Source organism: Chenopodium quinoa, unplaced genomic scaffold (assembly GCF_001683475.1).
Source record: "Chenopodium quinoa cultivar QQ74 unplaced genomic scaffold, ASM168347v1, whole genome shotgun sequence".
NCBI classification, from domain to species: domain Eukaryota; kingdom Viridiplantae; phylum Streptophyta; class Magnoliopsida; order Caryophyllales; family Amaranthaceae; genus Chenopodium; species Chenopodium quinoa.
In genome coordinates this window covers 1,412,144-1,535,419 of record NW_018745569.1, presented here as the reverse complement: position 1 = coordinate 1,535,419, position 123,276 = coordinate 1,412,144, and the positions used below count along the sequence as shown (strand labels likewise).

Here is a 123,276-nt window from a genome sequence, read left to right as displayed (position 1 = left end):
TCGAATTATTTTAGATCTATCACCAAATAGTTAGGACGCACTGAACACGAAGGTATACAGGTTCAAAAATCTATAATTATTTCTTGGAAAACAGGATCCCATGAATAAAGTACATAAGACTGTTGAAGCAGAGTTTACTGTCAAAGAATTTGCAGAAGGTATTCAGCAAACATCCAAAAAGCTAAAAATTGCCTAAAAGTTGGAAGATATTCCAATTAGACAAATGCAACCCATGAATATGTCATCCAAATAAAATTGTCTTAAGAGATGAAAAGCAAGTTTTTGGGCCATATTTATACACAACTAAATTTGTGCCCTCCTTTTTCCCCTTTTCTTCCATACTCTGTCTTCATGCACATGTCAATTAGTGTGTGCTCGCATGCTCTGACTAGATACGCTATATTATTATTGGCTGTGTTCTAACTTTGACAAAATATAGGTATAACTTTTTGTATGTAATTGTTTGGTAAATAGTTTATTGGGGGTATAAATACAACAAAAGTTTGTGTGGTGGTACTATATGTAGTTTGTGAACTTATGAGCAAATTAAATTAGTGATTGTTTGGATGAGAAATTGATTTATGTAGATGACATAAAGTTTTTGCAAATTAGAAATATCTCGAGTTGGATGTTTGAAATAAACATAGAAAGTTTTACTTTTGGCACTTCCTATAACAATTTCAATTTCATTGGAAGTAATACTTTCGACATCTAAATTATTGTCCGCTTATGTTGTATGAGCTGATAGAGTATATATAATGGCCGACGTGTGGTGTATATACTTATATCTTGCTACTATAAATCTATAGAAATACAATTGGCATGTGTACATGTGATATGCGATTACGCGTGGTGCGTACATTAGTGTGTGGACTTGGTCCCAAAATTTGACAAGGTTCAGATAATCCAATAATTAAATGTTTCTAAACGAACTTACCGATTAATTTAAGATTCAGATGTTTACTTTTAATTTGTTCTCATCTTGTCACCGTTATTTGTTTTCTTAAAATTCTTACTAGTGATTTAGTGATCAACCTTTCTTTTATTTCCAAAGAAAGTTTGATGTAGTATCTTAGTTTGGAATGGTTTGATACTAGATGTATCTTAATTTGGAATAATGTGCTAGTTTGTTAAAGCCTTGAAAGATGCCTGTTTTTTCTAATTTGAAATTGTAACATAGAAGTGTGCAAGGTATAAATCCCATTGAATTTATTAGTTTTACTATTATTCTAGTTTATAAAATACAATGTATTTTCAGTTCCTAAATATTTTGAGTATTGACTTATTTGGCTTCTCAATTTCACTTATTAGTATTCAGAGTTTTTCTTAATGCTGGTTGATATAATAACAAGCTAATTAGTATATTGATCAAGTAGATCGAAGTTGTTTGTATATACTTTTAGAGTGTTACTAATTTAAGTCCCGTAAATTATAGTGTTAATTTAATAATATTTTTTAAAAAAATCAATATTTTTAATTGAAACAAAGACTTGATTTTCTTTTCAAAAAAAAATTAACTTGCATTCTATATTATATTGATATCAAAATAATTAGTAAATGATGATTATTGTCAATATTTATCATTATTAGTTAAACACTATTATTTAATTATAAAAACTTATATCTAATTGCAAAATAGGATAAAAGTTCTGTAATTATAAAAAAAAAAATTTTAAAAATTATATTACACTAAAGAAAACAGAGGAAGAAGTACATGCACGTCATGATAAAATAACAATGGATTACATAACAAAGTTATAGATAGGAAAATATTATTGCATAGCATTGTATAAAAGAATAATATCTTTGATGAATGTGTATAAATGGAATATTTGTACCAAATTGGAAGAGAAATAATATTGTATAGTAAGTATTAAATACAAAATACTTCTCTAAGAAGCTTTGGAAAAAAAAAAAAAAAACTTATGAAAGGAAAATTTTTAACCAAGAAATGACATGTGTCATTCCTGGTTTTGCATTTAGTATATAGTTATTGATTATTATACTTAGTATAATAATAATGATATTAGTAGATTCTAATTTAATGTTTTATACAATCAAGTACATGGAGGCACAATGAAAAAGCAAGCAATTAATAGATAGTATCATACATTAAGCTGAAAGAATAATAATGAGCATGAATCATTTTAAAACATATGCACCATGGCACATGTACGTGAATAAGTAATTGACAATTTGACATAGAGGAGATTGTTTCTCTACTCTTGGTGAAGAGAATTTATCGAGTCTCTTTATAAAAATCACGAAAAACTCTTAATTTCTAACACTCGAAAATACTAGATCATCATTGATTAAAATTTTGAAAGTAAATTAAAGTAGAGATTGAGAATGATTTTTTTTATTTTTTTTTTAAAAAGTCATTATAGAAAGAGTGGGACTACATGGACACATGGTCAATTGGTCATGCTTTTGATCATAGACTCATAGTGTTATGTACTTCGTAATTAACAGAGATAATTCAGTAGGTAATACTTGTAATAGTCATAATTATCATTGCGTACATACACAAAGCTAAGCTAATTACTCAAATTGACTTAGCTATTATCTACACTTAATCTATGAGTATAGGGTAATTAAGGAGCCTAATCCCGAGGTTTTCATACGTGACTTTTGTGAGAACTTTCTTATGCTTTCTTTTAATCTGCAAAGCATGGTTGGTCAACGAATAAAGTACAGCAAATACAATCTACTTGTACCCATTTAATTTGGATATATTTTTTTAAACAAAAAAGTAAATATCCCATAGTAAAAGGTGTTTAACTTTTTATTAGGATCCATCCAAACCGTCTTCTTCAATTTCATAATAATCATAACATTTACTATTTGTAATATATATACTTTGATAGAGTATACTTATAGAGTATATTAACTAATCTTGAGTATTTTGATCCAAAACCAACCGCACAAATTGCATAATACATTAAACAAAAGCCATTATTAAAAACCAACTATTTTATGGTATTTTCTTGCAATAAGTTCTCATATATAATGATATTGGGTCAATCTCCTAAAAATCAAGTTTTTAGGCCGGGTTTAAAAACAATTGAGTTCAGTTACAGAAAAATTGTTCAAAATCAATTATTTTTTAGTCGATTTTAGGTCTGATCGGATTTTGACAAGCCTACTTGTTCGTTCCTTGTTTAAATTGGCATCTTCATCTGTAGTATATATCATGTAACAAATTGACCAAAGTCCACATAACAGGTCACAAATCATGGCAATGCGACGTATAAAATGGCGACATCTTTGGTTTTCAAAGGTTGCTATTTAAGCTATTGACCATATTACCGCAGGATGCCCCACGTTCAATCAATTTATACCGACTTTTATTCTCACCAAATACAATATACTACCTTCGTTCCTGAAAGTTCGACTCACTTATTATTTATAGGGTCAAAATAAAATAACTTTGATTACATTTAATGACTTATACTATATAAATAAATTAGTATATGGGATCTTATTAGGTTCTTCTTATTATTAATATTTCTAATATCAACTTTTAGGAACGGAGGGAGTACAATACATTCTTGTATTTACTATGCCCCTTAATAAAACAATGTGTACTACTCGTTTTATTATGCTTCATTTTATTGTATTTGGAATTCTGCCCCTTTTTACTCTAGGTCTCTAGCTATCTTTTATTTTATTATTTCGTATATAATATACTTGGTACATTTTTTATAATAATATACGAAGTATTTATTATGAATAATACTAATTTTCTATCTTTGCTTATCCCATTATAGAATCATCAACTTGATTTATTTTAATTTAAAGTTTGAGTGATATAGTTTGTATACAAATAAAATGAATGTAAGGGTTGAAATTTGATTTGGCTAAGAAATTCATACTTTAAAATCTCAATTACTGATTTGGAGGTTGATATGTTGCCTACTTTACTGGATGTGTAAGCTATAGAAGTATATAGAATGAAAGCCAGCTATGTAATTAATATGATATGATATCAATTAATATAAAATTTAAAATCCCTTATATATAATCAATCACGATTTCTTCCAACGTATAAATAAGATTCTTATACAATAGTTTTAGCTCGATAAATTATATCATACACGATACAGAAATTATCTTGCCATCAATTAATTTCGATCTTATTCCATCTTATAATACACATATACATACACATCAATATTAAATACGACTACATACATTATTATAAACCTAACAAGTACTCGTATCATCAACTAATAAATTCTCGTAAAACTATAACCGTGGTAGCAAATACAGGCCAGAGGGAGTATGGTATAATAATTCACCATGTATCACAATGTGCTTTTATAGTCCTATCCTATATTGGCTATATACACTGTACAAGTTTAAAAATACATAATTATTTATTTATTTAATTTTTTTACAAAAATGTATCAAATAAGGTTTTTTTTTTTTTTTCCCTAAATGTATCAAATAATTTCTCTGATACTAAATCTTCCATCTCCATTATTGGACAAGAACCCGGAAAAATACAAAACATTTTAAGATAATATAATCATAAATTCATAATTAAATCATTTACATTAGCATAATATAATCATAAATTCATAACTAAATCCAACATATAAAATAATATCCGCAATATATATCTGTAATATTATCTATTCCTTATTTTTCAAATGATATAATTCTTATAATTATTTATTTTTTAGCTTATATATATACACTCCTTTTTACTCTTCACTATGCAAGAGAGTTTAGAGAGAGAAATTTAATATTTTAGAGAGAGAAAGTTGGTTATACTATACTCAATGGCTTTCTCCTCTTCTACACCATCATCATTAACATTTTCTTTATCTATACTCCTAACATGGCTTACAACCCATGTTATGATAGTTTCGGGTTCGACGTCCACCCTCGGGCTAAGCCCGGAGGTGGTGGCTAAGCAGAACGCCGACCGTGTCGTCGACTTGCCCGGGCAGCCGGTTGTTGGGTTTAAGCATTATGCTGGTTATGTGAATGTCAATGCTAGTCATGGCAGAGAACTGTTTTATTGGTTCTTTGAAGCTGATCAAAATCCTCATCATAAACCTGTGGTTCTCTGGCTTAATGGAGGTAACTATCACATATAACTAATTTAACTGTTTTTTCATGTACAAATTTTTTATATGGCCTTAGATTTATAGCAATTTTACTTCATACTTTAGTATAATTTATTAATGGAGGTAACTATCACATATAACTAATTTAACTGTTTTTTTATGTACAAATTTTTTATATGGCCTTAGATTTATAGCAATTTTACTTCATACTTTAGTATAATTTATTTAATTTTCACTTTAATAATTTAAAGTCAGTTTATATTACGGTCTCATGTAAAATCTTGTAAAATTTTGAATAAAAAAAACCTTAATTTTATATGTCTATTATAATAATATATGAGACTCGAAAGTTGTTAAATATGTTGCATCTCCTTTAAACAAGGGAGAAAAGGTTAATTATAATGTTGTTTATGAGATTATTGATTGTGATTAAGGGAAGTTAGTTTGAGTCAAACATAAGAGTATATGATTAGTCCAAATAAAACAAAGTTAGTCACCTTTTATATAGTTATAAATGCATTGGCTATGCAATTTTGTTACGTGGTCCTTGTAATAATAATGGCATGGCATGCATATATACAAAGTTACATTGTCTCTATTCTCCTACTTTCTAATTATTTCATTGTTAGGTTGAAACTCCCTTTCTGTCAATTATTATTATTATTATTATTATTATTATTATTGATATTTTGTTTAAATTTCCTTAAGACTAATAATTTGATTGATTAATAGGATAAGTTATGCCCTACCAATTAATAAAACTTGGCTAGGCTTTTTTATGAGTTACTATTGTTGGTTTTGTCATCCTACATTATTGTATTTTAAGGTATGGTCAAGTCATAGTTTAGGAATTGATCGATTTGATTTCACTAGAGTGACTATCAACCCCATCATCTCTTTCAAACCATTATGATGAATTATATAGAATCTTGTTCAATTTATCGATACACCAATATTTATTTATTTTTTTTCTTTATTACTAATTGATTATGCAATATATATTCGATAGTGAAATAAGCAATTGAATGTTCAATTCTTGTATCAAATTTCATTAAATCAAGAGATTTTTTCTAGTTGCTACTTGCTTGCTACCTTCAATGTAAAGTCTAGTTACAAAATTGTCCCATTCTCTTTTTGGTTCGTGGACCAAAGATTTACTTAAGTACTGGTTCATAGACTGCCAGATAACAATTTCATTTGTATTCTCTTACATGCTCTTAAAAATTCTCTGACATTTCTGCAATTTGTTTCACACTTTTCAATAATATAACGTTTTAGAAATTGCTAACAAGTGTTCTTACAATTTTACGTCCAAACAAACAGCCACTTGATTTAAAATTATAGGGATTGTTAAGGTAAATAAAATACCACTAAAATATAAAATAAATGTAAAAGAAGTCAAAGATCATTAAGTAATGAATGAACACTCATTGGTAAACATTCACATCAACAATGGTTGGCCTTGTGGTCCATTTGTTAGTTAATTAACTGAAAAGGTTTATATTGTATGTTCTTCATAGTAAAACATTGCGGAAAGTTTCCTATAGTTCGATTTAATATACTTTCTCATCTCATTTTACTTGCCTCATAATAACTAGATATCGAAGAGCACTTTATTGTTTTAAATTATGTATGATATCATTAACATTTTCTAAAAATAATTATTAGTTTGTTGTATTCTATATAGAAATAATTATATCATTGAACTGTAGGTTGTATATATTGTCCCACCACGTGAAACAAATGCAATAGTAGTGGACTGTACTACTGTAGGCCCTTTAAAGGCTGAAACCTCCAATATGCTAAAATAATGTGCTCTGATTCTTCCAACTAACCAAGTTGCTTGTTTTACTAGCAAATACCAAAAATTCAACTTATTACTGTTATACAATCTTTGTTAAAAATGTCAATTTTGTAACACGGTCCATGTCACCCGGCCCGTATGTTTCTCGCCTGCTTGTCATCCACCCATTTTATTCATATTTACAATGAAATTTAAATTTAATCGACTTAGTAAAATAAAATGCGTTAATGTACTAGATGATATTGAAAGTATAAAATTTTCGTGATTTATAAAGGGAAAATTGTCGATACACCTTAAGAGTAATAGCATGTCTTTGCTCTCTTTGTTACACTACTACGTGCATTCATGCATACCATGGGTCTAGTAGCGGGAGCTCCACTTGGTGACCTCGCGATCCTAAGCTTGTGGAAGTGACTCGACTGGAGTTCTCTCGACCTTTTCTTTTTGATTTGTTTCAATTGTGTGTGTGTGTGTTAAGGAGGAAGGGTATTGAATGACATATAGTCTTGTCAGGTCACAATCTTGTGTAATGGAGACAATGTTGTGCTTGGAAGAATGGCCACAACACAACTGATTACCAAGATGATATTATGGTGGATAGTACAGTGTGACAAATATACTTCTAGATGCCATCTATATATTTGACCATTTACTATGCTCTGTCTATTATTATGCTTCTAGACAAGTTAATGTCTTTACCACCTCGGGTCCCTCTCCGCCCCCACCCTCCCTCCATTTGAAATTAGTTGTCGTATTGTCTCTGTTCATTTTTTGACACAATATTGTCCCTATTCATAATATGGCATAGGTTAACAATTCATACCTTTATAATTATTGGATTTTTTTTTCCTATCCCTCCTTCAAACTTTGTCACTTTATTCCGGACAGAGGGAGTAGTAGATACGTACTGAAGATCAGCATGTAATCACTTGAATTTTGTAACACTTCATTAGGAGTATACATTGAAAGCCAAATTGGACATTCTTACACCATGATAATTTCTCCTAGGCTATTCTTGTACTTTTTTATCGTTCAATTTACATATAGTTTCGACCTTCACCATAACCTTGTAACTTGAACTAACAATATAACAACTAAATTTGGACAGAGGTAGTACAAAATGTGGTGTTAGTCCATTGAAACTCGAACATGTTTTATTCATTTTTGGCTATACTACAGGTCCTGGATGCTCTTCGGTTGGTTATGGTGAAGCTGAAGAACTAGGTCCCTTCTTCCCTAAGAAGGGAAGCAAACCGTCGTTGAAACACAACAAATTCTCATGGAATAAAGGTAATACTAAAAATTAATTACCTGAAAATTACAAAGAATAATGTATTAACCAATATCTGAATTCTGACAATTATATTACTGGTTTATTTTTCAGCTGCCAATCTGTTGTTTTTGGAGTCTCCTGTTGGTGTTGGTTTTTCTTACACCAATACTAGCAGTGACTTTGATGAACTTGGTGATACTTTTACAGGTGATTAATTTAGTCAATATGTTTGATTAAATGTCATAGATTCGTGCAATTGTTTCCTAATGCGTTTTCTCTAATTCAAACAGCAAAGGATTCATACACATTCCTTGTCAACTGGTTCAAAAGATTTCCGCAATTTAAGTCCCATGAATTCTATTTAGCAGGGGAAAGTTATGCAGGTAACATATGCAAAATCTGTTGATATGCTTGTTACTCTATATTAATCTCTCATTGAAAGACCTTGTATTGAGACGACGTTTGTTTCAAATGTTACTCCTTAGGCCACTATGTTCCACAGCTCGCGGAGTACATCTTTGACAGTAACAAACATGCTTGCAAGGAGGATTTTATCAATCTGAAAGGTTTCTTGGTAAGCTTCATAGTCTTTTTTTGATTGCATTAACAAATATTCTGTATATAATTACTGCTGAATAAAAATGAGCAAATAGAATTATAGATGTTTAATGTGAAAATTATGATAAATTTCTGATACTACTGATACGGCATGTTGCAGATTGGGAACGCGTTGTTAGATGATGAAACAGATCAAACAGGAATGATCGACTATGCCTGGGATCATGCTGTTATATCAGATAAAGTCTTCAGAGATGTGAAGAGAAAGTGCAACTTCAAAGTTGAGAACGTATCAGATGATTGCACAAGTGCACTCAATGAGTACTTTGAAGTTTACGACCTGATAGATATGTACAGCTTGTACGCGCCTATCTGCACAAAAAATTACACTGATGTTAGCAGCAACAGCAGGAGGCAACTTTCTGCCATCAAAGGCATTGCACCTCGCGTGTTCTCCAAATTTGTTAGTATTTTAACCTCTATCAAAGATATTATTATACAAGAAAAATATCATTGCGAAGTTGTATCTCCTGGGACTTATTCCCAATATGTTTTACAGGATAAATGGCACAGGCGGCCTGCTGGATACGACCCTTGTTTAGATCATTACACAGATGTATATCTAAATAGGCCGGATGTTCAAGCAGCACTTCATGCCAATACCTCGAAGATTCCTTACGCCTGGACCTTCTGCAGGTAAATGAATCTCTTAAAACAGAACCCCTGCATTTTCTGACAATATAATATATAATCAGTATTTCTGCCTTGAACCATTTTGTACTAATATAGTTTGAACTGATAATGATAATATAAACAGCGACAACATTACATTCTGGGCCGATGCACCTGCCTCTATACTTCCTGTTATTAGGAAGCTTATTGATGGTGGGCTTCGGATATGGGTTTTCAGGTTAGTCAAGTCGCAACTCCTAATTACTTTGTATATATATAAGCAAATGATTGATACAAAAAACCACATGTATTGACAAAATACTATATTGAATACCAGTGGAGATACTGATGGGAGGATTCCAGTGAGTTCGACAAGGTTAACACTCAGAAAGCTTGGCTTGAAGATTAAACAAGATTGGACACCCTGGTATAGCAAAGATCAGGTATAAACTCTTGTTCTGGTGTAGCAAAGAAACACTTTTGTTGCTTAACAACCATATGTTTATGATACAAGCCGTGTTCTCTTCACCTGATTTATTCTCGAGGCAGATTGACCAACACTAGATTTTGTTGTTCACTATAGTTACATGTACTTTTTTTTTTTTTTTTTTTTTTTTTTTTTTTATCATGATCTAAATTTTGAACTCTGCTATTACAGGTTGGTGGATGGACCATTGCCTATGACGGGCTAATGTTTGTTACAGTACGAGGTGCGGGTCACCAAGTTCCAACTTACAAGCCAAGGGAAGCCCTTCTGATGCTTAGGCATTTCCTTGCCAACAAAACAATGCCGTCTAAAGCCTTTTAATAAACGTGTTATGATGCATTTCTTCAGTTTCCATCCTTACATATATATCAAGAATAATTAGTTCAATTTTTGGTTGTCAAGATTTTTATCAAGAAAAAAAGAACAAGTGATGTTTGTTTAGGTTGAAGAACTTCCATATATAGGGGTCTAATTGCTAATTGTAAAGCATTTTTTTTACACAGAAAAGAAACAAATTATAGATAAAGGAGTAGTTTTTGGAAAGGAAATTTGATCAATAAATGAAATATGGGCATCTGTATTTCTTTGAATGCTTGTTCTATAATCCCAAACCCTTAAAATTAGTTGTTCTCACATTTTTGTTCATTGCTTTAGTTTTATTTGGGGATGTCATCTTGCAATTTCGCGATGGTTAAAGTGATTCTTGGAAACATAATGAACATTTGAGCATTTAAATGAGACGATTATATAGTAAGACACGAGAGACTTTACGTAATTATTAAAGGTGGATTTTATTGTTGACAAGCTGTGATTGTTGTTGTAAATGGGTTGATTCCGCCCCATTGCCCCAAACAATCTAATGCTATGAAATCAATAGTTACGACTCTTACGAGTAATGGCATTAACCAAGTCTTTTGAAAATTCATTATCGATAGAGGTGGCCAACCGATCGTTCTAGGATGGTTAGGCTAGGGGGATCGCAATTGGCCCATGAAGTAACATAGTTGCGCTGGTTCATGTGGACCGGTCTAGCTAGGAAAAACTTTCGCCTAATAAAGGTTGAACTTTGGCAAACTCAAATGAAACGTTCAATTAATATAAACTCTTTACTGCTATTTTGATTACTACTGTTGTTTCATATTTATTGCAACCTATGTTACTCGGACTTGGGTACTTATGTCCAACACGGGTACGTGTTCAAGTGTCCGACTCGGCTATTTTGTGAAAATTGTCTATGATTTTGAACTAAAATAAAGTATCCAAGTGTTATACCCATGTCCGAGTGTCAAGGGTCCGACACGGGTACTTGAGGTAAACTGAAAAGTCTGAATAATATAGATTACAATAAAGAACTATTATTTGTGAGATTAAAAAATTCCTTAGTTATAATTAATATGTAATGGAGGTGGTACTAATTACATTAAAAGTCAAAATTAAACTAGTTCTAGTCAAAGGCTGATATAAAGTAGGAAGAGCTGTTGATCTCCAAAAATAAATACATAAAATAAAATAAAATACAAAATTTACAAGGATGCAATAGAAAGCAATTGACCAAAGAGTGGGAGACCACATTGATAAAAATCAAGTTTTCAGCTGTCCAAACTTGCATCTTCTATTACTGGGTGTTGAAGCAACTGAACAAGATGTTAACGAGCTTGAATTAATCATACCCAAGTTGACTGATTTTTATGGAAAGTTCTTAAGATTTGACTTTTCTATATAAAAAATTTAACCACCAACTTTTTAGAAAGTTAAGTGACTTCTAGTGCAAAATACACTATTGTCATAGGCTCATGGCATAAAATTTTATGCGATTTATTTTGTTGTTCGTGCTCCCTTTAACTCTGAAAAAAATTATATTACTGATAGAAGATAGAATGACTAATCATAAGTAAAAACGTTTCCAATTAAGTTGATTCTACCACGTGACACTTTCATTTTCATCTCATTCTTCATGTGCTAACATTTTAATATATTATTCCTTACACATATTAAAATTTTGATAACCGAAGACTTATCCACTAATCAATGTTATATTATATGATTATATTTACAAATTAAATAAGATTTGCATCAAAAAAAAAAAAAAAAAAAAAAAAAAAGATCAAAACATAAGATCAAATAAATAACAATTGAGAATGAAAAATAAAGTGGTGCATGTAACCTACGGCTTAGTCCGGGTCCAAAACTAGTGTGTTGATTGTGTATAGAATTAAAATTTTGGTTAAAAATGTGGTGTCATTTGCTAAAAGAAACTATTAATTAATGCATGTGTACAATATTGTTGATATTCTCTAGATCCAACAAAAAGAAAAATTCAAAAAAGTGCAAAAATTAGGTAATAGCTTAAACTGCAACATTCCACTTTGTCTTACAAAAAGACTCCCTTTGACACAAACTCATCATTTTATATACGGAGTAGCTAACTTCTTTTCCTCAAATTTAAGCATTATTCATGTAAGCTATATATTGTTTCAGTTCTTTGAGTAGTAACATTTTACTGTTTTATAGGTATTAAATAAATGCACTTACTTTATTTACTACTAAAACTCAACATTTTGGGTCTTAAAACTCTTAATTAGTAAATATTCCAGTGAGCAAAATGATTATCAACTATTGTTTGCTATGGCTGCTGGCTGCAAGCACCATGTTTTATCCGGCCGCTGCACGGAACAGCCTAAGCCCGGAAATAATGGCGGAGCAAAGGGCGGATTTCGTAGAGAGGCTTCCAGGGCAGCCAAAGGTGAGTTTTAAGCAATATGCAGGGTATGTGACAGTGAATGCAAGTCATGGGAAGGCACTCTTTTATTGGTTTTTTGAAGCTACTGAAAAGCCTCAAAATAAGCCTTTGCTCCTTTGGCTCAATGGAGGTACATTTTCATTTGTCACACTTGTTATTACGTAGTACATTGTACCACGTATATCATATCATACTACGTAGTACTCGTATATGTATATTAGAAGTATATATGTTCTTTTGTGATAAAAACCTTACCTTGTAATGTTTGTTAAACTTTAGCAATTTAATTACTCCCATTGTCCCAAAATAAAAAGGACGCATTTTCTAAGATATGTCAAAATAATTTGATGTTTCTAAGTTTAGTAAGTTAAACAAATAAAGGGATTTCATTTTTCCGTTAATGACACACTACACTACTATACAATCGATTTGTACGTTATCATGGTAGAGGATTAACAAGAATTGTAAGAATTGAGATAGTGAAGAATGATAATAGATTAATAAGCCATCTAATTCATTGCCTAAAACAAAAAATACCTAGAGTTGATAATAAAAGAATTTTTTCTTTTGGCACAAAAATGAAACATCAACATCAGTTTTGGTTGATAATGGGTGTAACAACAATACAACATGTATAATCTGATGAGTATAATAATTAGTTAGGTGTTAAGACTTGGCCTCTAGCTGCTTGTTATCATTAAATCTTAGGTCGAGTAGTTAAGCTTCTCTTAACTAATAAATTATATTCAATTAAACCATTAGGTCATTATTATTAGAAAGTTTAATCATAAAATATTTCCTCTGTTTCTATTTGATGTCTCTAATTCATTACTACTATAACCGATACATATATTACCCACGTGACATCACGTTGATTTTTTCTCGATGTTAAGTTTCATTACATATTAATTTATTAGGATTTTAAAAATATGTATTTGAATAATTTGATGATGTAAATTAAAAATATGTGCATTGTTAAAAAGCAAAAAGCAAACAGGAATAACAATACTAGTTTAAGAAATGTAACAAATTTTGTCACAAATTATTTCAATAGGTATATCTAACAACAATTTTCAATGTAAATATACAGGGCCAGGATGCTCTTCAATTGGGTATGGAGAAGCAGAAGAATTGGGCCCTTTCTCTCCTCAAAAGGGCAGCAAACCCAAACTAAAGCTCAATAAGTACTCTTGGAATAAAGGTAAATAATCTTGTGTACATTTACTATTGTTGAAATTCTAGGGTAGGGATTTTTTAGAAGGTTATTTTTCACAAAATCGCGGAAAATGTCATGTTACATGCACTATTCGCGATATAAATGTTATTTTGTAGTATTTTTCATTTATACATTGTAGCTCTTACATAAAGTATATGGTATTTTCAGCTGCCAATCTTCTGTTTCTGGAATCTCCTGTTGGTGTTGGATTTTCTTACAGTAATACTAGCAGTGACATAAGTGAACTCGGTGACACCATCGCAGGCAATCATCCTTCAATCTTTTCTAAGTTAATCTAGTACTCTCTTTGCGCGAATACTATAAATAACAGACGAACAGTAACATTGTCTTAACCCTTCATAATGTTACAACTTTTTCCGGACAAATAGAGTAATTATATTGGTATCAATTATATGATTCTGACTGTAGTTTTTTTTTTTTACCTTGATCATGATCAACAGCTAAGGATGCATATAACTTTCTAGTCAGTTGGTACAAAAGATTTCCACAGTTTAAGTCCCATGATTTTTTCCTTTCTGGGGAGAGTTATGCGGGTAATTAAATACATATACACTTCACTCAATTCTTAAGCATTTTTCATCAGTAATTATTTGAAACTAACATTGTACTATACTCTAATAAGTTGGTATTTCTTTTTTTCTTATCCTACTTATAAGGTCATTATGTTCCACAACTTGCTAAGTTCATACTCGACGGCAATAAGATTGCTTCTAAGGAAGATCAAATCAAACTGAAAGGTTTCATGGTACACATTCAGCAATCCTTATAGAATCTTATTTTGTTGAATCATTCTTTTAAATTTCATGCTAAGAAAATCAATTGTATCTTAGTACACAAGTTTTTTTTGAAGTTGACATATGAATGCATATTAATGTCAATGGAGGTCTGCTTATAATGTACAGTGACTTTCTTCAGATTGGAAATGCACTGTTAGACGACGAAACTGATCAGAAAGGGATGGTTGAGTACGCATGGGATCATGCTGTGATATCGGACCGTGTGTACAATGATCTGAAGAAAAACTGTGACTTCAGTAAGAAAAATTTGACTACAGAGTGTAACAATGCTCTGACTCAATACTTTGCTGACTATAGACTGATAGATATATACAACTTGTACGCTCCAATATGTATCGAAAACCAGACTAAAACTCACAGAAGGAATACTCAGCCTCCTGTTATTGATGGTGTTTCTCCTCGGCTGTTCTCCAGATTTGTAAGTCATTAATCCCTTGTTTTTGCTCAGTCATGAGTTATATATGTGAGTTCAGGCAATAAAGCTGATCACAGGCCAAGTCGCGACAAATTGTTTAATGGTTAGGACTTGCTGTTTTGTTGTAGGAAGGGTGGCTCAAAAGACCGTCAGCAGGGTATGATCCATGTGCATCAGACTACACAGATACTTATATGAATAGACTGGATGTCCAAGCTGCCTTACATGCCAGTGTTACGAAACTTCCATATCCATGGACTCACTGCAAGTAAGTGTTAGTAGCACATAGAGTAGGCAGTCACTGATAGATTATTAACTAGCTGCTTAAGGCCTTAAGCTACTGATTTAGTACGTGTTGGTTGTATTTATGGTTTTGCAGTAACAATATCACTTCTTGGAGTGATTCTCCATCCTCGATACTTCCTACTATAAAAGAGCTTATAGCCAAGGGTCTTCGCGTTTGGATATTCAGGTTATTTACTTCCCCTTCCTCAGTTCTTCCCCTCATGCTCGCGAAACCTCACTTCTTGTATGTATCACAAACAACTGATCACGATTGTATTGATACCGACAGTGGAGATAATGATGGGAGAATTCCTGTAACATCAACTAGGTACACTCTTAGAAAACTCCGGTTGAAAACAGTTCAAGAATGGACTGCATGGTATACCAGCTCACAGGTAATACAAGTAACATGTAACATGTTACATGGTTACATGACCTATATAATTGTATATATATACCAAAACATTAATGTTTGAGGTCATCAATGTATAATTCTGAAAGGTGTGTATCTTATAATAGGTTGGAGGATGGACAATCCAATACGAAGGACTGATGTTTGTAACGGTAAGAGGTGCAGGGCATCAAGTTCCGACGACTAAGCCAAGACAAGCTCTGCAGTTGATCAAGCACTTCTTAGCTGGTAAAAAACTACCAGATGCACCACCTTCATGATGAATTGTTGATGATGATATACAACCCTTTTATTTGCCACAAGTTAAACAGATTTTAGTCTTTTTGTTTTGTATTAAGCTTTTAAGAGTTACAATTTTAGCACCAAATGTGAGAGCGAGATCGAATACGTGTAATCATTGTATTGTAGAGATTACATTTGATTTGTAGAGCATTCTTTGATAGAAATGTACTTCAGATATTTGATTACTTAAAGGAATTAATATCTTTACAAATTTATAAGGCGTGTATCTTATAAAATTTGGCACTATTCTATTGATAACTCAGAGTCACAAAAAGTCGAGCTTACCTCGTGTTCAGGTGGGTCATGCCTAAAACGAGCCAAGAAATAGTTGTGGCATGCCAGACTCATGCCAATCATCGTGTCATCGAACCGCCTAATAACGTTTATAATTTAAATTACTTTCTCGATTCTTTTTTACTTGGCATGTTTCTTTTATCACGTTTGTCGATGCACAACTATAATCATCAATAACTTTATTTCTCTATAAGTAAAAATTATAAAAGTTATATATTGTGATAGTAGTTACTGAGACGATTCTGACAAGATCCCACAGGAATATGTTTTTTCTTACATATTAATCACAAAACACGATCAAAGGAGGGGTAGTAAATAGTGTAAAAGTCAAAATGGGTCAAATAAAAAAAACGGAGGAAGTAATTTGGAAAACTCTGGGTCGGCCATTCGTGTCGTGTCTAACCAGCCCTCGTCCCGGTCCGGCCCATTTCTAACATCAGTGAACTAATAATAAAAGAGAAAAAATAAAGCACAGAAGATAATAGAAAAACTGAAGATTGAAGAAGAAGAAGAAGAAGAAGAAGAAGAAGAAGAGGAGAGAGAGAGGGAGATAAAAATGGGGAAGACGAAGAAGCAATTATTATCATCAGCACCATGGAGAGAAGAAGAGAATCCATCTGATAAATTCAAAGATGCAAAGCTCAAAGTCATCAATCAACCTGGTAGTACTCCTACTATGCATGTTCCTGGTAAAAAGAAGAACTCTCTCTCCTCCAACAATGGCGCTGATGATGATGATGATTCTCTCTCCGATATTGACCCCCAACTTCGTTACAGTTTCCAGCGCAACTATCAGGTTTTGTGCTTTCCCTTTTTTTCGATTTTTTTGGGATTTTTTTTTTTTTTAATGTTTAATTTGTGATTTTGGAGTGTAATTTAGCTTTATTTTGACGAATTATAAAATGGGGTTGTTTTTTTTGTTGAATTCTTATTGAATTTCAGGAGTTAGGCTTTGGAATTGTGGTTTTGGAGTGTAATTCAATTCTGTTTCAGTATGGTTTCCTTTCTTCTGTGTTGAAATTCAGTATTTAGGGTTTTGAAATTAGAAAATTACTTATAAGTAACAAATTTTGGTTGGATTATTCAAATTGAGGGGTCAGATGATTAAAAATGGAGTTGAAGTATTGGGTTTTCCACCCTTGACATAGTTGAAAAGAGTTTTGGAATCATGGGGTGATGATGAGATTCATGGTTTTATTCTGATTGTACTTGTTTGAATGTGTGATGCCTAGGATGTTCGTTCTGTATTCGAGTGTACTTGTTTGTAGCTTTACCTGCCATCCCAGGACTTGAAAAGGTTGGCGTAAATTATTGAAATTTCATAGGATGCTTGCACTAGATTTTACTGAGTATCAAATGTTGGAGTAAGGTGTCCAATTAATATTGTTCTGGAATGCAGGAGTGTGTTATCTTAAGATTTTCGTGTTACTCTACCGGGTCTCAAACTAAGTTGATGAATGTCATCTAGGAAATTCTTTAGATGGTATATAATTTTGGAAAGGTGTCCTATTCACAATTATTATAACTCTGGCGTGCAAGGGGATTGTGATAACTATTGACAAGGGTTCTTGAGACTGGAGTTACTCTATTAATACTAGGTATCTCTTTATTCCTATATGTAATAACTATTGACAAGGGTGATTCTGTACTCAAGGAAGGAAGTGTTCCTAAAGTTCTTCAACAAAATAGGATATTATATCTTTGAGGCATGGCTTATCATGGATGAAGTGCCTTTTCTGTTCTTGTTTTTCTCTTGAAGTTCAAGAAAGAGAGCTTTGAAAGAGAAAGCAATGACACTGAAAATGTTCATACTTCGTATTATGATTATGCACACTCTTTAGGATTAATTGCCTTTTCTATTCTTCTTTTTCTTTTGAAGTTTAAGAAAGAGAGCTTTGAAAGAGAAAGCAATGACTCTGAAAATGTCTCATATTGGCTTATGACTATTCGCACTCTTCAGGATTCTATGAATCAGACTTACTATTTGAAGATAAAGGACCCTAAAAAAGCTTGGTTGGCATGAGGGTCACTGCTACTCAGGCCTAAACAGCTTGTACATTGAGCTCTTTACTTTTGAATATTAAACTTTGGGCTATATTGTGATTTTTGATCTTCATATTAAGCCTCAATGTAGATAAGGTCCCAGAAGCTATCGATTATTAGTACTTATAGAAACTATTTATTTAAAGGGTGGACATACTGCATACAAATATTCATCTTTATCATTTTTAGGAAATTATATGGGGGTTGTTGAATCTTTTGACGGAAGAGGAAACTATTCCTTTTATTCCTCAGTTATTAATAATAGTGGGTTTCACTGCTTTTCATCTGCCTTAAAAGCTGGAATCTTATCAACTCTAGAGAAAATTATGTAGCACAACTTTAAAAGTATCTGAAATATTATTCCAAAAGTTTTATTTTCCTGCTAATTCTACAAAAATCAAGGGCTGCTTGTTCCAAAAATTGTTTGCTTGAAGATAAAAGCGGTTTTTTGGACAAGTTAAATAACTCCTATGCTTGTTGTCTTCTGTAATGTTCCACCTTTTTTGCCCCTGATATCTTTTTGGCAAGTTTATAGCTCTTTTAAGGAACTAAAACCCAAAATTAAGTACGTTTGGGCAATTGGGCGTCTAAACTCTGGAGTACTAGCTGTATTTCTCTTAAATTTACTTCTATGAGGTCTGTATGGGTATATGTATTACGTTGATCTTCTTTTGATAGTTTTCATATTGGTTATATAATGCTTATTCTTATCTGTGGATCTAATTGCAGTTTCTTCAGCGGGTGTTTAGCATTGACACCCTTGTCAAACCCCTCCCTCCAGTGATGGCGTATAATGTTTCTCGCAACTTGAGCTTCTTCACTCGTATTTTCACTCAGTTTTTTGGTAATACAAACTTCTTTGGTGTGCTTTTCCCTAGCTGGCTAGGAAAGAAAGTGCATATGTCTCAGCCCCTCAGAAGTCAGAATTGTTCCTGAACCCAAATTGTGTGAAAAGATCATAGGCTTTTTATGTTTGCTGCCATGATTTTTAACTCCTCTTAGTGCCATTTGATCCATATGTTCCTTATCACTTATCAGCCATGTCAGATTTACTTACATTCTTTGATCCTTGTTTGCTAATTGTTATCATGTAGAGCCTCTCATCTCATTTGTCAAAAAGGAAAAGCTGGAAAATCATGTGATAATGGGTGCCTCTTTTTTATGAACCGCTGCTTTATTTGAGTGTCTGGCTGTCATGTGCTTCCCGATTACTACTTTCACTTCAATTCTCTCACCTCTGTTATAACTGCACTAGTGAATTAATCAAATATTGCATCATATCTTTTGATTTGGTTTATATCTGAATCTGATTAATGTACTAAATAGGAGACTTAATTGATTGTCTTGACATCTTAGTATACGAGTGAATTACAAATAAAAATTATTAAAATAAAAAATAAAAGTCTTCTCCTTCTGTGCCTATGCCTCAGGCTAGAAGCTATGAAGTTGACCACTCTATGGAATGTTGTTGGGCACATATTAGCCACTTCTGCATAGATAGTTTTGTCATAGTTATAAGTGAAGATTCATTCTTCTTTTCACCCTTTTGTAATCTTTGCGGGATCATCCAAAACAATCACTCTTCTTTTCACCCATTAAATACAGCAGGTAAACCTCCTGATGGTGATGATTGTGGTTTTGTCCTTTTGTTTGAGAAGTGGGTCACTATCAAAAAGTGATGAAAAAAGGGGTAAAAGATACATAAAGTATGCCATGAGGGAGATCTAGAATTGTGAAGATCCAAAATGCTAATATCATATAGTCAATAGTCTACTCATCTAGTGAACTTCTAGGTGAAGCACTCCCTGTCTTGGTCCATTATAATTTTTGGCTGCTCTGTATTCTCGTCTATGTTATTCTGCTCTGAAGCCTTTTGAGGTCTGGGGTGGAATTTTCAATCTTTTCTGAATCCTGACCATTTCATGTTGCAAAACCCTTCATACTATTGAATATGAAAATAAAATGCTTAGTTCCTAAAAAAAACTGTAAATCTAATTATTGACTTTGGCCTTAAACAGATCCGGAAGGCATCTCAAATGCTCAAAAATCGCTTGGACTTGGACAAGAAGAGAAGGTTCGACGTGTTCGTTAACCAGAAGAAATGCATGTGAATAGCATGTTTTTTGCACGAATTCCTTTTTATTGTCACTTAAGCAAGCTTTCTTTGTTGCTTAACAACTGGAGGGAGTCAGGGAGGTGTGGATGATATATTATTACATTATATCTTGTGCTGAATTCCATTTTTATTAAATCTTAATGTTGAGAAGATCTTATTTTGATCTTTCGGATCTGTTCATCTTGTATATTAAGTTCACCCTAGTTTCAAGCATTCTGTTCACCCTATCACCAGCAAGGCATCTGCAAGCCACATTATAAACAATATCTTCGAAAACACTGTCAGCAGGCTTACAGTTCCCTGTAAACATCACAGCATTCCTTTGAATCCAAATACTATGCACAACTTCTGTCACGCTTCAGGAGTTAGCATTGACTTTCTTGCAGTGCTTAATTGCCCTCAAAACATCCTGATCAAATTGTTGGATTTTGGCTACCTGCAATCAAATAACTGCAACACATTGCACCAGATTTTCTGAGAATAGGGACATTGGAAGAAAAAGGTGCTAAACATTCTCACTGCCACCAAGACAAAGCAAGCAAATAGGGTCACAGGCTATATTCGAAGATAGCAGTCTATCTTTATTAAACAGCTTGTTCCAAAGAGCTAACCACTGGGAAAAAACACTCTTAACAGAGGTTTTATTGTTACAAATCAATTTCTTCCCATCGACTTTTGGCATTTGAGGCTTGAGCTGATTATCTAACTTCTTGATTTACCAAAAACTATCCTTTGACCTTCTATTATGATTTATTCATGAAAAAACAATCCTTTGACATTTTGTTGAATTCGACTCAATATATATTTTAATCTTATTGAATCTTATTGATTTTTTATGAACTACTATTGTTAAAGTATAATCTTATTGAATCTTATTTTACAAATTCATAAAGATTTATCTGTTTCATCTCAATTATCTTATCTTAGAAATCAAAAAAGTCTAGGTATGTTCGAAAAGAAGAAATTATCATTAATTATTATAATACATATTCAATTAAATTATCATAAACTTATCTCTATTTAGATAAAATAAGATAAGTTCATACTACTAAGACTTTCATTAATTTAGATAAAAAAAATTTAATGATCACTAATACGGGCTTATATAATTCAAATTGTATTCCACAAGAGTATCATAGGGAAATGAACCAATACAAAACATACAGAGTAATCTACTGTAATTAGTAAGGCCTTAGTGAAAAGGACTACGGAATATTATTACGGAGATTTCATAGTAATCCATTTCAAATTAAGGAACCAAACACCCTTTAAGAGAAACAATGCACAAGGCTCAACCTTGCACAGTCGCACTGAAACACCTTCAACATTTGTAATAGTCTCTCTCCTCTGCTCCGCCGTGTTGCACCACCATCGCTTCACCGTAGATTGTCGATGAAATCGGTAACTCCGTGAACTCTGCTCAAACTATTATTATAATTATTACTTTCAAGTTTCTCAAAAAATGTGGAAATTCAGAAGAGGAATTTATCTATTAAACTTATCGTATGAGTTGAGTTTGGGTGTTCGTGTTAATTCTATTAATCTGGGAAGAACCCAAGTTCCTAAATTTGTAACTATTATTTCTGAAAATCTCAAATACCCTTTTAGTTTTAATTCCCAAATTCAGTTTTTTTGCTCTGCTACATCGAATTGCTTGAACCTAGAATCGAATTCAACTGATTTAAGTTGTGATAATAATGGTGAAAATGGTTGTAAAAATGATGAAGATGATGGGTTTAGTGGGGATGATGATGATGAGATTGAAACTGTGAAATTGGGTTTTAATGATGGGAAACTTAAATATGATTTAGGGGTTGTTTTGGAAATCTTGAAGGGCAGTGTAAGCAAGAGTGACCCGTCTCAGGGCGAGATTTCATGTGATAGGCCGAGGTTATTCGGTGGGACGGAAGTTACTAACAAGCTCAATCAATGTGGGGTTTCACTCACTTCGGAGCTGGTGGTGGAGGTATTGTCTAGAACTAGGAATGATTGGGAGGTGGCAATCATGTTCTTTCTATGGGCCGGGAAGCAGCCGGGATATGTGCATTCGGTGAGAGAGTATCATTCGATTATATCAATCTTGGCGAAGAGGAGGAAGTTTGATACCGCCTGGTCTTTGATTGATGAGATGAGAAAGGGTGGTATTGTGAATCCTAACACTCTACTTATAATGATTAGAAGGTATTCTGCTGTTCATGATGTTGTGAATTCTATAAACACTTTTCATGCTTTTAAGAAGTTTGGTTTTCGCATTGGGATGGAGGAATTTCAGAAGCTACTTTCTGCTCTTACTCGATACAAGAATGTGCAGGAAGCTGAGCAGTTGCTTTTTAGTAACAAAAACACATATGAATTCAATACCAAGAGTTTTAACATCATCCTGAATGGCTGGTGCAATATTGTAGGTAGTCCGCGTGAGGCTAATAGATTCTGGAGTTTGATGAATGAACTGAGAGTGAAACTTGATGTCATTTCTTTTTCGAGTATTATATCTTGCTACTCGAAGTTAAACAGGCTGAAAGAAGTCCTCAAATTGTTTGCCCAGATGAAGGAAATGGGTATTGAACCTGATAGGAAAGCCTATAATTCTGTTTTGCATGCTCTTGCAAAGGACGGTCGTGCAGCAGAAGCCTTGAATCTTCTGCAAACCATGGAAGATAAGGGCATTGCCCCAAATGCTGTCACTTATAACTCATTGATTAAGCCGTTATGCAGGGCCCGAAGAAGGGATGAAGCACAGAATGTCTTTGGTGAGATGCTCAGCCGTGGCTTGCAGCCCACTATTCGAACTTTTCATGCATTCTTGCGTATTCAGAGGACAGGAGAAGAGGCGTTCATGTTGTTAGACAAAATGAAGGAGTTGGGTTGTCAGCCAAATAAAGATACTTATCTATTATTAATAAGGAAATTTTGCAGATGGGGTCAGCTTGATAATGTGTTCATCCTGTGGGATCAGATGACCGATAATGGTTTAAACGATGATGCAACTTCACATATAGCTTTGATACATGGACTCTTTTTGAATGGAAAGCTAGAAGAAGCACACAAGATATATTCAGAGATGAAGGGGAAAAATTTGCTTCCAGATGCCAAAACAGATGAATTGATCCAGACCTGGTTGTCTAATAAGCAAATGGAAAATTCACCTTTGACGAATTCAGAAGCTAGCTTGGTAACTAATGATCATGTCCCCAGCAAAACCAAAACCATCAAAAAACAATTTGGTCAAGGAACTGGTGCTACAAAGGAGCCTGAATTCAGAAAAGTTATTAAAGAGCGGGGCTTTTCTTTTTGGGAGTAATAGATTATGACGCCTAAATCATCAATACTTTCTGGTAACATGTGAAGATCATCAAACTTCTCAGCAGGCATCATTGTTATTACCCTGCAGAGCTGTATTGTGGATGTTTATCCGAACTTAAACATCCCCCCATGTAAAATATCCTCTATCTCCTCATTGCTGCTGCAATAATTTCATATCCACTAGTTTAAAGAATTTGCCGCCTACACCATCAGCTCCTTCATATGTGTTGGCTGAGAATTTTGGGCTTGTTTGCCATTTCATTCTATCCTGTAGACTGTGGTGCTGTCTGAACATATTCTGGTTTGTAGAATTTCTAATTTGTTGGTTCCATGGGCAATTCTCTCTCTCCTTATAGGTGATGGCTGTGTGAATGGGGAGGAGATTTTGAATTGAGATGGATTATCTTAGTTTTCTATTGTTTGAAGTGTGTGCCAGCAGCGTTTAGCTTGATCTTCTGAGGAAAAACAGTGGTTAGTCTCATCATTTAGTTGCTTGCTACAAGAATTATTGGAAGTCTCTGGGCAGGTAAGAGAACGCGTACATGCAATGTTGCTGGTGTAAGAGAATTGTGCCTAAATGAGAGGCATGAATGGGAAGGCAGATCTGCTAAGGGGGTCCTGTAGGGAATGCAGCCCAGGTTGGATATCTAAAAGTGAGGGTTGTCGCCGTGTAAGAGAACAGCTGAAACTGGAGTATGCATGCTAATTAAGAGTTTTAGGAACAGATGATTATGTTTAAAAATGTAAGACAATCAAGCATTTTGGTATAAGTTTTATGTACTAATATACTATGAATAATACTTGAAAATGCTTCTGAATGCAGAGGATTCTCTCAACCATGAACTGGAAATGATAATTCAAGATATTAAGTAGATGTTGGAGGACGACTGGATTGTTATCATCCTTCACGCTAAGAGGCCTGCAAATGCGGTTGCACATGGATTAGCCAAGATGGGAGCACAGATGACTGAAGATGATCTTAAGTACTACTACTACCCTCCCAAGCCAGTTACAGAAGCTTTTGCTAGAGATCTCAAACGCAACTAGCAGCGTTGGTATGAGTAATCAGGCTCCTGGTCACACGCCTGTTCTCTCTGTTTTTCAGCTTCAACTACGGCATATGCTACTAACCTTTATGCTTTATGTACTGTGTTAGGGATAGCTGGTGTTATATCTAATAGCTTTCCCTCTTTTATTTCCTGTCTCAATGTGATGAGCAGCACTATGTTGCTTAAAGGCATTTAGGCCTTATCTATAATGTTATCTTTGGTGTGTGTCAAAAAATATATGTATATAAACTATGAATAATACAAAGATGTGCGGATCAAAGGCACAGTCAACCTCATTGCAAAGTTAAAATAGGAGCGAATGTGCAGGAAGTGTATGTACAGGGAAATAGGACAACAAGAAGAATGGAAAGCTCTTTAGTCTTTACTCTTTATGCTAAACGATGTATGAACGAACATCCTATTACTATACACTTTCATATATGGAGGACAACGATATTCAAGCATGTTGGTGAAAACCTCGTTCATTTATTTTCATGTACAAAACAGTTGAATTACTTTCATTTTAAAATATAGTGTGTTGAATTTTACTGAAGAAAAAATTGTAAATGCTTTTGTTTATTCATATAAAATCCTTATCATATCTTTCTGAAATGTATGGAGTAATAATTTGAATTGTTGTAGATAATACAATCCGATAATAGAGATGCATACCTTAATATGATCATAGGTACATGCATCATCAACCAACTCTAATTGGAGAGCACATACTTATATTTCGGATTGATGCATTTGCAATTAAAAGGCCTATTGCAGCAATCCTTGGGTGAAAATTGCAATTGTAGCGTTTTATTCACTTGAAAATGAACTAGTTAGACCGAATAAAAGGAAATTTTGGATTTTAACACCTGGAAAAAAAAAAACCCGAAAATGGGTTTTTAACACCCAAAAAAAAATATTTAACACCAGAAAAAATTTTAAAAATTGGACATTACCACCACTTAACGGTCTCCGTCCAAAAATCCATTAAGTGAGGTCCACAGTGACACGTGTCACCATTTTATTTGTTTTAAAAAAGTAAAAATTAAAAAAAAAGAAAAAAAATTTAAAATAAAATAAAATTCCTAAATCTACCCCAGCCCCACCACCACTGCCACCTTCACCCAACGCTGCCGCCGGCGCATCCCCCTCCCCTACCCTTAGCCGACCCACCTAAACCCTCCCCCTTCATTTCCCGCAGCCCTAATCCACCCCAAAACCACCTAACCGCAACCCTCCTTCGCCAAAAATGGCCACGAATCCGGCCACAAATGGCCAAAATGAAATCGGCCGGTTTTGGGGCTAAGTGGCCTTAACCGGCCGATTTCGACCAAAAACGGCCGAATTGAAGCGCTTTGCAGCTGTTGCTGAACAACACAAGCTATATCAAGCATTGGAGAGTGCTAACAAATCGATAAGGAGGAAAGAAATGTACTGCAATCATTTTACCAGGTTATACTGTCATATTTCTTGCAATTAAGATGCCTTTTGGATTTTCAATTCAGATTGCTCCAACAACATCCCTGATCAGACTTCAAGTTCTAAAGTGGGCTATCAAAGCCATTTCCTTTGCCTAGACTCTACTACAGCAACAAAATCAATAAGGTACGCAGTGCGTCTTCTTACAAGGGCACTGCCTTATAGACCACATTCTAGATAGCATTTGATACCAATGAAATTTGGACTACCAAGATTAAAATAGGCTTGCCTTATGGGCCATTGGTTGTAATTGTTGCTTTTGAACAAACACATATCACCTATGAGGCTATAAACTCTTTGTCTGTACCACCAATTGGCCATTTATGCATCCGATTAGGCTGCAACATTTTGGTAGTAATGGCTTAAGAATTTAAAGCTTTAAATGTTTTTATTATTAACCTCTCCCTGGTGGTTTCGGTTTTACCATTGATGATTCTTTCTCTATTTCGTATTGTACCACCACAAGTAATAGACAACAATTCTGACATTTGTTCCTTTTCTACAATTACATTATCATTGAAAAGCTAAGAACTAAATTCTTCTGTAATTATACATAGTATCCAATTAAATTAATCACGACCATATACATTAGATAAAAATAAAGATTTTTATTCAATACACAAGATATTTTACACTTAACATTCAACTTATAATGCTTAAGCAATAGAGATATTCCTTTACAAATAATTATCTCCATGAGAAGTGCAAATACAAGCCATGAAAAATTAAGCCGCAACGGCTAGACACCTGCGCGCGTTGGCTGCCCAAGTTATTTAAAATGTAAGAAGTATTGCCTAATTAGAACATCACAAGACTTTATATAGTAGTAATATACTTGCAATAGACTAATAGAAAAATAAAAGCTACAATTTTACACGTAACTACAAAGTGAGTATATATACTATGCAGCTATGGTGGGAAAGCTTGGCGAAGGCGATTACAATCAAGAAGATAAGCAAAACCATACGCCATATTCACAAGAGTACCTTCATGAAGCTCATCCGATGACGTCGCGGTTGCATCCGTCGAAAAGAACACCCTAAACCCTCGTACAAACGCCTCTCTAGCAGTCGTCTCACAACACAAATTCGTCATAACTCCACTAACAATCACTTCCTTCACGCCCATCTTCTTCAGCCTCTCTTCTAGTCCCGTGTTTCGAAACGCGCTATATGTATCCTTCTCTACCACCTCTATTTCATTCTCGTGATCATCTTTCGTCCCTTCTTCGGCCGCCTCGACTACTTCTGTGATGAGTTTTGATTCGAGACTTCCATCGATGATGATTTCCCCGCCCCACCACTCGCCTAATACGCCTCCATCATCGCCGGGTTTGTGGCGGTGGCGCGTGAGTATGACTGGGATACCTGCGCGTTTGCAGAGGTTGATGGTCGTTGTTATGGCGGGAATGATGGGTTTTGCTATTGAAGAGAAGTAGTTTTGCATGTCGATTACTAGGAGAACTGAGGTTTTCGGGTCGGGTAATCGTTTTCGGATTTCATATTTTTTGTAGGGTGAAGTTGAAATTTGAGCTGCCATTTTTTTCAATTGGGAGTTCGAAATTGAGATTTTAGATTAGAAATTAGAAATTAGAAATGATTCTGTAGTACGTGATTTCTTTTTTGGGTAGAAAAGTTTAAGATGATTGACGATAATTGAACAGCATGTAGAATGTTGTGGAAAGTTGTAAGACTTGTAACGTGGTGTACTTGTATTTGTGTGATATGTGTCCCTTCTATTTTGAGCCACAACCACAAGGCTCTTTTACGAAGTATTTGACCATTAAATCTTACTCTTTTGTGAAGTATTTTATTCTAGATTACACCTATTACATGTTTTTTAAATTAAAATCAGGTTTATTCAAAAAAAATAAAAAATATTAAAATCAGGTGGAGCTTTGTTGCATGGAGTATTTGTCTTTGTATATTGTCAAATTTGAAAATCTTATTACTTAAAAAGCAAAACTATACTCGTATAGTGTATGAATAATAGACAAAACTTACTCTACATTATACGTAGTATTAATTTTTGTGCTTTTGTTCACATTTAACAATATCTATCTATTAGCTATTAACCATTAACATACATTGGCGGATGCAAAACTGTTCATGTGGGTTACAGGATCCACCATTTGAAATCGAGTTCGGGCCAAACTAAATCAAATTAAATTAAAATCGTCTACTGGATGATAAAAATTGTGTAATTATACATCTGGTGATTCATTGATTGTCTCTATTCTTAATCTTGGAGTTCATATATAAAAAGTTTGTGTAAAACACAGTGATTCTTTGATTTTTCTCTATCCTTTTCTAAAGTTCATGTATTATCAAAACCATCTTATGGAAAAGAGAGTTTTAATGATGAAGTAAGATTGAAATGAAAATACAAATAGTTTGTATAAATTTTGACAAACAAAATTGATGTTAAATGTGAAAAGTTTGTGTAATTATATATAATCATCTCTACAATCTCTTGATTATAGATTATTTCTCTATCCTTAATTTTAGATTTCATATACTTTGTATAACAAATAAACATCGCAAATCAAAGATTTTAGAGACTAATAAAATAATTAGGAGAAAGATATAAGCAAGATAAGTATTAAAAGAAAGTGGACACACAATATTTAACGTGAAAAAATTATAAAAAATAACCCACGAACAACGAGCACTGTAATAATCCACTATATGAAAATAAGAGAATATATATAACCCTTGAAAGTGTGAATAGTACAAGAATACTCTCACTATAGGAACTCTCAAAGGAGTACATATTACAAAATAAGGATAAAGGATTAGAGAGATTGTGTGTATGTAGAAACTCCAATCGTGATATGTATGGAGGTACACTCGTAGAGTGTATAGTATCAGAGTATCAGAGTATTGGAGGATGATGTATGTGGATACATACTCCCAAATGATGCCCAACACTACTATTTATATGTGATAGATGTATAGAGGTGGAAGAAGTGTGTGGAAAATTCTACACACATGCTCTTTAAATTGCCACATAAATCTAGAATTTTCATGACCATTCACCAATTTTATATTCTTCCACAATTTTTCATCAATTTCTCAATATACAGGAATTTTCTAAAAACCTTGAGATGTAATAAGTTGGGCTATGAAATTTGGGCCACAGTAGACCAACATCTTGCATAGCTTAGTGGCATGAAAAATGGAATTAAGCTCTTAACATTTTTTTATTGTTGGTTTTCGGTCATTAATGTGTCACAAGATTTTGGGTTATCATTGGTTTGAGATATATTTTGTTCAATTTCATATGTATTTGGTTTAACTACTCATACAAATTTTAAAATTCAAGCGGGACTAAAAATTGAGTCATTATGTTTCGTTGCACAAGAATGGGTACTGACACGGACATGGGTACAAAACGGATACGTCTGTCTCAAAATAAGGGACACGGGTACGAGAGGTTAAAATTCGTGAATCGCTAAACATCGCCCGCAAATCTCCACATAAAGCCCACAAATTTGTATTGAAGTGACTTTATTGCCCTTTTCTTTTTGAAAAAAAACACTCTCTACATCTCTCTAAAAATAATTAGAAAATCTACTTCTCTTAAAAAAATTAATTACGACAATGTCGAGGCGGCAAGCGAAAGAGGTGGCGGCGGCGACGGCGAAGGAAAGGCGGCGACCTGGTGGCAAGGTAAGTATTTAAATAATTTTTTTTTAAAAAAAAATAAATAAATAAGGGGCGAAGGTGGGGCGCCAGCTCCGGTAGCCAAAGCCGGTGGCGTGGCGTCTAGCTTGGAAGCCCAGCCACCGGAGAAGCGTCCAAACCAGACACCAGGCCATAGGCTCTGGCTGCCAAAGCTGGCGCCTCTGCGTATGGGTGGGCGTCCAGTTCAGGCGCCTGCCCACCAGCTATGGCTGCCGGATCTAGAGCCACCGTCAGTGGGTGGGCGTCCTGGCCAGGCGCCCCACTTGCCGCTTAATTTTTTATTTTATTTTATTTTATTTTTTTTTTTAAATTTCTTTTGTTTTATTTTGAATAATTTTGTTTTATTTCTAATTTTTTTTAATGTGTTTGCTTTTTTTAAAAAATATTTATTAATTTTATGTGTTTATTTTTATAAATCCAGTATATATATTTTTTATAAAATCAGATTTATTTTTTGTGTTAATGTTTAATTTTTTTTATGTTTGATGTGTAAACATTTTTTATGTCTTAATTTATGTAGTATGTGGAAATTCTTTGTGTTAATGTGTAATTGTTTATTAATTTTATGTTTATAAACATGACGATATGTTGTAAGTGTTGGTATTTTGTATGTGTAGGTAGTTATTTATTTTTCTAAAAAACTTTGTATGTTTATATTTTTTTTTAATTTTTTGTAGAATTCATTGGGTCGTCATGGTGCGGGGAAGAATCTAGACGTTCTTAGTAAAAGCTATTCAGTGGAGAGGTCGGGGCATAGACATGTTAGATCCCGTGGTATTTCGGCCTCGGCTCGTAGAGAACGGATCCACCGTCGGGATGAAGATGAAGATGATGACAATGAGGAGGAGGATGAGGAGGAGGGCGCATATGAGGATGGGGACGATGGGAGTGGACCGTATGATGATTACAGTCCATTCAGTCAGAGGGTTGATGACATGTACAAGACACATATGGTAGAGGTGCATAAGGGTAGGGGTGGTAGGTTTGTTAGTAGATCTGGCACATCATCTGCGTCCACTGTGTCTGGGGCAAGCAGGAAACGGCCGAGGGCCGTTAATGATTCTTGGGTTGTTAGGAGTGAGGTGCCCGATGGGCCTGTAGACGGGAGTGTGATTCCTATCTTTCTAGGACACATAGCTACCCGTATTTGGGAGGACCAGGAGAGGCCTTCAGTGACGGGCTTGTTGAAATGTCATACCCGGGAAAAGACTTGTAGCTTTTTGCGTACATGGGCTGATGCTTGGCCGGTGGAGAGCGAGATGTTCGAGCGATTGCAGGGCACTGGGGTGGGTCATGTTCCTGCCACCATGCACGATAAGATTGACACTACGCTGATCACGGCTTTCGTTGAGCGATGGCAGCCGGATACAAACTCTTTCCACCTTCCGTTCGGTGAGATGACGATCATGTTACATGATGTCGAGGCCATTCTTGGGATTCGTGTTGACGGTAAACGACTTTGTGCTGTGACTGATGCGGATCAGGCAGATTTGTTGTCGGAGTTGTTGGCGGTGGACAGGACTGCACTGTACACCGAGGCGCTTGGGTTTGGGAACACGGCGGTGTGAAGATCGTATCCGTGTTGGAGCGGTGTTTTTACCCCGGTGCACATAGGACGCACGACACACAGCTGGCTGCTTATGTTTTTCTACTCCTCGGATGTACCTTGTTTCCTGATAAGAGCGGCGGAAACAAGCTCAGGCCACGCGACATAGCTGAGGCATGTGACCCCGACAGTCTAGGCCATTTTTCTTGGGGATCGGCTACGTTGGCGTATTTGTATCGCCAACTAGGATTTGTGAGTCGGGCTGACGCGGCAGGTATCACTGGGTGTCTGACTTTATTGCAGACCTGGATATACGAGTATTTTCCTGCATTGCGACCACATCGTGACCCGGTTCCTATTGATGAGGGGATGCCGCGTGCTTGTGCGTGGAGTCCGCGCTCGGAGAAGAAGTCCGTTGACCGCCTCCGATCGATACGGTTGTTGCTTGACAGGATGTCCCCCTTAGAGGTAAAGTTTATAAATTATTTCTACAATTTTTCAGTAATGCATTTATTATATGAATGTTACTAAATTTTAAAATTATGTGCAGGTGAACTGGATGCCTTTCGGCCCGAACCCTAGTAATAGGGTACCCAGGACCCTGTACACGGGACTCATTCAGTATCGTGATATCGTGGAGGCTTACATGCCCCAGCGTTGTCTTCGCCAGCTTGGATTTGTCCAAATTGTCCCTCCTCCCTCGGCATGCCCGATGAAGGCGGTCCGATCTGCATCGTCGAAGGACTACGCCGTGCATTGGCCGGATATCATGACTACGACGTGGGACCAGTTTTCGATGGTTGCCCGTTTACGGACTACGGAGTTGCAGAGGCTGCCATCTGGGGTTCCTCCCATGTGTGACCACTACTACATGGAATGGTTCAACCGGTATTCGCACTCGAGGTTGATTGCAGACCTCGACCACAGCGATGCTGATTATATGCCACCGCCTACTGCCGTGGAAGCGGTATGTCTCATAAAACATTTGTCGTTGTTTTTTTAACTAAGTTTTAAATGTTATTATTGTATTTCATGTTTTTTTTTGTTGTATGTAGTGGATGGGAAAGATAATGCAAGACATACATAAACTCTCTCTGGAGAAGGACAGCATGAGTGCAACACTGAGAGCTGCTGTTGATAGTTTGGAACAGACCCTTGCGCATTGGGAGTCGGCGTCCAAGAGGGATTACTGATGGTTTTGGCATTTTATTTGTAGAGCACTTTAAATATTATCATTTTAGTTTTATAAATTATTTGACTATGTGTTTTAAGTTTGTAACATTTTAGATTATTGTTTTAGCTTTCAACTTTGACATATTATCATTGCTGTTTTAAAATTTTGACTATGTGGATCCGCGCAACTTACCCATGCAACATATAAATGTAGTAAGCAATACAATATAAAAAATTAATGTTCTCATTAAAATAGCAACGTTTAAATAAGGTTACATAGAAACAATGTAAACATGAAAAACTACAAGGAAGCTAGGGTGTTCCATTCGTGGATCCGGTCATGATATAGCGCATCCCAACCCTCTACGCTCACTGTGCGAATAGTGTACCACCGAGGTATAATCGGTGGCACAGGAAAATCGGATGACATGTCTAGTCGGATGAAATGTCTGTATGACAACCCAAGAAACGCAATAGCTACCTCTCTGACCGGTGTAGTGACAGTCGCACGCGAACACAAAGGGAGAACCGTGGTACAAGGATAATAAGCTCGACTATGCAATCCCAGCCCGAAATGCATGACTGTACACTTGTAAATGTTTGCAACGGCAAACAGATCTAGGGGCGCGTCAAAATAATGATTTTGACCGCAAGGTCCACCTCCCCACCGGATACGCCGCAGAGCGCTATCCAATTCATCCTGGTACACATGACGATAAACATTTCGATTAGAGGCAATTTCGTTGTACATCAACTGACGCACCAAACCGTAGTTGTCTTCGCCCATTTGAAAAACATCATCCACGACCCGGAATCCGCAGTTACCATCTCCGACTACATCATTCCACCCTTCCAAGTGTTGGAAGATTTAGAGTGTTGTTGGTTGCGCGATCGCGAACCATGTGTAGCGCCCGCGCTGGGTAAGCGCGGCCGCGCTGGGTAAGTGCGGCCGCGCTGAGGTCGCGCCTAAACCGCGGACCTCACTGGAATCTGACGGTTTGGAAGGAGAAAGTTGGCGCGCTTCAAGAAGGGTCTTGAGGTATTGCATTGGCTGTGGGAAAACTAAGTAGATTTACTAGTAACCCGGGTGCACAACATTGGTTTGCAGTTAGAAGGGTCTTGAGGTATCTTAAGGGTACGTTAGACTATGGTCTATCTTATAGTGGATTTCCTTCGGTTTTAGAAGGATATTCGGATGCAAGTTGGATCACTTACAAAGAAGATGACTCTTCTGTAAGTGGTTGGGTATTTATGTTTGGAGGAGGTTCCATCTCATGGTCTTCCAAGAAACAGACTTGCATTGCCGACTCCACTATGGCAGCATAGTTTATAGCTCTTGTTTCAGCTAGTAAGGAAGCTGAGTGGTTGAGGAATCTCATGATTGAGTTGCCTTTATTGTCAAAGCCAATGCCACCGGTGGCAATCCATTGTGATTCCAATTCGGCGTTGATAAAGGCTTATAGTCAAGCGTATAATGGTAAGTCTCGGCATATTTCACTAAGGCATAGCCTAGTGAAAGAACTTATCCATGATGGGGTCATAAGTCTTGACTATGTTCCAACAAAGTTGAACTTGGCGGATTGCTTTACAAAGGCAATGCCAAGACATTCCATCATATATGCTATGAATGGAATGGGTTTATGTCCAAAAACACAAATTTGTGAAACCCAATCTAACGCTTGAAGAAACATCAAGTCTTAGATTCAATGTGGTTGAATTGCATTTTTGTTGTTTGTTAGCAATGTTTGATGACCCATATTGCTATGGTACTTGTGATGTTTTGGTAGCGTCATTTAAAGTTCTCAAAGGTTTAGAGTTGAGAAGCTCTAAATGTAAGTGTCTTATCACAAGGGCACATTCACGTATATGAGAACCTACCTATGTAAGTTCGAAGTTTAGCCGCTTCAAGAAGTCTAGTTGGACATATAGACTTTGATGAACTTATGAGAGATACGGACACATGGCTGTTTAAAAGTGTCAAGTGATGAATGATTCGATTTGTCTTGTGTGTACTTCACCTTCGAATGGTTGGATATATCCGCATGATTCAATCCATATGGAAATCATGGGATATGATCATCGTTAAGTGTGTTGTACTAGGTGTCAATTCAATCCGAAGGGACATTGACATTGATGCATGAGATGTGGTTTAATTGTAAGAAGTGGAGAATGTTTTATAGTAACACTCTAAATTGGGGAGGATTGTTGGAAGATTTAGAGTGTTGTTGGTTGCGCGATCGCGAACCATGTGTAGCGCCCGCGCTGGGTAAGCGCGGCCGCGCTGAGGTTGCGCCTAAACCGCGGACCTCACTGGAATCTGACGGTTTGGAAGGAGAAAGTTGGCGCGCTCGCGCGTCATTTGGCGCGCCCGCGCGTCCAAGTGGCGCGCCCGCGCGTCCAAGTGGCGCGCCCGCGCGTCCAAGTGGCGCGCCCGCGCTTGGGTCGTGCATAAACCGCGCCCCCTTCTGCCTCCTTGATTGAATTTTGGAAGAACAAGGAGGCGCGCCCGCTCCTTGTTAGGAGCGCCCGCGCCACTTTGAGGCGCGCCCGCGCCTCCCGGTGGAGCGCCCGCGCCAGGCCTGTTTTTCGCGAAATTCTGACGGTTAAGTCTTTAATAAAAGACTTGGTTTTAGATTCGAAAGATACATAGAATTTCATTCTTCTTCTCTCCCAAAGAATTTCTTCACAATTCCTCACAAACTTCTTGCAAACTTTTGTGAGAAACCTCTTTCAATTAATCTTTCCTTGTGAATTATTCATCTTCCATTGATTCTTAGTGCAAAGAACATTGGGCTGTCTTTTGTATCTCAAAGAGTATTTTCGGATTAAACCCAAGCACCGTTGTGGGGGAAATTAAACTCTTTAGGAAAGTATTCATACGCCTAAGACAGAGTATCAAGGAATTAGACTCAAGTGGTCATCGATTTTCTCATGTTCATGTTGGTTGTAATGGCTTGGAATTTGAGGCAAGTATAGAACTTTCACACTAGTGTTTTTCATTGTAATTTTCTGAAATACTTTGATACTTTGGTGCTTGGCTGTAATACTTTGATTTGTATTTTAATTATACATGTTTTAGGTTTTGTTCCCACAATTGTTAAAGTTGTTCTAGTTGTTGAATTACTTGAAAACCTAACACCAAGTATGGCATGATGATGTTAGGTATCCTGTCCTTGTACGGAAACTGATTAATATCGTTTCTTCCTATTCACCATATAATTAAACACAGTTAACAAGGCAGAAGTAACCTAAAGAACAATGTGCAATGTAAAAAAACAACCGTACCAGTTCTCAAGGGCATATTCACAGACGATGAAGAATGACTACGACTAGATGACGATGTCCGACCACGACCACGACCACGACCAAGACCACGAATGTACTCAAACGCACTGGCAAAAAAAAAAAAAAAAAAAAAAATTTACACACCAGGGGCGGCGTCTGGCAGAAACACCAGAGCCACTGACCTGGCGCCTGGCAGGACCGCCACAGCCAGTGGACTGGCGCCTGGCCAGGACGCCTGCCTGGTGGTTCTGGCGTCTGAACTGGACGCCAGTGCGGTGGTCTTAGCGTCTGGCTTGGACGTCCAGGCTACGGTACTGACGTCCAACCTAGGCGCAGGCGCCACTGCACGACCACCTCTTTCAGACGCCGTTACGTACAACGTGAATTTTAACGGTGCTTTACCTCGTTTTTCGTCGACGACGACGTACCTCCGGCGTCCCCCGCATCTCCGGCCTGCCCTCCGGTCTCCCCCAGCGAGCCTGTACGGCTCCACATTTTTTAGATCGAGATTTGTTCAATTTTAGAAAATGGGCATAATTGTCATACCAAGTCTAATTTGTGGGCTTTATATGGAAATTTGCGGGCGATGTTTAACAAATCCCTAAAATTCATATAATATATTTTTTAAAAAAGAATTTGACTATTAGATCATACTATATCATATTAACAACGAGCTATACATAAATGCATCCATATTATTTAATTATTATTTTATTTATCTTACTTTACTTAAATTTTCTCATTAAAAAAAAGTTAAACAGTACATATCATAGTAGGATATGGTCCGAGACGTATCGTCGTGTGCCCCACGAGTGTCGGTGTCTGACACGGTGCCCGATACGGACACGGCAGCTGGATGAAGTATCCATGTATCCTAGTTTCCATAAGGTCAAATTTACTAATTTAGATCTAAGAGTAAGATTTTTTGGTATAAGAACTAGTTTTTGACTTGGACCACGCATTAGGTTGTTGCACCTTGCACATAATTTTACTTTACAGATATACAATTTACAATTTTGCTCATTACGCATAGCATGAGAATAATAGTTGGTTAATCAAGAATCAATCAATAAAAAAATTTCAACTAACTTAAACCTGAATTAGATATGAGTGGTGTTAAAACCTAATCCAATTAACCTAATCTGAAATCGACCTGAAAAAAGTATTCGATTTAACTTGTATAGACACAATAATATACTAAAAGCCGAATTCAAGAAAAATCATCGATTTGACCTTATAATCGGACCTAAACACCTTAACACTCAAATTGACACCTTCAGACATGACCCGACTAGACCCGAATTACCTCTAGTCTAGCTTAAGAACGAAGCGACCGCATAAAGTCAATATCAACGCAAAACCTCCGTTTATGCAAGTGTTGTAGAGTTTGGGAAGAGAGAGAAAGTGAGAGATGTCGTACTTGCTACCGCACTTGCACTCTGGTTGGGCGGTCGATCAAGCCATCCTCGCCGAGGAAGAACGTCTCGTCATCATCCGTTTCGGCCATGATTGGGATGAAACTTGTATGCAGGTATCCTTTCCCCCCTTTCTATCAATTCATCAAACCCTAATTTTTTAATTTCTCATTCTAATTATGAATTTCCTTATTTGAATTCCTCTTTTGTTGGATTTTATGTGCTTGTTTGCCTGCTTATATATATGGAATTTGAATTTTTGTGCCTCAATTTGGAGTTTCTTTTTTTATCTTAATTTGTGCAATAATTTGGCTGTGTAAATTGTTTTTCGAAGAATAGGGTTTTCTTGGGTATTAATGTAGAATTGAGGGTAGAATTGTTGGATTTTCATACGTAGGAGGGATCGTATTTCTGAAAATTTTGACAAATTTTAGAATTAGGAGCTTTTTTCTTCCTTTAATGCTTGTCGTAAAAACATGAATTTGGGTTTCTTTGTGCTTATGGTAGTTGTTGTCTAGTCAGGAAGTGACTGTTGAGTGTCTGAGTCTTGTATAGTACTGTAAAGTGCATCTAAAGTTGATATCACCTTCATTTTGCAAGCATCTTTTCTTGAATACCCTGTTTGTCTTTCCAGTCTGTGTGCCCGCGTTTCTTCAGTAGCTACTTTCTATTCTACAAGTAGGATGGATGATGAATTGATAGTTGGTGATCTTCATAGGTTGATGCTTATGGGGCAATTGATGCTTGCATCATTTAGATTATTAGTATCTAAAAAAGAATAAAAAGGTTTCTAGTATAGAGTATAGACATGTAGTCAGTATTCAATACCGAAATGTGAATTACACATGTTAGGATCTTAAGTCACTGTCTGGCAATGTTTCTTGAGGCAAGTACTTGTGTTTTAGATTGAGAGTGGGAGATTGTTTTTGTCATGATTAGATTCGATAGTGTTGTAGATGGTGCTTTGGCTTCACTGGCCCTTTGTTTTTGCTTGTATAGGAAGTCGCTTTTTTCCCTTTGGTGAAGCTAGCTCCACAAGTTGCTTGATTGGTATCAGGTTTTACTTGGGAAAGAATGAAAGATTCATCTTATAATTGATGGTTGATTAGACTTTTGGATGTTTGACGTGGGTATATGCCTTTGAAGTTTTTTTATCATGCTAATGAGGGTGGTTAGTTTATTTTTCCGAAGGGTACTTTTGACTCCTTGGGTATGGGTTAGGATCTGTCTAATTGTGGACTGTGGATTGTGGAATCAGGATTCAGGCATCTTTAGTTCTATTTCCAGTTATATGGTTTTGGTTAGCCACTTAGCCCTATATCTGAAATCAGATACCTAGTGTTCATGGTCTCACGATACTGCCTGTTTCTCATTTGATATCTCCCTTTTACTGGATTATCTTTTATATTAATTGCCCTGCATACTGATGAAGAAATGGAATAGGCATTGTAGATGATTGATCCTATACCTAAGAATCATTATAAGATCCATCGTCAGTTGGTTGGTCATGTATGTGTTTGCAAATTTTAACTTTTGCCATCAGACAACTATTTATTAAATTTTTTACTTGCGCATTGCAGTGGCAAATCTAAAAAGCTACTTATTATATTTTGAAAGCAATTGCTGATGCTGAAGAAAGGAAAATGAGTTATACTTGAATTGGTTTATGTCTCATTATATGTGTATTCTTCCCGTGAAGTATGTCAGTTATGGCCTTTCCAACCTAGGCTATAACAAAATCAGCCTCTTTGTGCCTCTAGGGGCAAGACTGTGTATACCCAAAACTGCACCGGATAAGAGTGGACAATTACTTTTCTTTACACACACAGAGAGAGAGAGAGAGACCCCCGGGGGGGGGGGGGGGTGGGTGGGGCGGCGGTGGGCTGTGGCTTACAGTTAAATGACACGCAAATTTCCTGGCATCTCTTGTTTCTTTTTGAAATGTTAGAAAGTCTTATTTGCATTGTGGACATTAAAGTGTTGATTATTTCTGATTCCCTTAAATTGTTGTCATGAATTTTACAACAATTCTCATTCTCCTTCTCAGATGGATGAAGTGCTGGCCTCGGTGGCAGAGACAATTAAAAACTTTGCTGTGATATACCTTGTAGACATAACTGAAGTTCCTGATTTCAACACAATGTACGAGCTGTATGACCCATCCACAATTATGTTCTTCTTTAGGAACAAGCACATAATGATGGATCTTGGCACTGGGAACAACAATAAGATCAACTGGGCCCTTAAGGACAAGCAGGAGTTCATAGACATTGTTGAGACCGTCTATCGCGGTGCTCGTAAGGGTCGAGGTCTCGTGATTGCACCAAAAGATTATTCCACGAAATATCGCTATTGAGTGGTTGGTCAATATACTCCCAGTGGAACTTTTATAACAAGTGTATTATTGAACTCGATAAATCTGGGTTTACACTCCTGTCAGTGTACCCCTGATGAATTCATGTTGACAGTGATTGCTCTATTGTTGTAACTGTTGCTTGAACAAGCAGGCAAACTTACATGTTCTGTGCTGATGGATTGTCAAGTTATGCATGATTTTGTTCACATTATAGTTCTAAGTACTAGCTGAGTATATGATGATTGCCCTTTTAATTCCATGTCAATTAGTTAGGCGATATGTTGAATTGATCAACGGTAAACAGTAGAAACTCAGAAAATCTGCCATTCAACATAATTGATAATGTGTGAACATTAAAGCACATGTTCATAATACAGTTGATTGAGAATGTCTAGATTATCCTGTAACAACAAATTCCCTGTGTTTCCTTGTACATAACGTGGTTGATCGTTTATGTTTTAGCGTTCAGATATCCGAACATCTAGCTTTATTACAATTTAAATATATACCCTATGTGTATACTTTCTATACAAATGTACACCTATTGAATTCCTGAAATTAAAAGATTGGCAGACGTAGGTCTCTCTACCTTTAATCCTTTCTTGACAGGCTCCCTACTACTCCTATGACATAAGATCCGATAAGATACCAAGTTACTCCAGCTAGCATAACCTGCATCCCAAAACTGTTTACTACCTGTTGTGCGAAAGAACCACCTATATGTCTGTCCAATCCTCCAACTGCCTCACCTGGTCCTTGTAATCCAACTGTAATCGCAGCAACCACACCCAACCCTATTGGAATACCTGAAATAAGGGGATTGCTCGGTTTAATATCTCTTTTCATGTATGCTTTGCCCCGGTTAACTCCAGTATAAGATGGTGTTTTACTTCTTGTCTGAGCATATGACTTGTTCTCTATTTTCAGTGGAAGTACAGGGGTTGATGGAACCCAATATTCTTCCTGCTTTGTTTCTTGAGAGAGAACCTTTGCATTGGCCCGAGTCTTAAACATACCGTGTTTCCTAGCTGCTGCTGCTGCATTTCTGAGCTTCTCAATGTCAGGATCTCGGGATATGTTCTTTTCCCTTAGTGTTAAGCTCAGAGAAGTATCTGAAGTGGGGTGTTGCCAGTACAACCAATTTGAGATTGACCTGATGGTTTGTATTGCTGACATCCTTGCATCTCTCTGGATATCAGAGTACTGGAAATATAGTGCAGCATTAGAAAAAAATTTCAACAAACCAAGTTTAAGTGTCAGGGTAAATAATAACCTTAGAGTCTTGATTTGATTTTTTCGTTGCTGCTTCTTCCAATCGTTTCTGGAAAAATTTAAGTTCAGAGAAAACATCGAAGGTTCGTGCACCAGCTGTGTTGCTTGCCCCTATCCTGACCTTCCCTCTTGGCTGCTTTGACATGAGAAATTCCAGTGCAGCAAGGTCTGATCTGTCCACTGTCCTGATTGCCACTCAGCGTACATATAATACGTGCAGTCAAACTTATCAGTTGGTTATATTATATGGTCTAGAGTATGAATTCAAGAAAACTAACATCGTGATCAAGTAGTAAGTTAGTAACTACAGAGTGCTAGATTTCCTTAAGTAAAGGTTCTGTTAGAACATCCTAGTTTAGCACAAGAAAGACTACGAAACCTACTGAAATTATAAGGCAGAGATGAGATGATCATTACGAGATGCAATCGACAGGACAAGCATCTATGGCTGCTTGAATTTTATCTTCAGGATCAGCCCACTGTGACACAACACGAGCCCTGCCATAGGTAGACTCGATAGCAAACGTCTTCTCAGCAAGCAATGCACATTTTAAGCAACCTACACACCTGATCTCATCAACAAATATGGCCCTTTGTTCACTTTCTGGTCCTAGCCAAACCGAGTACATTGGCCTGCCTGTGTATCCTTGCAACTCTGTGAGCTTAGCTCGTTCCTAATCAAACATTCACACCTTTTCCTTACAAAATATTTGAGCAAACTTATCGGATACAAAACACCATAAAATTGCTACTTGTATCAGAAAAACAACCTCTAAAAATAAAGTTGAACAATTTTGTGATGTATTCATTATCAGTTGAAATTTAGCCAGAAGATACTAATTACCTTATCGTAGACATATCGAGAGATGGGATCAGAGAGAACAGCATAAGCTTCATTAAGGATGATAGCCATATCATGGCCTGCTAGCCCTGCAATATCAGGATGACATCTTTTTTGAAGGGATCTGTATGCCCTTTTAATCTGGCTTTGATCACTGCTACTGTCTATCCCTAAAAGATCATACAGGTCGTACTCCATTATCGAGCTTGTTGATGACAACGACGATGATGATGCAGCCTTGCAAGTTAGCAGATGATGATGCTTAAGTTTATGATATGAGAAGTTTGATAAGGATTTTGGGAACTGATCATGTAATAAAATCTTCTGCCCTTTATGTATGATTGGTGAATTTAGTGTTGCAAAGTTAAGAGAAAAGGTTGTAGAAGCCATTTTTTTTTTGAGGTGGTTTGATACACATACACCCTGCAATTTGTTGATTGTGTTTTAGGAGCAGAGAATTAGAAAGAGTATGGAAAAGAAAGAGAGCCACATGTTATAAGATATTTTGGCTAGTCTACCATGAAGGTGATTGTTCTAATATTATGTTCCGTGTACTCTTTTAAATTCTTACTAGTACCTCGGGTTTGAACTTTAGAAATTCATCAACATAGATCGGGTAAGTTTTTACCTTTGATTTCGATTTGACTCGTTTAAAGTTAAATTAGTTGGAATCTAATAAGGATTTGATATCAGGTGGTTTAGTTAAAAAATGGATATCTATTATTGCTCAAAAATGATTGAATGTTACACTAATGATAATCATGTCCATTTATTTTCCTTTGATTTATCTTTAATTCACATCATTCATGGGTAAATTCAATATAGTGATCTAAATATCCTTAAAATAATTTGACTTTTAATTCATGACATTCATGGTTAAATTCAATATAGTGATTCAAATATCCAAAAACCGGCCAAAATGAATTTTTTTAGCTAAATTAAATTATCACACAATACTACAATAGTCATCAACTATGTAATAAATTGATACAAATTTTTATTACTTAGTTTTGCAAAATCACTACTCATAACTAATTTGTATTTCTTTTATTTGGGGTCCTATGAAACAGGTTGTATAACATTGTAAAATTTGCAATCCACTTAGTGACAAACTTAAGTACCCGAAAATATGGAATAGTGAAGAGTATTTCCTCAAACCTTTTCAGTATTAACCTCAAATCTTTACAATATTACCGTATTCCAATTTTCAATAATAAATTTCACCGCCCTATTTTCTCTCACAACTATGATTTTCATCACTTTTCCCTGAAATAGAGAAAAGTTAATACAACAACCAAGCCCACGTGTCCTAGCTAGGGTTGGCTAGACCAGTACCCGCTAGCGATGTATAGTGTCACAATATTCAAAAGAAAAGTTGATGGCTTGAGCTCACAGTCGTTCTTACATGCCATGTAATTAGTAAAGCTCGCAAGCTTAGTCTTATTATTCGTGACATGACATGGGTTAATTTAGTTTTGAATTGTTTATTTTACCAAACGAAAAAACAAACACAATCAAAGCGTAATTCAATACCAAAACACACATTATAGTGTCGTTTCGGCCCGATCTAGTATCATCGTTAGAGAAAATCGATTTATGTTACTCTTTAAAGGGAATTCCCTTTTTTGGTTGGGAATTTACCCTTTCCAAAAATACCCTTTAAAAAAATACTTATTTTCAAAAAAAAATATTTTGTTAAAAAAATAAGAAAAATTTCACTTTTGCTACCACCAAAACACATGTGTTTCACTTTTGCTACCCATTTAAATTTTATTTTTATTTTACTACCACACAAAAACACCTTTGTTAAAATTTGCTACCACTTAACACTTTCGGTTACTATTTCCGTTAGTGTGATCCAGCCACCCTCAATGTCACCTTTCGACCACCCCTCCTTCCTCAGCCACTCTAACTGCCTCCCCATCAGCCACTAAGAAAAAAAAAATTAAATAATAAAAAACCCAGCCACCAAAAAAAAATAAAAAATTAAACAATAACCCAGTCCCCTCCCCATCAGCCACCCCTTGCCCTTACCGGCGCCGACGACCCTACCCCACTCCCTTTCTCCTACCAACGCAGCCTACCCCCCTCCTTTTCCCCCTTCTTGCTGCCCCGACCCCCACCCCGAACCGGAAACTACCCCCCTCCCCATTCCCCCACCAGAATGCGCCGCTACTGCTGCTGCTCCTCCCTTCGAACAAGTCACCCCACTCCCCAGCACCAAAAACCGGCACTTCTAACCCTAAACGGGATTTAGGGTTTCGTTTATGGTGGTGTTGGGCTGGTGTTTAAGGGTTAGGGGTGGCTGTTTTGGGTGGGGGAAGAGGAGGGGGCCGATTCAGGGTGGGGGGGGGATGGGGAGGGAGGGCTGTTTTCCTGTTTCGGGGTGGGGGTTGGGGCAGTGAGAAGGGGATAAGGGAGGGGGGTGGGCTGCGTAGGTGGAGGAAAGGGAGGGTGGATTGGAGTCATCGGCGTCGGGCGACGCTTTGGGCGCCGGCAGGGGGGAGGGGGAGGGTGGCTGACGGGAGGGGGCTGGCTGGCAATTGAAGGTAGAGGAAAGGGAGGGGGGAGGGTGGCTGACGGGTTGAAGGTGGTGGCTGGGTTTTTTTTTTTTTTTTAAACATTTTTTTTTTTTTTATTTATTTTTTGAATAAACTTAACTGGTAGCAAATTTTAACAAATGTGCTTTTAGATGGTAGTAAAATAAAAATAAAATTTAAATGGGTAGCAAAAGTGAAACACATGTGTTTTGATGGTAGCAAAAGTGAAATTTTCCAAAAAATAATAATAACTACCCAAATAAATTAAAAAAAAAAAAATTGATACTCCATAACTACCAATTTTTTTTTAAAAAAAAACTGTCCATTGTTCTGGCTATCATCCTTCCTCATACAAAATAAAAACCTTCAAATTAAAAAAAAAAAAATATTAATGTTCATTACTCAAAATTTCCCACTTAGAGCACTCACAACCATGAGCAAAATATATGCTCATGGGCATTTCTTGTGAGCAAATATTTTGCTCATCACCCACAATGGTGAGCTAAACCAAAAATGCAAGAAAAAGCCCATGGGCAAAAATGAAAATGTCCATAGCATGGGCATTTCTTCTGATGAACAGTGATCTCGGTGGGGCCCACAAGCTGGAGGAAAGCTGGAAAAAAAAAATACGGGTACTGTTCATGCCAGGCTGCCAGCGAGTAGGAGCGCGACACGTGGCATGTTCAGGGTGTTGGCCAATGACAAAATTAGCCGTTTTACAACGGTTATAATCTTCCCATTGCATTTTCTGAAAAATATTTTCAGTAAAAAAAAAAAAAAAAAATTACCAACGGTCATAAAATTAAATTCTCTATAAATAGACATGCATTTTGATATATTTTGATATATTTTCGAAATCACTTAAAATCCTCCACTTTTTTATTTTCTTAAGCATTTTAAATTTGTTGAAGAGCATTTTTGTTGCAACACACCCATATTGAGGTAAATTTTTTTTTTTTTTTTTATTATTTAAATAAAGTTATGTAATAAAATTAATATATATGTGATTTTTTGAAAAAAAAAATATTATGTAATTGCATTATGTAATTGAAAAAAAAATATATGTTGTTTAATTGCATTATGTAATTGAAGAAAGTTGTTGATATGTTCTCCATACATTACTAAATTTGTAGTAAAAAAAGTGTTGCATTTATTGGTTACTTTTTTTTTTTTTTTGTAATATTAAGTTATGTATTAAAATTAGTATATGTGTGTTTTTTTGAAAAAAAAAATATTATATGCCATGTTTACTTAATTGAAAAACCCAATTGAAGAAATTTGTTGATATTTTCTCCATACATTACTAAATTTGTAGTAAAAAAAGTGTTGCATTTATTTGATATATTTGCTTTTTTTTCTAATATATAAATTTAGTTATGTATTAAAATTATTATATGTGTGTTTTTTTGAAAAAAAAAAAATATAAAACCATGTTGTTTAATTGCATTATGTAATTGAAGAAAGTTGTTGATATTTTCTCCATACATTACTAAATTTGTAGTTGCAAAAGTGTTGCATTTATTGGTTACTTTTTTTTTTCTAATATATAAATTTAGTTATGTATTAAAATTAGTATATGTGTGTTTTCTCCATACATTACTAAATTCAAACATTACTAAATTCGTAGTTAATAAAGTCTTCCAATTATTGGTTAATTTTTTTTTTAATATATAAATTTAGTTATGTATTAAAATTAGTATATATGTGATTATGTGAAAAAAAAAAATTATCTTTTGTAAAAAATTAGTAAATTTTAGTACAAATATTTATCTTTTGTTTTGTGATGCAGAATCTTTTAATGGATCCAAACAACCCAAATTTCCGCCAACAATTTTCTGGTTTTAGTGATGATTTGCTAACTAATCCCGAGTTTCAATTGTTCTTGCAAAGAATGGGCAATACGTCTTTGCAACCATCTCCACAGTATCAGACACCCACTCAGTTTCCCCTACGAAACCATGTTATTGAAGAATGTACACCTGAAACTGTACATGATAGCAACACACAATTCAATGAGAGCGAAGAGGACAGCGTACCAGAGACGCCGCAATATCCTCCACCAGTTCCCGAACTGAAATCCAACCAGGTTGTTGCACGAGCGACTCGAATTTGGTCAGTTGCGGAAGATGAAACTCTGATTGGGTTGTACTTGGAGATCAGTGAGAATGCTATTAAAGGCACGAGCCAGAAAGCAACTTCCCTTTGGCGCGATGTACACGCAGCATATCAACTTGCTCATGCGGAGAAGCCGCATATACTTCCACCAAGACCTATGAAGAGTCTGACGTCGCACTGGAGAAGGTTGGCAGCAGACACACTACAGTGGATATCTTGCTATGATGAAGCAGGTAGACTTCCGGAGGGAGGGAGTGGTTACAACGAAGCTGACCGTATAAAAAGTGCGTCGAAGCTTTTCCATCTCGCCCAAGGTCGTAATTTCGCTTTTCCTCACGCTGTTGAAATGCTTAATAGAGATCCAAAGTGGAGGCCAAAGCTGAGATGGTCCTTGTCAAAGGAGGAAAGAAAAGCTGTTCGTGATGTTGAGGAGCAAGGTAGTGCTGGAAGTGGGAAGAGGTCCAGAGATGATGGAGGGGATGAAACCCCTACGGATGGTTTTTCATCTGGAGGAATACAACGACTCGAAGGTGTGAAGAAAGCAAAGGCCAAGCGTAAAGGGAAAGAAGTAGCTTCGGACAGTGGTTCGTCTGAGCTTAGCGAACGAATGAAGGAATTGGCAACAATTCGCGAGAGGGAGGCCATTCTGAAGGAAGAGCGGATCAAAATTGAAAGGGAGAAGGAACAGAGGAAAAGGGAGGAACTTGACATTCATAAGATGAAAACCTGGTTTGATATGGTGCAAGCTATGAAGAATTCGCCTACTCCACTCACTCCTGAAGAAGAGTCGTACAAGAATTTCTTACTGGGTAAATTACAGGGCTTATAAGCATGTTTGGTTGTAGTAGGTGTACGCTTGTATTAGTTAAGTTTTTAATTATGCGCAATGTAGTCTTTTATGTTTAACATGTATTAGTGGTGTGTTTAATTTCACTGTCATATGTAAACTTGTATTCTGATTTTCCAATATTGAATGACAAGTTGTTTAACAAGTTGATTTCAGTTGTCATTGTTACCGACATAGTTGCATTCAATTGTTGTCATTGGGTAGTCACTTTTTTTCTGATTTCACTTTAACTTTGGGTCATTCATGGCAACAAAATTGCAATAACTCTTTATCATTCAGTAGTCACATTTTTGTCATTGTGTAGTCACATGTTTCTGAATTAACTTTGTCAGTATGCTTTAACTTTAGGTCATTCATACCGACATGGTGTAGTCACTTTTGTTCTGAATACACTTTGTCAAGATTTGTCATTGTCAACTAGCATAGTATACCTATTCCGTGGCTGAAAATTTGAATGCTTTAGTTGGTGTGGTCATTCAGATTTGTAACCACATATTCATTTGATTTATTTGCTATATATAGTAGGCATGGCACATATCCACAACCACACCAATTAAGAAAATTATAATATTAATACATGATGTATTCCAGACCATCATCAAGTTCAAGTTCAAGTTCATCTTCTTCCAATAATGAAGAATATGATCAACTCGTTGATGAACTCTTCACATACCAACCCACATCTTTCCTCATGCCCCAAACACAATCCCAACGTACTTCAAAATCACGTAGAGGGGGTACGAACAGAAGAGATTGGGAAATGGGACATGCCAGGCTGTTCAATGATTATTTTTCCGATAATCCTGTGTACAATACCACCCAATTTAGAAGAAGATTTCGTATGCAACGACCTTTGTTTTTACGTATAATGAACAAGGTCGTTGAAGGTGATGTTTACTTCCAGCAGCGTAGGGATGCAACTGGAAAGTTAGGCATATCACCTCTGCAAAAATGTACAGCCGCGATACGAATGTTAGCCTATGGCATGGCTGCAGACGCTGTTGATGAATACGTTCGAATCAGTCAGTCAACCGCTCGAGTTGCCCTACAACGTTTTTGTGCCGGGGTCATTGACCAGTTCGGAACCGAGTACATGCGAAACCCTACAACTGATGAATTGGCCCGGATACTGCATCAAAATGAACTACGTGGTTTTCCAGGCATGATAGGCAGCATTGATTGCATGCATTGGGAATGGAAGAACTGTCCAACGGCTTGGAAAGCGCAGTACGCCGGTAGGAACAAGAAAGCAACGCTAATACTGGAAGCCGTTGCGGATCAGGATTTATGGATATGGCATTCCTTCTTTGGTATTCCCGGATCTTGTAATGATCTTAATGTGTTGTACCGTTCACCAGTGTTCGATGAGGTTCTGCATGGTCGAGCTCCTCCGGTAAATTTTACGGTTAACGGCCATGAATACAACATGGCTTATTATTTAGCCGACGGCATTTATCCGAAGTGGGCAACTTTTGTTCAGGGTATCACATTCCCTCAACTGGCCAAAGATAAAATGTTCGCTGACCACCAGGCTGCCGCTCGAAAGGACGTTGAAAGAGCTTTCGGTGTGTTGCAAGCTCGATTTGCAATAATACGAAAACCGTCGCTGGCGTACGATGAGGACATACTGCGGGACATAATGAAAACATGTATCATTATGCACAACATGATTGTTGAAGATGAGCGCCACAACTACACTCGAGCCGAAGTTCTAAGAGCCTTCTACGAAGAAGATCAACAAGAATCAACATCTACAACGCCACCGTTTGAATTCAACGTAGGCCGACCTACCAACTTTGATTTCAACGCATTTCTACAGCGAAAAGCTTCCCTCCGTGACAGAGAAATTCATCTATCTCTGAAACGTGATTTAGTCGAACATATTTGGCAACACTACGGGCCACGTAATTAGGGAGAAATTAGCACGACTTAAATAAAGCCAAGTACTATGGCGTAGCTACTTTTACTTGTTGTGTTTATTTTATTTCTAAGTTTAATTACGCATGACGTTGCAAATGTAATTGGTTTCTAGTATTGTACCGCTTTTAAAATAAATAAAAACATTTAAGAAATTTTGAGCTTTTTTAAATTTTTTTTTTTATATAACGTACTTAATTTTACGACAAATTTTAACGATAAAAAGGACAAAAATAAAAAAAATAAGTTACACAAATTTTAACTAGTTTTTATTTATTTGGAGTAACATTGTTAAAATATAAATGAAATAAATAAATAAAGAAGTGTTGTGTAGGAGAGAGAAAGTAATGGTGGGGTATTGAAAAAGTAAGAGAGAGAGAGTGGTGGGTGGGCAATTTTTTTGCTCACCATTGGGAGAGAATATGTGAAAAAATTTGCCCATGAGCAAAACTTATTTCTTGAGAGAGAAAGTGGGTAGAGAGAGAGTGGGTGAGCATTTTTTTTGCTCACCATTGAGAGTGGTCTTACGATCCATTCCTTCTACAACTGCTAATCACTTTCTCAAGTCCCTTTATTATAGTCACACATGAATGCATGAGGTATGCCAGTCTTTTGTACGAGAATCAATGTGTTTATTTCTATGTTTCTTCTATTTTCTCATGCCTCCTACAGTCCTACTACAATCTTCCCTTAGATGATTCTTTATATAATCTTCCTATGTTATAATCATAATGTTCTAAGATATTTTTAAACCATAATACTCATTCTTATGATATTATTGACTCTTGCTAATCTATCTTTAATTTTGTAGAATATGAGGTATTGATTGTTCGTCATGGTAGTATGTCTTTTGCTTGAAATGAAATCTCATGTTCATAGTTACGTTAGATTATTCTCCATGCATCAATTTTTTTTTATGATCTATCTATCTATCTATGTTCATTTGTTAAATTGTTCTCCATACATCAATCTTTGCTTGATTTGGTTATGAGTACATATTTTCAATTTTATATGCTTTATAATATATATACTTCATTAAAAAAAAAGTTATTTATTTTTTAATTTCCTATTTAATAGTATGATATACAACTTTAATTTCTTATTAATTTATCATTATATTAAAGTGATAATTATGCACACATTTGCTTGCGCCTTTTAGCTTGTACACCTTAATAGGTTCGGGTTTCATGCTTCAACATTCGCCTCCTTTTTTCCATTTCCATTCCACGGGAGGTGAAAGGTTACTAACTGACTTCATTCATTTCCTTTCTCCCTAATAAAATTCTAACATTAGACCAGCAAAAAAAGCCCTAATTTGGAGCTTCAACAATGGCGAGACAACAAGCCAGCAAACTCCTCGCTACCTTGTCTTCCAAGATTCATCCTACCATTTCTTCTTCTTCTTCGATCGGTCAAACCAGGCAGTTCGGCACCTCTCATCCTCCTCCTGCTGTGTTCGTCGACAAGAATACGCGCGTCATTTGCCAAGGTATCACCGGCAAAAATGGTACTTTTCACACTGAACAAGCCATCGAATATGGCACCAAAATGGTACCGCTTCATTTCTTCTACCTTTGATTTTCGTTTTAGGTTAGTTTATGTTTTCAATTTCATTAGTTTTGTATGGTTTTGTTGGATCTGATTTTGTTTTAACCCAGATTTTCATTTTTAGATGTTTTTAGATGCGCGATTTTTCGATTTGTGAATGTTGTTTTGGCCTTTTTGTTGGTGATTTTTAGTGTTGATGAGAAAATGGTTTGATTTGAGGTTGTTTTTGACAAATATGGAAGTGAGGAATGCAGCTTTTGATTTTCTTTTTACGCTGTTTGATTGGAATTATTACACCAATTTTTATGGATGCAATAGATTAGTGTTGCTATTCTGTAGTTTGTGTTGGATGTATGAAATTGGAGAGTATTTTAATCAGAATTGATGATTGATTAATTTGAGTGGAAGACTAAGGTAGTTCGTGTTACTTCGTTTTGGTGGATTTGAAACAATTTTAAGGATTTTAGGACCTCAGAGATAGTGCTTGTTGCATCATTAGAATATGTTTGCCCAATTAGGCGAAATATCAGTGATTGATTTAAGGAAGACTGAGGTGGTGTTGCTTATTATTATATTCGTGTTTTTCTTTGGTTGTGGCAAGTGGTTTACCGAAGGGAAGACTGCAAAACAAATGTGGTTTGTAACATAAGAAGTTGAGAATTTTATGAATTACTAGTGGAGTTGGAAGAGGCAGTTAATGTAGAATTTGAGACATTAAAGGAAAAGAAAATGTTAAGAATAGTGATAATTAGAAAGAGTCAAGAATGTAAATGAAGTGAGGGTGCTTTGCGGTTGTGCAGTAATTATGTCTGCTTGTAGCCCTCTCCCTCGTAATGGTGTAGGCAGGACCATGGGAGAGTTTAACGTTAGATGGCATTGGTAGAGGTCTTGAAGAATATATGTGGACAATCGGGGATAGCTAAGAAAGTCCAGATCAGTGGCTTGGGTCAATCTATCCTTTGTATGGTATGGGTTTACAGAGAAATTAGAAATATATTGCCATAATGTGTACACGGGCTTCATAATGATCGAAATGTAGAAAAGCTGTGTGAAACTCACTTGAACATACACTCATACAGTGGTCACAACTCATTATGGAAGTTCTGATTGGTTAGACATTAATTGGCTTGCTTTTTCTGACATCATATTAGTTTATGAGTATCACTTGCATTCTCTAATGACAAGAGCATTGTATGATGGATGCTTCATTGTTGGTATCAGGTTGGTGGTGTGACACCAAAAAAGGGTGGTACTGAGCATTTAGGGTTACCAGTTTACAACACTGTTGCTGAGGCAAAGGAAGATACACGGGCCAATGCCTCAGTTATCTACGTTCCTCCTCCCTTTGCTGCGAAAGCAATCATGGAAGGGTTGGAAGCTGAATTGGATCTAATCGTCTGCATCACTGAAGGAATTCCTCAGCATGACATGGTAAGCCATTTGACTTATCAACTAGAATTAATTTGTTGTTGGTTATTATTTTTATTAATGTTTGTTTGTCCAGAATTTCCTATTCTCATTAGCATACTTTAATTTCTTTTTAGCCTAATTGACATCGTGACTATATCTATCTCAAACTTCCTTGTTGCTTGTATTTCATTCCCTTGTGGACTTCCTTTTTTTATTCTTCTTCTCTCTCAGACCTCAAAGTTACAGGCTTTGTATTGAAAATGCCTGAATTATATCATACTTGTATCAAGGCTAAGAACATATTCAGTGGTTGAATCAAAATACAGGGTGCATCCCATGTCCCCATCTGACACATCTTGTTCATCCATTTTAAAGTTACATGGAAGACTTAAGCACTCTTTTTCCTCTGTGCCTTTTTGTGCTGTGGTTTAATTAACTTTGTGCTCTTTCCAGTTTACTGTTATTTCATTCTGATATCTGGTTCAAATATCTATGTATTAGTTAGATATGTAGAATTTTATATTGTCTATCCTAATGAAACGGTTAAGTTTCTCTGGTAATCAGCTCTCAAGTGTCAGTTCTCTTGCTGTTTGTTCTTTTATTGTGACGCTAGGCAGTCATATTGGTTGGGATGTTTTGCAAATTTGCTTTCTCAAATATATTGTATCTGCTATTCCAGGTTCGAGTCAAAGCTGCCCTTAATAGACAATCGAAAACCAGGCTAATCGGTCCAAATTGCCCTGGAATCATCAAACCTGGAGAGTGCAAGATAGGCATTATGCCTGGTTATATCCACAAACCAGGTCGTATTGGAATTGTTTCTCGTTCTGGTACACTGACATATGAGGCGGTATGGAATTTCTCTACTTGCTATTCTTTATGTTTAGTGGCCCAATAGCTGATCTATATAATACTTACCTTCTATATTTTGCTTTCAAGCTGTACTTTCAAAATATATTTATTTCTGAGAGTTCTTTGCCTATCTTCTATTCCATTATACCATGAATGTAGAATTTCACTGGATGATGTTGTTGTGGTATCACAATTTGTCTATACTAACTAAATGATCATTATCATTGATTGTCTCAGCTTATTAGTCTATTACTAATTTATTAATTACATCATTGCACTAATTAATTATTGAAAGCGTCATTATGAGTGTTATATTTTGAAGTCATGATAAAATTATATCTCTTTACTACTTGTTTATAGGACTTTAATCTGCCAATCAATTTATACTTGGTGTTGTGATGTAGGTTTTCCAAACAACTGCTGTTGGCCTTGGGCAATCCACTGTTGTAGGAATTGGTGGGGACCCTTTCAATGGGACCAACTTTGTTGATTGCATTGAGAAGTTCATTAATGACCCCCAGACTGAAGGTGGACTTTGTCTTTCCTAAAATGCTTTTCATTACCCTTTCAATCAATTGATTACACTTCTGTTCAAGTGGCTTGATCTGCTTTTGTGATTGCTAAACATTAGAGGATTGGTTGGTTTTCCATCTGATGGATTAGTGGCTAAATGAATTCACTTTTTCATGGTAGATTTTGATTGGAAAAGAACCATTACTATATGAATCATCATTCTTTGACCCCTGACCTTCCTAGAACAATGGCTATAGTACTCAGAATTTTGTGGGAGATCAGATGACTGCGCAGTTTATGATTACTGGATTACTGGTTTTACTAAAAAAATCCCACTTAATTATACTTCCTCTGTTCCCTTAATATTGCAACAATTACCATTTTAGGAAGTTTTAGAAATAGTGCAACATTGCCATGTATACACATGCTCTCTCTCTCTCTCTCTCTCTCTCTCTCCTCATCACATGGATCCCTATCTTTATTTCTCTCTATCTCTCTCCTCGTCTTAATTTTGTGTCTTCCCCCCTGTTGCAATATTAGGAGAACAAAGGAAGTATTTGTTTTGTGTATGCTGGTGTACATGAGAGAGAAGATTCTGCAATGCTTTATATGGCTGTATCTGATGGGTATTAGGAGGTATAGTGACTCATTGATGGGGGGCAGACACTTTATAACTTTGGAAGTATGGTATTGGCTTGCGATGCTATTGCTTGCTTCTGTTTGAATAAAGATATCCCTCTTCAACTTCACAAGTCAGAATACACTTATGTCATCCTTCAATTTCCTTCACAACTTCTTCATCCCATCTGTAGTGGACTCCAGATTTAGCTTGTTGAGAAATGTTCTGCCATTTTGTTTATGTATATAATTTCTCTCCACCCCATGTTAGTCATATATCCGCAACCATGGCAGACACAGGGTGAGAAGGGATGCTTGATTAGTTTAGCCTTTGTGCATTCATAGTTTGTGTAACCAAATCTCCAATAGGATGGGCTTTCAGATTGTAATGAGTTGTCTGCAACCTGTGCTGGTATCAAAATATTGCGACACATTTACCTAGTAAAAGGGTTATGGAGTGAAAATGTTCCTAGAAAATTGCATTTTATGAGAACCAATAGGAGGTATAAGTATTCTTGTTTGCTTGGATTGTTTTTATGTACCTTTGCTTATATATTTCCTGCTGATTTTACTACAGGTATTATTCTTATTGGGGAAATAGGGGGAACTGCTGAAGAGGATGCTGCTGCTGTGATTAAGGTAAGCCATTTTGACCATGTACCTTGGATTGAAAGTTTTTCCTGCTAAAAGCTTTATGGCTTTAGCCACCCGATTTTTGCTAAAGAGATCTTTTGCTTGGTAAACAGAGTTATACTTATTTTCTGAAGAATAAAATTTCGTTTTAGAAATCACATGGGTGTTTTTATTAGGATTCATTCTTTTCAGCTGAATACATCTTATCTAACCAATTTTAGCTGTGGTATAATCTTAGTAGCCCTTTATTAAACTGTTTTAGGGAATAGGACAAGGCCATGGTATATTCAGTTATAGGCAACAATGGTCGTTTCTTGGCAATTTGATGATGGTGTTTTTGAAAAACATAAAGGCAACATTGTTACACGGCTTACATCCTTCTTTAAATTGAAAGATCTGATATTGTGGCTAATTATCCGCTTTTTTTCCCCACATTACATGCCCTACTTATTGAGAAATTTAGTGGTGACATTGTATTTTAGCACAGAGGGAAACAGTAGTAGATTTTTTTTTTCCACTAGCTTATAAGGAGAGTAAATTACGACACAGTCCCTAAGGGATGAAGGCATTGGTAGTTTGGTAATTGTATTATAGTTTGAGCAAAGCTGTCAATGATTAATATATTTAATGTTCCTTAGGCCAAGGGAAATTTGTTCTAGATAACTGTTTTCTGCTGATGTGTTTCCTGGTTGCGATTATGTCTCTTAGTGAGTTCTTTGCTTGAAACAGGAAAGTAAAACTGAAAAACCTGTGGTTTCTTTCATTGCTGGGCTAACGGCACCACCTGGTCGACGGATGGGTCATGCTGGAGGTAATGTGTTATGACAGCAATTTTTAGTTAGCTGCCTTGATTTCTGTAACAATTAGTTGATGATCTATGTTATTGATTTTAGTATTTTGCTTAACTCTAGTGTGTCTACCTAGCGCTATCATGATATGATTATTGCTTCTATATTGGACAGCTCAGAACTTCATGTGTGTGTGTGTATATATATATATATATATATATGTTGCTGTTCCACATCATTCAGTTTGGGTGTTTGGTGTCTGATTTTGTGCTTTTGCTTACTGTAACACAAGGCTAGTGATAATAATGAATTGACAATCTTAATGTTTTGAATTTTCTTAAAAAAATATTTCATGGCAGCCATTGTATCTGGTGGTAAGGGCACAGCGCAAGACAAAATCAAGACTCTCAGAGAAGCTGGGGCCACCGTGGTAGAGTCTCCTGCAAAGATGGGTGCTGCAATGCTCGATGTCTTCAAGCAGAGGGGCCTTCTAAGTTAGTTTGAAATAAATTCAATACTCTGTTACGTTTTCTCCTAGTACAGTGTGGCATAATACCATACCCCATGAATGTGATGTGAATTGTGGAAGTTTCTTCCAGCATCACCTGTCGAAGGACGGGGCAACATTTTGATTCCATGTGATTATATTTTTGCCTGTGCTCTTTCCATTGAATACCAATGCGATGGGCAAATGAAAGTGAAATTTTTTTATCGTCATCTGGTGAACTTGATGATGATTTAATTAAATGTTTACATGCAAAAAGTGAACCTGATCCGAGATAAAAATAAATTTTTGTACTGCTGAGTTGAATTCTGTAGTAGGTGTGCCCATGATTTTGTAATCATTTTTACTTTGAAAGTGTGAACTAAGCAGGAAAACAAAAGCCTTGGACATGGTTTATAAATTTCGGAAGTAGACCATAGTAAGTCCTTCCTTATGGTTGTTGAAGTCTAGAATTACTCGTAGAGTCGTAGTAACAAACAATAAATATGTACTCCGTACTATGTACAGAGTATGAGTTAGACAAACAAAATAATGTGGGGAAGATGAGGAAATAAATAGTTTGAGTTTGAATAATTTTTAATTTTACTGTAGTAGGCTGTTTCCCTCTATTTGATACAGTAAATTTTCCCTCCAAAATTTGCGTGTATTATTAAAGTTGACAAGTTGGTGAGAAAGACAGTGAGGTGAAGTGTAACTAGTATTTTTATTGGATATTGTACAATTTCTCTTCTAGCATTAGTAAGAATCAGACTTCTCGAGCAGTGAAAAGACAGTCTATCTTCTGCTCTTCTTCCCACCATCCTTTATCAGTCTGTTTACTTTGCCAGCTTCTCTTCCATACAGGGACTACTACCCATTAGCCACTTGAGACTTGAGACTAGACATGTTCATCAACTCTCTCCATAAGGTAATTATTGACCCATTTGGTTTACTGCCATATAATTTGTTTGTAAAGTTTCGGAGGTGGTACTCAATATTTACGTAAACATTTTGAGTTACCTATAAAAACTTAAATTTTAGTTTTTGCCCATTTTACTTAATTCTCAATAAAATTGAACAAAATCATATCTAGAGGCTGATTCAACTAGTTGTTTGACTGAAAATAAAATATATGTAGTATAACTGTATATGCTTTGAAAAATAGACATTGTATAAATAGGTTTTGTTATGAATTGAAGATGATGGACTTCTTGACATTTTTTTTCATCTTGTATATTAGGGTGTAATTTACATGCAAAACATTTTGAAATAAATTTACATCTTTCTAAATATGACTTCCTTTGCATTTACATATGTTTTTTTGTTATTATACTAACTACATTGTACTTGAAAATAAATTAACTATTGAATGACTGATTAATCGTTACTGATTTAGATGACTAACTGTTTCGAGTGTTAGATGACTAACAGTCAGCTGAATAGCTGTAAAATAACTAACAATCAGCCCAATAACTGTAATAATTAGTTAAATAACTGTAAACTAACAGACAACTAGCTACCCAAAAAAATCTATAAAACCAACTGTCATAACTGTATTATTACTGACAGATAAACAACCGACTAACTATTAGATAACTAACAGTTCATTCCGACCAAAAATCGAAGCCTGACTGACTATAGGAGAACAACAAAATAGCAATGGCGGTATTACGGGGAACCTAAAAACGAAAAACAATATACTGGAATTGGTTTTTGTAGCCCACAATAAAAACTCACTCTGTTTCACGATTCAAGAACGAAAAAACCCTTCATATTCTCTCTCCTCTATTCCTTCCTTCCTCCCGTCTATTTAGCGTGAATTTTACCTTCAAATTCTCATTCTTTTTCTCTCTCTTTCTTTCGCTTTTTCTCTCCTCCTTTTGGCGGGACCTTTTGAATTCTTTCCCCTAAATTTGTTTCTATTTTTACACTATTTTTCACTACTATTCTCTCTTTCTCTCTCATCAATATTCCTTCATGAACCCTAATTTGTAATCCCCTTTTATTTTCTGAAAATCGAAATTGAAATAGTTTCGTAGTTATGGGAGAAAAAGGCGAGAATGGGGTTGTTGCTGAACCTAAATTGGAAGAAAAATTAGAGGGAGAAGATGTTGCTGAACCTAAACTGGAAGAAAATTTAGAGGGAAAAGATGGTGATAATAATAAGAAAGAGAATCATGATGAAGTGATTCCGATTGAAGAAAGATGTGAGAGAAATGATGGAAAAGATTGGCGGTGTAAGCTTCGCAAATTGGATGATGACAAATTGTGTCAGAAACACTATGATCAGAAGAATAAGGCTAAAAAGGGTAATTTTAAAAAGGGTGGTTCTAAAACTGAGAAGGATGATGAAGAAGAATCAATTATGAAGGCTTTTCAGAAGAAAAAGGCTGAATTAGTTGAAGTAAAAAGTGCCGAGAAAGTTAATGTGAAAGTTGACCCAGATGAAGGTGAAGAGAAAAGCGTCGAGAAAGTTGTCGAAAAAGTAAAGGAAGTTAAAGAGGAGAAGAGTGAGACTGTGATTCCGGAGAAAAGGGGTGGTGAGAGTGTTGGAATAGTTGCAGAAGAAATTCCTGAAGAAAACCCTGAAATTCCTGGAAAAATCTCAGAAGTTCCTGAAGATAACCCAATAAAATCCGAGAAAAACTTAGAAATATCTGAAGAAAACCAGGAAAAACAGGAGGAAATCCCAGATAATTCAGAGCAAAACCAGTTAAAATTGGAGCAAGATGGAGAAGAGGATGCAGAAAATAAAGTTCCTAAGAAAAGGGGTCGTAAGAGGATTATAAAAGTTGTAGAAGAAAATCCTGAGAAAACCCCAGAAAAATCGGAGGAAAGCCCAGATAATTCAGAGAAAAACCAAGTAAAATTGGAGCAAGATGGAGAAGGGGAAGCTGAAGTTTCGAAGAAAAGGGTTCGAGATGATGCGGAGAAAGGACATCATAGTGAAGTAATTGTTAGTGATGACAATGGTTTGGCTAGGAGGAGTAAGCGTAGCGGTGCGCGTAAGAGTAATTATGGAGAAGATGATGCAGTGCGCGTGTATTTTGAGGAAGATGAGATGGAGGAGAAGAGCTTGAAACGGCGAAAGGGTGGGAGGAAACCGAAGGGCAATAAGGCTGCTGTTAAGGGTGTTGAAGAAGAAGAGGAGGAGGATAATGGTACAGAGGTTGACACTAAGCCAATTGGTGGGAAGAAGAAAAGGGCAGAGAAGAGCACACCAGGTGTTTGTGAAAATGGTGATGAGAAGCATGGGGACGGGGATGATGGCGAGGCGGTTGTAAGTAAGCAAAGCCGTGGAAAGAAGGGAAAGAAGAAAGTGGTGGAGAAAGGCACACCGAGTGTTTGTGAAAATGTCGCTGAGGAAATAGATGTGGAGAAAGACACAACTAGAGCGGGAAGGCAAACTAGGGCTTGTAGGAACAAGCCTCTTGTTTCAATTCCGGAGAAAAAATTGAAGCCAGATAAGGCTTATGACGACAATGTAACATAATTTAACCACCCCATTTTAGTTTTTTTCTTTTCGAGTGCTCGATTCTTATTGATATCCCATTTTGATTTCTTTGTGTGTTTTGTTTGTCAGGGAATCAAGATCGATTCGGATATGTGTCATCAGTGCCAGAGGAATGACAAGGGAAGAGTTGTGAGGTGCACCAACTGCAAGACCAAGCGGTTTTGCATTCCTTGCTTAGGAAACTGGTTTGTAAACTTTGTATACCTTGTTTCGATGTTGCACTTTTCTGATTGCTGCTCTGCAGCTTATGCATATGGCTGCCTAAGTACCTAATGAGAGCATTGCTTAACAGAAAGGAGTCATCTTGAAAGCTATTGTTATTGTTTATGTGGTGATTAATGATTTTTTTGTCAGTGGAACCCTTAGTTTTCCATTAAACATTTACGCGTTTGTAATATGCATCTCCATTTTAGTAACATGGATAATGTGGTGTTTATACTAATTTTGGTTCTTGCCTGTTTTCGTTGTCAACCATCTGCTGTAGTTTGCTTGTGTTGCAAAAAGGTTATTTCTTTACCAATGACTCTATGAGAGGGATACACTCTTCTACAGTCTTAATTGTGTGATTAATCTGTTATTATTTTTATTGCTGTGCTTCCACTTCACTGATTTGTTGTTTAGGCTGTTTTCATTTTTCATTAAGACTGCTTTGACCTGTTGTCCTACTTAGACAAGTTAATATCACCCAGCAAGATTATAGCGTAGTCTGCTTAGTTTTCTTAGTATCTGTGACGAGGTCCAATAAGAATTGTAACACTAAATTCTGCCACAAGTGTTTTTGTCTTGAATTTTCCAGGGCTTGGGATCCTTGACAATGTTTAGTTTATGCTTGTTGGTTCCTTGACAACTATTTATATTAATTCCTACATGAATAGATGATATTGGAACAACTCTGATGCTTGTTATGTCAACCAGGTATCCACAAATGACAGAGGAGCAAATTGCTCAGGCTTGCCCAGTCTGCCTTCAGAACTGCAATTGCAAGACATGCTTGAGAATGGAGGGATCTATTAAGGTGTCATATTTCGTCTTTAACATATAAATGCTTCTTTCCTGTTTATAATACATATTAAATTTACATCTCTATTACTTTGCAGAATCAAATGAAGGATGAATTCAAAGTTAAATGTGAAGAAAAGTTTGAGCATGCCATGAACACGTTGATGACTATATTTCCATTTTTAAAGGAATTTAACCAAGAACAGATGACAGAAAAGGAAATAGAAGCCAAAATTCAGGGTATCATATTTTTTACTCTTGTAACATTGGCTTCATAATTGCCTCCATGTGAGTTGATAGTTTTTTGTCCTTTTCATGTAATTGTGTGAACAATATTCACAATCTGTTATTAGAAGCACCCTTGTATTTGTGGATTTAACTCTAGGGCTACTTTATGGAGGTCAATTTTGTTGCGTAGCTGACAGAAAATGTGTTCCAGAATTATTTTTCTTTCTTTTTTCATTTGAATATATAAGAATTTGATGTGTCTTGTTTTCTGGAAGTTCCATGTTTATTCTTCCCCTTGCTGCTTCGTACCAATAAATGCCTTGTATATACAATAACTACCATACCCTAAAGCTAATCTGGCTCATGTCCTGACATGTGGGTGCCGATAAATATTCATACTGAGGAGTGTTACTCTGTGTTTGGTCTTAGCTACTCATTGGTGGATGATTTTTGGTTATTGCAATATCCCAGTAGATGTATTATTAGTATTACAAGGGTCGGTCTGCTGTTTGTTTTCATCAATAATGAATTATTTGAAATTTGATTATTCCCATCTAAACATGTGTGTTGATGTTTGTTTTTATTATTTGTTTATGGTGGATCACCGTTCTGTAAGATAGCTCAGTTTTGCTTTCCTTGTAGGTGTGTCAATATCTGAAGTCATGGTCCCAACGGCATCTGTTGCTAAAAATGAGCGTGTATACTGGTAAGCTGTTTGCATTATGACTATTTCAGTCCAAGAAGGATTTTACTGATCCTCAATGAACGGGTTTGTTGTGTTGTGCAGTGACAACTGCAAAACCTCAATTGCTGATTTTCTCAGAAGCTGTCCAGTGTGTGGATATGATTTGTGTCTCACTTGCTGCCGGGAAATTCGTGCTGGACAGCTGCAGGGTTGTGAAGAGGTGGTAATGGATTTTGTTTACAGGGGTTTTGAATATTTGCACGGTGAAAAATCTAAAGGAACTAATGGAGGTGAAGCTGCTTCTGTCCCAAAAAGAACTAGAAGGCAAAAATCTTATGTTGAATCAGAGAAAACTACTTCAAGCACTGATGCCCCTGCTCGATCAGAGAGGACTATTGGAAGCAATTCTCCTGGGGTACAACTTGTAAAAAATAAGGGAAAGCTTGAATGGAAAGCGGATGAAAATGGCAGTATAAGTTGTCCCCCTTCAGAGCATGGGGGATGTGGTTCACTGCTTGAATTAAATTCTATCTTGTCAGATGGTTGGGTTTCAGAAATGGCGAAGGAAGCGGAGGAGGCATTAGCAAAGTGGGGACATAAGAATTCACCCCAAACTCTTAGCGAGTGCTCTTGTTCTGATTCTGTATGCGGTGATGACTGTGGAAGTGCTTTGAGGAAATGTGCTTCAAGAGAAGGCTCCAGTGACAATTTTTTGTATTGTCCGGATGCCAGAGATATAAAACATGGTGATTTGAAACACTTTCAGTTCCACTGGGCTCGTGGAGAACCAATAATTGTCAGGAGTGTGCTTGAAACTACCCCTGGCTTAAGTTGGGAACCTATGGTAATGTGGCGTGCTGTTCGTCAAATTCAGAACACAAAGCATTCCACATTATTGGATGTGAAAGCTATTGATTGCTTGGATTGGTGTGAGGTGATTTTTCTCTGGATAAACTAATTTGTTTGTTGATCTAACTGGTTGATGTTTGTCTTTCTTTACACTGTCTTTTATTTTTCATTTTCTTCATATTACTTGATTAATTTTTTTGATGTCCAGTCATTGTGGTATGTGCTTCAGGCAGAATTCAACTTTTGATACCTTTTTTTTTTTCTTTTTATTCTCACATTTCTTGAATTTGTTGTAAATATAATGCTAAAGATTAGTCATATTTGGTTTGATGATGGGTTGTTGGCTCTTTGGTTTTTATTTTTGTTATTATTTTTGTCTAGGGGTTAATATCCCTGTTATTTAAAGTAATATTAATTCAGGAGAACCCAAAGTTGTTGAGTTGGAATGGCTAACAAGCCTGTATTTTTGTTCAGAAATTCAAATGATTTACTCTCTAGTTCACTAGGGAGAGTCCTGATTTATTTTTTGGCTTTAAACTGTCAAAATAGATTTTTTATTTTTATTCTTTATATTGACAGTATTTAAGCACTGTCGATATCTAAGTAGAATATAGTTTTAAAAACTGTTTAGTTTATGAATAAGCTCCATTGTTTTAATCTTGTTTATAAATTGTTTTCATGTCTACAAATTCATACTATAGGTTGCAAATTTGCTCCGTTATTGTTACTCACAGTTTCTTCTTTTATAAATTGTAGGTTGATGTCAATGTTCACCAATTCTTCAAAGGGTATTCAAAATGTCAATTTGATCGTTCAGATTGGCCTGTGATACTGAAGTTGAAAGATTGGCCACATACTAGTAAATTTGAAAAGCATCTGCCACGCCATGGTGCTGAATTTATTCGTGCATTGCCATTTAAGGAGTATACACATCCGCGGAAAGGAGTTCTTAATCTAGCTACCAAATTGCCTAAGGGAACTTTGATGCCAGACATGGGGCCAAAGACCTACATAGCTTATGGACTTCATGAAGAATTGGGTCGTGGTGACTCTGTTACGAAGCTGCACTGTGATATGTCTGACGCGGTATGGTGGACCTTCTAAATTTGTGGGTGTATCATGTCTTTGTCATTGTCTTTTCCAACTTTGTTCAACTTACTTTTTTGCTGCCTTTGTTTGGTCTAGCAATTTATTATTTTAGAGTCGAAGAGTGAAGAGTCAGTAATGGTTATCTTTTATAATTTCTGTTCTTCTGGTGATTGCCCTCGGGATTGTTTTTAACTTATATCTGACAAACTATTGCGGAATGTTAAATTCTAATACACTAATGTTGTTTTCTGAGATTGATTTTTTTTTTTTTTTTTTTTTCTCTCTGAATTCTTATATTGCAGTGTACAAGTTATGCCCATTGTTGGAGCAATTAACTTGATTATGTTTTGCAGTTATAGTGTTTTATTTTCGAGATTGATGGCTTGTAAAAGACTTTGTTAAAATGTTATTTGTATAGTCGATTAAGTCGAACAGGTTTCTATTTATTATCATATGTGTCCTGTTTGCGATGCCTTGACTTTTAATTTTATTGCATTTATTTATTGTAGGTCAATATTTTGGCACATACTACAGAAGTTGCAGTGCCTACAGATAATCGTAAGGCCATTTCTAAATTAAAAAAGCAGCATTTTGCTCAGGATCAAAAGGAAATTTTTGGTGTTGAACCCAAGGACTCTAAGGGGGTTGATGGGTCCGGGTTAAAGAAACTTCATGATGGTGGCAGGGTGATAGAAGATGATACAAAGTGCTTAGATACAATGGATGTTGAAGCAGGAACAGAGGTCAAGGTAACTCCATGTAATCTAAATGGTAATGAAGTTGTAGCCTGTGAAGGCGTTGATATGGATCTCGATATGCCTACAACTGTACAAACGAGTAATGATGTTGCTGCTGAGCACAACACTCTGAAGAGTAGGATTTACAATAAAAGAAAAAAGAGGCAATCTAAGATTCCTGATGACCATGAAACAGAACCCAAATTGTCTAAGATCTCTACTGAAGGGGAGAACATTGGTAATGAACGAATGCTAGATGGACTTTGTAATAATTCATTAAATAATAATGATTTGAGTGATTGCACTGCTGTTTCTAAAGCAGAGATAGTTGATAGTAGAAAAGAAACTAACCTGGGTAATAATTTTGATTCAGTGCTAGATGCTCAAGAAGGTGATCCTGATAAGGATATGGAAACTAGGGATAATGGAACTTCAGCTCCTCCATCTGAGAACTTAGAAGGTTCAGAACCTCATACTGGAGGTGCTCTTTGGGACATCTTTCGAAGAGAAGATGTCCCTATGCTACAAGAATATTTAAGGAGACATTATCAAGAATTCAGGCATATTCATTGTAATCCGCTGAAGCAGGTACTGTTCTGTAGTCTGTGAACTTTATCAGGCTTGCGTGCCTTTTATCTAGCATATTGGCAAAATTTATCAAGATTTGCATCATATGTAAAAAAAAAATAAAAATAATTATGGATTCTTTACTTAATTCTTGTTTCTCAAGCCTTTCTATTGTATTGTCTTCGACTCTTCGTACTTTTCAAAAACAAAGGTTATCTTAAGCTGTCTGACAATATTATGTCATCGGTGGCCTTTTCTTGACGTGCCCTGCTTAAGCTTCATATAAATGCTTGTTTATGTCAATGAACAGGTCATACATCCTATTCATGATCAGACATTTTACCTTACCGAGGAGCACAAAAGGAAGCTGAAAGAAGAATATGGTAAGGTTCACAGTTTTTGCTTGTGACATCTCTCCCACTATGGATTTTTCTTTTGCTTGTGTTGTGTGTAGTAGATGTCCCAATGCCTACTCAATTTAGTCTTTTTTGTGCTACTGTGTAGGAATTGAAGCTTGGACATTTGTGCAAAATCTTGGAGAGGCAGTCTTTATTCCAACTGGATGTCCTCATCAAGTTAGAAACCTAAAGGTAGTGTTTTTTGTTTTGGGCTCGGTGTTCTTTCAAATTGATTTTATTTTTATATTTTATATAGCTTATAAGATTTTAGTTTTTAATTTCCTAAATAATTTAGGAGTCAACATTAATAAGCAGCAACAACAAGGTCTTAGTCCCGAATTGGGGTCGGCTACCTGAATTGTCAACAATAATAAGCAAACTTATGAATTTAAAAGTGAAAACAAGGGACTTAGGGTTATCGATTCCATGAGTCTGTCCTTCATGTCAATTCAACTGATTTGTTGAAACTCTCTTGCTCAGTCATGTATAAAAGTTGCGCTTGATTTCGTGTCCCCTGAGAATGTTGGCGAGTGTATGCGCCTAGCTGGGGAGTTCCGGGCTCTACCTCAAAATCACAAGGCCAAGGAGGATAAGTTGGAGGTATGTCGGTTGCAATTTGTGGTGTAATCCCTGCTTTAGAGACCTCAGGTTGCACTAAGCTAGGAGGTTATATTAATTACTTATAATGTTTTTCTTGATGCAGGTGAAGAAAATGACTCTCTATGCCATGAAGGCGGCTTTAAAAACATTAAGGTAAGTCGCTTTAGATAATTGAATCCTTCTTTCTTACTGTATGACTGATTACATTGTGATTTGTCATAATGGGTCTGAAATCTGAAGGTTGTTCCTCTTTTTTACTAGGACTGTAGACAAAATACTTTTGCTTTCTGCCTTTGTTTCAACTGACTTTGGAAACATTACCTGTTAGTATGTACAATCATGTCAATCGCACATTCACACAATGTACAACACTATTTCTTCTCGACATGTGATAGCGTAGTTTCTGTTAGAATTCTTATGCTGTAATATTTTTCGACACGTGATGTGTTATGTGATAGCGTAGTTCTTTCAGGTACCTTTATTTCCCCCTCCCCTTCAATCTTTATTGATTTACTGGACTGCAGTTGGAGAACTAATATATTTGTTGCGGGTGTGGGTTTGTCAGGCCTGAGGGGAATGATGGGTCGGACCCCGATGAAGATGTTGATTCAGATCCTGAACCTGAGCTCAAGCCTGAGACCGGGTCAGATGCCGAGTAATTTAATTGTAAAACAGGTCTGCAGTTAGTGGGTGTTTGCTCCTGCTAGTCACCAGAAAAAAAAGGCTTCTATTTTGTAGTGCCACTATAGTCTGCTGGGTAACTATTTGAGAGGTAGTCTGATTGTGTTAGTTAGGCCTGACGAAAGATTTAGGGCATTTGTGAAGTTGATTGTACAGATCTCTAATCTCAAAAGGTGGGGGAAACTTCATTTTGTTCTTTTGTTCACCTTCTACTTTTGTATTCGGATTTCGGAATGGAAGCTCTATCCTATGTAATTCTTCTATCTTGAATTCCCTCCATTTCAGTATACAAGTATTCTAGTTGTTCATTACCTCATTAGTCATTAATCGTAGAGTTGTAATGTCAAAAATTCACTCATCCCTTAAACTTTGTTTCTCATAGAAAAAAAAAATTGACACAATATATACTTATTTTAGTGAAAATTATAAAAATAAAATAAAAAATTGAATGGTTAAAGTAGGATATTGTTTAGATTCTTTGTCATTTTTGAATCTTCAAAACCGAGCAATGATAACACTGACAATGTTAGAGCAGCATTAAAAAGTGGTAATATCATGAAAATGTCTTATGAACAGTTGTTTGAGGCTAATTAGGCGTCTCCCAAAGAAAATCGTCGCCATGGATGAACTTCTTAATCGGGTCAGCAAAGACATTCATGCATATACTCTCACACCTTCCTAATCGCTGATAAAACTGCAAAAGAATTGTTTGGTAACTTTATTTAAAAGCTCATTTGAATTTGATAATTCAAGCACTATTACATTCATGCATTTTGTCTTAATCTACTTAATTTTTATTGGGTTATTATAACATTATATAATCAGTTCTTAAGGTCATCTCTCTCCTCAACACTTTGATTTTTCTGATCTTTTATTTTTTCTGATTAATTTTTAATTATGATTTTTACCATTTTGATTTTGAGGTATAACTTTGTTTTTTTAATTTGATAAAAATATCCATGAGTTAAAGTAGCCTGTAAAAATTGGTGGGTTTTTCGATTTAGTTCAGTTCTCTTAAAATTTATGGGTTTGGTTAAGTTTTTTCCGATTCAATTTCAATTATTTCAAAATTTTGGGGGTGGTTTTGATTCAATTTGGTAAAAAATTGGGATTTTATTTCTCTGCATTCTAAAGTTGGTATATAATGTTAAAGTCATCTACAGTTCATAGTTAAAAACCCAGGCCATAGTTATGATGTAAGTCCATACAAATTCATTTAACGACTATACTCATTTTCACTTTATCTGTGTTCCTCTTTTCCTGGATGTTATTAAACTGTGGGCTTTTAGACATTGTTTGAATTGGCTATTGTTTGTATTGTGCTGATTGTCCTTCTGATTTGTTCGATTGTCGTAATTAGGGTTTATGGTTTGTTTGAGTGTATTGAATCTGATTAATTTTTGTGATTAATTGCTGTTCTTGATATTGATTTTAGCATCATATTGAGAATTATGATTTTTAATTTAATTTTCTCTTAAGTTGGATTACTGAATTAACAATTATAAATCCCACTTAGTTTGCATGTTTAATTGCTCATCCTTTTTTGTTGTTTTGATTGATTTTTGGTATTTGCTGAGGGTTACTGGTTAAAGAAGCAAGGATCAATTTTTGTGATTTCTATAATATGATAGTTTCCTAATAAATTCCCCAATTTCAATTTTAAAGATTTGAACAGGTTGCTTTTGAATCGTGTGTAGATTTAATGGGTTGAGCGTATTTATGAATTCCGGCTTCCAATCTTATCGTCCTCCATGGAAGTGGCTTTTAAGGTAGCAATTTCTTGTAAATTTATATTCTGAAATATGATGTAATAATCAGACTTTTCGTTTGTTGTTAAGTCAATAGTTGGTATGGTTATGAGTGATAAAACATGCTGATTGTGTTTTCCGAGAGGTGGAGGTGGCTCCAAATTGCATTTTACTGTTTATTTGTGGTCTTGTGGAGTGAAGCCCCTTCATTTGCAGCTTTTTTCACTGACAGAATCTCATCTTTCAGAGTTTATAAATACTTTTCAATGATATCTGAATCAAATTATGTTTCACTGACAGAAGTAGTTATTCAATGTGTGGGGGTCTGAAATATCATTACAAATTAGAAATTATATGTAGTAATTTCAGTCTCTGTATCTGAAACAATGTTGAAAGTAATTTGCCTATAGCTGCCAAGTTTCCAGCTGTTGTGAGTGCACTACATGCATATATTGACACTTCTTTTCATTTTTTATCCTTGATTATACTTTACAAATGAAGAAAGCTAAGACTACTTATCTTGAAGTAGAGATGGATAAGGCTGAGAAATCATATATGTGTCTATTTCATATTATTTTGAATTTTATGAAAATTGTGTTTTTTTGTTCAGGGTTTATTTTCTTTCGTTTTATAATTTTTTAGAATTTTAATTTTGAGGTGAGGGTTGTGGGTTGTGACTTGTGAATATGGATAATTTGCTGATTTTTGTTGGCTTAATTAAACTACAACCAGATTAGATTTTTAAATTATGCCTATATATCTGAATTTTGGGATTATATCATTATAGGTAGAGATTTTGGCCTTTTGATATGTGATTAAATCTTTAGTTATTATTATTTATTTTTCTTCTAGAATTGATAGTTGAGCTGATGGGTTTTATAGTTCTTGCTTCAATCTGGGTGACTTTACTTTGTTTCAAAATTTCGAAATTGTAATTATTTAGTGAATATTTGAAATTTGAGTTTGTGTCTTAATTAGTGCAGTAATTGAGGAGTTTTATGGACTAATATAGTGTTCTCAACACATTGAAGGGTGTAGTGAGTTAAAGAGCTGGGTCCGATGTTAGATATCGTAATCCATGGGTAATTGCAAAATCTCATGTGCTAATCGCATAATCTCAAGAACATGATAATCTGGAGTATTTCATTTGTAATGGAGATGTCAGATTAGAAGTAAAACGTTGACAGTAAATTAATTTATACTTCATAGTTTATACTATTAGTGATGACAGGGCAGATGATCATATAAGTATAAGATCCCTTAAGTGATTTTGTATAGTACTTTAGTCATATTAACAGCAAAATTGTTCAACTTTTCAGCCAACAATTTCAAAGGAAAACTTGAAAAACGATCATATCTTGAATAAGGGGTCAAAACAATTACTGGTTTAGCTGATGGCGAGCAGGCCTTCTGAGTGAGATTTGATTGGGATAAGGATATTGATCTTCCTGGAGCACTAATAGTAAGAAATGAGCATGACAGGGAAGTTACCTAAGAACCATCACCTTGAAAGACATCCCGCGTCATGGTTCAATCCATTTTGTTTGCAACTTGTGGATTTGTCCTGCTAAATTCTACTAAAAAGACTGTCTTTTTCACCAATAAGGTTATCTACCATAATCACCTAGCTATTTTTTGTTGAAGCATTTGTAACAAATATGTTGTCCTTAAAGTTAAAACCTTTCTATGTTCGTTTATCATGTGTAGGCATACCTCCCTCACCAAACTCCTGCACCACTATGCAAATATCGAGAGGAAGAGCTAAAAATCTTGAGAGGAGAAGGGAAAGATCAAAATGAAATGCATACTATAATGTTCTAAGAGAGCCTGACAAAAGGTAAGAAATATGTCCGCCCAATATATGGAGGGTCTACTGAATATCCTTACCTCCAGAGAGGAAGAGCAAGCTTCCCCCGTACAAAGAAAGGTTAGCATGAGTTTACTTTAATCTTCGTGGAAAAAGTTTTGGGAGATAATACCCGCTAATATTAATCTTGTCTACATCATTTCTTTTTGTGACTACCTACCTTTAGTTGCTAATTTGCCTCCATTATATTCTTTCTACAATATACCTTGTTTGCAGATCCTCACACCGAAAGTAGGCTGTCACTAGCCAAGACCACACATGTATATGTTCCAAGAGATGAAAAGTTTCAGTACCTTAAGCTGTCTGATTTCATGGGTGATACAGTCAAGTCTATCTCATGGAGTTTTTGGTATGCTGGATGCAATACTTGATTGGACGCCAAAAAAGGTTTAACCATTTCAAAGAAGTGCACAATTTGTATGAGGGAGCAATTAAACTTCAAAATAACTCATTACATGACAAGATTAGGAAAATGGCCCCGACACAATTTCTGAAAGCACTGTTTAGGAGTGATGGTGCAGATTTTCTAAATTACCCAAAGCCTGATATTTTAAAGGGTAAGCATATTTTTAGATATTTCACACCAATTTCATACTGTTGTAAATTATTCAGTCTTAAGAGACTTAATTAGTTAATTATGGCATATAATTTTATTGCATTCTGGTGTTTTATAGTTTTGGGCAGAGGATGATTCAGTGTGGAGAACTGATGGAGAATTTAGCAGGCAGATGTTAGCTGGCATTAATCCTTTTATCATACTAAGTTTAGAGGTAATATGACTACATTTTTTCTTTCCAAGTCATAAAACAGGCACGACTTAATGAAAGAAAGATGCAACTTAAAATTAGAGAGCTTGGAATAAATTTGCAGCCCTCTCAATTAGAGTTAAAGGCTTAAAAGCTATAAAGCGATGTACCAATATGTTTTCAGTTTAACAAGATTTTTCCTTCCAATGCAGGAGTTTCCAACAGTTAGTACGCTAGATCCTGAATTATATGGAAACCAGAACAGCTCAATGATCGAAGAATGCATAAGGGAACCTAGATGGGTTAAGTGTGGAAGAGGTATATTAATCTAGGACAGAGCTTATCATATTGCACAAGTTTAAATCTGAATTATATTACATGACATCTTTATGAGTTTCTTTCTCTCTTTTTTTTTTGGGGTCTTTTAATACTTCACCCAGGCAATCCAGAGGAACAAGCTATTCATATCAGATCACCATGACATAGTAATGCCATACTTGAGGCAAATCAACACAGATACTAATTTAAAGGTCTATGCCACCCGGACAATGCTCTTCTTAAAGAAGACGGAAATTTGAATCCATTGGTAATAGAGTTAAGCCTTCCACATGAGAAGGGGGACAAACTTGGTGCTGTCAGCGAATTACATGTTCCAGCCAATGATGGTGTTAAAGCCCCCCTTTGGCAGTTAGCCAAAGCCTATGTTGCTGTCAACGATTATGCATACCACCAACTTATCAGCCACTGGTACTAACTAGATCTTTTAAATATCTTCACCTCATAGTAAATGCATCTTGAGCTCTAATATTAGAAATGATTTTTTCATTTATCGTCTTTTTTGACAGGTTACACACTCATGCAGTGATTAAACATGTAATATGCTGACAGGTTACACACTTGGCCTAAGAGTAAGTTGCTTTTCCAGCATAATACCTCCATATTTAATGAAGTAGTCCTCCTTGGAATCACGCAAATCTGGAGTGTCTGTGGTTCTTGATCTTCTTCTTGATTTTTGCTTGAGCTTGACCCATAAAAGACTTGATTTTGGGTCAATCTGTCACTCTGGTAGTCTGGCTATCACAATTTACTGCTCAATTAAGCAGAGTTGTTAGCATGAAAAAAAAGAAGATATTTGACAGTTGGTGTTGAAATCACAAATATCACTCTATTCAAACATAAATAAAAATTTCATATGCTATTTAGTATTACATAACTGCAAGATTTTTAATAGGAAAAAGGCACGAAATGTTGTTAACTCAACCTGAGGGCAGATTGATAAAATAACTTTAGTTTGTTGCTGGAGTTTGTTAGGCTGCTTTCCTGGGGAAGAAGAAGGGAATAATTAGGTTATGGAATTGTTAGGGAGTTTCAGCTTTATATAAAAGGTATATTAAGATTATGGCATCCAGAAAATTATCAAGAGATTTGTCTCAGTTTTGCTTTTGTTGGAGAGCCCTTACATCTCAATTCTCAAAAGTAAGGATTGTATTGCAGAGTTCTTCAGTACACAAATTCTCTCTGTTTCTTCTGTAGTTAGCTCGAGTGAAGTCTAATTACCATAGCTGGGATCTTCTCTATATAATCGCTACCGAGGATTATCTTTAGTAAACCACTGATCATTGGATTACTTTTGTTAAATTTGCCTTTATTCCTTTATTATAACAAATAATTCCTGTAGATGTGCAATATACCTAGCTAATTAACTTACTGCGAATCTTGGCTATAAGCAAACTATATTGATGCACTTGAAACAATTTTCTAAGCGGTTGCTGCCTAGCTGGTTCATTGTTGTCAAGTCAAATAGCTGGTAATTGGTTTTGCTTCTCTTTACTATTGAGGCCTAAAGACCTGAATTACTTATATTATGTCTGTCTAGGTGAGTAAAGCATTGTTTGGGGAATACTTGGCTACTCAAAAGCTAAGTAGACCATTTAAAGGTTTGTGGTTGGAGCACATGAACGGCCCCAGCCCTGTTATTCCTGCTCAACTGACAGGTTCTATTCTCAGAAGTAGCCAGATTCAGGTATTCGTTTTACGGAGGTTGCTTGTATCTCATTGATCATTTTCGAAATAATCATATGTTGATATATAATGGCCCAATTTTCTGAAACCTGTACTATTTTTCATGCTCAATTTTCATGAGGTTGGTAAAGATCATACTAGTTGGACTTAAACGAGATAAGAAAATTTGTGCAGTTGGGGAAAAAAAGAATTAATCCAGGTCACAATATAGTTTCAAAAACCTGTTATAGTTTCAACAAACTATAACCTGCGGTATCACAAACCTGTAGTCAACCACAAATCCACAATATAATATGAACCTGCATTCAACAACAATGTTATACTTATCAAGGCAGGTAACCTGTATTCAACAACAATGTTATACAACACCAACACATTAATGACCACTTCCAGGTCACAATATAGTTTCAACAAACTTACCAGCGCGTAATAATATAGAACCAAAAAAGACAGTATTAATGGTTTTACATAGAAAGATGCTTATAATTAATTATCAGCCTATAAAAGAAAGCATGTAATCCTATTTCTAAAGCATCATGGGTCACTCTTGATGAGCAATTAAAAGAAAGCAGCAAAAATGTGTAGTGTCCTTGACACTTGAAATGTTTTGGAGTTTTCTGGAGTTTTCTGTTTTCCTGATGCAATTAGTTGTCAGTAATAATACTATGTTTTCTAGTTTCCATATGATTCCTAGTTTGCTAGAACTTGATCTGCTTTTGTTCCCTTTCTATTAATAGGTTATTCACCCTATTCATGATCAGACAATGTACTTGACCGAGGATCATAAACGGAAACTGAAAGAAGAATAAGGTCGGTTTAGCAGTTATTAAGCGGTTTCATTATTTCTAAAAAATTTCTTGGCGCTTATTTTGGGCTAAACTTTATGCTATCTTGTAGGAGTTGAGGCATGAACTTTTGTTCAAAAGCCAGGAGAAGCAGTCTTTATTCCTGTTGGCTGTCCTCATCAAGTTAGAAGTTTGAAGGTGCCATCTCCATCCTTTGAGTCCCAAACTTTATTTACTTTTAGCCAATTGAAACGTATATTTTTAAGTCGGTTTAAAATGTTGTTAGTTTGGTTAGCATTGCCTGATGGGGGAGTATACATTATGACACTAACAACAGGCAATGATATATATACCTGATCTGCAAGATCAGCTTCCTCATGATTAAAGTATTTTGCCATTTCTAAGCAGTAATATTTTCCCATCTGAACTGAATTTACTAGCCTGAACTAGGATCTTGTGGATTGAAAGATGTTCTCCAGTTATTTAGAAGACCTGTTCTGTTTATTATGACGAAACCTTCAATAATCGAATGTTTCCTTTGCTGCTATGAGCTGTTCTTGCTCTCTGACGAATGTGTCGAAGTCTGAATACAAAACTCAGATCCATTTCACCTGCATAAGTAGATTTTTTGTTGTTACCGGGAATACTAGTCCATACTTGAACATTAGACCACCCTAGAAAATGCTATGCCTATTTTAAATCACAATATTAGATTAAAGATGAAGTATTTACCATATTAGGGGAAGATTCGAGAGAAATTCTTGCTCGAGTGATGATGCCAAACTGTCCAAGTCCTCCAAGAACACTATGAAAGAGTTCTGCATTTACCTGCATTAAGTCAGCATCCAATAAGTTCTAGTATGAGCTTAATGTATAGTCCCCCATCAGGCAATGCTAGTTTCATAGTGTATACTCTTCAAAACCGAGCAATGATAACACTAACATTTATGCCTTTTGTGGATTATGGTATATAAAGTGGCTACTGCAGGCATGCCCTTCTTGTTTTCTTTCATTGTGATTAGTGATGTATGTACTGTATTGCAACTTGGAGGCTAAATGTTTATGGTGATTGTGGTTCTTCAGGCCTGTAGAGGAGAATGATGAGACGAAAAAGGCTTCGAAGACTGACCCAGGAGCAGATGAAGATTTAGTCAGATACCTAATAGTTTTAATTTTGTTATTTAGGTCTGGCATTGAGGCTGTAAGGGTGTTTGATCCTACTACATCAGCTGTCTGAAATGTTCTTTTTTTTTTTTTTTTTTTTTTTTGACGTCACAATAAACAAACTAACTAAATTATTCTTAAAGATCTTCAGTAAAAATGCCCTGTGAAATGCCTTGTTGAGCCCTGTTGTGTGCATCATTTACCATACCTCGATCAACCTGGCGTATTTTGCAGTATTTCTTTCTCTTGCCTATTTCTTTAATCGGTTGAATATTCCATGTAAGAGAGACATCCTGCATATCTTTTTTGTTGTTTTAGCATGTTCACCAAATGGGAGCAATTTGTAAATAACTCTACACACTGCAAACCATCAGTTAGACCCCAAGTTAAGCATATTTTAGACATGCTATTGTTTCCGAATATAGGGCCGACGTAGCTAATTTTGTAAAAGTGTTTGGTAAATAGCGGTTAATTGTTAGCTATTTAAGTGTATTTAATACCAAAAAACTTAATTGTTTAATAAACTAATTTCAAAAAGCTCTTCTTCACCGGGAAGGTCGTGTTGAGTGAATTGTGGCCTCGTACGATCGCTTTCAGACTATTCATTTAAGACTTTGGGTAGCACCACTAGATTTTCAACAAAGAGCTTTTTGAGCCTAATAAGCTATTTACCAAATACTTCTACAAAATCAAAACTCTAAATTGGTCAAATAAGCTCATTTTTTATCTAAACTTTAATAACCAAACATACCCATAGTATTTATAACCAAATTTCTTCCAGTTAAAATTGGAGCAAGATGGAGAAGAGGATGCAGAAAATAAAGTTCCTAAGAAAAGGGGTCGTAAGAGGATTATAAAAGTTGTAGAAGAAAATCCTGAGAAAACCCCAGAAAAATCGGAGGAAAGCCCAGATAATTCAGAGAAAAACCAAGTAAAATTGGAGCAAGATGGAGAAGGGGAAGCTGAAGTTTCGAAGAAAAGGGTTCGAGATGATGCGGAGAAAGGACATCATAGTGAAGTAATTGTTAGTGATGACAATGGTTTGGCTAGGAGGAGTAAGCGTAGCGGTGCGCGTAAGAGTAATTATGGAGAAGATGATGCAGTGCGCGTGTATTTTGAGGAAGATGAGATGGAGGAGAAGAGCTTGAAACGGCGAAAGGGTGGGAGGAAACCGAAGGGCAATAAGGCTGATGTTAAGGGTGTTGAAGAAGAAGAGGAGGAGGATAATGGTACAGAGGTTGACACTAAGCCAATTGGTGGGAAGAAGAAAAGGGCAGAGAAGAGCACACCAGGTGTTTGTGAAAATGGTGATGAGAAGCATGGGGACGGGGATGATGGCGAGGCGGTTGTAAGTAAGCAAAGCCGTGGAAAGAAGGGAAAGAAGAAAGTGGTGGAGAAAGACGATGTCCAATATGAATCATAAAACTAAATTCTGCCGTTTAATTTTTTTCATGAATTTCGGAGGCCTTGGGTTCCTCAACAACATTCACGCTATGCTTGTTGGTTCTTTGACAAACATTTATAAAATGTCCCGCATGAATAGAGGATATTGGAACAATTCTGATGCTGTTATGCGAACCAGGTATCCACGAATGACAGAGGAGCAAATTGCCTTCATAATTGCAACTGCAAAACGTGCTTGCGGATGGAGGGACCTATTAAGGTGTCTTTTCTACCATTAACTCTGTGAAAGGTTGCTTTCCTGTTAATAATACATATTTTAAATTTACATCTTGATTACTTTGCAGAATCAAATGCGAGATACCTTTGGAGTTTGAGATAAAGAAAAGTTTGATCATTCCATGAACACATTGATAACTATACTTCCATATCTGAAGGAGATAAACCATGAACAGATGACGGAAAAGGAAATAGAGGCCAAAATTCAGGGTATCACATCTTTTTCTCTCGTAAAATTGGCTGGCATAGTTGCCTCCATTTTTTTTGTTAGTAATTTGTCATTTTCGTGTGATTATATGAACAATATTTTTGAGCAGTTATTAGAAGCAACTTTGTGAGTATTTAACTCCGGGGTTACTTTGTGGAGGTCAATGTTCTTGATTAGCTGACAGAATATTATTGTTTCAGGAGTTTTTTTTTTTTTTTTTTTTTTTTTTTTTTTTTTTTTTGCTTTTTCATTTGATATATTGTTGATGTGCCTTTAATTTCTGGAAGTTTCTTAATAAGGTCTTACCCTTGCTGCATTGTATCACTCAATGTCTTGTTTATACAGTAACTAGCAAACTCTAAAGCTCTGGCTCATGTCCTAATTCTTGGATGGAGATAAATATTAATATTGAAAAATTTTACTCTGTATTTGGTCCTAGCTACTTTGGTTGTCGGTGATTTTGGGTTGGTACAATTTCCCCGAGAATGTATTTAATCAGTACTTCAAAGATTGGTGATGTTCAAATTCATCAATATTGTGTTTGATATTTGGCTCTTTTCACCTAAAATTTTGTGTTGAAAGGGAAGAATGGATGTCATATTGATTGAATTCATGGCTTTTTGCTTTGAAGGTTTCTGCCTCCTTGACAATTTACGTAGATTTTACTGCTTAAATTTTCAAAACTATGTTATGTAAAGTATTATTTATCTATCAGGCCTTATTCGGAAGAGCGATGTTTGGCTTATATCTTTTTTTTTGAAGGATCAGTGGTCTGTAGGGTTGCTCAGTATTGTATACTTGTTTTAGGTGTATCAGTGTCTGAAGCTGTCGTGCAAATGGCATCTGTTGCTAAAAACGAGCGTGTATACTGGTAAGCTATTTGCATTAAGTATTTTATTTGTCCAAGATGGATATTACTGCTCTTCGATGAATGAGTTTGTTGTATTTTACAGTGACAACTGCAAAACCTCAATTGCTGATTTCCTCAGAAGCTGTCCAGAGTGTGAATATGATTTGTGTCTCACTTGCTGCCGGGAAATTCGTGCTGGACAGTTGCAGGGTCGTGAAGAGGTGGTAATGGATTTTGTTTTCCGGGGTTTTGATTATTTGCATGGTGGTGAAGAGTCTAAAGGAACTAGTGGAGGGGTAGGGGTGCTCCTGTCCAAAAAAGAAGTAGAAGTCAAAAATCTGATCTAGAATCAGAGAAAACTACTTCAGGCACCAATGGTCCTGCTCGATTAGAGAAAACTAATGGAAGCAAGTCTCTGGGGGCACAACCTGTAAAAAATAAGGGAAACTTGAATGGAAAGCGGATAAAATGGCAGCATAAGCCGTCCCCCATCAGATCATGGGGGTTGTGGTTCACTGCTTGAATTAAACTCTATCCTGTCGGATGGTTTTGTTTCAAAAATGGTAAAGGAAGCGGAGGAGGCAGTAGCAAAGTCGGGTCATAAGTATTCATCCCAAATTCTAAGTGGGTGCTCATGTTCTGATTCTGTATATGATGGTGACTGTGGAAGTATTATGCGGAAATGTGCTTCCAGGAAAGATTCCAGTGACAATTATTTGTATTGTCCAGATGCCAGAGATATTCAACATAGAGACTTGAAACACTTTCAGTGCCACTGGGTCCGTGGAGAACCAATAATCGTCAGGAGTGTTCTTGAAACCACCCTGGCTTAAGTTGGGAACCTATGGTCATGTGGCGTGCTGTTCGACAAATTAAGAATACAAAGCATTCTACGTTATTGGATGTGAAAGCTATTGATTGTTTGGATTGGTGTGAGGTGAATTTTCTGTCAGGATAAATTAATTTGTTTGATTGATATAAATGATTGTTGTTCTCCCTTTACTTGTCTTGAGTTGTTAACTTACAGAAAATATAAGTCGCATTTGGTTTGATGATGGGTTTATGTCTTAGATTTTTTTCGTTTCCTTTTTTTTATTTTTTTATTTTTATAATATTGTTATTATTTTAGCCTGGGTGCTAAAACTACAAATCAACCTGCTATATCAATAAGTGATACTACGTAGTATTAAATTATGAAAGCACCAAGTTGTTGAGTTGAGATGTCTTTTTTGTCCAGAAAAACTTCTGATGCTTTATCCTTAATCTCACTAGGGGAAGTAAATGATGGCTGTCTTTTTTGATTTTTTTGCTGTCCAAATACCAGGTTATTATATGCCTGATACTGATAGTATTTATGCTCAGTCGGTTTTTAAGTAGAATATACTGTTTGAAGGTATTCTGTTTATAAATAGGCCACAGTATTTTGATGTTGTTTATAAGATTGTCTTTATAATTTTGGTTTCATTTTCAGTCTGTTGTCTCTCAATATTTTTTCCCTGTTATTAATTGCAGGTTGATGTTAATGTTCATCAATTCTTTAAAGGGTATTCCGATTGACAATTTGATCGCTCTGCATGGCCTGTAATATTGAAGTTGAAAGACTGGCCACATACGAGTAAATTTGAGAAGCATTTGCCACGTCATGGTGCTGAATTTATTCATGCGTTGCCATTCAAGGAGTACACACATCCGCGGAAAGGAGTACTGAATCTAGCTACCAAATTACCTAAAGGAACTTTGATGCAAGACATGGGACCAAAGACCTACATTGCTTATGGACTATTTGAAGAATTGGGTCGTGGGGACTCTGTAACGAAGCTTCATTGTGATATGTCTGACGCTGTATGATGGTCTTTCTATATTTGTGGGTGTTTTATGTCCTTGTCTCCTAACTTTGTTAGACTTGCTTTTTTGTTGCTTTTGTTTGAAATTTCAATTTTTTATTTATAAGTCAAAGAGTTGAGACTCCATAATGGCTGTCTTTTGAATCTTCCCCCCCCCCCCCTGTTGGTGTTTGCCGTAGGGGGTGTTGTTAACATTTTCCTGACAAACTCTATTAAATTCTGATGCACTAATGTAGGGTGTGTTAGATTTTTTTTTTTTTTTTTTCTCAAAAATCTCACTTCCTCTGTACTTTTTACTTGCAACACTTTGAACTATACAATAGTTGCATGCTCTACTTTGGCTGGATTTGGTGATTAATTGTTAAAGGAATTATATAGTCGTGTGGGATCTTGATCTATTCACCTTATTTTATACTTCCTTAATAAAAATAGCTTTTGCACTGTGTAAGTTCTTCCTTCTGTTGGCGCAATTAACTCGATTGTGTTATTCAGCTATAGCATTTTTCTATTGAGATTGGTGCCTTTTGAAAGGGAACTTGTTTAATATTGAGGGTATAGCTAATTAAGCCGTATAGGATTGTATTTAGTGCTGATTGTGTCCTGTTTGAAATGCCTTGGCTTTGTACTTAATCGCAATTATGTTTTATAGGTCAATATCTTGGCACATACTACAGAAGTCGTTGTGCCTGCAGTGAATCGCAAAGCCATTTCCAAATCAAAAAAGCAACATTATGCCCAGGAACAAAAGGAAATATTTGGTGTTGAACCCAAAAACTCCAAGGGGGGCGAAGGTTCTGAGTTGAAAAAACATCATGATGTTGCCCATGTTGGTAAGGTGGTAGAAGAAGATATTGAATGTACAGATACAATGGTTAATGTTGAAGCAGGAACAAAGGTAAACGTAATTCCACAGAACCTGAGTGGTAAAGAAGGTGTAGTATGTCATAGCATTGAAATGGATCACGATATGCCTACAACTGCACAAAAGAGTAATGATGTTGCTGCTGAACATAAGAAGACTCTGAAGAGTGGGGGTCACAATAAAAGTAAGAAGAGGAGAACCAATAGTCCTGGAGACAATGAAAAAGAAACAGAGCTGTCCAAGCTCTCTGCTGAAGGCAAAAACCTTGGTAATGATCAAGTTAAGATGAATTTTGTAATTAGTCATTAAACAATCATTATTTGAGTGATTGCACTGTTGTTTTTAAAGCTGAGATTGTTGACAATGGAAAAGTAACTAACATTGACAAAATTTGGATTCAGATTTAGATGTTCAAGAAGGTGTTCCTGATAAAGGCAGGGAGACTAAGGATAAAAAAACTTCAGCTCCTTTGTCTGAGGGCTTAGAAGTTTCAGAACCTCATAGTGGAGGTGCTCTTTGGGATATATTCCGTAGAGAAGATGTCCCTAAGCTACAAGAATATTTGAGGAGACACTATCAAGAATTCAGGCATATTCATTGTAACCCGCTGAAGCAGGTCTATTTGTATTCTTTAAACGTAAGAAGCTTGTTTGCCTTTTATCTAGCATATTGGCAAAATTTACAAAGATTTGCCTGTCAGGAGTAGTAAAACAATCGTTTTTCTCTATATTTTATTCTTGTTCTTTTTGTTGGCTTTTTATTGTATACTTCGTATTACTTTTCAAAATCAAATGTTACCTTGAGTTGTCTGACAATATTGTCATCTGTGGTTTTGTCTTGATGTTTCCTGCTTAAGCTTCTCCTTTTGCTTTTGGTTTTTGTCAATTAATAGGTCATTCATCCTATTTATGATCAGACATTTTACCTTACTGAGGAGCACAAAAGGAAACTGAAGGAAGAATATGGTAAGGTTCACAATATTTAATGACATCTCTCGGTCTCTCCTAGTGCATCTCATTGGTCTGGATTTTATTTCCATCACTTGTGAGTAGATATCCCAGTGGTTGCACGATTTAGTTTGATTTTTATAGGAATTGAGGCTTGGACATTGTTCAAAATCTTGGAGAGGCAGTCTTTTTTCCAGCTGGATGTCCTCATCAAGTTAGAAACTTGAAGGTGGTGTATTTTGTTGTATGCTATTTTTTTTTTTTTTTTCATATTGATTTGTGTTCATAATTTATACAGTCTCTAAATGATTTTAGTTTGTTAATCTCTAAATATGTAATATATATGCAAACATATAAATGACAATGAGCAATCTAGAATTTATTACATGTATTGAACTCTTGGATAGGAACTTGGGGTGTTTGGTTTTGATGAGTCTGTCCTTGATGTTGCTCAACTAATTTGTTGAAACTCTGTTGGTCAGTCATGCATAAAAGTTGCGCTTGATTTTGTATCCCCTGAGAATGTTGGCGAGTGTATCCGCCTGGCTGGGGAGTTCCGGGCTCTGCCTCAAAACCACAAGGCCGAGGAGGATAAGTTGGAGGTATGTCAGTTGCAGTTTGTGGTTTGTGTTATTATTGCTATTGTAACCTCAGGTTGCAACAGTACCAATTGTCAAGGATGCTATTCAATATTTAGTTAATAAATTCTCTTCTTGATGCTGGTGAAGAAAATGACTCTTTATGCTGTGAAGATGGCTTTAAAAAATTTAGGGTAAGTTACTTATAGATAACTGGATCTTTGTTTCTTAATAATTACTCCCTTCCTCCCTATTTGTTTGTCACATACAGAGTATTCCACTTTAAAATGTCCCTTAAAAATTGCCCCATTTTCTTATATGGTATCATGTCATTACCATTAACCCCACTTGCATACACTCACAAAAGTGAAAAAGACAAAGATAAACCCACTCACTTGCAGCATTTTGGTTCAATCCCTAATGAAGCACATTTCGCTTTAGGGGAAAGAAAAAAAAAAGAAAAAAGTCGGACCAGCTGAATACCTTGAATTTATTGTAAGACGCCAGTTCTGTCTTGTCAGGACTGGATTCCTGATTAGGTATTGTCAAATTAGATTTTGAGAAAACAAAAGGGGTTTTTTTTTTGGAAGAGAAATTAAGTGATTAAATTGAGAAGAAATAATAAACAGAGATAAGTGAGCTGTGACTGATATACATAAGCTAGTGTGTGAAGAGCAAGTTAAGGGCAAACTTGCCAGTCATAATTCATAATCACACAAAACTGATCTCTTGTAGGGCTAAAGTAATGAGGATATGCTAATTACATCGCATGGGTTTTATGTTCTTTCCCTCTCTTTTGTGATTATAGACAGAATAATGTTACTTTCTGCCTTTGTTTTAACTGACCTTAGAAACGTTGCCATGTAATATACAATCACACAAAGTACAAAACTATGTTTTTTCATAGATCTAGTTTGAACTTCTGTAAGCAATTTGTAAGAATATTTTTTTGCTATTTCAATTTTTGACATGATGTGTTGTGTGATAAGAGTAGTTTCTTCAGGTACTTTTATTTTTTCCCCCTTCCCTTGGCCTTTTATTGATTTACTGAACTGCAGTTGGAGAGCTGATGTATTTGTTGGTGGTGTGGTTCTTCAGGTTTCAGGAGAATGATGACTCGGATGCTGATGAAAATATTGATTCCGAGCCTGAACCTGAGCTAAAGTCTGAGTCAGAGTCAGATACCGAGTAATGTAAGATGTTAAACAGGTCTGCAGTTAAAGGGTTTTTGATCCTAATAGTCACCAGAGAAGGCTTATATTTTGTAGTACCACTATAGTCTGCTGGGTAACTATTTGAGAGGTAGTCTGATTGTGTCAATTAGGCTTGACGGAAGATTTAGGGCATTTTGTGAAGTTGATTGTACAGATCTAATCTCAAAGGTGGGGAAAACTTCATTTTGTTCTTTTGTTCACTTTCGACTTTTGTATTGGGAATGGAAGCTCTACTCTATCTAATGTAATCCTTCTGGCTTGGATTCCCTCCTCTTCAGTATTCAAGTATTTTACATGCTCACTACTCATTAGTCATTACTCGTAGTATGTCTCTTACTTACCCCTCCCAATCCCTAGCATTTAAGATTTCAAAACAAGTGTACTAATGTTGCTCTCTTGTTAGTCAAATTTTACTTTGCTAAATCAATTGACAGATTCAATATCAGTTTGTAGATTGATAATCTTAAGCAGTTCAATGTGTCTCATAATTTGCTAAGGGAGAGTATCCTTAGGCAGTTTTGCAGGATGTTAACCTATCTGAAGGGAATTCGCTATCTACTTGTGTTGCAAGTGAATCTTCTGCCAATCCGAGTGATAGTATTGGTGGTGAATGGTGATGGAGAGAAGAAAAGGTGGTACATAAAATAGAAAGTTATTATGAGATTAGATCATATAATCTAAAGCCTTATTATAGTTCTAAAAGTGATTATATCAAATTAAAGATGATTAAAAAGTGATTATACCAAATTAATTTTTTTTTTTTTTGGGTAAAAGACATGTGATAGGCTTGGTTCACAAAACACAGTAATGTTATCTAGACCGAGTCCATGCAAATTGTTTAAAATCATAACCCTGTTCTTTTAAACAATACAGACCTTAAAATTTATCAACAAAATCGAGGGAATTAAGTAATACGAAGTAGATAAAATCAAAAATCAAGAAAAAAAAATATATTCATAACTAATCACTGATAGTAATCCACATAAATATGATACTATGTATTAGAGATGAAAAAACAAAAAAAATCTCCATGGTGACCTTGAATTATTATAGAAGCAGATTTTAAAAAAAAAAAAAAAAAAAAAAAAAAAAAAAAAAAAAAAAAAGCAATGAATATTTTGTACATCCTCACCCCTACCATGACGACATTTAGAACGAAGCGTATGGGTTTTGTAGCAAACCCACATAACCAAATCCCCATAAGCGTAAAAGTAACTTCTGCTTCAATATAAACAGCCAAATTAGAAGTAAGAGAATGTCGGGTGATATCTCGCGCACCGATACAACAATGACGAAAATAGCCAAATTAGAAGTAAGAGAATGTCAGGTGATATCTCGCGCACCGATACAACAATGACGATCACTAAGATGCTTGATTAGAGAACTTCTAGTAAGGCCATTTCCAATCCCATTTTGACAACCACTAAGACCCACAAAGGGACAATGAAACTTCAATTCACAGCGGCAGCCGACATAGCTACACACAAACATGCACCACCAAAACTACCCAAGCCGCAAGAAACACCAACAAAGCCAATACGAGACAAAAACAACCAAATAAAACAAACAAACATACGCTGCGAATAGCCTCCAAAGTGACCTGAAAACGACTTGGAAACTGCCACCTATATTATTAGGAAATTTTCACTTTTGGTACCACTAAAACACTCCTGTTTCACTTTTGCTACCTCTTTAAAATTTTATTTTATTTTGCTACCACCTAAAACCACATATGTTAAAATTTGCTACCACTTCACGAAATCTGTTACTATTGCCGTTTGTGGGCCCCACTTCAACCCTGCCTTTCTCTCTCCTCCTTCCCCAGCCACCAATCCCCTTCCGATCCCCTGCCACTCCCCCTCCACCCCACAGCCACCTGGCCCGCATCTCTTCTTCCAACCACACCAGCCCAGCCATCCCCCTTGGCGGATCCCCACCCCTTCCCCTCCCCTTTCCCCAGCCAACGCAGCAGCCATGAACAAATGCAGCAGCAGCAACAGCCATGAACAGACGCAGCAGCAGCCAACGTAGCAGCCAGGAACATACTTTCAGCCACCAACGTCGACGCTTGAAAACGCCTAGCCACCGCAACCAGCCAACGCCCACTTGAATGCCGCGCAACTAGGAACAAACGCCTTGCCACGGTGCCGCGACGAACAAGAAAACCGAGTCCAAAAAATTCGAACAATTTCGAATCAAAATTAGGATTTTCTAGCGGTTTGATGTTCGATTTTAATCCCAAAACAAGATTTTGGTATCAATTTTTAATCTTATTGAATTAATATGATGATTTTCATTCAAAATCAAATTGGGGAAAAAGTTAGGGTTTTTAAAATTTTTGAATCAAACTCTTTGATTTCAAAACGAAAATAACAATTATCTACATGATTTTGCAATTGAAATCTAAAGAAAACAAAGCCCTCAATCAATTTCGACACAACTTGTCGAATTAGAGGTTAAAATTTTTCGATTTTCCCCTTGTTCGAATCGACCCCCCCTACAATCATACAATCATCATCATCGTCGTTCGTTGGTGGGGGAAAGGGTTTGGGGTGGGGTCGCCGGCGTTCGCCCAAGCGCCGGCCGCCGACAAGAGGGAGGGGGGAGGGTGGCTGACGGGAGGGGGGGCAGTTGAGGGTGGCTGGTTTTTTTTTTTATGTTTTATTTTTGAATAAACTTAACGGGAATCCGTTAAGTGGTAGTGAAATTTAAATTATGTGATTTTAGGTGATAGCAAAATAAAATGAAATTTTTAAGAGGTAGCAAAAGTGAAACATGAGTGTTTTAGTGGTATTAAAAGTCAAAATTTCCATGTTATTATTATTATTATTACTATTTTTATTATAAAATATCTGTGTAGTAAATGTCAAGAAGTAAAGGTGCAGCCTAGCGGTAATTTTACCTCACATTGTATATGGAATTATGGGTTCAAATCCCATTACTCACAATCACACTTTATTTTTTTTTTCCTTTTTGGTTTCTACAATACTGTTTATCACGAACAGTTTTCCGCTTTTCCCCCAAATTCTAGAACCCTGACTCCCCTAAATCTCGCCAATCGCCGGCCGCCGCCCGCCGGCCACCTTCAGTCTGTGACGCATTCCGCCTTTAGTCGTCCTTCACCGGCCACCTTCGTTCAATCAATCAGTCCGTGACGCTTCAGTCCTTCACCATACCGCAATCACATACGGCACTTCGATCAATCGGCTCACGGCGGCACGGCCTCTACCAGTCGACCTGGTGTCTGGTGAGCTTGCCTTTCCGGTTTCCTTTAATGCCTATTGCTGCCTTGCTGGCTTGCTGTGAATCTGTGATTGTGAATGCTCAATGCGAGTATGCGACAATGCTGTCTTTCTGTCTTTCATAATTTCATTGCTGTCGATTGTCGAAAACTCGAAATTGTCTAATTGTGATTTGTGAATGTTGTTGAAATTGTCTAATTGTAATTTGTGAATGTTGTGATTGTTGTCGAAATTCAGAAATTGTCTTATTGACTAATTGTGAATGACTGAATGTTGTCTTTTAGTTTTTGTCTAATTGCATTTGTTGTCTTGTTGAGTTGCTGCCTAGTGCCTAACTGCCTTGCTGCCTGAGACCCTGAATGCCTGACTAAGTGACTAGTGCCTTGCTGCCTTTTTGCCTTATTGTCGTATTGAGTTATTGGTAAATGATAAATGCTAATTTGATTGGGAATTTGAGATATAATGATATATAATGTAAAATTGTAGATTGTGCCATTGTGGTATAGTGATATATAATGAATTTGAGATATAGTGATGTATAATGAATTTGAGATATACTCGAAGAATGCTTCTGTAGTTTTATTTTTTCATTTTTCTATGTGTAATCTATTTGTAATCAATAATTTGAACTTATGTACTGAATATTCATATAATTTCTATTGATTTAGGTTATGGGGAAAAAGAAGAGGCATAACAAAGGCAACAAAAGCCAAGGAGAAAGTTCGGAGTCACCCATCCAACAGCCGCAACCTCCACCACAGCCACAAGCTGCACCACAGCCGCAAGCTCCTTTTGATTTACTTCAATTCATGCCAAGACCAGAGGGTCCTACTCCTGACCTTTCGAACTTAACTTTAGAAAGTATATTAATTGCTGGTTTCAATGAATTGGTGGATAAGATTTGGGATGCTGAAGGACAAGAAAGTAAGGATACCCAGTCTGAGGGTAAGCTTGTCAGTGGTGCTAAGAAAAAAACCAAGGGTAAAAAAGTTGGATGTGAAACTACTGGGTCTGGGACTTCTTCACAGGTTACTTTGGCTTCTCCAGATGCTTCCACTGCTACTGAACCTGAATCTGAACCTGCTCTTGCTCCTGCACTTGCCACTGCTTCTGCACCTGCCCTAGGGGCTACTGATACTATGGAGATTCCTGTTGAGACTTCTAACCAGGCAGCCATGCTCTTACGGTCTAGGGATTTACATTCAGAGTCAATTTTTCCGGTTTATGAGAGGTTGCACGGTTTGTACGATCAACACATATTGACGTACCAATCCAATGATTTTGTCGTTGACGGGTTTGATACCTCCCAGAAAACAATCCTAATGTGTAAAGCATATGACTTTACCTTAGTCGATTGGTTGAAAACAAAAAAAAATCATTCACATTGGGATAATCGTCACAATGTTTGGAACTCAGCTGAAATCAGAAAATCGAACCAAGTTGATGATATCATTGGTTGGGATTGTAGGAGACTTTCTGAGGATACAAGGCTTGTGGTAGAAAGTATGCTAAAGGCTGTGATGAGACTTCATGAGAAGGGAGAATACCATGGTTTCTTACACCATGTAGAGAACTTCCTCTTTAAGAAAGAGATTGATCAAAGAGGTGGTATCCGGACGGCTATTTGGAGTGTATTTTGGTTTACCAAAATACTAGTGGAGGTGATAAGGAGGATGGAAAATCGATAGAGAGAGATTTGATGCGCTTGAGTGGGGTGATATTCAATATGATTCTTGAGGGTGAAGAGTTGACACGTGAGTTGAAACATCTTCAAATGTTGATGGGAGATTTTCGAAACCTAAAAGCCAATCGTCAACTAATTGCCGATCATCCTAGTCTTTGGTTTTGGGAGCGACGGTTTTTTTTCTATGAGTGGGTATGGATGAAAATTCATCATCGAGAAGGACAATGTATTGAGGATGTGAGTAATGTTTTTACCTTGTTTGAAATGAGTGAAAATCCAAAATTTGATGATGTGACTGAGTGCCAGCAAACTGTTGGTTCATCCATAATCGCGATGCTTAAATCATTAGGTGATGTGAAAGATTGGCATGCAAATTTGTCGGAAGGAACTTTGTTGAATCGTATCCAAAAGGGTCGATTTTTGAGGGAGGATAGCTATACTATTTTAGGCTTTTTGCGAGTGACTCACTTCCATTACATAGATAAACGTCTAACAGAAGATAAGACAGCTCCAGAAGAATATTACTTGTTGGAGTCGGACGGCGATGATTATCGTGACGACCAGTTTATTGAGGTACTCACTTCTGAGACTTTTCCCATGTTTCTTGTGCGGCTGTATGCTGGACTTTGTGGTATAGGCGTCTTTATGTAGTGGCAACGTGTCTCAAGCAAGCACACGCCAAGAGCAAGTGGTAGCTGGTAATTAATCAGAAGGAGACAAAAACACCAACTGACAAGGAGGCCGCCAAATCAATTAACTTAGGAATGATGTTTATCTAGGTTAGATCTTGTATATATAAGATGGTGGAAACAAGGGAAAGGGTAGGAAGTAATTATTTGTGCATTCATTGGAGAGTTAAATCACTGTTTTTGGAGAGTAAAGCTACCAAGCTTTGTAAGAAACGTTAATTTAATCACAGCTTCACCTTTCTCTTGCATTGTTTTTTTTTTTTTTTTTTTTTTTTTTTTTTTTTTTTTTTTTTTTTTTTTTTTTTTTTTTGCTCTGTTGTGTTCTGTTTTTTTGCTATGTTGTGTGTTGTCAGGGGCGAGTCCATTGCAGTTTGAACCTATTATCAAATGGATAAAACAGGCACTATTTCACTAATTTCATTTTTTGTTCCTTTCTTTAAATTGCTTCTGTGTTAAACTATTAATTGTTATAATTGCATACATAATTGCATTTATATGTATGTATATAATTAATCATGACTATATACCAATGTGCTTATGATTGGCTGTATGAAGGATCTAATTACTATCTTAATGCAGCTAACATGAAAATTGCTACTGTAGAATATGATGAGAAAACAGTTAGGTCAAGGGCTGTGTTGTTGACAGCCCTTGTGTTGCTATCTCTTTTCCGACTTATTTTTGGTTTTGAAGTACCATTTTCTGTTCTCAATTTCCTAAAGGCTATTCCTGGTCAAAGTATCTTGGATTCAAATTTCATTAGTTCAAATAGAAGCTTTTTGGCTTGCATTCAAAAAATCATAGAAGCTTTTTGGCTCCAAACACTGTCGATGGAAGGTTCTCTTTCACCTCGAGGGCATAAGCAAAGTCCTCAAAGCCATGGGCGCAAATCTGTTTTAGGAGGAACTCAGAAAGATATATGGCTTATTGTGAAGGAAGGCTGCTTAGCTGATGTCGAATCAGCTTTAACTCAACTGAAACAAAATGGTGGTAATATCAACTCGAGGAATGCATTTGGCCTTACTCCTCTTCACATTGCTACTTGGAGAAATCACATTCCTATTGTGAGGAGATTACGTGCAGCAGGTGCTGACCCTGACGCTAGGGTGAGTTATTCCTCTTTACTCTGTCTTTATAAGATTTACCTTCTATTCTAGTTAAGTTGGGAGTCGGGTATTAGTATATGCATTGTGAAACAAAATCTAACTTGAACCACTTTTCTAGTATCTGTCAATGTGTATTATGCATCATTTGGATTTGCATGTGCGGGTCAGTTGCTGATTTGCACTGATGTCAGGAAACATTTATTTTCTTTTTTGTCATCCTTTGTTCATGTCCTTTCTTAATAACACTATTCAAAGGAATTTGAATGCTTAATAGAATGGATGATCATTAGATTCCTTTCTGCTCTCTTGTTCTTCTTACTTAGGCGGCTTGTCTTTTAGGATGGAGTAGTCTCCATAGGGCTCTTTATTTTGGCCACTTTGCTGTGGCAGGTGTCCTTCTTCAGTCTGGTGCATCAATCTCTATAGAGGACTTCAAATCACGAACCCCTATCGATCTCCTTCTGGACCTTTGTCGCAGATTCTGGGCAATCAACATGCTTCAGGTTTGTGGCTTTGCCTCTTAGTGGTCGTTGTTAGGAATTATTGCATTGATATGATTGGATGACTCAATTGTACTTTTCTTTCTTGCACAGTTACTACTGAAGTCTTAAGTTGGGGAAGTGGTACTAATTACCAACTTGGAACTGGAAATGCTCACATACAAAAGTTACCTTGCAAATTGGACGCACTTCATGGTTCATTTATTTAGTTGATTTCTGCTTCAAAGTTTCCTAGTGTAGCAGTCACTGGCCGTGGGGAGCTTTATACTTGGGGGTTTGGAAGGCGTGGCTGCCTTGGACATCCCAAGTTTGACATTCATAGGTAAAGACTCTGATTCCCCCCCCCCCCCTCCTTCTCCCTCTCCTCTTCCATTTCTTCCTTTTAAGTAATCATCATGTAATTTGTAATTTTTACGTCTTGTTGAAGTATTTCCATTGGCTAATTTAGTCTTGTATGTTTATCAAGAATAATTTTTGATATTGCATGGTTATGATTTTATGATTCATGATAATTAAGGGCATATTACCTAGAGAAGTCCAATTCTTAGGTCTTTTGATTTTAAAATAATGAAAAATGGAAGAATTGATGGGCTGCAAAAGGGATTGTTTTGTGAGGGGGTTTTCGACAAGGACCAAGGGTTGGTTACTGGAGATGCTGATAAGAGGGCTCGAGTATAGGAAGAAAGCAAGTAAATTAGTGAGCCGATATATCTAAAATAATCAACGAAGATAAATAGTGGAAACATTTTGGACTTTGGTCAATTTTCATCTTGCCAGGTACTGTGTGGAATGATGAATGGTCATCCACCTTGCTCAGGAGTGTATCCATTGCAAATCACTTTTTTAAGTACTCGCACACCTTACTGTAGCCTGAAGCAGCAAATGGTGTGGTTGTTGGGACTGTTTCTACATGATGTGGCAAGGGAGATGAGGCTGTAGGGTTAATTTTGTTTCACCAGTAATGTTTGAATATTTGAACCTGTTTTTTGGAATCCCGAATTGCTCTAATAAGACCCCTCTGAATGTGATTATGCATTGTAAACACTAAACACTGTATCTGTTTACTTTTTACTGCTGATAGCTGTAGAATCTGTCCTTAGTGCATTGATTTTCCTGCCCTTTTATAGATGAATGCTTAATTGTTTGATGCTTAACATTGAAATGTTGAAAGTTGATGAGCTTGCAACCACAGTAATTGTATCATAACTACCTTTGCATCTTGTGTTGTGCTCTGGCTGCTGTGGGTCCCTAGTATAATGTTGAGATTCTGATATTGTTGTCTTCTTGTAGTGGACAAGCTGCAGTTATAACACCAAGGCAAGTGTTTTCAGGCCTTGGTTCTCGACGTGTCAAGGCAGTTGCAGGCTTGCAGCTGCTAAACACCACACAGTAATTGCTACTGAAAGTGGTGAAGTTTTTACTTGGGGATCCAATAGATGTGTAAAATTAGTGATTAGTGGGTGTAAATTGCTTTGCATTTACTCTCTGAGTTTGTTCATTTTATGTTTGTTTGCCTAAATTTGCATTATCATCAGAATCATGTTCTTACTTTTTTCTTGCCTCTGCTGTAACTATGTATGTCGTGCTTTGATTTTCTTGTGAACTATATATTCAGAGGGCCAACTTGGCTATGCTTCTGTGGACACCCAACCAACTCCTCGGAGGGGTTAGTTCTCTTAAGTCAAAAATAGTGGCTGTTGCTGCGGCAAATAAACAATCTTCTGCTGTTTCTGAGACTGGTGAAGTATTAACGTGGGGCTGCAGCAAGGAAGGGCAACTTGGTTATGGTACATCTAACTTAAGCTCCAATAATACTCCTAGGTTGGTTGAATATTTTAAAGGAAAGTTCTTTACGGCAGTATCTGCTGCAAAATATCATAGTCTAGGAGCAGTTGGAGAGGTATGCAAGTTTAACCAAGCTGGCATAGTTTTTGGATTCGTAAAATTTTCATCGTTTCTCTTGGCTGTAGGTGTTCACTTGGGGTCATCGACTTGTAACACCGAGACGTGTGATTATTGCTAGGAATTTGAAGAAAATGGGAATGCTTTAATGAAGTTTCACAGAATGGAGAGGCTTCACGTGGTTTCTATTGCCACAGGAATGGTGCATAGCATCGCTTTAACTGATGACGATGCACTTTTTTACTGGATTTCATCTGATCCTGACCTCAAATGCCAGCAGGTTGGTATTCCAAATACACTAGAGGTTTTTTATTTGACCACAATGTTATAGCAGAATGTTAGTTTATTAATACCTCTTTATCCGTTTGCCATCGTTTATGCATTCATGTTATCTTAATGGAAAAAAAAGTTGTCAGTATTTCTACTGGTAAGTATTGGCATGGCGCAGTTACATCGACGGGTGACATTTACATGTGGGATGGGAAGAAAGCTAAGGACAAGCCACCAGAAGTTACTAGGCTAATTTGGATCAACCTATTATCAAATGGATAAAACAGGTACTATTTCACTAATTTTATCCTTTTTTGCTCCTTTCTTTAAATTGCTTATGTGTTAAACTATTAATTGTTGTAATTGCATACATAATTGCATTTATATGTATGTATATAAATAATCATGACTAGAAACCAATGTGCTTATGATTGGCTGTATGAAGGATCTAATTAATATCTTAATGCAGCTAACATGAAAATTTCTACTTATTTAAATAACCTTAATTGATTTGACCAGCTCTGCTTAAGTAGTATCCTTATTCCATAGGTACTGAATCATCCGGTTAATTGTTGGGAAAATAGCCAATTCCACTCTATTCTCCTTTTGTGCCTTCTAGAGGCTATGAAGAAGAATGGCGTATATACCTCTCATCTTGAGGCGCTTGATGGTGGATTACTGTTTATCCATTAATTTCCACCCTTTGAAGTTTGAAAGTAGACTTGAATTGCATGATAACATTTTGGCACGGTTTCTATTTAATTTGATTAATTAAAATAAGATAGATGTGTGTGTAATGATCGTCACAAAAGGGGCCAGCTTAGGCTTAGCATTTTGACTAGATGAGCATAGCAATAATTAACAAAATTGGGCTTTTATTTCATCAACAAGCATAGCAATAATTAACGAAACTAGGCATTTTTTTTTATTTCATCTAAAGCTTTTAATCCTCATTACCTAACAATTTTTCTTAAGGGTCTTGATGTTATGTTCAAATGGAGTTGATTTCCAAGCTTAACAATCCATACATTGCTGAATATATATATTTTTGGGTGGACAAGGTAAATATAGACATTGCATATGAAGTACTACCTCCGTTTTTTTTTATGTGCAACTTTTGCCATTTTAGTCCGCTTATAATTATGTGCAACTTTCTATTTTCTTTCTATTTTTAGTAAACAAAGACCCTAAAAATTACAAATTTGCCCTTACTTAAAAATTCAAATTTTCTTAATATTACCCTTATTTTATTTTAAACACAATAACTTTTTTGTCTAATCTAAAATAATTAACCTAATTTTACCCACCCATTTACTCATCTCTCTACCCACCAGCCATCACCCATTCACCCTCTTCACCTTCACCCTCTTCATCTCTTTCACCCTCCTCCCTCAAGAGTCACGACCACCGCCCCTCCCACCACCATTCTCTCTCCTCCTTCACAACCACCTTCCATCCCACCCACCGGCTTTCTGGGTTTTTTTTTTCGATTTTCGGGTCCTCGTTCTTCTTCTTCATTCAGTAACTGGTAGATCTCACTCTTTCCCTCTCTTCTTTTTTTTTGTACGGTGTTTAATTTATCCGATCTTAATTTAGATCGGAATTTTTGTGTTCTGTTTTTCCAGAACTTGGTTTCTTCGATCGATTTTGAGGTTTGTTTTTGTTTTTGTTATTCAATTTTTTTTTTTTTGATTTTGTTTTCACTACGATCTGAAAACTTTGGATTAACATTCTGTTTCTTTCTTTGATTTTTGAAATTTTTAATTTTGTTTTTTTTTTTTGAATTCGAGTTATTATTTTGAGGTTAACTTTGGATTGAATTGAGTGTTGTTTTGATGGATCTGTGTGTATAGTTGAGAGTGTTTGGGTGGTCTGGGTTAGAGGTGAGTTTGGGTGGTGGGGTGGTCTGGGTTAGAGGTGGGTTTGAGGGGTGGGTGGTCTGGGTTGGAGGTGGTTAGGGGTGGTGGTGGAGGGGAATGATAGATTTCTGGGTTTTTTGGTTAGGGAGGGGGCTGCTGGAAAAAGGAGGGAAAGACGTGAGGGTGGTGGTGGTTTCGTGGGGTTGGTTGTGGTGGTTTCGTGGGGGTGGTAGTGGTGGTGGTGAAGCCGGCGGTGGTTTTGGTGAAGCCAGCGGTGGTGGTGGCTGGGCATGGTGGTGGCAGTGGGTGGTTTGATTAATTAACCAAACATTCTCTCTCCACCTTAATTACATACTCCTATAATATATTAATCACCATTATACTTTCTTAATCTTTGCCCTTCAATCTTTTGCCTCGTGAACCGCAACTTGTGCCAAAGTTGCACATAAAAAAAAACGGAGGTAGTATATATTTTATGTTGTGTATGTCATGTTGTATTGTTTGTTTGCAATGTGATTGATGAAGTGGATTATGATAACATGGAAGGTTGAGAAGTGAGAGATAATGTGTTGCACTATAGAGATAAGTAAGAATTCTTGGATGATTAGAAAATTGAGATTTGAGTTGTTTTGGGGCTAGAAATGGAGTGGTGATGGATAAGGCCAGTTCGCGGTTATGTAATTGCTGGTATTTATAGGTATTTTCTGTAGTTATACTGATCAATTTGAGTTATATGTGTAGGAAGGATTGTACTTTAAATGGATTTTAGCTTTTAATTTTTTACTTAGGTTATTTAGAATGCTAAAATTGATAAGTGGTAAGCATTATCTTTGGGTTGGATCAGATTTACAGTTTGAAGCTTAATTATACTCATACTGCAATTTTTTATTATTTTGATTTTAAGACATTAGTGCTCCTGGATTTCTGGACATGGAACGAGGTACTAAAGAATAGTGGGATATGGAACGAGGTACTAAAGAATAGTGGGATATGGAACGAGGTACTAAAGAATTGGACATCAGATTTTTTTACACTTTAACCTTTGCCTTTAAGAATGTTGGGGATGTTAGTGGAGATGAGACTTAAGATTGTGAAATGTGACTTTTCAAAGTTGTTGGATAAGAGCTCAATGACATATTATAATTGAAATTTTTGTCATATTTGTGAAGTTATGAGAGATTTAACAAGCTGATTTGTTGCTAAAATTTTCTATGTGCAATTAACGTTGATATTCTCAAGCAAGAAGAACTTCATATGAGTTAACAAGCGGATTTGTTGTTGAATCGAAGCTAGGAATTGAATTGAATAAGGTTTGATTTGTTTAGTTTTTGAATTTGAACATTGAAATTTGTTGTTTGTTTGGTTAAGCACTTAAGCTTGCATTGTTCTATGTAATTTGGGAAGGAATCTTGGGTTTTGCAGGAAATGGCTGTAAGATTCATGGATTACATTACAGAGGATAAACTTCATGCTAATAATGTCCATTTTTTGCCTTTAAACAAGTATTTGATTTCCTTTATCGGTTTTCATCGGTATTCTCTGTTTCAAAATTCAGGCTATTCTGTGTATTCTTTATATCACAAGGTGATTTTGGGCTATATTTCTCGTCTACCGAGCTCGGTTTCTATTCTTCTCAATAACATAAGCAGAACCTATCTGAAAAAAAAAAAAATGACTAGAGTCTATAGCATTGCACAAACTTTACTCTTGTAAAGAACCTGCTAGATGCCTAGATAGTACTCTCATTATACTGCTGAATCCTTGCTTTATTTATATGCAATGATAAGGTTGTTTCAGCCTTTCAGGTGCTCTTATTGGTGTCATTTTATCACTCTAATCTCTACTTCTTTGTTAATGATCCCAGGACATACTGACATGAGCTAAATGAGGTTGGGAGAAAACAAGCCGTCATAGTAAGTCAGTTATGCTATTCTGCTCTGGTCTAGGTTATCTTGTTGAGTCCTTGAATATAATCCTTTTTTTTTAAGGTTGCTGAGAGACTATCAAAGGAGTCTAATATATCCACTATATAGTCATCTGATTTGAATAGGACTCTCAAGACAGCAGAAACAATAGCATCTAGATATTGGCTTGAGGTTTGTTACTTATCAATGAAAATAATACAACTTTATCTCTCTTTGGGTATAACAAGGGGAGCTTATATTGGGGCTTGAATTTGATGAGATGAACTAGAATTTCAGTAGAGTATGTGGTAATATTTCGGATTCAAAAACCAAGAGTTACATTAAAAAAAAAAAAAAAAATAAATAAATAAAAAAAATTAACAAAAAATTAACAAAAAAAAGAAAAGAAAAATGTTGAAGTGACTTTCCTTAGTGGCAGGTATTAGCTATAGTGTAAACCTTTGATTACAGTTTAAATATGCATGTATTAGATTAATTTGTTATACCAGAAGTGTACTGATCTTATATGTTTACATGGTAATTAGCTGCTCATCAGTTTTATATGGGTTTCTGGCAAAACTTTTGCTTGCCAAACCTTGCATCTTGCTGTCTTTTCTCTTATTAATGAATGAACAAAACAACCTCAGGGCTATTAATGTGGTTTATTTTATTGCAGAGAGAGAAAATGGGGTAGATCAGATAGTTGCGTGGATTATTGATATAAATGGTTTCTTCTGACTCTGGCCGTTTATAGTTTATTCCCTTCCAAGCTTGAGCCCGCCACTGGTCATATGTAATCCATTGTCTACCAATAAGTTGGTCACCAAATCTCTATGAGGTATTCCTCATTTTCTCTCTAATTTGATGATGACTTTGTGTCGTTGGATATATATTGCTGAATTGTTTTTATGTATTTGTGATGTTGGCATAATTAATTGCATGTCAAATTTTGTTTGGGAATATGTTCGTAAGAAGTGTTTTGAATAACTGTTTCAATTAGTGTTGAAATGAGATATAAATTAATGTTATTATTGGGTAAAGTTCCCTCTTTGGATTATAGCTACAGTAACAATTCAGAGTTCTTTATATAGGGCTAATATGTTCATTGGATGGCCAATTCTGGGTTAAACGGTTGTTTTCCTGGGTTTTAGTACTTGAGTTTTCTTGTGGTAGTATGCAAAACCAGTTAAGATTGTATGAGCTAATTAGGCAGTCACGTTTATTCTACATAGATGGGGTGATATCTTTGGAGTTCTATTATTTCGAGTCCATCTAAGTTATTAGGCGAAAGTGTGCAAATGTGGTGGTAAATAAGTAGGTAATTTGACATCATGTAGTTTCATGTTCCATTTTTACTATCTGAACGACCCTTTTATCCTCTGAGATAGGGTGGCATTGCTAAAAAATGGAGCAATAATTTCTTTTCTATATATAAAATAAAAAAGGGTGCTTCTTAGGTCGAGTTTGAGTTTAGTTATCTGGACTGATCGTATTTGATTAAACTTATCTATACTTTTTGTAGATGTAAAGTGGACTTGGGTAGCCCTTTCAGACCATGACATTATTTATTGGCTCATATTTGAACTTATTTCCATGAATTAAGTGAAAATAAAGTGAGGAATATAGATTTTAAGGGCATGCCTAGATTCCATGAAGTAATTTACTGGGGTAATATTTAATGGGGCTAAATTTACTGGGGAATAATTAAGGGGATAATATTTCATTTTTCATAGTTTGGCAACGGTACTGCTGTAATAATTATGGAAGAAGAAATCAAGAATAAGCAACAACTAGAAGGAGAGGAGAGAGAAGAGAGTATAAGTAGCTATGAGCAAAAATGGAGTTGAAAAAGATGAATAGGAGAGAGGATAAGAGGAGGGAGATGGGAAGGAGGGCAGAGGAGGCACGTGAGAGTACTAAGCAGGGAAATATTTTAGGGAGGAAAAAGTTACGCTGAGGAAGGGGGTGGGGGGGGGGGGGGGGCGCTTGGTAATAGTTATCCCCATTTTGAGGGGAATTATTTACCCTCCCTAGTCCCTATATGTTTCCTAAATTCCAACCCATTTATATTTCAAGAATTCTTACTCTTGTTTTTTACCTCCCCTATACCCCTGACTTGTGGTGATATCATTTTCATTTATGCCTTTTGGAATCGAGGCTATCTAACTTTTGCAGCTATAGAGGTATGATAGTTTACAGTACATGTGAGCAGTAAGTATATCAGTATATGACGTTTTAAACTCTACCATAGCTTACAGTAATCAAGAGGCGCTGGCATGGCGGTGTTCATGATGTGTAGTTTGAGTTGTGGTTTCTGGTATGGATAAGATGTTGATTTTAGGCTTGTAATAGATCAACAGAAGCAGGATATGTGGTAGTTTGAGCTTGAGCTTGCAGCATGGCTACATGGAGAAATTTTAGTTTACTTGAAGGGAAAACTGGAAGAACTAGAGAATTACAGTGCTATATGAGCTTTGTTGTCTTCTCTGTACCAAACCCAGACGAAGAGCAGGTTATTTTTATCTAGTAATTCCTGTAACCTCAAAAAATTGCATGATCATACTCCAGTTCCAATGATCTATAATGTGTAATGTAAATAGACATGTTCTATGTGAAAAAATAACCTGAAGCATAGGATATGAAAGTGATTTAATTTTAAAGAATCTTGTTTATTTTTGCAATATTGATTCAAAGTTTGCTTCATATACAGTGATAAGAGGCTTCTACAACTGGAACCGCATCAAACTAAGATACTGCGATGGAGATTCCTTCGTTGGCAATTCGAAGTTTGACAATGGGGTAGATATATTTCACTATATGGCTTGGTCTGATCTGATTTTTATATCAGTCTTGTGTAGGTTTCAAAGTTACAGTATATTGTTATCTGTTCCATTTCTCTAATTGTTATGTTAACATTAAATTGGACAGACCTCAGTGCTTTGCTTTAGAGGATAAAAAAATTGGCAAGCAATGATTCTTGATCTTCTTCCAAAAGGGTTGGCACATGCAGAGAAGGTAGATTTCTATGATAAATCATGAAATCAAATGTAAAAAGCTTCTTAACGCCTCACAAAAAGCGTAGGCGTATGACAGAGGGGAAGATATTCTCCCATTTGCAATATTGCCCACGTGTGCCAATGCTCTGTAATGCAGTTATTTTTATAGAGTGTAATTGAGGAATAGATAGAGAGAATTTGTAAAAGATACTCTCTATTGTAAAATCAGAAAAAGACGAGTAGAGAAGTAGACAGAGGGGAAGGAGATCATCCTGGGAAACAGAGGAGTGAATGGAGGGGAGAGTCAAGTTATAATTTACTATATTAAATTTGCAGAACATAGGAGCAGCTCGTTTAAGAGATTTTACTAATCAAATTTCAGCTTTTTTTTTTCTTTGGTATGGTAAGCAGCATTTGATTCTTAACTAAGCATATTTCTCATGGGTATGTGGAATGCTTCAACTATAATTTTGCATGTTATATATAGTCTTGTGTATAAAATAAGTGTGCTTTTGTTGACTTGCATCTTGCATAATAAGTTTGATTTATTAAATATCCTTTGAAATATTAATTAGATTGCTTGATAATTCACATGCTTGTTCAGACAATTAAAAAGAACAGTATTTAGTTTCAAGATTGCATTTTTCTATTTTTTTACCCTTTTTTTTATTATTTTCCCTAATTTCTTTTTATTGCTTCCCTCCTGTTGATCTTTATTCAGGCAAAGATGAAAGTCACTCTGCTAGACATGGTAGATGGGCTAATTAGCTTGGTAGAAAGGTATGATAGTCCCCTCTATCTCAGCCATTGTTCGATGGTTTACAACTTCAATATACATATTTCTGCGTGTCAATTTGAGTTATTTTGTTGTCTAATTTGAGTTTTATTATGCCAATTTTCTGATCAGCAGCAATAGAAAATGAGCTTCACTCCACTACTATTAATTTTTAGCTTAGACTGACAATGTTTACCTTATTCATCATAACTTGAATCTAATTTACATATAATTGTAAGAAACTCTCTTAAAGAGAAAGCCCAGAGTGTGCTACTGTCTCCATTAATTCAGGGGTCAATATCATAGGAAATTCCCCCCACCCCCTTTCTCTCTCGTCTCTCCTACTTGGCTCAGCTTGATTTACGCTTAGTGCGATGAAATTAGGCTTAGATTTTGAATAATCAGAACTTGAATTGACTGTAATATGTAGTTATTGGGTCTAATTAATCTGTGATTTAGGGCTTCCTTCTATTTTTTATGCTAATTGAAATTAAATTTCGACTCTTTTACATAATACGAGTATGTTTTCAATTTTCTATAATTTTCGCTTTAATTAGAATTAGGTGAAATGTCCAATGGTTTTGATAGAGCTAAGGAACAAAACAACACACAAAAGATTGTATGTTAACCTATGGTTGTCTGCGTTTTCACTGGAGATGTACAAAGTTAATGAGACTCCACAGCCTCCTAAGGTAGGAAAGGTATAATTCGATCATTAATTAAATTATTTGATTCAATGTGAAAGATTGATTTTTCTTTGAATTTTGGTGATATAGCTGTTGTTGACGCTCATTTCATAATTGAATTCGGGTTTGAATCAAATAATTTTAGTGAAAGTTGGAAACTTTGAGACTCAAGCTACATTATAATCTACATTTGACAGTACGGTTTGCACCTCTTCCGGAGAGTTACCTTGAACTCACGGAATTGGATATTATTTAATGAATGAGCTGCCCGGTTTCCTTCAAAAAAAAAAAAAAAAGTAATCTACATTTGACAATGTAGTTCTTGACAAATGTGATTTTTCACCGTCTTGATTAATCTTTAAGCTACATTAATCTTGATTAATCTACATTATAATCTACATTAGGGTCTTGATTAATCTTTAAGCTACAAAATCTTGATTAATCTACATTATAATCTACATTAGGGTCAATGCTTGTAATATGTATTGATTTGATTGAATAGGATTGTAAAATTTGGTTATTTTGTTTGGCGTTGCAGTGAAAATGAGATAATTGACAGGTGGCATTGCGGAAGTTTTGAGGTTGCTGTCCATTGGCAGTGGTAGATTATGATAAAAGTAGATTAGTCCTACTATTGTATTGGATTGGAATTGTAGTGTAGAAGTGTTTGTGGATTATGGATTTCAGACAGGAAGTGTTGGTAATTTTGTTGTATAGTTGGCCAGTTGGGGAGTATAACTAGAGCTGATATGTTGGGTTCTTTTTCTTTGGAGACTTGTTATTGATCAATCAATGTAATTAATTTTTATTTTACATTTTGTGTCATTTGAGCTAATTCTTTCAAGTACTGCTGCTTGTGTTTTCCTGTGTTTGTATCCATTCTCGCGGTTATAAGATTCATACTTTGAATTGAAATTATAGCGCTAAGATTTAGGGGGGGGAGGGGTTGGCGGTATTCAACAGAGGAAATGATAATTAAAAAATCCAATCTTTTTCTTTCTTTCCGTTAGTACATTGAAGAAAGATAGAAATACTTGTAAAGTCAATTAAAATTGTCTTAGAAACAGAAGGGTCAATATTATGTTCCAAATGTTTGGACTGACTTGCCACATTCCTTCCTTGAGGCTCACCATCCTCACAATTAGACTTGCTGTGAGTGTGCAAGCTATACTTTAAAGCTCAGTTAAGATTATTTGTACAATATAGAAGCCTCAACTCTGTTCAAGTCACCCTTAACTGCAGACCTGAATTACGAGAAAAATTACCCAGGTCTAGCTCAGGCAACCAATGCTTCATCTGACTCCTATATGGTCTTCAAGTCGTTTAAAGCCTTCTTTACAGCATATATAATCATTTTCCAAACCTACACCAAGAATATAATCAGATTTTTCCCAGAAGTTTACATTCTTCTAGCTATGTTTTAGTCAATGATGCTAAGGAAGCACTAGAAAATATGCAATCATCGGCAAAAGACATACCTCCAATTTATCCTCCTTGGCTTGGTGATTTCGAGGCAGACTACGGAGCTCCCCAGTAAGACGGATACACTCATGAACATTCTCAGGAGAGATAAAATCAAGCGCAACCTTTATGCATGACTGGAACATACAGACAGGTCAATTCATCAGAATCATGCATAATACTCCCTCCATAGCAATATTATCTTTTATTATACAACTAGCTTAATATACACATGATGCACGAGGTTAAAGAATAAAGAGAAAATACATGAACGAGATTTATCACGGGGACAAAAGTGTAATTTTTGAGGTAGGGGTTATACTCCGTGATAAACGAAATTTGTTTATCACGGAGATTGACTGGGGCAGCCTCAAAGAATAAATACTTAAAAATACTTATGTCATTATGTGACATCTCCTATTCATATTCTTCCTTGAAATTTTATTTGCTATCTTTCAAAAAAAAAAAGTTATTTGCTAAACTCTAAATATAGCTGCACAATTGTGTGTGTGTTTTTTTTTAAATGACAATATTTACATTCTTACTTTTTATTTTTTTTGAGAGGATTTTACTTTCTTACATGGCACTTCCTAATTTCCTATGCTCTTAAAAAAGGTATTTGAAAAAAAAATAAAAAAAAAATAAAAAAAACACCACATTTATCTTTCACTTGTCTATAACGGATAAAGCCCACCATTTTCTGTTATCACCTTTTCTCTCTATCACATAAACCCATATTATCCACTTTTTAGTTTTTACACATTTTGACCCACCCCTATTAAACTTCTTAACATGAGTACTGATAACTGAACAATAAATAGAAGACAAAATTAAGGATTTTTTGACACTTACCACCTACAATAGTTGCTGTTTTAGGAATTACCACCTACAGTTTTTTTTTTTTTTTTTGAATTTTACCACCTACTATTTTTTAAAACATCAAAACTTCCCATCTACTTGGCTCCGAACGGAAGTGTGATGTCATGTGAGGCCCACTAACTACCTTTTCACCCTATTTCCCTCCTTTTTTCTCTTTCTCTTTCGACTTCTCATTCCCCTATATTGTAATCCTCTCAAAATTGGGGAAAACTTCAAATTAAATTACATATTCATGTTAATTTTTTCACGAATTGAAGTTTTTTCCCAATTTTGAGAGGAGTACAATACAGGGGATGAGAAATCGAGTGAGAAAGAAAGAAAGGGAGGGAAAAAGGGTGGGAAGGTAGTTAGTGGGCCCCACATGACGTCACATTTGAGTTGAGAGCCAAGTAGGTGGGAAGTTTTAATATTTTAAAAAATAGTAGGTGGTAAAATTCGAACAAAAAAAAACTGTAGGTGGTAATTGTCAAATATCCCCAAAATTAACCAAGAAACTAGCTTTGATCCATAAAAGTAAAAAGGAAAATGATATATACATGCATACAACCCTTAGGGTTTGACACAATATTTCCACTTGATTAGGAATGCGTAATTTTGTCAAGCGTTCCTAAAATAAAACCAAATTACATAATGTATTAAGTGCTTATATTAAGAGGCATATATCAATATCCAATAACTCAAAAAATTTGTAAAAGTAAGATAGGGCCACGGGAATCAATATGGTTACCTTCAAGTTTCTAACTTGGTGAAGACAGCCAGCAGGGATTAAGACTGCTTCTCCAAGCTTTTGAACAAATGTCCATGGCTCAATTCCTGTAAGTAGCATAGAATTCAAGCCAATATAAGCAGCAATAGAGAGAAGTTAATGATTAAGAAAGGCTGAGTAAAAAAACCATTGAGAGAGCTACAGAAAACAATCTTAAACCTACCATATACTTCCTTCAGCTTCCTTTTATGCTCCTCATTCAAGTAAAATGTCTGGTCATGAACAGGGTGAATGACCTACACTTTCATACCAAATCAAACAATGAAACTTAAGAAGAATATATCAATAAGTTTGTGAATAGCTAACATAATAAATGAAAACTAATGTCATCATAAAGAAAGCTCAGTCCTTAGAACGCGCATATAGTTACAGCATTGGCAAATCTTCAGATACCAACCAAAAGGAAAGCATGCTAGCAAATCAGGAGCTTAAAAATAGATTTCAATTCACCTTTTGTAAAAATTAGGGTCTCCAATTACATGGATGGGTGTCAAAATTTAAAAGGAAAAAAAAGGAAAGCATGTCAATGCTCACATCCCAAGCAATAAGAAAGAGAGTGATCCTTGATAATTTACTAGCGCATGAACACTTCCAACAACAAATAGACATATAAACCATTGCCAACAGCACCTGAATGGCAGGAAGGAAAAATAATTCCCATGAAGCTCAACTTCATTGGTGCAGGCAAAAGTAAGAAAAACCCTATTGTCTTTGCAAGAATGAATGCAGTAAGGCTAACAAGTTGACCACTTTCCAGAGAATAGAAAAGGCAGAACAATGTAGGTTAGGGGTGCAATTTTTCTTAAGAAAAATGCTGCTTTAGTTTTCTTTTTTTCATAGAGAGGATTTAAGAGCAGAAGAAATTTAACACAACAGAGTCAGTGAGCACAAAACAGAGAGAAGAGCAGGAGTGTGGGATTATATGGAGAGTATTAGTGCAGCCACACATAAAACTACTCCTATATTGTAGGGTATTAGTGCAGCCACACATACTTCATTTTGTGTTAATTTAATACCAATAATTAATTTTAGTTTCATGTGAGTATATGTTATGGTTCTTAATAATGGTAATAAAAGGTAGACCGGCTTTCATTTCACGTGAATCATGTACCATGAGTACATGACTGACAAGTAACTTTTTATGGTAGGATCTAATACTCTCCTCTCACCAAGAATGCACATTTAGTGACAAAAAAAGCTCAACGCAGAATGCGTTTAGTGACAAAAAATGGTCAACGCAGTTTTCCATCCTTTTTTTTTCCTCAGGTAGCTTCCAGGTTTTTGACACAGCCCCCTTCTGTTTATTATCCTCTACAATATGGCAGTATGTCCCTTTTTACAACTCTCCCTGTTTTTCTCCCTTGCCCCTAGGTAATGGGTACCTTTCATCTGGGAAATCATTCCCACCATCTCTTAGTCTCCACATACATCCATCCCCTTCATCTCCCCAAACACTCTCCAAATTGTCAGCTTGAGGGTAGTGGCAGATTGGGGGTGTTTAAAAATTAATTTGGTAAGCTTTTGATGCCAAGTCACCCCTATATTGATATTATAGGAGGTTACTCCCTTTTGGGTATCTACAAATTAAGTTATAGTAAATTTACAAATTTGAGAGTGCTATGGGATAGCTCATACTGGTTAATAGACATCATACCTTCGTAGTCCAAGCTGAGACATTGAATTTGGCAAAGGAGACTAGACCTAAAGACCAATTTCGCCAGCCGGTGATAATCATTTTGAAGACCCAATGCGATTTAAATCTTTATTAAGGACTAATTCCACTGCTAGCAAGAGTAGAATGCCTTGCTTTATTTTAGTCCACCAATCGATTTTAGGTACAATTGCATAGATTTATATACTTTAACCAACTCCAGCAAATCTCATCGCATTTCGTGGTCCACATTCCAAAGCTAAAGATTGAAAAAGGACCATTGTTGGGAGAGAGAGGGGGAAGCTGCACTTTTATAGTCTACTATTGTGTAGATGATTATAAAGAAATGGGTGGTAGTTGGGACTTGGGAGTGGAGTAATCTTTTCAATGTAATTAGTGGGAAATATGCCGTTACTTTTCAAGGATGTGAGTGAGGGGTTTATTTTTATAAAGTTTGTTTAAAAAGTATTCCCTCCGATCCTGAATGCTATTCCCATTTTGACTTTGCATGCTTGGCAATAAATTACTTTGGCCATAAATATTTTTAGTTTCATATTAGTAAAACAATATAACAATTAAATATTAATAAATTACTAATTGAAACAAATCAAATAAGACCCAATATGACTACGTTTTGTTTTATATATTGAGAGTAATTTAGAAGAAACTATCATAACTAGTGCCAAGATTCCAAATGGAATAAACAATAAGGATTGGAGGGAGTAGTAAGTAAAGTGGTCCCAATATAAGTGAGAGAAATAATAAAGAAATTGTGGGTATATGCCATTTATAAAAGTGTTGCAAGAAATGTGGGACAGCTTTATAAGTAAGGAAATGTGGTCCCAATATAGTTGCAAGAATCACTATATAGATATTGGAATAATGAACCAGAAGCCTTAGCATCTATTGCCATTGGCTAAGATTTTGTTCTTTGTATCAAGTCATTAGTATAATCTATTAAATTATTAAATACTCGAGAAGTAAAATTTTACACATTTGTCATCTTTATTTATATTAGAAATTTTTTAATCCTCACAGGAACATTATTACTTGCAACCTGAAATTGATCACTTGCCTTATGTAGCTTACATGCCTTAATTAAATGAATGAATAGTAGTATTACCTGGCTCAATGGAGAGCAATGATCATGCCTAAATTCCGTATAATGTCCCTTCAAATACTCCTGTAGCTTAAGAACGTCTTCTCTACGAAAGATGTCCCAAAGAGCACCTTCACTTTTATCCTCTGAACCTTCCAAGATCCCAGATGGACGAGCACCTTTACCAAGATGCAGAGTACCTTCAGTAGTATGTGTCAAAATATTGACCTAGAAATCCAATAAACAAAATAGCAGTAAGTAGACTCAGCACATTTCAAACAAAAAATACTGAGTAAAAACCTTCAACCTTCCAATAAAACTATCATCTAGAAGTTTAGAACTGATCGATGTCAAATGCAAGACATTGCTTGTTTGTAAAGCATATTGTTTGCTTTGGTAATGAGCAGAACTTCAACACATAGCAATACAAAGTTCTCAAATGGCCAAGACATTATAATTGAACTCTAACGGGCCTAGTTCATTGGTATCAAGTTGCAATCACACACACACACACACACACACACACAGCCTTATTCAATTTTATTGCATAATTCGCATAATCGCATTTATTACATAAAGCCTGCCAACTTAAACTGTTTGATCATTAATCAATGAAAAAACAACACATCAATAAACAACAACAAAAAATGATAACTACATTTATTATGGAAAGCATAATATTATAACTTAGTTTTTTGTGCTTGCAATATATACACAATATCTCCAAACAGGACAACCATGGCAATTCCAGCATAGTAGTAATGAATAACTTTACAGCTGACAGATCTCTTCTAGCACTGTCATCACTAAATCAAACAGACAAGTTTCTACTTTAAGAGTCCTTGCAATTAAAGTCAACATAATGACAATATATCATACAGTCATCAGCCAAAACAGCAATAGAGGATGTTGCAGACCTTGCAGTGCTCAAAACTAATGCTCCCTCCATTTGTAAGTAATTAATCATCTAGCTTGACCATTACTAACTTTAGTTACATATTTAAAAAAATAAATAAATAAATAAATAAAGTATACTTTTTGTACATACGAATCAAAATAATTCATGGTAAATACAAATTTTTGTATAACAAACAAATAACAAAAAATCCTTAGTCCCAAAATGATTAGGTAATAGCTAACATGAATTGTCATAAAGAACCGCCCGATATAGAAAAAGGGAAATAACAAGAAATTTTTGTATACACTAATAATTTTCATATATATTAGTTAAAATACAGAGTCAATAATAACAAACTTTGAGCTTGAAAAAGGAAGTGGAACAGCTACTTGCAAATAGAGGGAGTATGAAATAGTAGACCTTTTCGTACACACTATAGGCAATTTCAAATTTTGTATTAATGTTGATTGCATGGAGGAACATTCATGCATCATTCAAGGTGCAAAGAAATAGATAGATACAGATAAAAATACGTACCACATCAGACATGTGATAGTGAAGCTTGGTGACACAGTCTCCAGAACCCAATTCTTGAGCACATCCATAAGCAATATAGGCCTTTGGACCCAAGTCTGGCTTCAAAGTTCTTAAAGGCCACTTGGCAGCTAGGTTCAAAACTCCATTCCTGGGATGTGTATACTCCTTAAATGGCAATGCTTTGATAAATTCAGCACTATGACGTGGTAAACGCTGCTCAAATTTACCAATAGGTGGCCAGTCTTTCAACTTCAGTAAGCCAGGCCACTTAGCACCCTCCAATCGACCTCGTGAATAATCTTTAAAAAATTGGTGAGAGTTGAGATCAACCTACAGCGAATGGTACCCAACATCCATCACAATTTAAGCAACAGAGAACAAAAAGGTTATACAATTGAGAATCACAGCATTGATAAAAGCAAAAACAATGGACAAAATAACACACACTATAAAACCTTAACTTAATGAAAAACAAAAAAAAAAAAAAAAAAAAACAAAAGTTAAAATTTTAGAAAAAAAAGTGGCCCTTTGTTATCAATGATGGTCAAATAGCTTGCCAAAGTCTTGACTTATGGTGGATTGACTAAAATAGAAAAGACAACTTGGGATGCAAGGTCGCAAGGAGTGATGAATGTTACAATCCAGAGTTTATGTGAAGTAGTTACATTTATTAGTTCTTTACAGTCCTATCATATTGGAAAATTTCATGGTTGGACGTATTTATTAGCTAGCATGAAAAGAATATTCAAATGTATTTATAATTGCATCCCTCTTCTACAATTCGGAGGAAAGTCTTCCACAATGAAGTGCGCTTGTTTCCAAATTCATATATTCCGTACTTACTATTTAGAAAATAAACCGTGATCATTTATAGACGAGAGTTCCTTAAGAAAATTTCTCGTAAATAAGAGATAGATCAAGAAAAAAATTTCAATGTTTATTTATGTATGATGATTATAATTTAATATTTACTATTAGATGAAGACTGCTACAATTACTTTGTAGTTCGTACTATATCCATGACTATCATTACTATACTTAGTAATTGTCTGAAACTACCTATCAAAATCCTGAACCAGATGAAATTTATCATTTATAGGGTGAATGGAGATATGAAAAGCTGAAGAGAGACAACAGGGACACATAAGCGAGTTCATTTAAGTCCAAAGCATATCAAGACAAATTGTGGCTCCATATCAATAGGAAGATCACAGATTTTAACTGCATATAAATTAGAAGCAAAAAATGCCCCATACATTAAATAGTATAGGATTTTGATAAGGTTTAAAAAAAAAACACCAAGCTTAGAAACACTCAAAGCAACAGAAAACATAAAATGGCAATGTAGGTCATCAATTTAAGCAGGTAAATTAGTTTGTCCTGAGATGCAAGTAGCATAGCAGTTACCTCAGACCAATCTGAGCAATTAACAGCTTTCACCTTCAATACCCTATTTCCAACTTCACGAAAAGCACGCCACATGACCATTGGTTCCCAACTTAAACCAGGATTAGTCTCAAGAGCATTCCTGACAATGATTGGTTCTCCTAGGGTCCAATGCCACTGGAAGTGTTTGAGATCTCCATTTTGAATGTCCCCAGCATCTGGGCAATATAAATAATTGTCATTAGAACCTTCTCTGAAAGCACATTTCCGCACGATGCCTCCACAGTCAACATCTGAAGCAGAGCATGAACATTCCTCAGGAGCATGGGAAGAATTATCTTGTTCCCATTGGGACACAGTCTGCTCCGCTTTCTTCAACAATTCTGAGACCCAACCATCTGATAAGATACATTTTAATTCAAGAATTGCACCACCACAACCCTCATATATTGGTGGAGGGCAAGTTATGGCACCATTGTTCTCTGCTTTCCATTCAGATGTAGCCTTGTTTTGATCAAGGGGTAACTCAGGAGAAAGGCCGCCAGCTATTCTCTTTACTTGAGCAGGAGCATCTTTGCCTCCAGCAATTCTCTCTGATTGGGCATGCGCTCTCTTTCTAGCTGAATCCTCCAAATTGGAAAGAGTGTTGTAGCCTCTAGTAGATTTTTTTGACCGACCACGAGAGCTTTTAGCATGCATAGATTGTACATCCCTGTTAACATATTCCGTTACAGCTTCTTCACAAACCTGCAGCTGTCCAGCACGAACTTCCCGGCAGCAAGTGAGACACAAATCATACATACATTCTGGACAACTTCTGTGAAGATCGACAATGGAGTTTCTGCAGTTGTTGCTGCACCAAATATGACCGAATCATGGCCTGAAGACTAATAGCAACTCATCAGGAACAGCAAAGCACTAAAGTATACCCCTTTACCAGAATACACGCTCATTTTCTCGCCCAATTGCATTTTGAATTTCTACTTCAGATACTAGTACACCTACAAGAACAACCACCAATTTATAACAACTGTCACAAAGGTATCTTCGTCAAGCCAATTTTTGGAGTATACATGGGGAATTTGAAACCACAAGATGATAACCTAGAATCCATTAAAAAAAAAATCATCTGTTTTTTTTTTAATAGCTCCATTTGGATTTATTCGCTATTCACGTATCCCTCTTTGACCATCTTTTGTGTTTTATTTGTAAGAAAAAAATACTCGTTTTGATTTATGCTTTTCAAATATCAAATTTTATAACTTTTACTAAAACCAAACTAACAATATTAATGTCCAAAGTTTTACACACACACGCACATGCACCGCACGCACGCGCCCGCACACACACACACACACACACAATACAAGTATGATTGTATGAATAAGCAACTGGGAACAGACAATAGCAAGTAGATAAAAATCATAATAAATGCACGGGTCAATATTTAGAGTGCACAGAAAAAACTCTATGATCCTCCTAGCAATATTTCACTACACGTCCACCTAGTTCCAAACATTATTATCCACATGAAAATTTAGGCTGCAATTATCCACAAAAAATCTCGTTCAACAATGTTTATCTTCTTCAAAGAGTTGCAAAAGTCGAAACACCAAAAAAAAAAACATTATCAATTAAAATACTATGAGGAATAATAATCAATTATTTAGTCATCACAGCGACATGCTGGAAACAGATCATACCCAGAATATGACATGTCAGAGTTTTCAGATTTTGTAGTTATATTACACATGGGTAGATACATTGACAAAACAGAAGATAAACCCAGTACTTCTGCGCAAGATATTGGAGTCAACTTCCCAAAAATAATTAATAGCAAAATCAGATTTCAGTGACAAAATACTATGCAATTATGCATCGTTCGTCTGCTGGTACACAAGGAAATGGTTCTCACATCAAGTCATTTTAAAATGTGCATCTAAATCAAATTGCAAGAAATCAACAAAAGTGATCAACATGCACATAAAGGCAACTGTGAATTAGAAAAGATATGATGCCATCCTACAAGAGAACATGAAACAATACCCTGAATTTTGGCTTCTATTTCCTTTTCTGTCATCTGTTCCTGATTAAATTGCTTTAGAAATGGCAGAACACTCCTCAACAGATTTTTGGTGTGGTCAATCTTTACTTCTAGGCTAATATTATATCCATCCTTCACCTGATTCTATAAAAAAAATGTCAACCCATGAATTCTGTAAGTAAAATAATACAGCAAATAGAAACATCTCACTGAGATAAAGAGAGGAAAATCACACTTTGAAAGGTCCCTCCATGCGCAGACATGCCTTGCAGTTGCAGTTCCCACGGCAAATTGGACAAGCCAGCGCAATCTGCTCTTCGGTCATCTGTGGATACCTGGTCCACAAAATCATCAAGAGGATTTTAACATCCTTTTTTACATCAAACGCCATAATACTACTGGAATTCTTTTTTAATTATTATTATATTTCGAAAACAGTACTACTGGAAATAAGACACCAACGCCGTTAAATGAGATGATTTAATAAAAGGTAACGAAAGAGGGGAGGGGGGGAGTACAGTGCACGGTAGGCATTTACGGCGCTCATCTTAAAAGAGTCAGGTTATAACTTGACAACATATGCTACATTATCTTGTCGATAGAGAATAAAGAGCAATTGCATAAAGCAGAAACAACTATTAGTAATGAATAATTTTAACCAATAGAATAGACAATACAAAGAAACTAGCTGAGCAAAGCAAACAATCTATACCTATGCTACTTCGTATTGTATTGAAAAGCGTCAAATTTCCACATGACCCCTCAATTAGAAAAAACTCAAACACATGACCTTTTGAAATGAAAAAGTGAAAACTTAACCATGTATTTTTTGAAGTCCAAAACACCAATCTAATATTTTTTAAATATTTCAAAATAAGATATAAAAATGTCTTATAAGCATATCTCTTTAAAAAGTTTACACAAGCAGTTAACATTATTTTTAACTCCAACACTTTGTGGAGTTATATTTATTTAATGGATTAATACTGTTTTTTAATCCCAACTTTTACCAATTTAGTTTCATTAATCCCAACTTTGGATTATTCCTCAATAATCCCAACTTTAAGGTGGCCTATCATTCTTCAATCCCAAAAACCGGTTACCGGTTGAATGGGTTAATTTTTCTTTTTTTGGTTAAAGTGACACGTGTCACAAATTAATTGGTTAAAAAAATATTTTAAAAAAAAAACCAAAATTTGTTAAGATTTTATTTTTTTGTTTTAACATTTTTTTAAATAATAATGATGATTTTAATTCAAATAAAAATCTTAGAATTAAAATAAAAAAATCCCTTTACCCAGCCCCCTTTCACCGGAAACCACCTGCCCCCCTCCGCCAGACCACCCCCACCGGAAACCCCCTCCCCAGCCCCTATCCTTGTTTCCGACCCTATTCCCCTTCCCGTCCATGTTTATGGTGCCCCCTCCCCTTCTGGTCCGTGTTTCCGACCCCACCCCCCTCTTCCCTTCCCCTTTCCGTTTCAAGCCACCCTCCTTAAATTGAACTACGGTGGTTACGGCGAAACTCACCGTATTTCTTCCACCGTTCAGCACGCCCTTTCCTCCACCAGTATTTCCCTCAACCACGTCCCTGGTAGTATTTGATTTTATCTTGTTCCAACTTTTATTAATTTGATTATGAAATATTTTTGGGTATTAGTGTATTAATTTTTAGTTGTAGATATTGATTAATGAAATTATGTTGTTTGTGAGCACCATGATTCCAACTTTCATACTACTATCTATTGTTAAGGTTTCTTTTTGCCTGAGCATTAAATCATTCCTGGTACTAAGTTGTGATTACTCAGCCTGTGTGTAAAAACATTACCGGTGGTTCAGGAGGTAGGGGGAGGGGCGTCACCGGTGCCGGCACGGGGGAGGGGTGTCCAGTCGGCAGCAGGGATGGGGTTTCGAAAGGGGGTTGTGGCTGGTGGTGGGGAGGGTGGTCGTGGGTGGGGCTTGGTTTTTTTTGTTTACTTTTTTTTTTTTTTTTTTTGTTTTTTTTTTTAGACCAATCGGGACTTGACACGTGTCAACTCACCTGATATAACAGGTTTAGTTACGGGTTGGGTATGAAGAATGATAGGCCACCTTAAAGTTGGGATTATTGAGGAATAATCCAAAGTTGGGATTAATGAAACTAAATTGGTGAAAGTTGGGATTAAAAAACGGTATTAATCCTTATTTAATTTATTTTCCTCAAATAGACAAAATTTTACTATTTGTAACAATCCGGAACAATCACTAGTTATGCAAAGTAAATACTACCTCCGTTTCATAATATATCTAACATATACTAAAAACGTATGTTACCCACTATGTGCAACAATGTTTTCTTTCCATTTTAAGTTGTCATTTCTCTATCTCACTCCTTATCACATGCATGTCTAGCTTTCTATCTCCAGTTATCACCCACAAACAAATTTTGCCTAGAAGTCCATGTCTAGAGCTTTGTTGAACATAATAAGAGGCAGAGGTAGTAGCTAAGAATATCGCAGCAAGTAGGAAGTTATACAACAAATTCAGAAGGGGTAAATATGATTAAAATTTATTCCGCATCACACTCAAGTACATGACAAATGTCCTCAACATACAACAGAACAAGTGAAAGTTTGGTATTTATCAGCACAATGATATAAAGTTAATTTTCAAGTACACTTGTTACTTTATAATAAGTTCAACCATGATATTGAACAAGCACAATGAACATCAAAAACAGAAAGACAGACCAGGTTGTGATGCAAGGAATGCAAAACCGTTTGGTCTTGCATTTGGAGCACCTAATAACTCTTCCTTTGTCACCCCTGTGGCACTGATGACACACGCTCGAATCAATCTTAATCCTCTGGCCAAGAGAAGAAAAAAAAATGGTCAGAAAACAGTACAGCAAAGAAAATTCAAAACAAGGGAAACTGAAACCCAGTCATTCCAATTACTTTATCAATCTTGTGTTTACTCCCCTCAGTGCCATTTTCACAAACACCTGGTGTGCCCTTCTTTATTTCTTCATCTTCCTGTTTTTCTTCCTCTTGTTGAGAATCATCCTCAAACAATGCATCACCATCGTCACCATCGTCCTCATTCCGCAGTTTCCCCTCAACCACACTACCAAGCCCTTCATTACTATGAGCAAAGTCATCAACTTTCTCCTCAATCTTTCGAAACTTAACCCGGGAAATCCCAATTTCTCTCTCCTCACCTCTCCCTTTCTTCCCTCTTACTGAAATTTTCCGCGCACTTTCTTCCTCTTCCTTTTTCTTACTTCTAACAAGCTTCTCCTTAAGTTTCGTAAGTGTTATTTCCAGCGGACTTTTCTCTTCTCTCTCAGAGCCATTTTCGCAAACACTTGGTGTGCACTCATTTTCCTCAACCTCTTTTACAGCACCATGATTCCCCTCTATCTCTTCTTCTTCATTTTTCTTATTCTCAACAAAATCCCCATTAAATTGAACTGGGGTTAATTTCTGGGAACTTTTTTCTTCGATTTTTCCAGATTCAGGAGAATTATGCTTCTTAATTACTGGAAATAAATATGAAACAATATGTTGGTAACACATTTTGTCACCTTTAACCATGCATCTGCTACAACTCCGTATTCTCTCACTTTGTTCTTCATCCCTTCGAACGTCCATTTCGCCTGAATTCTTTCTTTCTTCTGAATTCTTCAACTTTTTGTCACCATTGATAACGTTTCGTTTTGAATTGTGTTTCGGATTTTAAAATGTTAAGAAGAAATTAGGGGGAAAATTGGTGGATTTTTTAGGGTTTAAAATTGGATCTGTGTAAATTGGAATGGGGATGCAACTAAACTTTTCTGAAACTCATCGATTTTTTTTTTTCTGAAACTCATCAATTTTTTTACACGCTGCTACACTTTACAAATGAGAAGATTCCTTAAAGGAAGCTTCCTTCAAAAATAGAAAAAATTGTCCGAAATAATCCGAATTTTAGGCCGTCCGTGAAAAATAGTCTTATCTTTGAGTTATTTTTTAAATAATCCCACCTTTCATGCCAATTTTCTTCAAATGGTCTCAACCGGTCAGTTAACTTGTTATAGCAAGTTATTTGACACGTGTTGGCACCTGATTGGTCCAAATAATAAAATTAAAAAAAAAGTTAAAAAAAATCAATTAATTAATTTTAAAAACACCTACCAGCCAAACCACCAACCATGCCGCCACTCCCAGCCGTCAACCTCCCAGAATCCGGCCGTCGAACTCCATTGTCCCAGGAATTCGGTCGCCGAACTCCCATGTCCCAGGAATCCGGCCACGCGCGAAATCCCTTGTCCCAGGAATCTGGCTGTTGAACTCCCTTAGCTTGTCCCAAGAATCCGGCCACTCCCCCCTCCCCCAAATTTCGACCTTGCTGACCAACCTCATCCCCCGATTCCGACGTCGCTGACCTCCCCCATCCTCTGATTCAAGCCGCGTCGAACCCAATGTCGAGTTTGGTTTGGTGGGTTTTCGGATGGTTTTGAGGTTGGCTGGGTTTGGGTTAATGGGGTTTTGGGGTTGGGTTGGCTGGGTGGGATTCCGGTCGTCAGCACGGTCAGCTTCTAGGTGGCGGTGGTTTCGGGTATGGTGGGATGGTGGTTCTAGGGTTTGGGTTTGGGTGGTGGTGGGGATGGTGGTGGCTGAATTGGTGTGGCGGTGGTGGTTTTTTAATTTTTTTTTTTTTGTTTTTTTTTTTACCAATTAAGTAACGACACGTGTAAATTAAACTTCTAAAAAAAAATTTACCTATTCAGCCGGTTCCAGGTAAAATGGGACCATTAAAAAAGATCAGGGGGTAAAGGTGGGATTTTTTTAGTGAACGGCCCAAAGGTGAGATTATTCCGGACAATTTTTCCTAAAAAATAAAAAAATAATAAAAAAATAAAAAGGTTTTAAGTAAGTTTTATAAAAATAAATAGGAAAATTTGATAATTACCACCTACTATAATTCACGTTTTAGTAATTACCACCTACAGTTATATTTATTTTATATTACCACCAACAATTATTCAAAACCTTAAATTTTACCACTAGTTTTCCCAAACGTTCATGCATGACGTCATACCCTACAGTTTCCCTCTTTTTTCCCTTTTCCTCTCAATTTCCCCTTCTCTATTCTTTCAATTCCATTTTCTTTCTTCTTTAATTCTCTTTGGTGATGCTAATCCACCATTTTTTTCCTCACAAGTTAGATTCACACTGCCCCCCCCCCTCTCTCTCTCTCTCCTTTTCAATTTTTTTGGGTAATTTTTTTTTTTCAAAAATTATCATTCAATTAGTAATTTCACCGTAAAAGAACACAAAGGGACCAAAAATGAACAACAAAGACAACAATGGAGGGGTACCAAGTTTAGAAAATCTATTGCTTTCAAACTCATGCATATTGGGCAAAAAGCTAGGTAAATTGGGTTTTTTTTTTTATTGCTTTTGGTAAATTTAACATCAATGACAACCATAATTTTGTTAATCATAACGTCAAATTCAAGAAATTTGAGTTAATTTCTCCAAATGCCTCACTCAAATCAAATCTCCAATTTGATTTCAAAACCCTAATTTCATTTCAAAACCCCTAATTTAAGTTTTCGAAAGCATAAAACAACAAAACATACTTTTTTCCTTGATTGCATTTGAGTATTGAAGCAAGAAGAATTATTTTTGAAACCCTAATTTTATGTTTCATATTTCAATTTTAGATTTTTGCCCAAATTTGATGAATAAAGAAGGGAAAATCGTAAGAAGAAGGAAAAAAAAGAGGGAAAAATAAGGAGTGGGGCCCAAGTGACGTCATACAAGAGGCTTTGAGCAAAGAGGTGGTAATTTTTGATGTTTTAGAAAAATGTTGATGGTAAAATAAAATAAAAATAATTGTAGGTGGTAATTACTAAAATGTGAACTATAGTAGGTGGTGGTAATTACCAATTTTCCAAATAAATAAGAACAACACAGTAATAACATAAATAAATTCCTTATACAATATTCCCTCCGTTTCATAATGTTAGTCTCATATACTATTTGGGCGTTTTAAAAAGATCTACTCATATAGAATATGCTCCAACTTTAACTTAATTTTTTTGGAAATTAATTGATTGTGGATTGATGACATGGCTCTAAATAAGGAAATCTCTACCTTAAATTATGCATTATGACTTATGTTTTTCCAAAAAAAAAAAAAAAAAAAAAAAAAAAAAATCAGAAAACTTAAATAAGGTAAACTAATTATGAATTATTTTGTACTTTAATGTTATATTTCAAATATTCTTCTTTTCTTATTTTATGTGATTGATTCCATATGGGACTAACATTTTTTTTTAAAAGAAATTATATACACAATACATTGGTTTTTAGGAGAATTAAAAAGGGGATTTGTTAAACACCGCCCGTAAATCTCCACATAAAGCCCACAAATTAGACATGGTTTGACAATTTTGCCCATTTCTAAAATCGTACCCAAAGTGAACAAATCTCGATCTAACAAATGTGGAGTCAAACTGGGTTGCCCAGGGAGACTGGAGGGGAGGCCGGAGAGGTGAGGGACGCCGGAGATACGTTGTCTTCGACGGAAAATGAGGTGGCGCCTAGTTTGGACGCCGGAACCATGGCAAGGACGTCCAGGCAAGGCGCCACAACCAGTGCACTGGCGTCCAGGCCAGGCGCCATCACTAGTGCACTGGCGTTTCTGCCAGACGCCGCCATTACCGTTTAATTTTTATTTATTTTTTGCCTTTTTTTTATTTTGTTTTTTTTCTTTTTAAAAAAAAAAAAATTGAAAATCCGGAATTCTATTAAAAACAGTTTTTTTTTTTTTAAATTATGTTTAATAAATTTATGTTTTGATTTAGGATGTGGAAATTTATGTTTTTTATTTGATTTTATAAAAAAAATATATATACATAGACTTATAAAAAATAACACATAAAATTAATAAATATTAAAAAAAAATCAAACACATTAAAAAAAATTAGACATAAAACAAAATTATTTAAAAGTAACACAAATTTTCTGATTTTCCAAAAAAAAAAAAATATATATATATATATAAGGCAAGTGGGGCGCCTGGCCAGGACGCCCACCCACTAGCGGTGGCGCCAGATCCGGCAGCCTTAGCCAGTGGGCAGGCGCCTGGTTTGGACGCCTCTACCGTTGGCTGGGCTTCCAAGCCACACGCCATGCCACCAAGTCGCCGCCTTTCCTCCTCCTCCGCCGCCGCCGCCTCTTTCCCTTGCCGCCTCGACAGAGGTAGATCTTCTGATTTTTTTAGAGAGATGTAGTGAGTGGTTTTTTTTTAAAAACGAAAAGGGCAATAAGGTCACTTCAATACAAATTTGTGGGCTTTATGTGGAGATTTGCGGGCGATGTTTAGCGATTCACATTAAAAAGTAAGATCAAAAGATGAATTTTATAATACTTAGTATAAAGCATATTAGTGAGATATTTTAAATTGCTACTTATATTAGGAAAGAAAAATAATAATAATAATAATAATAAAAAAAAAAAAAAAAGGTAGTGTAAGTGAGGGGTTAGTAGGAGAGAAAAGTAATAAAATAATAATGGATCCTTACCAAATAAAAAAAAAAGTTGCAATTATTATGAAACAGATGTAAAAAAGAAAGTGTTGCGATTATTATGAAACATATGGAGTATTTCTCACAATAACATCCACGTAAGCTCGGTTTCAAGATTCGTTACTTGCAAACATAAAACCACTAACATTGTTGGCGGTTCTAACTATAAAACCTTTGATGGTATTAGAGATAATGGTATTAGCGGTTCTATATATATAATCGCTAATACCATAAGTGATTCTAAATAATTTGGTTTTATCATTAGTGGTACTATGTATGTAATTTGGCATAATTGAAAGCTTAAGTAAATGAGGTAGCTTCAAATAAGAACCGCTAATGACATTATAGGTTATATGCATAGAACCTCTAATGGTATTAGTGGTTCTATATACATTGTTAGCAATTTTAAACTAGCAAATTCCAAGCTTTAGAACTGATCCTATATGTACGATATTGTGGAAAATAGTTTTTAAACCGACTTATATACAGAATTAATTTGCATTTTAGCAATATTATGTAGATATAATTGATTCCATACCTTGGCTGCAAGCACTGCACATCCTAGCGAAACACGAAATCTACACATCTAACTACGAAAGCATCAACAATTAGCTAATAATAGTAAGCAATAATTGTCTACCTAAGAATGTCACCAAATTTGAAAGAACCAAATAGTGCTATTCGACCCCATAAACCATCAGTTTAACATCCCTCCATTATCTAGGGTATTCAGAATTGGAAGTCCTTATGAGCGATCCATCCATACTCAAGAACTCAGTAGTTGGCAATGATCTAAGCAGTTCTACCTACATAACCCACACGATCAATGCCCTAAGAAAAAACCATAAAACACCTTAAAATCATTCTGATTGAACCTTTAACATACTTTAAAAGAAATAACATAAGGCCGCTAAATCCCAATATGCTCTGAAAAAGTGGGCTTATGTAGTTCATTAAAACGTATAAAAATAGGGGAAAAAAAGTCATTGGAACAACAATAACAATAAACAAATGAAGAGTAGCAGCAGGTTGTCAATTGTGTAACATATTGCATGATTTGCATCTCATAGAAACCAGCAAGTTGACTAACTTGACTTAGGTCATATATTTAAGGGCCACTAAGGCACACAGGAAAACACTCATAAGGCATAAGCTATATTATTACATGGAATGAGTTGGGTGTTGCTATATATATTCCTAAAATTTTGTTAAACACTCTTGAATATTCCTTAAGATAAGATCATTATCACAATTTAACCTTTCACATGTGTATATTATGGAGTGAAGACACTGAGATATTGTTATCTTATAGTATACGGCTAATATATTACCAATAAGTAAAGTAAGTAACTTACACGTGTGTGTAATTGTGAAACTCCTAAAATAAAAGATATAAATTATGAAATATAAATTGATACTCAACAAAATCAAGACCATGCTATTAATTTCATAATTTCAAAGAATTACATGAATTTGAATCATTATTTATAAAATTAATAAATCCAAAACATAATTAATCATATCATATTTATATCTATACTTAGTATTAAAAACTCTTACCAAGAAAGACACATGTCTCCATCTTATTACACTTCTCCATCTTCCTCTCTAACCCAAGTGCCACATGTCTTCTTACATAATTAATTTTTTATTACACTATTTTTCTTTAATTCTTTCATTAAACTTATACTTCATCTTCCACGCACACTTCATCTCATCTCCCGTCTTTAATTTAACCTTTTCCTTTTTACTCTTTAATTTTAGTCCCTCCACTTTCTTTATTAAATCCTCATTTTCACTTAAAGTTTTTAAAAAATTTAATTTCCTTAATCATTTTTTTAATACACATTATAACCATAATGACTTATTGATATGTCCTCAACTCATTCATCTTTCAATGCAATTTTTTATAAATAACGTGTGCATTGCACGGGCCAGAATGCTAGTTATATCACTAATAAATAAAGCCGATCTCGCAACCAGGTTACGGGACAGCGACACTTGACATTTCAGTTTTCTGCCAAGTGTCGCGTCATATAGGCAACAAATAGATATTATTGAGGCTAAGTAAACGATTTTTTGATAGATTTTTTAAGATAAAAATGTTGTATAGAGTTTTATTATCGATATCATATCATATCACTAATATATAAAGCCGGTCTCGCAGCCAGACCACAAGACAGTGACACTTGGCATTCCAGTTTTTCGCCAAGTGTCGCGCCACATAGGCGAAAAATAGGTATTGTTGTGACACATATGATACTAAGTAAGCGATTTTTGGATAGATTCTTAAGATAAAATTGTTTTTTAGAGTTTTTTTACCGATAGATTTCTAATATTTCATATATACAAAATTAATCATAACTTTTAATAAATGTCCTATAACTCTGTTCTATTTCCATCATCAAATTCGTTTTAAAAAGTTCTATAAAATAAGTTCCATTATTTATAATATATTTAATCACAAACTTTTATACGTAGCTGGCCAAATTGTGCCAACTATTACAAAAGTTACTTCGTTAGTGCTATAAGGGTTATTTGGTCAGTGTCATAGTGGTTACTCAATCAGTGTTATAAATATATAGGGGTGGGTTACTTAGTCGGTGTTAGAGGTTGCTCAGTTAGTATCACATGAGTTACTCGGTCAGTTTTATAGGGGTTACTTTGTTCGGCTAGATGGTGTGGCTAGCCGCATACAAAATGCATTGTTATTTAATTTATTTAAAATAATATTAGAGAATCAATAAAAATAAGTTTTAATTAGTAAAAATAATTTTAGTTTGGTAAAAATACTTTCAGTTCAGTGAAAATAATTTAAGTTCAATAAAAATAATTTCAAGTCAATAATAACATAGATATCTATTTACAAGCAAAACTACAAAAAGTACACTCCACATGATATCGTATGTCTAAATATCATACATTATCAAAACGAATGATTTGACTGTATTTAACATTCAAGTTAAAATGTTATCTTAAAATTTTATCAACCACCTGGGCGTCGCCTGGCACAAAACTAGTAACTAATATATAAAGCTAAATTTTTAGCCAGGCCACGAGACAACGACACTTGGCATTTCAGTTTTTTGCCAAGTGTCGAGCCACGAGATAACAATTAAATATTAATATGACACATAGGATTTATTTAGATATATATTTTATGAATAAAAAAGTTGTATTTTTTTAATAGGATAAAAAACTAGGATACATTTTGTAGTATAAAAAATAAAAGTTAGTTTAGAGTTTTATTTTCAATAAAATTTGGATAGATTTATAGGATAAAATTGTTGATTTAGAGTTTTATTTCCGATAAAATACCTCTATTTCACATGTATAAAATAAATTATAAGTGTAGCCAGATCACAAGACAACACTTGACATTTCAACTTTTCACCAAATATCACGTCATGTAGACAACAATTTAATAATTATCATATATAATTATATTTATATCATAAATTTTTAAGGAGCAAAGGAAGTAGTTCAAAAAATGCAACATTCATTTATAATATATGCTAATAGATTTAAATAAAATACTTCACAATCTAATATGATTTTATTACTTTATGTAGAACTATTAATCGGGTCAGGTCACGGGTCGAGTCACTTCAGGTCACAGGTCAAAAAATGTTCACACTAGCCCAAAGTTTCAAGTTCGGGTGAACTCAACGGGCTTAGAACAATTTTTTGATTTGCTTTATTTTTGGCTAATTTTTAGAAATTTCTAATATTTCAAACGTACTTTGCTATTTTTTTTATATAATTTTTTAAATCAAGCATTTTCACCAATATTATTATTAGTCATTATATCCTTATTGCATAATTTAAATCGTCACAAAATCACATCAATTCCTAACTAATTTTGTATCAATGATATATTTTAAAACTTGGTATATAGATAAAAAAAATTATCTTATAAATTCATTAAACAACCCTGGCATCGCACGGGGCATGAAACTAGTACTTCTAATATTTTTTATATACATAATTAATCATAACTTTTAATAAATATCTTATAATTCGATTTTATTTTCATCATAAAATTCTTTTTATTTTCATCATAAAATTCCTGTGACTTTAATCATGTTTTTTATTACACATTATAACCATAATGACTTACTTATATTTCCTCATTCATTTTTAATTTCAATGCAATTTTCTATGAATAACCTGTGCATTGCACGGGCCAAAAGGCTAGTTTAAGCCAATAAGGTAATAAGTACACGATTAGGTGGCATAACAACCTTAAAAGCTATACCACGCATTCATTAACGTGGGTATATATCAATATAGTGTGTAAATAGGCATTTTGTTAAACAAAAAAAAAGGGTAAGTTCTTTCAAAAAATAAAAAAGGGTAAGGA

The 123,276-nt window shown here is 35.7% G+C and overlaps 12 protein-coding genes, 1 long non-coding RNA gene and 3 pseudogenes across 19 annotated transcripts; 13 read left to right on the top strand and 3 right to left on the bottom strand.

Annotated features, from left to right (window-relative positions):
* The first annotated feature begins 4,708 nt into the window (after positions 1-4,708).
* On the top strand, positions 4,709-10,466 carry LOC110716267 (serine carboxypeptidase-like 34). Its single transcript, XM_021894878.1, has 10 exons — positions 4,709-5,091; positions 8,062-8,172; positions 8,267-8,362; positions 8,446-8,538; positions 8,641-8,729; positions 8,874-9,176; positions 9,273-9,409; positions 9,531-9,623; positions 9,723-9,828; positions 10,044-10,466. Exons 1-10 carry the CDS (start codon positions 4,788-4,790, stop codon positions 10,191-10,193), a joined length of 1,482 nt encoding a protein of 493 aa, XP_021750570.1. The 5' UTR covers positions 4,709-4,787; the 3' UTR covers positions 10,194-10,466.
* Positions 10,467-12,300: 1,834 nt separating this feature from the next.
* On the top strand, positions 12,301-16,227 carry LOC110716327 (serine carboxypeptidase-like 34). The gene is made up of 10 exons (XM_021894946.1): positions 12,301-12,742; positions 13,703-13,813; positions 13,997-14,092; positions 14,290-14,382; positions 14,506-14,594; positions 14,765-15,064; positions 15,190-15,329; positions 15,441-15,533; positions 15,636-15,741; positions 15,866-16,227. The coding sequence occupies exons 1-10, from the start codon at positions 12,475-12,477 to the stop codon at positions 16,016-16,018; spliced, it is 1,449 nt and encodes a 482-aa protein (XP_021750638.1). The 5' UTR covers positions 12,301-12,474; the 3' UTR covers positions 16,019-16,227.
* Positions 16,228-16,801: 574 nt separating this feature from the next.
* Positions 16,802-20,670, top strand: LOC110716281. Its single transcript, XM_021894889.1, has 3 exons — positions 16,802-17,130; positions 19,107-19,221; positions 20,396-20,670. The coding sequence occupies exons 1-3, from the start codon at positions 16,891-16,893 to the stop codon at positions 20,467-20,469; spliced, it is 429 nt and encodes a 142-aa protein (XP_021750581.1). The 5' UTR covers positions 16,802-16,890; the 3' UTR covers positions 20,470-20,670.
* Positions 20,671-21,749: 1,079 nt separating this feature from the next.
* Positions 21,750-25,136, top strand: LOC110716289 (pentatricopeptide repeat-containing protein At5g15010, mitochondrial-like). Its single transcript, XM_021894898.1, has 2 exons — positions 21,750-24,539; positions 24,620-25,136. The coding sequence occupies exon 1, from the start codon at positions 21,956-21,958 to the stop codon at positions 23,792-23,794; it is 1,839 nt and encodes a 612-aa protein (XP_021750590.1). The 5' UTR covers positions 21,750-21,955; the 3' UTR covers positions 23,795-24,539; positions 24,620-25,136.
* A 1,790-nt stretch (positions 25,137-26,926) lies between these two features.
* On the bottom strand, positions 26,927-28,157 carry LOC110716324 (nicotinamidase 2-like). Its single transcript, XM_021894939.1, has one exon. It carries the CDS (start codon positions 27,858-27,860, stop codon positions 27,231-27,233), a length of 630 nt encoding a protein of 209 aa, XP_021750631.1. The 5' UTR covers positions 27,861-28,157; the 3' UTR covers positions 26,927-27,230.
* A 9,181-nt stretch (positions 28,158-37,338) lies between these two features.
* LOC110716340 (thioredoxin-like protein YLS8) lies at positions 37,339-39,988 on the top strand. The gene is made up of 2 exons (XM_021894960.1): positions 37,339-37,542; positions 39,474-39,988. The coding sequence occupies exons 1-2, from the start codon at positions 37,423-37,425 to the stop codon at positions 39,780-39,782; spliced, it is 429 nt and encodes a 142-aa protein (XP_021750652.1). The 5' UTR covers positions 37,339-37,422; the 3' UTR covers positions 39,783-39,988.
* Positions 39,989-40,117: 129 nt separating this feature from the next.
* LOC110716339 (chaperone protein dnaJ C76, chloroplastic-like) lies at positions 40,118-42,405 on the bottom strand. Its single transcript, XM_021894959.1, has 4 exons — positions 41,899-42,405; positions 41,472-41,728; positions 41,056-41,239; positions 40,118-40,985 (listed from the first exon to the last, which is right to left on the bottom strand). Exons 1-4 carry the CDS (start codon positions 42,283-42,285, stop codon positions 40,374-40,376), a joined length of 1,440 nt encoding a protein of 479 aa, XP_021750651.1. The 5' UTR covers positions 42,286-42,405; the 3' UTR covers positions 40,118-40,373.
* A 1,845-nt stretch (positions 42,406-44,250) lies between these two features.
* Positions 44,251-49,613, top strand: LOC110716287. The gene is made up of 2 exons (XM_021894897.1): positions 44,251-45,377; positions 46,225-49,613. The coding sequence occupies exon 2, from the start codon at positions 47,975-47,977 to the stop codon at positions 49,307-49,309; it is 1,335 nt and encodes a 444-aa protein (XP_021750589.1). The 5' UTR covers positions 44,251-45,377; positions 46,225-47,974; the 3' UTR covers positions 49,310-49,613.
* Positions 44,975-47,379, top strand: LOC110716374 (glutathione S-transferase T3-like). Its single transcript, XM_021894987.1, has 2 exons — positions 44,975-45,067; positions 46,225-47,379. The coding sequence occupies exons 1-2, from the start codon at positions 44,975-44,977 to the stop codon at positions 47,377-47,379; spliced, it is 1,248 nt and encodes a 415-aa protein (XP_021750679.1).
* An 888-nt stretch (positions 49,614-50,501) lies between the features above and the next one.
* LOC110716262 (succinate--CoA ligase [ADP-forming] subunit alpha-2, mitochondrial-like) lies at positions 50,502-56,610 on the top strand. Its single transcript, XM_021894872.1, has 7 exons — positions 50,502-50,865; positions 52,084-52,293; positions 52,952-53,122; positions 53,529-53,652; positions 54,833-54,894; positions 55,618-55,699; positions 56,036-56,610. Exons 1-7 carry the CDS (start codon positions 50,644-50,646, stop codon positions 56,173-56,175), a joined length of 1,011 nt encoding a protein of 336 aa, XP_021750564.1. The 5' UTR covers positions 50,502-50,643; the 3' UTR covers positions 56,176-56,610.
* A 1,214-nt stretch (positions 56,611-57,824) lies between these two features.
* LOC110716390 (lysine-specific demethylase JMJ25-like) lies at positions 57,825-66,791 on the top strand. The gene is made up of 14 exons (XM_021895008.1): positions 57,825-59,644; positions 59,744-59,859; positions 60,590-60,689; positions 60,772-60,913; positions 61,544-61,607; positions 61,689-62,520; positions 63,192-63,521; positions 64,034-64,499; positions 64,635-64,849; positions 65,139-65,211; positions 65,333-65,418; positions 65,707-65,826; positions 65,930-65,979; positions 66,392-66,791. Exons 1-14 carry the CDS (start codon positions 58,202-58,204, stop codon positions 66,483-66,485), a joined length of 4,131 nt encoding a protein of 1,376 aa, XP_021750700.1. The 5' UTR covers positions 57,825-58,201; the 3' UTR covers positions 66,486-66,791.
* Positions 66,792-69,333: 2,542 nt separating this feature from the next.
* Positions 69,334-75,308, top strand: LOC110716372 (annotated as a pseudogene).
* A 1,095-nt stretch (positions 75,309-76,403) lies between these two features.
* LOC110716371 lies at positions 76,404-84,085 on the top strand (annotated as a pseudogene).
* Positions 84,086-88,927: 4,842 nt separating this feature from the next.
* On the top strand, positions 88,928-92,697 carry LOC110716370 (annotated as a pseudogene).
* Positions 92,698-93,614: 917 nt separating this feature from the next.
* LOC110716393 lies at positions 93,615-101,479 on the top strand. Of its 3 annotated transcripts, none has more exons than XR_002510483.1 (6): positions 93,615-96,187; positions 96,855-97,016; positions 98,889-98,977; positions 99,107-99,193; positions 99,896-99,954; positions 101,174-101,479. It is a non-coding gene; the product is annotated as an uncharacterized LOC110716393 (long non-coding RNA). The 3 variants fall into 3 exon arrangements; XR_002510484.1 differs by having other exon boundaries at positions 96,263-97,016; XR_002510482.1 differs by having other exon boundaries at positions 93,615-97,016.
* A 170-nt stretch (positions 101,480-101,649) lies between these two features.
* Positions 101,650-115,734, bottom strand: LOC110716391 (lysine-specific demethylase JMJ25-like). Of its 5 annotated transcripts, none has more exons than XM_021895010.1 (12): positions 114,292-115,734; positions 114,085-114,200; positions 111,592-111,691; positions 111,359-111,494; positions 110,250-110,313; positions 109,334-110,165; positions 107,927-108,256; positions 106,516-106,719; positions 103,905-103,977; positions 103,703-103,788; positions 102,114-102,233; positions 101,650-101,998 (listed from the first exon to the last, which is right to left on the bottom strand). In XM_021895010.1, the coding sequence occupies exons 1-12, from the start codon at positions 114,985-114,987 to the stop codon at positions 101,939-101,941; spliced, it is 2,817 nt and encodes a 938-aa protein (XP_021750702.1). In that variant the 5' UTR covers positions 114,988-115,734; the 3' UTR covers positions 101,650-101,938. The 5 variants fall into 5 exon arrangements, 2 of the variants coding, with proteins under 2 accessions (XP_021750702.1, XP_021750701.1); XM_021895009.1 differs by having other exon boundaries at positions 111,359-111,500; positions 114,292-115,733; XR_002510480.1 differs by lacking the exon at positions 101,650-101,998 and having other exon boundaries at positions 102,138-102,233; positions 106,516-106,691; positions 111,359-111,500; positions 114,292-115,733.
* Positions 115,735-123,276: the final 7,542 nt, after the last annotated feature.

Coding starts and splice junctions, on each gene's coding strand:
- LOC110716267 (XM_021894878.1), top strand. CDS start 4,788: ATGGCTTTCTCCTCTTCTACACCATCATCATTAACATTTTCTTTATCT. Junction 8,173..8,266: donor CAAATTCTCATGGAATAAAG/GTAATACTAAAA, acceptor TTTATTTTTCAG/CTGCCAATCTGTTGTTTTTG. Junction 9,829..10,043: donor CCTGGTATAGCAAAGATCAG/GTATAAACTCTT, acceptor CTGCTATTACAG/GTTGGTGGATGGACCATTGC.
- LOC110716327 (XM_021894946.1), top strand. CDS start 12,475: ATGATTATCAACTATTGTTTGCTATGGCTGCTGGCTGCAAGCACCATG. Junction 15,065..15,189: donor CTCGGCTGTTCTCCAGATTT/GTAAGTCATTAA, acceptor GTTTTGTTGTAG/GAAGGGTGGCTCAAAAGACC. Junction 15,534..15,635: donor CTTCGCGTTTGGATATTCAG/GTTATTTACTTC, acceptor TGATACCGACAG/TGGAGATAATGATGGGAGAA.
- LOC110716281 (XM_021894889.1), top strand. CDS start 16,891: ATGGGGAAGACGAAGAAGCAATTATTATCATCAGCACCATGGAGAGAA. Junction 17,131..19,106: donor GTTTCCAGCGCAACTATCAG/GTTTTGTGCTTT, acceptor ATCTAATTGCAG/TTTCTTCAGCGGGTGTTTAG. Junction 19,222..20,395: donor TATTTTCACTCAGTTTTTTG/GTAATACAAACT, acceptor GGCCTTAAACAG/ATCCGGAAGGCATCTCAAAT.
- LOC110716289 (XM_021894898.1), top strand. CDS start 21,956: ATGTGGAAATTCAGAAGAGGAATTTATCTATTAAACTTATCGTATGAG.
- LOC110716324 (XM_021894939.1), bottom strand. CDS start 27,860: ATGGCAGCTCAAATTTCAACTTCACCCTACAAAAAATATGAAATCCGA.
- LOC110716340 (XM_021894960.1), top strand. CDS start 37,423: ATGTCGTACTTGCTACCGCACTTGCACTCTGGTTGGGCGGTCGATCAA. Junction 37,543..39,473: donor GGGATGAAACTTGTATGCAG/GTATCCTTTCCC, acceptor TCTCCTTCTCAG/ATGGATGAAGTGCTGGCCTC.
- LOC110716339 (XM_021894959.1), bottom strand. CDS start 42,285: ATGGCTTCTACAACCTTTTCTCTTAACTTTGCAACACTAAATTCACCA. Junction 41,240..41,471: donor TGTCCTGTCGATTGCATCTC/GTAATGATCATC, acceptor AGTGGCAATCAG/GACAGTGGACAGATCAGACC. Junction 40,986..41,055: donor AATCAAATCAAGACTCTAAG/GTTATTATTTAC, acceptor CTATATTTCCAG/TACTCTGATATCCAGAGAGA.
- LOC110716374 (XM_021894987.1), top strand. CDS start 44,975: ATGAAAATGTCCATAGCATGGGCATTTCTTCTGATGAACAGTGATCTC. Junction 45,068..46,224: donor GCTGGAAAAAAAAAATACGG/GTACTGTTCATG, acceptor TTTGTGATGCAG/AATCTTTTAATGGATCCAAA.
- LOC110716287 (XM_021894897.1), top strand. CDS start 47,975: ATGATGTATTCCAGACCATCATCAAGTTCAAGTTCAAGTTCATCTTCT.
- LOC110716262 (XM_021894872.1), top strand. CDS start 50,644: ATGGCGAGACAACAAGCCAGCAAACTCCTCGCTACCTTGTCTTCCAAG. Junction 53,123..53,528: donor GTACACTGACATATGAGGCG/GTATGGAATTTC, acceptor GTTGTGATGTAG/GTTTTCCAAACAACTGCTGT. Junction 55,700..56,035: donor ACGGATGGGTCATGCTGGAG/GTAATGTGTTAT, acceptor ATTTCATGGCAG/CCATTGTATCTGGTGGTAAG.
- LOC110716390 (XM_021895008.1), top strand. CDS start 58,202: ATGGGAGAAAAAGGCGAGAATGGGGTTGTTGCTGAACCTAAATTGGAA. Junction 60,914..61,543: donor AATAGAAGCCAAAATTCAGG/GTATCATATTTT, acceptor CTTTCCTTGTAG/GTGTGTCAATATCTGAAGTC. Junction 63,522..64,033: donor ACTGTGATATGTCTGACGCG/GTATGGTGGACC, acceptor TATTTATTGTAG/GTCAATATTTTGGCACATAC.
- LOC110716391 (XM_021895009.1), bottom strand. CDS start 114,987: ATGGACGTTCGAAGGGATGAAGAACAAAGTGAGAGAATACGGAGTTGT. Junction 114,201..114,291: donor GTAAACACAAGATTGATAAA/GTAATTGGAATG, acceptor TCTCTTGGCCAG/AGGATTAAGATTGATTCGAG. Junction 103,789..103,904: donor GAAGCTGAAGGAAGTATATG/GTAGGTTTAAGA, acceptor TGCTACTTACAG/GAATTGAGCCATGGACATTT.